The sequence below is a fragment of the Oncorhynchus masou genome, chromosome 5 (genome assembly GCF_036934945.1).
Source record: "Oncorhynchus masou masou isolate Uvic2021 chromosome 5, UVic_Omas_1.1, whole genome shotgun sequence".
NCBI lineage: Eukaryota > Metazoa > Chordata > Actinopteri > Salmoniformes > Salmonidae > Oncorhynchus > Oncorhynchus masou.
In genome coordinates, this window is record NC_088216.1 from 43916348 (window position 1) to 44060526 (window position 144179).

Consider the following 144179-nt stretch of genomic DNA (forward strand, 5'->3'; position numbering starts at 1 on the left):
AGAAACTGATTTAATCAATGTTGTTTCCATGTCATTTCAACCCCAAAAATCTATGAGATGACATTGAATCAACTTGGGAAACTAATTGGACTTGCAAAAAGTAATCAACTTTTTAACCTAAATCCAATGACTTGGTGAATGTTTTTGTTGATTTCACGTTGAATTCACGTTAGCTGACAACTCAACCAAATGTAAATCATAACCAGTGGGCACCGACTGAGAGGTAACTATTACAACAATAAGGCAGATACATGAAGACTAAAAAAAACAAACTATACAACCTGGTAGAATTCTGTTATTACATTCTAGAATATGTGGTGTGTGTGTGTGTGTGTGTGTGTGTGTGTGTGTGTGTGTGTGTGTGTGTGTGTGTGTGTGTGTGTGTGTGTGTGTGTGTGTGTGTGTGTGTGTGTGTGTGTGTGTGTGTGTGTGTGTGTGTGTGTGTGTGTGTGTGTGTGTGTGTGTGTGTGTGTGTGTGCGTGTGTGTGTGTGTGTTGTCATATTCACAGGGAAACACATCCCAGCAGTCACAGTTTTATTAATAGGAACACAGGAGACTATTTTATCCGGCACAGAGAAACCGGAGTCAACATCCCAAAGCATAAACCCTGGGAAGAGGGGCTCAGTGAATATGGTCTGGAATGTGTGCAGGGGTGACTGTAGGGGTTCAGAGTGCCAGTCGCCAGATACACTCCTACTCTGTAGGAGCTGAAGGGGACAAGTATGTCAGTCTTCTTATCATTGTGTCTTGCAGTGTAACAGTTACTATATGTGCTCAGGCACCACGACTTGTCATTGCATCCAAGAAAACTGTCAAAACCCATTCTTCTCCTATTTCCTCTATATGTCAGTCCTGTACCAGTCTTTACACGCTCCACTCTGCTTCCCGGTAACAGCGCCCAGTCAGACCATGTCGACACAGGAGCTGTGATCAGGATACGGCTGCTCCTCTATCACCCGTGTCACCTTTCTGTTCTTTCCAGACAGAAAGAGCTTTCTGTCTGTTGTGTTTCAATCTAGTGTGAGCTCACTGGCATCTTTTTAGTTGATCCTATCACATCAAGAGTCAACCATCCCTGTTCATTTCTCTACTGTCATGTATCACGTCAGGAGGGATTAGAAGATGTCTTATATGAATTGTCAAATCAAATGCATTCGTTCATTCACTTACAAGTCTTGATTTTACAACGACTCTTTTGTGGAAAAAAATCCCAAAAATTATCATGATTCCATATTTCAGTATCGCGCGCACACATTCACGGTCAATGTCACATGAATACAGTTTGACACAAACCCTCAACATATTTCAGTTTCTCAAGTCTTTGGTGAGGATCCAGCAGACCAGTAGAAAGCAGCATCACTTCTTGAGTCTCCTGGGTGATTGTAACTCGGTTCCATCTCTCCCAGGTGGGAAGGGTTTGACCTTCTGCTGAGACCAGGAAGCCTGACAGCCTGCAGAGAGCTTATTATATGGCCCTATACATCTGGTACGGGGGAAAAAGTATAAAAATGTATGTACTGTATGCAAGTCGCTCTGGATAAGATTTAAGATGTTAAATGTCATTCACACGTTTACAACAGAATGAAAAGTGTAATTATAAAGATGCCAACTTTCTCTGTGAGGTTACACCCATTCAACCTAAATGGAATGTAGAAATATGCAATGTTCAGGGTTTGTGTGTAGCATCTCATTTGAGAAAAATTGGTAATTGTAGTGTTCATGTTTTATTTTGATATACTGTATATGAATATTCTGTCTGTTTTTAATATGTACCTACAGAGCTGTATTGAATGTTTTGACCACTGGCAGGACCCTCTATTGGGTTTCAAGTAAGACCCAAGTGCAGACTGTGTTGAAGTAACAATGTTTATTGCAACAACAGGGGCAGAGAAACGACAGGTCAAGGCAGGCAGGGGTCGATAATCCAGAGTAGCGGCAAAGGTACAGGACGGCAGGTGGGCTCAGAGTCAGAACAGGCAAAGCTCAAGACCAGAAGGTCGAGGTAAAAGAGAGACTGGGGAAAAACAGGATCTGACAAACCGCTGGTTGACTTGTGACAAACAAGACAAACTCACACAAACAGACAGAAAACACAGGTATAAATACCGAGGGGATATGTGGGGAAGATGGACGACACCTGGAGGGGGCTGGAGACAAGCACAAAGACGTGTGAAACAGATCAGAGCATGACATCCTCAAAAGCCCCTTCTGTGATTTGGAGAATATTTTCAGGTCAAACACATCCAGCTCCTCTTTTGAAGTCAGCAACACAAAGACCAGAGATGACCACTGAGCAGGTGAGAGGTTGGCCTCTGAGAGACATTCTGCATGTAGCGTTTGACCAAGAGAATGGTCATTCAGCTCATTCAGACAGTGGAACAGATTGAAGCATCTCCCTGAGGCTTCCCTGATGTCCCTGATATTCTCCTTGATGTATTCCACTTCTCCTCATATTGGTCTGTGTGCTGCTTCTTGTCTGTGTCAGAAGGCCTCTGAGTCGAGTGTGATTGGACTCCAGCGAGAAGCCGAGAAGGAAGCTGAGAAACAGGTCCAGGTGCCCACTCTCACTCCGTAAGGCCTTATCCACGGCACACTTATGTCGGCAAATTTCAGAATTCTCATCTCGACTAAAGGTTGATTTGTGGTTCATCCAAAAGGATAACATTGCTGTTGTCGAATGTGAGAAACACATAAAGCAGCCAGAAAATCCTGGATGCGCAGATGAACACGTTCTCCTGGGACAGCATACACGCCTCTCTGTGTGCACCCTCCTGAGAACACGGACGCTTCTCTGACATCAATGCCACACTCTCTCAGGTCCTCATAGAAAATCTGATTCCCTTTCTACAGCTGTTTGAAAGTCAGTTGTCCCAGGGTCTTGACTCTCTTTATTCCAGTGTGGATCTGGCTCATCTTTCCCATGATGCAGTGCCTTGCAAACGTGTTCACCTCCCTTGGAGTTTTTCCTATTTTGTTGCATTACAGCCCGTCATTTCAATTGATTTGTAATTGGATTTCATGTATTGGACATACACAAAATAGTCCAAATTGGTGAAACATAAATTCAATAGATTACAAAACAAAAATGTGGTGTGTGCATATTTACCCTTTGCTCTGAAGCCCCTAAATAAGATCTGGTGCAACCAATTACCTTCAGAAGTCACATAGTTACTGAAATAAAGTCCACCTGTGTGCAATGTCACATGATCTGTCACATGATCTCAGTATAGATACACCAGTTCTGAAAGGCCTCAGAGTCTGCAACACCACCAAACAAGCGGACCAAGGAGCTCTCCAAACAGGTCACGGACAAAGTTGTGGAGAAGTACAGATCACGGTTGGGTTATAAAAAAAATATCAGAAACTTTGAACATCCCACAGAGCACCATTAAACACATTATAAAAAATGTAAAGACTATGGCACCACAACACACCTGCCAAGAGAGGGTCACTCACCAAAACTCATGGATTAGGCAAGGAGGGTGTTAATCAAAGAGGCAATAAAGAGACCAAAGATAACCCTGATGGAGCTGCAAAGCGGAGATTGGAGTATCTGTCCATAGGATCACTTTAAGCTGTACACTCCACAGAGCTGGAGTGGCCAGAAAAAAAGCCATTGGTTAAAGAAAAAAAAAAAAAAAACATGTTTGGTGTTCGGTAAAGTAAAAATATATTAAATATGTAAGGAGGTACTCTGGTCAGATGAGACTAAAATTTATGCACGGCAGCATCATGCTGTGGGGATGTTTTTCATCAGCAGGGACTGGGAAACTGGTCAGAATTGAAGGACTGATGGATGCTAAATACAGGAAAATTCTCGAGGGAAACCTGTTTCAGTCTTCCAGAGATTTGAGACTGGGACGGAGGTTCACCCTCCAGCAGAACAATGACCCTAAGCATACTGCCAAAGCAACACTTGAGTGGTTTAAGGGGAAACATTTAAATGTCTTGGAATGGCCTAGTCAAAGCCCAGACCTCAATCCAATTAAGAATCTGTGGTATGACTTAATGACTGCTGTACACCATTGGAACCCATCCAACTGGAAGGAGCTGGAGCAGATTTGCCTTGAAGAATGGGCAAACATCCCAAATGTCTAGATGTACCAAGCGTATAGAGACATACCCCAAGAGACTTGCAGCAGTAATTGCTGCAAAAGGTGGCTCTACAAAGTAATGCATTTTGGTGGTGGGGGGTGGGGGGTGAATAGTTATGCATGCGCAAGTTGTCTGTTTTCTTTTTTGTTTCGCAAAAAAATATATTTTGCATCTTCAAGGTGGTAGACATGTTGTGTAAATCAAATGATACAAACCTCCCCCCAAAAAATATGTTTAAATTCCAGGTTGTAAGGCAACAAAATAGGAAAAATGCCAAGGGGGTGAATACTTTCGCAAGCCACTGTACCTCATGTTCATTATTGACCTCTCTACTTCCACCCTCAGTGATATAGAGCTCTGTGTAGATCTTGTTGAGAAGTGTTGTGTTTCCTAGTTTAGATATTCCCTCAATTATACTTTCAAACTTCTTCTTCAGATGAGATTTAAGTTTTTGTTGGCACCTCTTGGCAAGTGTATCTAAAAAATATATATTTTTGGTACTTTTACCCCAGTTTTGTGATATACAATTGGTACAGTCTTGTCCCATCGCTGCAACTCCCGTAATGACTCGGGAAAGGTGAAGGTCGAGAGCCATGCATCCTCCAAAACACAACCCTGCCAAGCTGCACTGCTTCTTGACACACTGCTCGCTTAACCCAGAAGCCAGCCACACCAATGTGTCGGAGGAAACACAGGACAACTGCCATCAGCTTGCTAGAGCGCGATGGATCAAGGAAAACGCGGCTGGCCACACCTGGGCCAATTGTGCACCGCCTCATGGGTTTTCCCGTTCACAGCCAGCTGTAACAGAACCTGGGCTCAAACCTGGGGCTGTAGTAGCACCTAATGTGATGCAGTGCCTTAGACAGCTGTGCCACTTCGAGGCCAAAAACAGAGCGTTTAACCAGAACTTTATTTTTGTACTTTTTTTTATTGTATTCAGGATTTCAAGCTGAAAGTCTAAGTTTAACAGATATTTTTAATTCTCTACAGAGTTAAGCCTCCACTATACTAAGGTATTTACTTTATTTGGTATATACTGTGTATTTCATGAATTTAGCATTAAACCTAGAGACTACGTGCAAATTCATGCTTAATTGCACAATCTGATTGCACTAACGGGCTTTTTAAGCTAACACATTTTGTTTGGCTCATATTATATAAACGTATTAAAATATTATTTTAATATTTCTTAGTTCTATATAGTTCGTTAGCGAGCTCATTCTGGTTCATGTTCCTCAGGACGTGCAGTGTGATCTTCAGACTGTCCTCTCTGGCACTGCTCAGCTGATCCTCATTCAATGTTCACCCCTTCCTCATCCTCCCTTTGACTTCCAAAGCATTCTGGGACATCTGGAATCCTTTTTATCCTCTCCAGCTCTTTATTCACAAACTTGATGATATTGTCTTTAAGTGACTGAACACACACAATTAAAAAGATGAGATCAAAAGAATATCAATGTATTTGAACATATGAAACTGTTCATTCATATCAGGGGTTTTCAACCAGGAGTCCGCGGCCGGTACTGCAGGGGGTCCGCGAAAATATATTTAAAAGAAAGTCAAATATTTGTTTTATTTCAACGTTTCTATGAATATCGCTTGCTACAACAGAATAAACACATTTTCAATTACATACCTATAGTAGACGAGCAGAATATATATTTGTAATATATTTCAACTTAATTTCACTCATCTCAATTACACTCACTGGAGTATCTGACATAGGCTTTGAAAAAGCACACTCAAATAGGCTACCAGTCGGTAAGTGCCTCTGGCTGCTGGTAAGCTTTCTTGAATTGGACATACATTTTTGCCAACACATGGCTAAACAGCTGCTCTTGGCAACCATGTTTGGCGTTACCTTTCTACCTAATAGACTATGTTAGAGTTTACACTTCCTCTTCCAACTATAATGTGAGGAGGTCAAAATAATGAAAAACGATCTAACAAATATATTAATCTTAAAATGTTGATTACTTTTTCCTTGGCATTATCATTCACCTAATGAAAATACAAGAAATTTGAAAAAAATGTTTTGAATGATGGGATATTGCCAGTTTGCAAGGAAAGGTTGAAGACCCCTGATTTATATACAGTGCCTTCAGAAAGTATTCACACACCCAAAATACTCTGTGATGTTAAAGTGGAATAAAAATTTTTTTTCACTATTTATAAAAAATAACACTCATATCTTGATTAGATAAGTATTCAGCCCCTGTGAATTCATCTCCCAGTGTCTGGTGGAAAGCAGACAACCAGGTTTTCCTCTAGGATTTTTCCTTTGCTTAGCTCTATTCCGTTTATTTTTTGTCCTAAAAAACTCCAAGGTTCTTAATGATTACAAGCATGCCCATAACATGATGCAACCACTACTATGTTTAAAAATATGGAGAGTGGTACTCAGTAATGTATTGTATTGGATCTGCCCCAAACATAACACTTTGTTTTCAGGACAAAAAGTAAATTGACTTCCCACATTTTATGTAGTATTACAAACAGGACGCATGTTTTGAAATATTTGTATTCTGTACAGGCTTCCTTCTTTTCACTCTGTCAATTAGGTTAGTATTGTAGAGTAACTAAAATGTTGTTGATCCATCCTTATTTTTCTCCTATCACAACCATTGAACTCTGTAACTGTTTAAGTGACCATTGGCCTCATGGTGAAATCCCTGAGCGGTTGTCTTCCTCTCCGGCCACCGAGTTCGGAAGGACACCTATCTTTGTAGTGACTGGGTGCAGTAATAAACCATCCAAAATGTAATTAATAACTTCACCATGTTTAAAGGGATATTCAATGTCTGCTTTTTTTTTTACCCATCCACCAATAGCTGCCCTTCTCTGCGAAGCATCGGAAAACTTTCCTGGTCTTTGTGGTTGAATCTGTGTTTGAAATTCACTGCTCGACTGAAGTACCATCCACCAATAGCTGCCCTTCTCTGCGAAGCATCGGAAAACTTTCCTGGTCTTTGTGGTTGAATCTGTATTTGAAATTCACTGCTCGACTGAAGTACCTTACAGATAATGGTATGTGTGAGGTACAGTTCATCTTTGGATACAATCATTTGTGATCTAATGTCAAAGTCTAATGTCATGTTGGCAGGTAAGGATTTGGTGTACAATAATATCACAATTTATTCATTAACAGAATAATATTTTCTGAACATGTGTGTATGTGTGTCTGCCTGAGGTGCGATTCTAGCGTGTGTGTGTGTGTGTGTGTGTGTTCCGCCAGTCTCCGACAGCCATGAATAAAACATGCAAGAGGTGGTGGTGGTGGTGGAAGCTCCAAAGTCAGTGGTGTGTGTGCTTATGTGCTGCCGGCCCAGGCGACCCATGATGTCAGTCAGTTGGCAGGAACCTGTCACTGAAAACGTCCTTCTTCTTTGAAGGCCTGTCATTTCTAATGTACCAGAGCCAGAACTGTGGCAAAAGTAGTCTCGTTTGGCTTGCGTCGTGTGTGTGTATATATATGTTTGTGTTTTGAGGGGAAACATTTTCAAATTAACATATCCACTGAACCAAACAGGAATTTCAGTCCATTTCCCTACTACACACATCAAGGTCTCCAAACTCTCACTTTAGCAGTAATTGCTCCTGTATTTCAATAATGCCCTCAACCAAGTAAATTCATTTGAAATACTAATAAACCAGACTTATCCCAATTGCACTTGGTGTTCAAGGTCATCAAACGCACCACATCCATGATAGATATTTGACATAATGTGACACATCTGGGATGCTCGCGATTCCTCATCTGGATAGTAGGATGCTGCCCCTTAATGAGAATGGACTGTGGAGTGAAAAATTGTCCAAGCTTTCCAACTTATTGTAACGTCACAGCAGTCATTGAGGAGAGGTATTGTCAGCTATAATAGAAATGTAACATTTAGAGAAAACATGGTTCTGTATACCAGAAGAGACTTGATCAGCACCAAGCAAAGGCTCATTCAGACTTATATTTCTATATGAAAACTTAGGGAACTTTTTACACCTTTATCCAGGTATGATATCTGTCCCTTGCAGCCACGACGGAAATAGAGACGGGCTTTCAATTAAGTGTCTGAGGCATTCTCTCAGGTGACAGGATAGGTGTTTATGCCAGGGTGGTGGGGGCTGATGGGTAGGCGGGCATGGTTGTATTTCTCTGCCCATTTGGCCCTGTAATGAGCCACTCTGACGAGCTTGTCTGACAGCAGCTGGTGAGAAATAAAATACAAACAGGAAACAGCCAGCCAGGGATGAGAAGAAGTGCAAATGAGAGCGAGGGAGGAGAGAAAGTGTGTAATGCATGCTGCTCTTAAGGCAGCAATAAATTCTATTTTAATGGGGCACCGCAGCAGTATCAGGCACTCAGCAGCCTGTTGTGTTTGATGCCAAATTGGGCAGAATAAACAGATTTGCTGTGCAGCTGGCCCAAACTCTATCATTCCCTCCCCCCCATCACTCCTGCTCCCTCTTTCCTCCCCTCCAAACATCCCAGATGTGAATTGCACCATGCACACAGATTCCAGAATACACTTCAGGTCTGACAGAAGTACATTGATTTCAATGGGATGCAGTGCACACTATTTAGACTTTGCATGTCATGATCATTGCAAGTGGCCTAAAAACTTGCCTCAAAAATATTTGCAATCCTCAAAAACAGTTGATATAAAGAAAATAACTGGTTTCTAATCTCATCCTTTAATTTGGGATTGAGACATCGCCCCAAAATATAGCCAGAATCTATACAACCGGCAGCATGAGACATGAAGTAAACTTTACGTTAGCTGTGTATTACCCCGTTTAAATTGTCATGACAACTACAAAATGTTATATTAACATGATCAACTATTGTATGCATTTAAAACTACCTTTTTTCTTATACTGTATAAAACAGTGCATTATGAGGGTGTCAAAAATGGTGCAATTGCACCCCCTTGTGGATCAAATAAAACTTCAGGTTGGAAAATAAATGAAAGGTGCACTGTGACACACACAAAAGGGAAATCATTACATACATGTGATTGTATAGGAATCTTCAACATCTCCTTCCCATCAAGTTTTACAATTGGCATGATAATTGTGTATCAATAACAACACTTTTTGGTTAGAGAGTTTGTATTAGAAGGCAGAGAATCCTATAGGTTCTTTGGAAGCCATATGAAATACAACATAGAAACTTGAATTCAACGGCAAGGTACACATACAGCTACTCTGAGCACAAGGATGCCAGGATGCATATATGACTTACTATTCCTATTCAAATTCGTACAGAGATGGCCAGTAAGAGCCATTCTCGTGTTTTCGTTGCCATCTTTGGTTAGAAAGTTTACATAATCCCCTTTCTATGTGTTACCTTATGAGGTTAGCATGATTATTTTACTGTAAAATACAAATTAAAACGTCAAAGTAAAACAAATAATTGCATTCCAAAATGTAGATCACATTAACAGTTGCAGGACAAGCGCCAAAAGATTGCAACAAAATGTAGACAAAAAAAAAAGTATATTTTTTTCTGGTTAGTGGTTTTTCCCCTAACTCTGTGATTACAATCACAGTATAAAAAGGAGACTCACTATCAATAGATAAAGCCTAATCGTGTATGCATTACACAACAGCATGTACTGAATAGTGAACGGTCAACTGATCAATTCACAGAAAAGTCAAAGGTCCTTGGTTTGAAGCAGCAAAGTCACATGGGTGGATATAGACTTTCATAAGTAGACAGATTTGACCATACACAGTCATCATAACGGCCAGAATTCTTTGGGACCTTTATGAGGTATTTCCAGCATTGTCCACTAATGTTGATGCGGGTAGGAAATGTGCTGTAATTGACACAAGCTGTTTCCAATCAAAATCAATCAATGTCTGGTTGTGCGTGTGTGGCGGGGGAGGCGTAGCTCTGCTAATCTTAAAAATCGTACAAAACGGATTTGGCAGGGAATACTATTTGTAGATCAGTGATTCTGCACCGCACTTTGCTCATGCTGATCCTCTCCAGCACTCTCGGAAGTTAAAGCTTAAAAATGTATCAATTAGGGGCAGTTAAAAAAGGGGAGAATCAATGACACCGGCTACCCCCCCCCCCCCCCAAGTTCATTACAATGTACTTCCATGGTTGGTTTCATTGTCTGTGTTTACACAGGCAGCCCAATTCTGATATTTTTTCCACTGATTGGTCTTTTGACCAATCACGTCAGAGCTTTTTTAAGACCTGATCTGATTGGTCAAAAGACCAATTAGTGAAAACAAGACAAGAATTGGGCTGCCTGTGTAAAAGCAGCCAAAGACCCTCCTTTAACTGACCCTAATTAAAAAATAAATGCAAAAATATCTGAGTCCATTGGAGAGGATTCGATCCAGTTGAGAAAAATGAGGTGTAGAATCAATGATCTACAAATAGTATTCCCTGCCAAATAAAAGGTGTGCAATTAAGATTCACAGCACTATGGCTCCCATGTCTAAGGCGATCCTCCCACCAAAACACACACACACACACAACCCGACATTGATTGGAGACAGCTTGTGTCAACTGAATAACATTTCCTACGTGCAGCAAACCTAGTGGATAATGCTGGAAATAAATGGTTAAAGCACAACACCACAAAAAGTGCCCCAAACTCCTGGCCCTAGTCATCACAACTACAAACATATTCCACAAAAGTGGAAATAAAAATTGTATAGCATTACAAAAAAAAAAATCATTAAAAGAGAGTTTTAGTTTAAAGTTACATAAAGCTATTAGCAGCAGTTAGTTTAAAGCTAAATCAAGTATTGCATGGTTCATAAAAGAGAGTTTAAAGGGTGTGATATAAAAGTATATGAAATACAGTACACTTAAGTAGATTATCTTATCCAGAGTGACATACAGGAGCAATTAGTGTTAAGTGCCTTGCTCAAGGGCACGTCGACAGATGTTTCACCTAGTTGGCACGTGGATTCGAACCAGCAACCTTTCAGTTACTGGCCCTACGCTCTTAACCGCTAGGCTACCTGCCACTTCTATACAGTAGCTAAAGTTAAGAACAGATTTTTCTCCTTGACCACATTACTGCATTATTGGTTCTTAAGAAAAAGAGTATTAAAAAAATGGAGTAAAAGTGTATCGTTTCCCTAAATACTGTGGCTTGACCCCTACTTCAGCTGAGGGGAGGCAAAAAAGCCTCCTTGGCGACTTGAGCTAGCAGATGCCTTGCTCTTGCTTCCAAATCTGTAAAATTAGACAAGAAAAAAAAACATGAACCCCCATCACTCCAATACTAGGAAGAAATACAACAGACAGCTAAATACCCATTTCAGGACAGATAGAAGGACACATTCAGCGAATTAAGCACTGATGTAATCCAAGCGAGTGAGACATTTTTTTTGGGGGGGGGGTTGACAAATGTATCACCCAAGAAACACACACAGAGAAGGAACATTACTCAAAACTAAGACAAACAAACATCGGGGTCATGTTAATTAGGACCCACAATAGAAAATGTTTTAGAATGTTAAACAATCATTAGAATTTTTTTATTGGACCAGGTCCTCCCTGTTTCAGTAAGTTTTCTTATTTGGCTCCTAATGGAACACAACCCATTTGAAATGTGCATTAAGATCTTGGGGGGGGGGCTATGTTTAGAGTGTGCTGCTTACATGGTGGTGTTTGACAGGGTCTTCTTCATTCGCTGGGACAGGGAGCTGGAGGAGGGAGTTTTGGTCATCTGGTGTTCTGGAGTGGTCACTGGCCCCAGCATGCTCACTGGTTGGGGGAGAATTAACACATTCAGGAGAATATTAGCTCAGACTGGGGATTTGTTTTTCGCACATTTACGGCCATAAAATCATTCAAGTTTGAGTTAAAAGGCCATAGCAATGATAAAGGATATGTTTTGTATTTAAACATTCCTTGACACTAGTCTATGGGCCGGGACAGACTGGCTCAGTGGTGTTTACCTTTGTGGTCAGGAGTGTTGTAACAGTTAGCATTGCCCTTGACCATGTTGTCTACGTGGGCCTGCTGCTCTACTGTGTACTGGCTCCAGTACTCATGAGGAAGGTCCAACAAGAGCTCCATCACCTGTTTACATCAATAGGAATCAAATACCCTGTTGTGTGGAGACTAACACTAATTTCTGTATGGTGAGAAGCATTCTTACTAAGTATTGAAAGAGTACTAAAATATAACACAAATTGTATGTTAAAAACTAGACAGTTGATAAACTAGAGTCCACATCCTTTAGAAAAAGAAAAAAAAGAAAGTACATTTAGCTGTCATATGTGTATTGTTCCATACATACCCTTGGTTGTCTGTTGGTATCCTGCAGGATGGTCATGGGGTCTGGTTCTGGGACGGCATGGCCTACCAGGGTGGGCCCGAACACTCTGGCCAAGTTGGTGACGTCCATCTTGGTATCTAGTACACACTGGGCCACCCTAAAAGCACCAGAAGTCAACCATTTGAGAGAGACTCAAGTGAACGGAGCTTCTGCAGTGCCTTGTGAAAATCAGGAAACTTAAACTTGCCTTTGATTATGGAGGGCGGTTACCACAGAATTTAAAATGACGATTACATTTACCAAACATCCACCACCAGAGTTTACAAAAATAGGTAGAGGCAGCACTCTTCCCTGGAAATAGAAAGTGACAGATTTGCAAAGTGACCATGAAGGGGTGGAAGCTCTGCCGTACCTCTGCAGATGGATGGCTAGATAGGCCAGAGTGTCTCTGTTGGGTTGGGGCAGCTCACTGATGGTCTGGTAGATCAGCGCCAGGCTTTTGTCATAGTCCTGAATTTCTGTGGACAAGACAAGAGTGATAGAGGCACTCCATAGAGTACTCACAAGGTAAGGAAACAAAAGCGTAATTTTGTAATTTGGGTGAACTATCCCTTTAATGCATACATGAAAACACTTGAACATAACCAGAATAACGTCTACGTCTTAAAAATCTATTTAACCCCTTAAAGAGACAACCAACTGCCAAGGACGGACCTGCAGCCACCATGAAGGCGCGGTTGAGGCGGAAGGTGAGGAGGGGCTCGGGGAGGTTCCTCAGGAAGTCCTTGAGGAGGCCCGTGACACAGTGGATGTCATCCACCTTGGCCAGGGCCGGCACAGTCCTCCCCCGCAGGAACCTCTCCTTCAGCTCCTTCACTGTGCGCCCCTCGCCTGACACACGGTACAGACCCGTCTGAGAGGGGCGGTGGAGAGAGGGAAAAAAATACATGGGCAGGAATGTTAACTGGCAATAGGGACAGTTAAAAACAGGAATTATCAAGGTAAAAAAAAAATACATTCGCTATCAGAGATAGTATCTGAAAATATGACTGATGTTCTTCCCTTTTATCAAAGTGAATTTTGTAAGTGCTAAAATGGCTGCTCACCTCATTTAAACCCCTGTGTTCGATCTCTTTGACACAGTGGACCACTAGGGCTGGAATCATGGGAGAGGAGGAGGGAGCGTAGTCTGCAAGGGTGCTTGGCTACAACACAAAGAGATACAGTTATGACATGCAAAGTTTGGAGAAGGCATTCGAAACAAAGATGGTACCAATACAAATTCATGAATGGTGTCCAGAATATACCAAACCATACGCAGGTAAACCCTGAATCCGATATGAAGAAAATAGCATAATGATCAGTTATTGCTGTATAAGCGCCAAGTGTTGCAAATATGAAGTCTTGTCAATCTAGGCATGTATAACTAACTCCACAAGGTTCAGTACCTCTCTGGTCCTGACGGGTGTGCTGCCTGTGGAGACAGGGTTGCACGGCAGGGGGCAGCGATCACGGCACTCGGTGTGAGCCACAATCCTGCAGTCCTGGCACCTCAGGCAGAGCTTTCCAAACTTGGTCTTCCTTCCGCAGGGCACGCAGAACTCTGACTTGATAACCTGAGTTAGAAGAGAGGCAGAACAGAGACTAGGCTTGAACGTGTAGATGTTGGACAAATCATTAGATGGTAGATAAGATTACTCAATTTTAGACTTAACTGGGTCAACAACCTCAAGTTAATTATGTGACAAAAATATTTTCCCAATGCTGTTCAAAAATAATATGTAAATCCTAAAAACAAGTTACAGGCAAAAACAATAATGACAATGTGTACCGTTTTGGCGAGGAACTCATGCTTTCGGACCCCGCCTTTGGCTCTGGGTGTTTTGAGTGGGAGTGGAGCCTCACTGCATGGGGTGACGCTGGGTGCCTCGCTAGCTGTCTCTGATTGGTCAATAGTAGTGGTACTGTCCCAGCCCTGAGGATCTGGAAGAACAGATATACAGTTACAGATGTAGCAGGGAACTATTGTCATCTCCTTGAAATCTCGTGGCAGTTGCTGGGATTGACAAAAAGTGGTGTTTATGCATGAAACATTTTCAAACAAGGGAGGTAGCCCATTACCTGAACTTGTCCAATAAATGTTCACTTTCCGTTTCAACAAGCTTCACTACGCTGTGCCCATTTGAACATGCCCCTGGCTGATGAAAATAAGGATGTATCTCGGCTTGCTAGTGTCATCTCACCAGTCCTGCTGCGTATCCAGTAGCCAGGCACTGTCTTGATGGTGGACACGGCCTCCACAGGACCTCCGTTGACGGGCACTGTGATGGTGGTTTTGGTCACTATGGAGTCATTAATCTGCAATAATACATACACATCTTGTGATTGACAGGAAATAATACTCAAAAAGGAGAACGCAAACACAGAAGCAACATCTATTTTTTTTTATGTAAAGATACTGGTCTCGTGACCAAAATTCTATATATTGAATAGCAGTGTGCTGGAGTGCTATCCAAATCAAGTGAGACTAGGGTCAGAAATTAAGTCATTTTGTAGATGTTGCATCAGCTTCACCGGAGTTAGTTTCAGAAGCCTGCATTGAGTAGTACCCTCTCCGATGTTCGGCCACTGGACCGGGGTTTCTTCACCACCTGCTGGGGTGGCTCGGCAAGGTTTCTGGGAGAGCGCTGTGGAAACAAATAGGAACGACTTAGCTAACCAAACTTTCAAATGACTGAGCATTGTAGATAACCTGGCACTTATGACAACATTTCCACTCCAGATCCTTTAGATAACATTTGAAAAAAAAAGACATGTACGTTTCTATTGTCGATCTGTCAGGATCTAAACTAAATAGTAACTTTCCACACACCCTTTTCTGGAGCTTCCTCAGTCGCACCGTCCTCATCACAGAGGAGTCCTAGAGGGAATAGAGAATGGTGACTCCACAGTTCATGTTTAGGAGAATATCTAAAATATTAGGTAAAATATTAGTGTGGCTATATCTACACTTAAAAATATAAAAACGCAACATGCAACAATTTAAGACTTTACTGAGTTACTGATTTCCTTTCAATAACTCAATTGAAATAAATTAATTAGGCCCTAATCTATGGATTTCACTTCTGGGAATACAAATATGCATCTGTTGGTGACAGATGCCTTTAAAAAAAAAAAAAAATTGAAGAGAGAGAACCAATCAGTATCTGGTGTGACCAGCATGTTCCTCATGCAGCATGACATCTCCTTTCCATAAAGATGATCAGGCTATTGATTTTGGCCTGTGGAATGTTTCCCCACTCCGCTTCAATGGCAGGTGAAGAAGCCGGATGTGAAGGTCCTGGGCTGGCGTGGTCTGCGGTTGTGAGGCTGGTTGGAATTATTGCCAAATTCTCTAAAACGACGTTGGAGGCAGCTTATGGTAGAGAAATTAACACAAAATTCTCTGGCAACAGTTCTTGTGGACATTCCTGTAGTCAGCAGGCCAATTGCACAATTACTCAAAACTTGAGACATCTGTGGCATTGTGTTGTGTGACAAAACTGCACATTTTAGAGTGGCCTTTTATTGTCCCCAGCATAAGGTGCAGCTGTGTAATGATCATTCTATTTAATCAGCTTCTTGATATGCCACATGTCAGGTGCATAGATTATCTTGACAAAGGAGAAATGCTCACTAACAAGAATGTAAAACAAATGTGTTTTTTTTGGTAGAAATAAGCTTTTTGTGTGTATGTAATATTTCTGGGATCTTCTATTTCAGCACATGAAACATGGGACCCACACTTTACATGTTACGTTTATATTTTATTTGATCGCTTTTTCTATTTTGGCATATTGTATTCATGTATTTTTGTGATGGCGCACAACTACAATGTCCAAGACAAATGGCCCCTTGGGGAAAATGTAAAGAGGATATACTTACCAGAGAATCATCCGTTTTGTCATAGCTAATGTCAGACAACAAGGAAGCAGATTCATCTATGGTGGTTAACCTGAAAGACATGACGGGAGGCTTGGTTATGATCACTGTTCTGAATGGTAACAATCTGGGCCATATTCACTAAGGGCCCGATTCAGACTTGGGAAATGTACGCCCATCCTACACACTTCTCAGTAGTTGGTATTCCGACTTACCTTATGCAGGTGCATAGCAGGCTTTGTAGGCGTGGTTCCCTTGCGTGCCCTGAATAAATGTCATTCAACTGCTGAAAACCCTCCCACTTGCTTGCCAACAGATTTCCTCATGGAGTTCATTCAATAGGGGTTTCAGTACATTTATCTAAAGCCATTCTTTTAAAATTTGGTGTACTTTTAATTTGAATTAATGAAAGAAAGCCATGTAAATACATGCATATTAATCTCATTTTCAGCACCAATTGGTCCATTTAAAAATACTCTGATCTTGTATGTCATTTAGAGTTAGGAAAGCCTTTATTATTGTTTTTCTTAATGGCTTGGAGAGCCTTTAAGTACTAAATATATTGGTGAATCAGAAATACAGTGGTTTGATTCATCCTGAAGGTTGCCATATACAATTGCTCAAACCATGAAATATTCTAAGGTGAGAAAAGTGTAGAAAAGGGTTGAACATCAGTCCTATAAATCTACCCTCAATCCTCACCAATGATGGAACTGTATGACAACGGTCCAGTTGTCGTGTCCCGTGCACCAGGCTCCAGGTTTATACTGCTACGTATGGCCTATATTGATTCAAAAAGGCTACATTTCCCAAATTACTGCACAACTTGTAATATATTAGCCTATTATGATCCACTATTCCTAGAGATCATCAGGGGACTTACTCTCCATTTACCTGAAGCAAACGGCCGAAAGGGGCTAAGAGTTTCTGAATTTGTTCAAAAACAAATGTGTCTTATTATTTCCCATTGCAAACTTTTTTTTCTCTCTAGAGGAGTGTACAGTACCTGCGGCTGGTGTTAAGGCTGGTGTTGTTCTTGGCGGCCTGTGCGGCCTGGGAATGGGCGTTTAGGAAGGCCAGGGCCGAGCGCTGCTCCTCGCTCAGGTGGAGGCTGCTGCTGGAACCATCCGCCACCAACAGATCCCGGATCAGCTGGATCTGACGCTCCTACACACACAGTAACACAGTGTAACACACAGAGTAGCAAACAGATCAGGAAATTACCTCATCATGTCCTAGCCTTCCAAACAGTGTTCATACTAACTCATAGGCTTATTCAAATCAGGCTGTAATGCACAACGAATTGGTATAGACAACCTGGTGTAAATGCTCCTTACAAGCCAGAATGTTTAATAAAGTTGCATTTGAACTTACTCTTACGGTTGGCCGTGGTGTTTGTCCATCTTATGCTCAAAATTTGCGACAAAATATCTCCAGGAAAGTATTGTTTACCTGACTTTTAAGAGCTCCGGTACTGAAGTTTACAATTCTATCACCTGCCACAAGCACAAAACCATGTTGACTTCAGGTAGTATGTATTATGTATGCTGAAGCCAGCAGGTGTTTACGCATGTGCCAGGTGATAGTAATGTTAGTAATGTTAACTTCAGTACCGACCCTCAAAAAAAAAAAAAAAAAAGTAAAACAATTGGGTACTTTGTTGCAAATTTCAACCACCTGAAGGACCAACAACCGGTAGTCTAAATTCAAATGTAATGGTATTTTATTCAACATTAAAATAAAATTTAAAAAAAAAAGGTTTATTGTGACATACACCAGATAGTGAAATGTGTTGTTTTACAGGGTCAGCCATGGTAGTAGTACAGCTCCCCTAGAGCAAATAGGTTTATGTGCCTTGCTCAAGGACACCAACATATTTTTCACCTTGTCGGCTCAGTTACTCAATCCAGAAATATACCAATTAACTGTGTATTACAGCCTGATTAAATCAGTCTAACTCATAACTAATTAACCATTGTGGTCTTCAAACTTTGCCCTATATTTAACAATGAACATCACAAAATAGCAGCATTTCCCAATAGAAGCCACCACAACTTTATGATGTACAACGTTTCATGTACTGTAATTTTTCTATAACTGTACCAACCAGTTTCTCATAGTCAGACTCCGCCCGCTGGCGCCGTCTGATCTCCACGTCCACCTGGTTGCGCGCGTGCTTCAGCTTGACCTCCAGAGCCCCCCTCTCAGTCTCCGTTTTGGTCAGCACCTCCTTGCATGCCACAAGCTTCTCATCACACTGGAGCCACTTCTGCCTGCAGTCCTCGAAGTTCAGAGCCATCTGGATGAACTCTGGGCAGAAAAGCAAGAGGATGGTTATTGTTTAACAATCTGCCTTTTCTCTACAGACCTGTTGATTCATTTGAAGTCAATCTCCCCCAGTGTTTGGTTTATCAGGTGAGGAGTGTGTGTGGGGGGGGATTAGATTTTCACCAGCCAGTGAGAAAACCTGCAATCTCTGATATGCAATGCCTGGAGAAACACTAATCGCCACCGTCAACCAACAGCATGCTCCACTAGTCACTTACGTGGTTCGATGCCCTCAATGAGAATCTCGGAGTGAGCAAGCAGACTCTGAAACTGGTTGTGCAGGTTCAACACGGTCGATTCCATGTCCTGATAAAGTATGGGTTAAAAAGGGGAAACAATCACGTGACAGAAACCCAGCAGGGGACTTGATAAAAGATGTTCTACTATATTCCTCTCTGACTTTATTTATTTGGTCGTTATAACGTTAGCTAGCAAACATTATAAATAATAGATGGGCTAGCCAGCGTAGGCTATTTTAACAGATTGAAACGGACTCGCTTCCATTTCTTTTGCAAGCAGGCTAGCTAGCAAAAGTAGTTACATTTAGTAAACAACACTGACAAGAAAACAAAAACAAACAGACACTTACGGGCGTCGGTCCTTCCTCGGACAGAGTCTCGCGGCTGATGTTTCCAGCTGATGTCAAAAACAACTTTTATTGCGATTCTTGATAAACAAGCTACGTTGTGTGTCTAGCCACACCTGTATTATCTGGTCCCAAGCATTTCAAAACCAGGCGCCAAGGCAGAAGGCGTTTCTTTTGTATTATTGACGCAGTACTGCCCCCATCTGTGTTGGAGTGTAAATATGCATACAATTGATAGGCCAAAATACATTAGGCCAGCTCGAGCGTTTAGGATGCCCTAAACGTGGTATTGCAAATTTCCTGCAATACCACACATTTTGCCATGACGTATGCCATGTTAATGATATCTGAGTGAGTGTGACTAACAAAATCAATGGGGGTCCCTTGGAGGTCAAGGCCCCTGGGCACGTGCCCTGCATGCTCGGTCGGTATTAGGCCATGATACCTAAACGTTTAGATAACTGTCTAGACTAACTTACCAGTCTAAAAATTGGTAGCTGACATGACTAATTTAGTGACTGTCAGTGACTGACAAAACAAGAGAAAAACTGCTGAAGCATAACCAAATTTCAATCGTGCACCTGTATTCTGCTATTCTGGCTCTGAACAGTAAGTTGGGACCCCTACTGGGTCCCCCTAAGCGACCGCTTATGACACTTATGCCTGGAGCTGGCACTGGTACAAATGCCTTGTAAAAATCCACGTTGAAAGAAAATTGGCAAGTTACGTTCTTCAAGGCCCCCGGGGTGTAAGACCCCGATGAGATAGGGAGAAATGCCTGTGAGTTTTCAAACCTTTAGTCAGACACTGGAGCCTGTCCTCTTTCACTTGGTCTGTCACACATGGGACGTACCCCCGCAGCATCATTAATCAGCCCAGGCTGGCGTATCTGGGCCCTGTAGAAACTCTACTGTGTCATGTAATGAGAAGAACACACACTCGTATATAGAGAAACACACAAATAGTCCACTCACACACACTCACACACAAACATGCAAATGCGCACTCGAATGTGGATGCACATGCAAACACAGTTTAAAACACTCATTACAGACACACTAACTTACACATCGCCTACTACATAGGCCTGCATGCAAATATGGACATCGGACACATTATCTAACAAACACATGCAAACCCTGAATACACTATACAGCATTTACATTTAGGTTATTTAGGTAGATGCTCTTATGCAGAGTGACTTGTAGTCAGTGCGTTCAACGAAGGTAGATAAGCAACCACATGTCACATTCATTGCAATAAAAAAGATGCATGCAAACACACACCTGTACACCACAGGATGCTGTTGAGGGGAGAAACGCTCACAATAATGGCCAGAACGGCGCAAATGGAACTGCATCAAATACCTGGAAACCATGTGTTGAATCTATTTGATACCATTCCACCTATTCTACCACGAGCCCATTCTCCCCAATTAAGGTGCCACCAACCTCCTGTGCTGCACACACATACCACGAGCAACACCTATCAGCACATTCTACTTTGCTATGCAGTTCATTCACTCCTAATTGTCCATTTTGTGTTTACATTTCTCTTCCACTACTGCAGGACCATTAGACTTGATTTGAGATCATTGGACCTGTCAGTCAATAATACTTGATCTATTATTCATGTAAAAGCAATAGGCCGTTCCCTGGCTCTGGAAAATGTTCATCTTGTCAAGCATCATTTAACTGACAGAACTCCCTCTCTCTCTTTTCTCGAAACAGTCGATTGTGTTGGACTGACTGGATAAATTTTTGAGTCTCCTCTCTAGGAAGATTGGCATCAGTCTTATGAAGACTGTGATACGCAAAGAGAAAAAGGAATCACTTCGCCACTTTCCCAGACAACCCAGTGAAGGCATTTTGGGAAATAAAGCCACCTACCATGCCAGTGAAGAGTTTTAACAACAGAATGCATTTAACACATTTCTATTAAAACACACATCTCCTTCCACCCTATGTCGTGGCTACATGACTTAAATCCAGGGGCATACTTTGTACACACACACTACTCAATCCACTTTAGCACTTTAACAAACAACAATCTTGCAATTTTAATGCATACTAGCCACACTTACTATCATGCTGCTAAGCCAGGGCCTCCCTCCCACCTGTCCATAGTTGTTGGAACTGTACGAATTAGCTCATTTTATGAAACAAACAAACATTATGTCTGTCAATTATGTCCCCTCCAAAAGGACCACAATGGAAATAAGCCTTTAAGCATTATTGTGTTATCCTTGATGATTTTCTTAAATTGCACGTGGAGGCGTCACCGGCTGATGCGCCCTTATGTTTGTATTTGAAAAATAGTCTAATAAATTCAATCAATCAATCAAAGAGAGCACAGGAGAAAAGCCAACTCTACTATCAGGACCACTATCAAGGAGTCAGCAATACAAAACTATCAGGGTAACATCATTGTAACAAAAACAAGACGAACACGCAGATTGTTTATCGCAGAAAAATGTGTTGTGTACATGGGGTGGAACGCGTTTTGATAGTAATGTGCATGCATTATGAGCAAATATGGTTGGTCACAGCGGACTCCTTTTGGCTCGTTCCTTAAAACTGGATACTTGCTTTCTTTATTTAGTGGGTCTCTAGAAAAGTCCTAAAGTTGTAGATGGGTCCTGAAAACTAAGTTTGGGATCCAGTGTTGTGGAGAAGTTCTGGGTCATTAGCATTACTGAATCCCCACAGGCTGGCAGCGTTGTGCTGAGTACATGGTTAGGGCTTTCCTGTGGCACCAACACAACAGCAGTAATGGATCTGCAACTAGACTCGAGGGGATCACTTAGTCGACACACGTCCACTTAAGAGGAAGCAATGCATGGATCCGACCCCTCCCCCCACCCCCACACAATGAACATCCTGTGTGTGTGTGGGTTGGTGAGGGCTCAGGGTCTGCTGCAATGCCAGCACAGCAAAACAAACTTTGGCCTTACATTTTCACATTACCCTCCAAAGCACTGCGACACTCAATCTCCATATTGTGAACCATCAGCCCTAACCCCATGTGACCTGAGTACATTCAACTACAACATAGACATTCTTCCTAAGTGAAATGTGACAGAACCAGTAAGACTGCATATCCCTTGACAATCACATCATAGGAATTTTGGCTGTGATTGTATGTAGTGTATGTGTCAATGTGATGTGTGTGTGCGTGTGCGCATTCATGCACGTGTGTGTTTGTGTGCGTGTGCATGCACATGCATATGTGTGTGTGTGTGTGTGCGTGTGTGTGTCTGCGTACATATAGTACACTAACATGGTAGAGTGGTATAACATAAATTAGATTACACAGAGAATCCTCAATTCACAAAGTGGTTCCTGGCAAAGGCTTCCTTTTCCATATCCCTTTGGCACCAAAACATCAACATCAACAAACAGAGGAGGTTTCTCATCAAAAGGCTGCATTGACACATAGCCAGTAAAATATAGAGGAAATCACTGAGCGAAAACCATTATGACAAATAAATATTTTATTCAACATAACTTAATGAGAAATAATGGCAGACAGTAGGCCTACCTAAATGCTGTGCTTTTTACTGTTATGCATTTTTTTTAAATTTGTGCTTGAAAGAAATTAGCCCAGTAAGGTATGTGGGAAACAGGATAAGGCCATAACATATTGTAATAACATGGCGCCAGATTCACAAAGAATTTGCATTCGTTTAGCTTGGTCTTTCCTTAAATACTCTCTCCTGAGTACACTGGTGCAAGAGCATGGTAAATGTAGGGCACATTACTCCCATAAATGTAGGGCACAAAGTATCACATCAACACCACATTCAGAATCCCACCATCCCGTCGTCGCCAATCAACAAATCAAATTAGTATTTTTTTGGAGGTCTCCTGTCTGGCATGCATACAGAACCTCAGGAGCTCATGGTGGCGATAGGGATGACGATGACGAGGATGATGGTGATGGAAGTGAAGATGAGCGCCCCCAGCTTGCAGGCTTTGGCTCTGCGCTGGTTGGCCTCTTTGCGCCTCAGCAGTGTGCTGTAACCTGGTGTGTAGATGTCCTCCATCCAAAACTCCAGGTTATTAGGGTTTAGAGACTCCTGGGCCTACGAGACAAAACATAAGGTCACCACTCTATCATGCCAGTCAAGTAGATAACCGTTCCAGTTGTTCCATTAAAAGTATTATTCCCTGGGGCCTCCTGAGTGGCACAATGGTCTAAGGCACCGCATCGCATGCAAGGCTAAAGGTGTTACTACAGACCCGAGTTCATTCCCGGGCTGTGCCACGACCGGCCGTGACCGAGAGTCCCATAAGACAGTGCACAATTAGCCCAGCGTCGTCCGGGTTATGGGAGGGTTTGGCCGGTGGGGCTTTTCTTGGCTCATCGTGCTCTAGCGACTCCTTGTGGCGGGCCAGGTGCCTGCGGGCTGACCCCGGTCGCCAGTTGAAAAGTGTTTCCTCCGACACATTGGTGCGGCTGGCTTCCGGGTTAAGCTGGCGGGTGTTAAGGGGTACGGTTAGGCGTGTCACGTTTTCAAGGACGCATGACTTAACTTTCGCCTTCTGAGCCAGTTGGGGAGTTGCAGCGAGATCGAAAATTGGGGAACATTTTTATATAATTGGAAGTTCCTTTTGGATCCCAGTTCAGATATACATTTGACATTTTAGACATTTATCCAGATAGACTTACAGTAGTGAGTGATACATGTTCATACCGGTCCCCTGTGGGAATCAGGAATCAAACCCACAACCTTGACATTGCAAGTGCCATGCTCTACCAACTGAGCCACACGTGATTCTATATTTTCTGAAGGTTCACTGACTAATCCTGGTTTGTATAATTTTGGGAGAAAGCTGAACTTTATTTAATGCATTGTAATGCAGTTATAGTGCATCAAAGGAAATGTCATATGTATAATGTATTAGTATAATCTCATAATGATCTTGACTAAATAACTAATTTGTTCAGTCTGTTGAACATTTACAGCATGTAAGATTATAATAAGACATACGTGCTCATGTGCTTATGAAAAGCAATCAAACATTTCCTCTTGGGAAGCCGGGAGCTCGTACTGGCGGTCTGACGGGTCCCGTGAGGTGATTTAATGTGGCCCACAATTGTCGTTAAGTACTGCGCTACCAAAAGATCAACAAGGTTAAAATATACAGTACCTGTAGGTCCAGAGGGGACATTCTGGCCTCTCTCTCCTCCACGGTCCAGACCGGGGCTCCTCTCCCCTCAGCCAATTGGAGGTCAGAGGTCAAACCAGAGGTCAACCCAGAGGACAACCCTGGATTGGTCAAATCGCCACCCTTCTGATGGAAGAGAGAAGAGTTGGACACCTGCTCCACCAAGTGGGAGTGTTTTTGAGGAGGGAGTTTGTGACTCTGGGCAGAGCTGTTTGATTGGTCCGTCTGCATGGAGGGTGGGACAAAGATGTGAAAGAGGAAATGTGGATGGATGGGAGGAAGAGAGAAAAATAAATCAAACATAATGACAGGAACAAATATGGAATACATATGTGAACAAACTGGATACACACAAGCAAACCTGCTCTTGCATTTGTGTGAAGAAGTGGGGAATTACTGATTACTGAAAGGCAGTCTTGCATTGACAGTAAAAGAGCTATGGGAATAATTGACTAAGTAAACAACTGACCACCTAAACCACATAGTCTGACCAACAGGCCAGCTAATATCTGACTCAATTTCTGCTTTAGGTTTTAGTCTCTGTATTAGTCTAGTTCTTCCAAATGTCTGCCTAAAACCCCCAAATCCACAGAGTTTTTAATTCCTTATCCTCACACAACTAGCCACTAGACTTGCTAGATCCAAACAGCAACATACAACTATATGGAGCAGGTAACAGGTCAGACCCAGACCCTAAGACTGCTTTACAAGACACACACAGCTAAACTCCTGATTTAGCAACAAAATGAGCACACACACACACTAAAACACACACACACATACTCACACTCGCACACACTATCACACTCACTCCAAACCAAATCCAAATCTCCAAAATCGAATGCATGCATGCGGGCACACACACACACACTGTTGCACTGATTAAGTTGGTACAGTACCTGTCCTGTTTTCCCGGGCTGGTCCTTGTCATCTTTACTTTTCGAGAAAGACACCGTCCAATCCCGTGCAGACAAGATGGAGATGATGCTTGGCCGCTTGGAGTCCACGCCACTCTTGCAAGAGGCCTGCCGAGAGAGCACCCCCTTCTTCCCCACTTTGGTTTCGCTCACACCTCTGTTCTCCTCCATCTTCCCCCACCGGTTCCAGTCCAGGCTACCAAACGAATACACAGATACAGACAGGGGCTGGGGCTCAGAGGAACCACCAGACCCAGGGCTGAGCGGATGGCTTAGCGCACCCAGTGAAGACTCACCGCCGCTGGGGGGTCCCAGCCACCTACCTCCCCGCCTACCTCCCACGGCCTGCTCCTGCATCTTCTCGTCCAGCCGCTGGAGGAAGGAGAGCACCTGGGAGATCTCGGCCTTGACCTCGGACAGGGACTCCAGGCTCTGTTCGATCTGGCCCATTCTCAGGAGGAGTTTACACACGCTTGCCTTGAGCCCGCCATCGTCACTGCCGTCCAGCGAATGGAAGAGCCTCTGGAGCTGGCCCAGGCGGCCGCGCCGCGCCTCCGGGGTGTCCTGGGCTGCCGAAGGCCCCCCGTCGGGTGGGCAGATGTACCCTGTGGAGCCGCACATGCTCATGTCATCCAAGAAGCGGAAGATGGTGCTGATGTCGTCCTCGCCTAGCATGTCGGGGTTGTCCATCGAGGTCATGAAGGACAGGTGGTGGTCGGCGTGCACCAGGCTCCGCAGGTGCCGCGTGCCCGGCATGGTGTCTGTCTGGGTGCCCGTACTGCAGGCCATCCACCCTTCTCCTTCAGGTCTGGGACTGACGGTCCCCTCCCGTCCCTTTGAAAGGGGCAACCACTCACCAGGGTTTGTGGTGGGGCTGAGAGCAAGTCTCCTCTGAAGGGAGCCCTCGGAGCCATCCAAGCCCACCAACCTGTCATCCAGACTGAGGCTCTTGTCCGTCCATCCTGGCCTACGGGTCCTGGGGGGTTGGGGGTGGAGGGGGGACCATTCAGGAATAGTACCCCCTGGGCCAAAGTATGTGGAGTCCTGGAGGTCATCCAGGCTTTCATGCTTGGCCTGGCGCTCCGGCGAAGGCCGACCGACCGTGGGTGAAGGATACGGGTTGGAGAGCATCTCGAAGCTGCGATTGGTGAAAATTTCCTGCCTCCCTCTTCCTCCTACTCCTACTCTCGGAGTCACGGTACTAATGGTCACCTCAGGAACGAGGTGCGACTGGTTGTGGAAGTCCATCTTGAAAATACCTCTCTTCTTCGTGCAGGAATGTCGCTCCGATCCCGGCTGTGATCCCGGCTCTGATCCGGGATCCCTGGGTGCTGAGTCTCCACTCAGGGAATCCTTTGAGGACTCGCTGTCTGTCTCCAGGGGGAGGTAGATGCTCTGCATGGCCTGGCCTGGGATGCTTCCACTGCCAGCAAACAGCGGGGTGTTGTGGCGCCAGTCAAAAGACACAGCCCTGGCACGGCCTGGAGGAGATGACGAGACCAGAGAGAGGGGATCAGGAGGGAGACTGGCACGCTTGCGGAACGAGTAATTTGATTTGGGCCAGAGCAAGCTCTGGTCGATAGGGCCTGAGTGGGTCTGAGAGTCCGACAGTGTGCGCACCCTATCGCGGTTGGAGAATCTCACCTCGTCAGCGATGGGCAAAAAAATTTGCAAAGAGGGCCCCGGGGATTGGTCGATATTGGGGCCGAGCTGAGCTTTCATTGGCTGGGCCGCCTGAGCCTCTTCAGGAACCCCACCCGTCATTTGAATGAGGTTGAATATTGTGACGATGTCAGCTGCCACGCCAATCGGGGATGTCCCCAGTCCCTTAGGGTTGACCCTGTCTCTGAAGAGGGTGGCGGGGAAACAGGGATCGCGGCAGGCTGCGGAGAACAGCAGGCTCCTAAGCTCTGTGAGGTGCTGCAGGTCGAAGCGGGTGCTGACCATTCTACACAGGTCCTGAAAGGAAAGCCAGGGGCGCATAGCAGCCAGCTCCTCCAGAATCCCCAGCAGGACCAGGGGGTACTCCTGCTGCAGACTGGCCATGACCCAATATCACCTTCAAATTAACAACAAAATCAACAGGGGATGTGGTTGAAAATAAATCATAAGAAAATGTATGTATTACCACAAATGTATTACCACTTGCATAACACTGAGTAAAAAATTACACAATAACAAAGCTTTCACCCCTCCTCTGTTTTGGTAAACAGCTGATGGATAGGCCTGGAGAAATGTAACCACTCTCAAATTCATAGACAGAGCTATGGATGCAAGGACTGACCATCCATGATATAAAAATAATAGTTTTAACCATGCATTAATTATGGCTATACAGTGTTTATTAACATTTACATTGTTAACAAACACTGGAGTAAAACAAGTTTATATTTTGGGTTCTGATGGGGTGCAACAGATGAACTAAGCTCATGAGGCATTTATACACTATTTATACAAAAGTATGTGGACACCCCTTCAAATTAGTGGATTTGACTGTTTCAGCCACACCCGTTACTGACAGGTGTATAAAATATTAGGAGTAGAATGGCCTTACTGAAGAGCTCAGAGACTTTCAATGTGGCACCGTCATAGGATGCCTCCTTTCCAACAAGTCAATTCTCAAAATTTCTGCCCTGCTGGAGCTGCTCCGGTCAACTGTAAGTGCTGTTATTGTGAATTGGAAATGTCTAGGAGCAACAACGACTCAGCCTTGAAGTGGTAGGCCACACAAGCTCACAGAATGGGACTGCCAAGTGCTGAAGTGTGTATAAATCAAATGTCCTCGGTTGCAACACTCACTACCGAGTTCCAAACTGCCTCTGGAAGCAGCTTCAGCACAAGAACTGTTCGTAGGGAGCTTTATGAAATGGGTTTCCATAGACAAACAGACGTACACAAGCCTAAGATCACCGTGCGTAATGCCAAGTGTCGGCCGGAGTGTTATAAAGCTCACCGTAATTGAACTCTGGAGCAGTGGAAACGCGTTCTCTGGATTGATGAATCACACTTCAACAACTGGCAGTTCGATGGACGAAGCTGGGTTTGGCGGATGTCAGGAGAACGCTACTTGCCCGAATGCATCGTGCCAGCTGTAAAGTTTGGTGGTGGAGGAATAATGGTCTGGGGCTGTTTTTCATGGTTCGGGTTAGGCCCCTTAGTTCCAGTGAAGGAAAATCTAAATGCTACAGCATACAATGATATTCGAGATGACTCTGTGCTTCTAACTTGGTCGCAACAGTTTGGGGAAGACCCTTTACTGTTTCAGCATGACAATTTCCCCGTGCACAAAGTGAGGTTCTTACAGAAAAGGTTTGTTGAGATCGGTGTGGAAGAACTTGACTGGCCTGCATAGAGCCCTGACCTCAATCCCATCGAACACCTTTGGGATGAATTGGAATGCCTACTGCGAGCCAGGCTTAATCGCCCAACAGTGCCCAACCTTACTAATGCTCGTGGCTAAATGGAAGCAAGTGCCCGCAGCAATGTTCCAACATCTAGTGGAAAGGCTTCCCAGAAGAATGGAGGCTGTTAGCAGAGAAGGGGAACAAGCTCCATGTTAATGCCTGTGATTTTGGAATGAGATGTTCGACGAGCAGGTGTCCTCATACTTTAGTTCATGCAGTGCAAGTTATATTCTTCAAGAATTAATGGGTGTATATCATTAATTTATATGTCCAACAATGCATGTTGAAACTAAGGATTCTAGCTTTAGCATATTTTGAGGCGTGCATTGTAAGAGGCTACACATCAGTGAGAGTACTATACCAATTTAAAAGGTAGACTCAGCAAAATTACCTTGCTCGGAGCAGCACCACAGATATTGAGATGAACGAGATGCAAGACTTCGCTCTCACACAGTATCTCCGCATTTGTGCATGTGTGCACATTACGCTGTTCACGGAATGGTAGCCAGGGCACCAAAACAGCAGGGAAGTTGAACCTTGCGCTTCAACGCTCTTAGTTGTTGCGGAAATTGACCCACTACGCTGTTTACTTTCTGCATCTACTGTACGTCATATCTCTGAGTCTACCTTCAGGTGTGGGAGACGAGGAGGAGGATCATGGAGGTTTCTATTACCAGCCACTAAACCAGGTTCCTGATGGACTAAATTCTGCACATGGGGACCAGCCCGAGGATATGCCCCCAGTCGCAGAGACTCTGCAAGAAGTCCAGGAGAGAATATAGTCGAAGGGCTTGAATCTTCCCCAGCCCCCTCCACTATACAGTGATCCATCCCCATGGATGAAGACCACGTGGAGCTGTTGAATTCCAGAGCCGACTAGGTGAAAAAATCTATCAATATCCCTTGAGCAAGGCACTTAACCCTAATTTCTCCTGTAAGTCGCTCTGGATAAGAGTATCTGCTAAATGACAAAGATGTCAAATGTAATGTGGTAGTAGTACCGCAACAATTCAACGGGGACATATTGGATTGGTAGCAAGCAACTTTTAATGGTTGAGTAAAAGTCATGTCCTTGGTCTGTTTTCCCTGTAGTCACTGCAAGTTTGGAAGCCTTTGTTAAGGTCTCTAAAAGTGGGCGTGGTTCATACATACAGTATTTCGTATACACTGAGTGTACAAAACATTAAGAACACCTTCCTAACACCTTCCGCCTTTTGCCCTCAGAACAGCCTCAATTCGCCGGGGCATGGACTCTACAAGGTGTCGAAAGCATTCCACAGAGATGGTGGCCCATGTTGACTCCAAGGTTTCCCACAGTTGTATCAAGTTGGCTGGTGGACCATTCTTGATACACATGAGAACTGTTGAACGTGGAAAACCCAGCAGCGTTTCAGTTCTTGCCACAAACCGGTGTGCATGGCACCTACTACCATACCCCATTCAAAGGCACTTAAATATTTTGTCTTGCCCATTCACCCTCTGAATGGCACACATACACAATCCATGTCTCAGTTGTCTCAAGCTTGAAAAATCCTTCTTTAACCTGTCTCCTCCACTTCATCTACACTCATTGAAGTGGATTTAACAAGTGACATCGATAAGGGATCATAGCTTTCACCTGGTTTCACCTGGTCAGTCTATGTCATGGAAAAAGCAGATGTTCCTAATGTTATGTATACTCAGTGTATATACTGTATATTAAACAGTGATATGAAAGTACAGTGGGGCAAAAAACGATTTAGTCAGCCACCAATTGTGCAAGTTCTCCCACTTAAAAAGATGAGAGAGGCCTGTAATTTTTATCATAGGTACACTTCAACTATGACAGACAAAATGAGAAAAAGAATCCAGAAAATCACATTGTACAGAAAATCACACCAGGCTGGGAAGACTGAATCTGCAATAGGTAAGCAGCTTGGTTTGAAGAAATCAACTGTGGGAGCAATTATTAGGAAATGGAAGACATTCAAGACCACTGATAATCTCCCTCGATCTGGGGCTCCACGCAAGAAATGATCACAGTGAGCAAAAATCCCAGAACCACACGGGGGGACCAAAGCTGGGACCAAAGTAACAAAGCCTACCATCAGTAACACACTACACCGCCAGGGACTCAAATCCTGCAGTGTCAGACGTGTCCCCCTGCTTAAGCCAGTACATGTCCAGGCCCGTCTGAAGTTTGCTAGAGAGCATTTGGATGATCCAGAAGAAGATTGGGAGAATGCCATATGGTCAGATGAAACCAAAATACAACTTTTTGGTAAAAACTCAACTCGTCGTGTTTGGAGGACAAAGAATTCTGAGTTGCATCCAAAGAACACCATACCTACTGTGGAGCATGGGGGTGAAAACATCATGCTTTGGGGCTGTTATTCTGCAAAGGGACCAGGACGACTGATCCGTGTAAAGGAAAGAATGAATGGGGCCATGTATCGTGAGATTGAGTGAAAACCTCCTTCCATCAGCAAGGGCATTGAAGATGAAACGTGGCTGGGTCTTTCAGCATGACAATGATCCCAAACACACCGCACGGGCAACGAAGGAGTGACTTCGTAAGTGGCCTAGCCAGTCTCCAGATCTCAACCCCATAGAGAATCTTTGGAGGGAGTTGAAAGTCCGTGTTGCCCAGCAACAGCCCCAAAACATCACTGCTCTCGAGGAGATCTGCATGGAGGAATGGGCCTTAATACCAGCAACAATGTGTGAAAACCTTGTGAAGACTTACAGAAAACATTTGACCTCTGTCATTGCCAACAAAGGCTATATAACAAAGTATTGAGATAAACTTTTGTTATTGACCAAATACTTATTTTCACCATAATTTGCAAATAAATTAATTAAAAATCCTACAATGTGATTTTCTGGATGTTTTCTCTCTCATTTTGCCTGTCATAGTTGAAGTGTACCTATGATGAAAATTACAGGCCTCTCTCATCTTTTTAAGTGGGAGAACTTGCACAATTGGTGGCTGACTAAATACTTTTTTTGCCCCACTGTATTCATATCCCTTGACTTATAATTTGTTGTTACAGCCTGAATTCAAAATGGATTAAATACATTTTTTTTCACCCATCTACACACAATACCCCATAATGACAAAGTGAAAAAACATGTTTTTTAGAAATCTTTGCAAATGTATTGAAAATAAAACACAAACATATTAGATTTACATAAGAATTCACACCCTGAGTCAATACTTTTTAAAAGCACCTTTGATAGCAATTGCAGCTGTGAGTGTTTCTGGGTAATAGGCTGACCATACCGCATGCTGCAAAATAATTGTAGAAATCTATGTTATTCAATTATTGCACCCACACTGCTCGCGCGCGCTTACAGGCGTCTGCGATGCCAAGGGCTAAAATAGAACTCCTTATATTTCTGATGCAGATCGCGCTGCAAGTCCTGCCTCTCCCATCTCCTCATCGGTTTATAGAAGCAGGCACCCACGTGCCATCTCCTCATTGGTTATACCCACGTGGGTGATTGAAAGATGAACTGTTTTGCGGGTTGTCTGGTAATACTATGAAAGTGTAGATGTGATCACCATATAAATTAAAAGATGAAAAAGCCTGGAAGGAGGAGAGATGACTAGAAACGATTCGAGTGGCCGTTTTGTGTGTGGATTAATTGTCGGTGTAGAGGACCTTGCGCATTTCAGGTAAAATAACTCAATGTCCCAGGACAAATTAGCTAGCAAGTGCACGCTAACTAGCTAAATTGCCATACATGTTTAATGCTTTTCGACCTGTCCCAAATTAATGTAATTGGTTCAGAGTTTGTTTTGATATTTTAACCTGCTTGTCGTGATCGCGTTTGGTGTAGTGGGACAAAATACATTTATGCACGATAGCGCACGATGGCTCACGCGCCCAGCCAGTTTGGGTTCAGCGTAAAAGAGCTTTCCACACCTGGATTGTGCAACATTTGCCTATTATTCTTTTCAAAACTCTTCAAGCTCAAATTGGTTGTTTATCATTGCTAGACAACACTTTTTGTGTCTTGCCATAGATTTTCAAGTATATTTAAATCAAAACTGTAACTCAGCCACTCAGGAATATTCACTGTTTTCTTGTTTACCCATAAGTGTCTAAGCCCTGTCTAAACCTGGGAAGGGGGGTTCTACTAAACTATATGGAATTGTTTGAAGAAGGTCATACCAAGGATCATTTAGCTATTTGATTTAGAGTTTTGAAGTATAAAAATATCTATAAAAATAAATTTTTGGCCTTCCTGCTATTAGTCCATACAAATACATTGAATAACAGATTCAATACATGGAACAACAGATAGTTCCTTTTTTCTGGGTGGACTTCTGAAGTGTCTGTCCTATATCTGAGAGATATAAGAAAGATCAGGAAAGATCAACATTGTCATTTATTTATTTTTACATGTATATTTAACCTCTTATTTTTATACAGTACTTCCATTCATTTTTTAAAATGGTTTGGGATTATAATGATGAAAGAACTACGTGAGTCATGGTCGCACATTCAGATTCGTGGTTGCAAGGACGATTCGCAAATGTGTCATTTAATTTCGCAAGCTTCTATCATGATGTGTGAAAGATTTAACAATGGTTGCAAACTTGTAACTTGAAATTTGAATATATATTATATTCAGAATGATTGAAAGTCAATTTAGTACTATGAATACTCTGCTGTGAATCAAAAATACACTTGCAGATTTTCAATTTGAGTGTGTTTGTTAGTTCTGTCACTGTTGTCACGTTGTAGAAAGTTTTGTAAATTTGTAGGAAGAAATTTACAAGTAAAATCTTGAATTTCGCTCTGGAGAAATGACCGTTCACTCCTGACCAATCAATTCCCCCTGCCGAAACCTCAGCTGCCTAACCATTGGCTGGATCCTTCCATCAATCAAATATCAGGAAGTAGCTACACACATGAGCAAGAGAGGATGAGGTCAAGAAAAATAAAATGGTCTACTTGATGGTAATCGTCTCTTTTATCTGTCTACATCGATTTAAAAAACAACAACATTTTTTTGGTGAAAAGGCATGACAATAGTTTGCTTATCATTTGAAATATAATGGTACATTTCAGACGAACTCCAGACCAGCAATTGCATTAGCTATGTGGCCCCTGACATTCATCCTAGCGTTACCATCAACTTGCAAGTTTTATCAGGCAGTTTTAGATACGAGGGGAAAACAAATATTTGCTAGTTAACCATCTGATTGGTAGTTTATACAAATAACGTTAGCAAGCTAAATTAAAACTTCTGGGGGAAAGGTACTAGCTAACGCCCACCATCATCACTGCAGTGCAGCTATTGTTAGCTTGGTTTCTAGAAAATAAAAACTTAACTCTATGTTTTTAAGACTTTTGAACACTTTTTGTCAAACTGACTCATTCCACTGCTTGTTTATTAATTAATTGGTGACTGAAAAAGTTGGCAAGAAAAATTCCTCCCAATTTCACTGCAAATAGACTACTGGGCTGTTTTGGTAGGGTATCATTTGGCTGATGTGCACATTTTAGGTGAGTCTTTAATTACCCAAGTTACTGACTATGACTAGGCGTAATGTTTTTCTTGTTGCATTTCAGGTGCAGAGGGATTAAGATCACTAGAAAGCAGCATGTTGCTAGACCACTGCAGGACCCTAGAAGTATTAGTCAATGCTTATGAATTTGATATTGTTTGTGAATTTCCCATTTAGATCCATGATAGTAATGAAATGGATGGATTGTTCAGCAACATGTGCAGTAAATGCTAACACTGCTTTGGTGATGAAAGGTACATAATGAATTTTGTCATCTCCCTATCAGGCCACTGCATGCTGTGATAAGGGGTTGGATGGTAGAACACATCTGCTTCAAGCTGCCTGACTGAATACGGGGGGCTTCAGTGATACCTTTGATTACAGCAAGAGCCTCCATCTCTGTCTCATAGCCATTTAACATGTACTGTATGTAACAACTCAAATTCACAAGAACTGACTTTATATCCACTTGTCCCTGGCTGTGTAGTCTGGCAGCCCAATTCTGATCATTTTTCCTCTAATTGGTCTTTTGACCAATCACATCAGATAGGTTAAAATACAAATTAGTGGGGGGGAAAAGATCAGAATTGGGCTACCAGTCTACACGTAGCCTATTTGTCTTGTTCTTCAGTCTTGTGTAGTGTACCGTTTTTTTTTTAATATTGCATAAGCAACCTGTCATGCCTTTTCACCAGAAAATGTATGTAGACAGATAAGATACGATTACATTGATGGTTTTGGTTTTCTTTACCTCCTCCTCACTTGCTTATGTGGGTAGTTACTTCCTGATGATTGATGGAACAATCCAGCCAATGGTTAGGCAGCTGTGGTTTTGGCAGAGGGAATTGATTGGTCAGGAGTAAAAGGTCATTTCTCCAGAGCGCAAATCAAAATTTTACATGCAAATTTCTTCCTACAAATTTACAAAACTTTCTACAGTGTGACAGAACTCCAAGCGTGCGCAGATTCAAAATCTGCATGTGCATTTTTGATTCATAGCAGAATATTTATAGTTGTAAATGGACTTAATATATTATGTTTGCAAATCTTATTGAATGTATTCAAATGTCAAGTTACAAGTTTGCAACCATTGTTAAATCATGATACAAGTTTGTGAAATTAAAACAATTTCCAATGCATATTTTGAGTTTTGTGATATGTACCATATTCTGAATCCAGATGTCTTTCAGACATACAGTACTAGTCAAATGTTGGGACACATTCTCTCAACCAGCTTCATGAGGTTATCACCTGGAATGCATTTCAATGAACAGGTGTGCCTTGTTAAAAGTACATTTGTGGAATTTCTTTAATGTGTTTGAGCCAATCAGTTGTGTTTGGTAAGGAGATTTGACCTATTTGGTAAAAGACCAAGTCCATATTATGGCAGAACAGCTCAAATAAGCAAAGAGAAACGACGTCGGTTAGTTTGGCAGCTGGGGTGAAAGAGGAGCGATTATGATAGAGGAAACCAAGTCTAGATTTAATCTTAGCCTGCAGGTTTGATATGTGCTCAGAGAAGGACAGTGTACCATCTAGCCATACTCCTAAGCATGTGTATGAGGTGACTACCTCCAACTCTAAACCCTCAGAGGTAGCAATCACACCGGGGGGCATTCTTACCCTACCACGTGACCTTTGTTTTGGAGATCTTCAGAATAAGTTTAAGGTAAGAGAAAGCTTGTTGGACATTAAGAAAGCTTTGTTGTAGACCATTTAACACATCTGGGGAGATGTCAGCTGAGTATAAGACTATCATCTGCATATAAATGGATGAGAGAGCTTCCTACTGCTTGAGCTATGTTGTTGATGCAAATTGAGAAGAGTGTGGGGCCGAGGACTGAGCCTTGGGGTACTCCCTTGGTGACAAGCAGTGGCTGAGACAGCAGATGTTCTGAATGTATACACTGCACTCTTTGAGGTAGTTAGCAAATGAGGCCAAAGACCCCTCAGAGACACCAATTCTCCTTAGCCGGCCCACAAGAATGGAATGGTCTACCATATCAAAAGCTTTGGCCAAGTCAATATAATAAATAAATAGCAGCACAACATTGCTTTGAATCAAGGGAAATGGTGACACAATTTAAGACCTTTACGGTTGCAGTGACACATCCATAACCTAAGTGGAAACCAGATTGCATACCCGAGAGAATACTATAGACATCAAGAAAGCCAGTCAGTTGATTATTGACAAGTTTTTCCAACACTTGATAAACAGGGCAAAATAGAAATTGGCCTTTAACAGTTACAATCAGCTTAATCTCCCACCTTTAAATAAAGGACACACCATGGCTTCCTTCCAAGCAATGGGAACCTCCCCAGAGACGTGAGACAGGCTCAGAAATGATAGGGGCTGCATCCTTAAAGACAGGGTCTAAACCATCTGACCCAGCTGTTTTTTTTGGGTCAAGTTTAAGGAGCTCCTTCAGCATCTCGGACTCAGTGACTGCCTCCAGGGAGAAACTTTTTGGTGGGTCAGGGGAAAAAGAGGGAGGAGCATCGGGATGGTCGCAATGGAAGGGGTGGGAGATGAGGAAATGTTGGATGGGCAAGGAGGCATGGCAGAGTCAAATAGGAATCCTGACTTAATGAAGTGGCGATTAAAGAGCTCAGCCATGTGCTCCTTGTCAGTAACAACCACATCATCAACATTAAGGGATATGGGCAGCTGTGAGGAGGAGGGTTTATTCTCCAGATATTTAACTGTTTTCCAGAACTTCTTGGGGTTAGACCCACAGAGAGAGAACTGCTCCTATAAGTAACTAACTTTTGCCTTCCGGATAGAATGAGTGTACTTATTTCATATTTGCCTGAACGAGAGCCAGTCAGCCTAAAGATGTGTGTGCCGAGTGAGTGGAATTCTTGAACTGGAGTAACTCTGCCAGATCACGGGCGAACCAGGGACTGAACCTGTTTTTAATTATTATTTTCTTTATGGGTGAGTATTTGTTAACTATACCACTAAAAAATATTTTTTAAATAAGGTCCAAGTGTCTTCGACAGAGGGGATAAAGCTGATTCTATACCAATATGCAGAGGCCAGGTCATGAAGGAAGCTACAGTATATTGATTCCAGATATGCTTGTCCTGGCTGAGGGCCAAATCCAGATCTTGGTATGCTTTTTGATATGCTGAAAAGACTCTGAAAATTGTTTAACGCATGCTTATTGACTCATTAGATATCCTGTGATAGGCCTATATGGACATTTTATTTTCTCTTTATGATGACAAATACTGACAGTAGGCCTACACAGTATATTTTCTCCTCACATACAATGCATATGCTCTTGACTGAAGTCCATATCAGGATCTTGATATACATTTTGATATGCTAAATAAAGGAACATTTCTGATGCTTATTTGAGTTTTGAAGACATGCTCAATAATTTGACAAATATTAAATCCATATAATTATTTCAGACACAAGCTATATATTTTAAATATTCCCTCTGGATAAAGCTAAAAGCACTGTAACTGGTAGCCTAGCTAGAATCACATGTTTTCTGCTGATCAGTTCCAAATGTCACTTTTTTAATATGGGCGCCACAATTAGTGTGTAAACGGTATGTGTGTTCAAACTGACATCTGGAGAAACAAAAAAGTGAGAAGCTGTTGAGAAAATCCTTCTAAGAAGTTAACGTTAAAGTGAGTAGCTAATTTGAGATGTTTTATTTATCTTAGTAAGTAGAATCAGGAACATTAGCTAATTTGGCTAGCAGCCAGTAGGACAAGCTAGCTAGCTAGGCTTGATAGGGGGGTAGAAGCTAACTTGTAGCCTAGCTAGCTAACAAGTAATGAAATTGCCTTCCCTTCAGTGATTTTCTTTTTGGACCCCCAATCAAGCCTCAAGAAGACAGCTAATGTTTTAAAACGTTTAGGCGTATTTTGTATTGGACCAGGTCTCGCTTGAAAAAAACATCTCAATGTGAAAAACCTGTATAAATAAAGGTTAAATAAAAAGTACAAAATTACTGATTAATAAAAGGTAGCTAGTTAACTAACATTGCTAGCTATGTAACTAGCAACTTGGCTAGCTAGCTATCTTGGTCCAGTTTGTTTCCTCATCATGAACGAAGCAGGCAGAGTAGCTACCTTGGGGTATGGTTATGTGAAATGACAATATTTTCTTGCAATATCCACACAATTTTGATTCATGATTTATGCATTGACAGTTTGGAGTGGATCACAGACCAACATTACTACCACATTGGGTCTGGACTAGAGGTTGACCAATTAATTGGAATGGCCGATTAATTTGGGCCGATTTCAAGTTTTCATAACAATCGGTAATCGTCATTTTTGGACATCGATTATGGCCGATTACATTGCACTCCACGAAGAGACTGTGTGACAGGCTGACTACCTGTTATGCGAGTGCAGCAAGGACCCAAGGTAAGGTGCTAGCTAGCATTAAACTTATCTTATAAAAAACAATCAATCTTAACATAATCACTGGTTAACTACACATGGTTGATGATATTACTAGTTTTTCTAGCTTGTCCTGCGTTGCATATAATCGATGTGTACCTAACCATAAACATCAATGCCTTTCTTAAAATCAATACACAAGTATATATTTTTAAACCTGCATATTTAGTTAATATTGCCTGCAAACATTAATTTATTTTAACTAGGGAAATTGTGTCACTTCTCTTGCGTTCTGTGCAAGCAGAGTCGGGGTATATGCAGCAGTTTGGACTGCCTGGCTCATTGCGAACTGTGTGAAGACAATTTCTTCCTAACAAAGTCCGTAATTATTTTTCCAGAATTGTTCATAATTAGGACATTACATTGAAGGTTGTGCAATGTAACAGGAATATTTAGACTTAGGGATGCCACCCGTTAGCTAAAATACTGAACGTTTCCGTATTTCACTGAAATAATAATAATTCGGATTTGACCATATTAATAACCTAAGGCTCATATTTATGTGTGTTATTATATTATAATTAAGTCTATGATTTGATAGAACAGTCTGACTGAGCAGTGGTAGGCAGCAGCAGGCTCGTAATTATTAATTCAAAAAGCACTTTCCTGCATTTGCCAGCAGCTCTTCGCTGTGCTTCAAGCATTGCGCTGTTTATGACTTCAAGCCTATCAACTCCTGAGATTAGGCTGGCAATACTAAAGTACCTATTAGAACATCCAATGGTCAAAGGTATATGAAATACAAATGGTATAGAGAGAAATAGTCCTATAATAACTACAACCTAAAACTTCTTACCTGGGAATATTGAAGACTCATATTAAAAGGAACCACCAGCTTTCATATGTTCTGAGCAAGGAATTTAAATATTAGCTTTTACATGGCACATATTGCACTTTTACTTTCTTCTCCAACACTTTGTTTTTGCATTATTTAAACCAAATTGAACAGGTTTCATTATTTATTTGAGACTAAATTGATTTTATTGATGTATTATATTAAGTTAAAATAAGTGTTCATTCAGTATTGTTGTAATTGTCATTATCACAAATATATATATATATATATATATAAATTGTCCGATTAATCGGTATCTGCTTTTTTTGGTCCTCCAATAATCGGTATTGGCGTTGAAAAATCATACTCGGTCGACCTCTAGTCTGGACTGCGGGGGACTGCCACTGATGACCCAATCTGCACCCAATGCATCCATCGTCGATTACAAACGGGGCAGGCAGGGGTATTGAGGGTGTGCAACTTTTATTTTCTGATAAATAAATAAAATACATTTTTTAGCAAAGATTGGCCTATTATTTTTTTATTATTTATTAACATTATGATAAAAAAAAGTGTTTTGTTTATTATTATTTTTTCTTCTCCGAAACACGACCCCGCCAAGCCACACTGCTTCTTGACACACTACCCGCCTAACCCGGAAGACAGCCGTAGCAATGTTTCGGAGGAAACACCGTACAACTGACAACCGAAGTCAGTGTGCAGGCGCCAGCTGCCACAAGGAGTTGCTAGAGTGCGATGGGACAAGGACATCCCAGCCGGTCAAACCCTCCCCTAACCTGGATGACACTGGGCCAATTGTGCACCGCCTCATGGGTCTCCCGGTCGCAGCCGGCTGCGCCACAGCCCGAGATAGAACCCAGATATGTAGTGACGCCTCCAGCACTGCGCTGCAGTGCCTTAGACCGCTGTGCCTCTCGGGAGGCCCATGATGCATTTTCTTACAGAAATAGCGGCGATGTGCTTAGGAAATAGAAACTTGGATTAAATATGACAATGTTTGCCTTTCCGTGCCTTATATAGCCTACTACTGAATATTGTGCAAATGTATAGATAATTTGGCTGACAACGTTACGAAAACTATGCACATGCTTCAATGGGGCAGAAGTCTGTGAGTTGTTGTGTTTCTGGATGTCCAGAAAGCTAGTAAGAATGACAAGAAACTGCCATGTGGGGAATTATAAGTGACTAATTTCAGTTAGTCAAATAAAATAAAAGCCCTTAACCAACAATGCAGTTTTAAGAAAAACAAGTGTTAAGTTTAAAAAAAAAAAAAAAAAGATAAATAAAAGTAACAAATAATTGAAGAGCAGCAGTAAAATAACAATAGCGAGGCTGTATACAGGGTGTACGGTAGAGTCTGTGTGCGGGGCACTGGTTAGTTGAGGTAATATGCACAGTACATGTCTTATTTTTTTGGTGTTTTGACTGATTTCATGTCAATACTAATATGGCAAAAAAAATGCTAGCTAGCTAACCAACAACCATAACTATGTATTTGAGAGACAAGTCATCATTGTGCAAGTGTATTTATGTTTTCAATAAACATTGTAGAAGAAATATAGTTTACATTTTGTCAACAATCTAAGCCCATTCCATCTGTAGTTGCTAAACAATCAACCCATCTATGCTCAGATATGTCACCTTGATTTTAGGCACATGAACAAGTAAAATAATTTGGTTGCTGGACCTTTCATGAGTTGAATTTAGCCCATTTTCAATCAGACATACGAGGATAAATATTACATATCACGTAACGATGTATATTGAAATTATTAATTTGTTTAGAAATACAGATACATAAATGTCAGGTAATGACTACAGATATGATACATTTCTGAAAATATTTGGAGTCGTTCATGCCTAAGTATAAAGACTTATCTATGTCAGCATGTTGACACATACATATTTGTAGAATATTCTAACGCCGCAAAGTATAAGCGGGTGCACGCGCATCAGGTGTGTGTCTTGAATGTATCTCACCCTAGATATATCTCCTGGACTCATATGGTAGCAGGGAGATTTCTGAGGTTCGGATTGGATGCATGTAGAAACGGTCCCATTATGGAGAATGTCCGAGCTCCGTATAGGAATTTAAGGACATGCGTATCTGGAGCATGTCTACTCCTTATATCTAATAAAGATATTCGGAAATATATAATGATACAGTGCCTTCGATAAGTTTTCAGACCCCTTGACTTTGTCCACATTTTGTTACGTTACAGCCTTATTCTAAAATTGATTAAATAATTACAAAGCTCAGCAATCTACTCATAATACCCCATAATGACAAAGCGAAAACTGTTTTTTAGAAATGTTTGCAAATGTATTAAAAATGTAAAAACAGATACCTTATTTACATAAGTATTCAGACCCTTCGTTAAGAGACTCAACATTTTGCTTAGGTGTTTCCATTGATCATCCTTGACATGTTTCTAAAACTTGATTGGAGTCCACCTGTGGTAAACTCAATTGATTGGACATGATTTTGAAAGGCACACACCTGTCTATATAAGGTCACACAGTTGACAGTGCAGTGTCAGAGCAAAAACCAAGCCATGAGGTTGAAGGAATTGTCCATTGAGCTCTGAGACAGGATTAGGTCAAGGCACAGATCTGGGGAAGGGTACCAATGCTGCAGACATTTTTTGAAGGTCCCCATGAACACAGTGGCCTCCATTATTCTTAAATGGAAGAAGTTTGGAACCACCAAGACGCGTCCTAGAGCTGGCCGCCAGGCCAAACTGAGCAATCGGGGGAGAAGGGCCTTGGTCAGAGAGGTGACCAAAAACACAATGGTCACTCTGACAGAGCTATAGATTTTATTTTATTTATTTTTATATCACCTTTATTTAACCAGGTAGGCAAGTTGAGAACAAGTTCGCATTTACAATTGCGACCTGGCCAAGATAAAGCAAAGCAGTTCGACACATACAACGACACAGAGTTACACATGGAGTAAAAGAAACATACAGTCAATAATATAGTATAAACAAGTCTATATACGATGTGAGCAAATGAGGTGAGATAAGGGAGGTAAAGGCAAAAAAGTAAATACAAAAAGTAAATACAATATAGCAAGTAAAACACTGGAATGGTAGATTGGCAGTAGAAGAATGTGCAAAGTAGAAATAAAAAATAATGGGGTGCAAAGGAGCAAAATAAATACAGTAGGGAAAGAGGTAGTTGTTTGGGTTAAATTATAGGTGGACTATGTACAGGTACAGTAATCTGTGAGCTGCTCTGACAGTTGGTGCTTAAAGCTAGTGAGGGAGATAAGTGTTTCCAGTTTCAGAGATTTTTGTAGTTCGTTCCAGTCATTGGCAGCAGAGAACTGGAAGGAGAGGCGGCCAAAGAAAGAATTGGTTTTGGGGATGACCAGAGAGATATACCTGCTGGAGTGTGTGCTACAGGTGGGTGATGCTATGGTGACCAGCGAGCTGAGATAAGGGGGGACTTTACCTAGCAGGGTCTTGTAGATGACATGGAGCCAGTGGGTTTGGCAATGAGTATGAAGTGAGGGCCAGCCAACGAGAGCGTACAAGTCGCAATGTTGGGTAGTATATGGGGCTTTGGTGACAAAATGAATTGCACTGTGATAGACTGCATCCAATTTGTTGAGTAGGGTATTGGAGGCTATTTTGTAAATGACATCGCCAAAGTCGAGGATTGGTAGGATGGTAAGTTTTACAAGGGTATGTTTGGCAGCATGAGTGAAGGATGCTTTGTTGCGAAATAGGAAGCCAATTCTAGATTTAACTTTGGATTGGAGATGTTTGATGTGGGTCTGGAAGGAGAGTTTACAGTCTAACCAGACACCTAGGTATTTGTAGTTGTCCACGTATTCTAAGTCAGAGCCGTCCAGAGTAGTGATGTTGGACAGGCGGGCAGGTGCAGGCAGCGATCGGTTGAAGAGCATGCATTTAGTATGCATTTAGGCCACGGAAGGAGAGTTGTATGGCATTGAAGCTTGCCTGGAGGGTTGTTAACACAGTGTCCAAAGAAGGGCCAAAGGTATACAGAATGGTGTCGTCTGCGTAGAGGTGGATCAGAGACTCACCTGCAGCAAGAGCGACATCATTGATGTATACAGAAAAGAGAGTCGGTCCAAGAATTCAAGATAATCCATCTACATAGGTGTACAGAGGCCCATTACCATCACTCCTGAGTTCCAATGACACGTTATGTTAGCTAAAGAAAAAGGCATCTCTGTCCAGTGTCTGTTTTCTTTTGCCCATCTTAATCTTTTCTTTTTAATTAGTCAGTCTGAGATATGGCTTTTTCTTCAACTCTGCCTAGAAGGCCAGCATCCTGGATTCGCCTTTGGTGTTTTGCGAATACTATTTAATGAAGCTGCCAGTTGAGGACTTGTGAAGCGTCTGTTTCTCAAACTAGACACACTAATGTACTTGTCCTCTTGCTCAGTTGTGCACCGGGGCCTCCCACTCCTCCTTCCATTCTCGTTAGAGGCAGTTTGCGCTGTTCTGTGAAGGGAGTAGTACACAGCGTTGTACGAGATCTTCAGTTTCTAAGCAATTTCTCACATGGAATAGCCTTCAATTCTCAGAACAAGAATAGACTGACGAGTTTCAGAATATAGGGCTTTTCTTCTGGCCATTTGGAGCCTGTAATCGGACCCACAAATGCTGATGCTCCAGATACTAAACTAGTCTAAAGAAGGCCAGTTTTACTGCTTCTTTAAATCAGGACAACAATTTTCAGCTGTGCTAACATAACGCAAAAGGGTTTTCTAATGATCAATTAGCCTTTTAAAATTATAAACTTGGATTAGCTAACACAACGCGCCTTCAGAACACAGGAATGATGGCTGCTGATAATGAGCCTCTGTATTCCATAAAGAATCTGCCGTTTCCAGCTACAATAGTCATTTACAACGTTAACTATGTGTACACTATATTTCTGATCAATTTGATGTTATTTTAATGGACAGAAAAATTGCTTTTCTTTCAAAAACAAGGACATTTCTAAGTGACCCCAAACTTTTGAAACGTAGTGTATATATTTTATATGCTGTAATATGAAAGCACATTACCTAGCAGCCAACCTTATTGCACCAACCAGAAGCAATTACAGTCAAGTAAACCCACCTCCTCTCAATGATTTTAATTAATTAATCCAGTCATTCATTACCATTACTGTAAAAAAATTACAGTAAGAATATTGGCACCATAAAACTGATTACGGTAACATGTTGTACTGTACATTTACAGCATTATACTGGCAGCAGAGTTGCCAGTAAATTACTGTAATTATATAATACAGCTGTGTTGCTGTAATGATTACAGTAGGCTCATTTACCGTATTGTAATTCTGTTTTTCTTACTGTAAAACATTTTACAGCATCCCCTGCTGTAAAATGAAAATACAGTATTTAGCTGGCAACTCTGCTGCCAGTATAATGCTGTACATTTACAAGGAAATGTTACCCCTATCATACACAGATAGATTCCACTAATTCACCATGCCTGTTTCTTTTTTACCTGCTTTTTGGTGTGTCTTACAGTGGTAAAAAAAACATAGCAAATTAAAAGCCACCTAAAGACCAACACTCTTAGAAAAAAAGGTTCCAAAAGGATTATTCTGCTGTCCCCATAGGATAACCCTTTTTGGTTCCAGGTAGAACAATTTTGGATTCAAAGTAGTACCTTCTGCAGAAATGCTTCCACAAGAAACCACAAAATGTTATACCTGGATCCAAAAAGGGTTATTCAAACTGTTCTCTTATGGGGACAACTGAATAACTCTTTTATGTTCTAGATAGCACTTTTTTGCTAAGAATATTGTCATTATTCCTGCATTTTCACAGACCCTGTGAAAAATACAGGTATTGGGTCTGTGTGAATGGTTCTCTGCTTTTTTGCAAGTAAATTCATTAACACTTCCATTGTTAAATATCTCACTAATTTGAAATGCAAACAGCTACCATGATTTAACAAAACTGCCCACTCCCTCCCCTATCAATTTGCAAGTTAACAACTGATGTGTATAAAAGGGGTAAACCTGCATGACAATGGTAAATAAGGGGCTGTTTGAACGGGGGTCATATAAACATTGCCTTATAGTTATTACAGGTAATATATCACATCTTCTGTCTGTAATGGGTAAGACAGCGGTGCGTTACTAAACAGGCACATTAATTAAACCATTTAAAACCATGAATTGAACCAGATTTAGGCCAAATGAAAAGCCGAACTCAAGTAGCGGGTGTTTTTAAATAGCCTACATCTTAAATAAATTAGATATGACATATGGTATCCTTTACTCTATTTATAGCTGATAATTTTGTCGTTTTACTAAGCCATCTCAGAAGCACGAAAACTTAAGAGAATTAGAGGACAGAATACAATGAATCACATTCGTTCCATTCAGTGTCAAATCTCTGCCATAAATCATTGTCACTCGTGCTTGTTGCAAGGTCACTGTAGCCTACCACATAGCCTATTAAAAATATGTATATTTGATCAACAGTCAGGTTTTAAATAACGGCCACACAAAGTAGGTGACTTACTTGTTATCTCTGGACAGAGAATCGTTGGATTTCCACAGCCACACCTGCACCCGTTAGAATAACAGCATTGACTTAGAGAAGCGCAAAACGACCTCAGGTATACCTAATTATCTGCAGATGAATAAAATGACAATATTCCTTAGTAAAAAAAGAACCAATCCACCTGCACAGTTGATTCTCATCTGCTCGGATGGACTCTGTTAAAATGGGTAGCTACCAACAAGGCAGAGAGGAGAAAATTTAAACCAGGTCATCCTCTCACTGGTCCCTCCAGTCCCCAAGGGGACCTCAAAAAAGCAACCATTCAACTAAGCATTCTCTGTCCATATGGAATAGCTGCATGACACCTGAAATGTCAATATAAACTAGAGGCTATGTGTTAGCTATGAATCATAAGCTAGTCTATAATAAAGACATACCAGTTGGTACAATAAATATCTTATTGTGTTATCACATACATACAATGTGTGTGATGGAGTGGTTTTTCATTGTCAGATAACAAAAATATAAAAAATGGATGCTTTCATAATTGAGGCTCCTCAACAACATCTAGCTTGACAGTAGATCATAAGGCCTGAAGGACCTGCTAGCGTACACACACACACACACACACTCCTGCCGATCAGTCCTCGTGGACCTGTCGCCATTACCGAACATTAGCATCCATAAATGTCCATACTTAAAACCCCATTAGACTGGGGAAAGAGGAAAGCTATCATCACTGAGTAGTTGCACTTTGACCAGAATCAAACCCAACATCTTGGATGGTTTCGCCCAGGGGCGGACTGAACATCTGGCATTTCAGGTAAATGCAGGCCCATTTTTAGTCCGGTGGGCAGTCTAACTGGGTTTCTTTATGTGCACAAAATGATAATTATCTGGCTAATAATGGTGGAAGGCCCAGCCCTGGGCATAAGCAACATAGGTGGTCACCTAGGGCATCCGGCCGTGAGAGGCTCCTCGAAAAAGTAGAATACACACAATTTCTAAATTAGGTTGTGCATCAGCAGTTTTCCTCTTGCTATGTCAGTCACTGACCATCAGTCAATTAGCCCAAGCAACCTTTTCTGGATTGGTAATCTAGTCTACCCAGATATCTGTTGTAATTACCGCAAGGGCACAAAGGGGCCCTGACCTCCAGGGGGCCCTTATTTATTTTTTGTTAGTCACTCTCACTCAGATATCATTGTAACATTGCATAAATCATGGCAACATGTGTAGAATTGCAGGAAATTAGCTGTAAAACTGCTTTTATTTAATTTTTTTAGCTCTGCCACGTGGCAATTTCATGTAATTAAATGGGGACCTTCGGAGAAAATGGTCCAGTGTGGTGTCTCAAGGGAAAAAATGGGCTGATTTCTGGTCCCAGTCCACCCCTGGTTTCACCTGGCAGCCATCATATGAAGAGGATGGAATCTTCCAATCCATAAAATGAATGAATGGTATAGGAAACTGTTTTTAGGTAGTATTTTTATTTTATAGTACATAAATTACTGTGTATGTATTTACCTAGAAATAACAGCTCATTTCTGGCAATTGTTTCCACAAGCTGTGACGAGTGTAAGTCGGGTTGTCGTTTCTTGCCCAGCTGCGATTTCCGCTAAATGGGCCAGCTGCAAAGTTTTACATAAACCAGGTCAGGAGTCACCAACTGCTTTATTAAAGTAGATGTCTGTCCTCGTGAGTTACACATTGTGAGCCGACACGGCAATTCATCCACCAGAGGCAGCTGAGTGCCTTAACAGTTTGCAAAGATCGCCTTGCAAGGATGGGCGTCGGTGGTGGATGGCGGGCAACCGACAGCGTCATTGCATCAGTACTGCGGAATAAATTCTGCAGTCAAACTTTGTTCATTATGCAGTTCAACATTTTAGTGGTTATGTGTGCAACAAAAGTTCAACACTCACCTTTTGTCACTATTTCTGGAAAGTCTACACATACAATTTGACGCAAACGTTGGATAAATCCAATGTATACACCACATAGAAACCACTACAACTGTATGGTGTCAAATCCGACTAAATAAAAATCGAACGGGCGCGAGAAATCGGGAAGGAAACATCATTGCTCAATCAAACACTTTTATCGAGAGAGAAATGTGGTCGAGCGAGCAGAGGACATGTTCCGCGAGCGCAGGCCAACGTGCTGTGCGCAAATTCAACTTGAGGGCTTGCAAGTGTGACTTTGAGCGAGCCCAACGGCATTTTCCACACGCATGTATACCGCTTCCACACACGGTTGTGTTTTCATCCCACTCACACCAATTTTCCAGTTTGTTCTCTAAGACACATTTTGCTCTCGCAACCGCTTACTATAATTTTATAACAGGGGAACATTCTAGCGAATGAACATTCCTGGTGCAGGCTACTGAAACGCAATTGGTCAGGTTTTTGGACCAATCACGGATCGGATGCTCGCATCGGATTTTGACCATACAGATGAATAGAGGACGGTGAGAGATGAACGATGACTGACAATAATATAGAGGTAAGTTTGATCGTTTTTCAGTAGAGAAACTAGCTAATCAACTAACTAGCTAATCTACTGTGATTTGAATATTGAAATGTAAGTAGCTAGTTGTTTGGTCTTATGTTATTAAAGCAGGCTATTGATGAGGCAAGCTAGCAGGGAACCATGTAGTTTAACCCAAAGAAAGGGGGTTTCGTTTTCTTTACCGTCTCCGATTTAACTAGGAGCATTGTATCTAAGTCGAGGAGGAGTTTAGTAGAGGAGCATGACTGGGTGGCAGAAGAGGGGAGATGTGTAGGGTGAGAATAGACAGGGATGACCCTCAATTAGGGAAAAGGTTAGTGATAGAGGAGGGGGAGCCAAGAGAAGTCAGTCTCTGAACCAAATAATAGTCTATATTGTAAACCGCTAACCACATACTTTGAGATACAATCTGATTTGAAATAAAGATGTATTACTTTTTACTCTCAGTTTTTGTGCAGTTACAATAAATGAGAATGACCTTAAACCATTTATTTCTCTCCATCCCTCTTTCCATGCAGGTCTACTGTCACTAGTGTGTGGTGGTGAAGTTGTTCTCTGCTCAGCTGACAGACAAGAGATACAGAGACAGGAGTCCATTCTGTTCCAAGTAGGTCACCTTGGCTCTCCTCTATGCACAGCACTCCAGGGACTTCCTGCAGGTAAAGATGTTATCCACCAATCCCGCCCGTAACTGAATCATTAGTGGTACTACTGCGAGTTCCTCTCATTTCTTTGACTCTGTATGAAGACATTGTGCATAGGACATTTGTCACGTAGATTGGATGATGACCAGATGCTGGCTAATGGTTAGAAAGATGGTTCCATACTGAATGTATGTGATAGTCATTGCTAAACAATATTAGGGGTGTAGTTAAGGGAAGAAGTGGAAACCTATAGAAGGATAGCTCTCCACAAGGTGGGTTGGGCATGAAATAACAGCAGGCTGTTCAATACTGAGCCTTTCTGACTGACAAGTGATGTAGATTAGTACCGGGCAATTCCACAGTAACAGAGTGATGCTGAGTCTCAGATTTTTCACTTTAAAATGTATGTCAAACAAACCAATGATTGCAAATTGTTTAAAGTAGTCCTTGTGCACACGGTTGTATGATTTGTTTCACTTTGAAACCATAGTTTATTTTACATACATTTTTAAAGTGAAAAATCTTGAGTGTCGGCGTCACTCTGTACCGTGGAATTGCCCTACAGCTTGGCTCAGTCTCACATAATGTGTTATCACTTATTTGGCTAAATGATTATCCATAGTTGCCGCTACAGCCACAGCAGTCTTGAAATGGACTGTTACCTTGAATGCAACATTAAGATGTTAAAACATTTCAATTCCAACTCTGTCTGTGATATTTCCTGACGTCAATGCATGTGTGACCAGGTGGAGTCAGGCTTCTACTTCATCGCCCTGGACCACGCCATGAACGAGCCAGAAGTCGCTAAGTTTGGACCAGTGAGTCACCAACTCATCTTATGCCTTACACAACTCTGCACATATGTATCTTTCCACTTTCCTCAAACTCCAGTGCCCTACTTTTGTTTACCTTTTTACCAATGTCTGGATTGTACAAGGATTTTAAGTTGGGACTTCAACCATACTAAATCTAATTCCATCTCCTGTATTGTTCTGCCCTCTATAGAGGAATGGAATAAATGGAACGGAGTGAAACACGTGATTTTCATACGTTTGATGTGTTTGATACTGTTCCATTGATTCCATTCCAGCCATTACAATGAGCCTGTCCTCCTATAGCTCCTCCCACCAGCCTCCACTGCTCTTTTAATTATGGTGATGCCCCAACTGTAAGAACCTGTAGATCTCTACTGATTTTGAGGGAGGTGACATTGCCACAAACAGTGCCTGGGACACCTTCCAGCACTACCGCTGTCTGGAAAACAGCCAGAGGGTGGTCTGCTGCAACAGTGTGTCAGCTCGGCTGCACCTGGGAACTAAAGGTATGGCACCACACACCCAACAGTCATGTATGCTCAAACATACTTGTATGATCATTTATGTGTTTCTTAAAGTGACAATCAGCAGTTGAAACAATAACAGAGCATTCTCCCTGCCCCTGTTTCGGTAAAAAGCTGAGGGATGGGGCTTGGGAAATGTAACCACTCTCAAATTCATAGACCGAGCTATGGATGCAAGGATTGACCATCGCACCTCCTTCTTAAACCTCATTGGAGGAGACGACCCAAAGGTTCCTCGCCTCAGACCTCCAATGGGTTTTGAGAAGGACTCGAGTAGAGAAGAAGTGAGGAGTTGAGCAGAGATGAATTGGGACAGAGATCATGTCATTGTTTTAGGTGGAATCTTATGTTTAATGATACATTTATTCTGTTTGCACCTCTATCTTGGTTCTACTTGTGCTCTTTCCACCGATGGCTCTGGCTTACTTATAACATCTGATATGATAAGACTCCCTCTGCGATTTGACTCGGGTATTACTGACTGTATTCAATACAACTTCCAATGTCAAATTTTTTATAATTTGAGATTCTGTAACTGATAGATAATAGTAGCTCTCAATCAGACAATTACTATAAAACAAATCTATTTTCCTCAGTGCAATGTTTGGTGAATTTTTTAAAACCTTTATATAACTAAGCAAGTCAGTTAAGAACAAATTCTTATTTACAATGACGGGCCTACACCGGCCAAACCTGGACGATGCTGGGCCAATTGTGCGCCGCCCTATGGGACTCCCAATCATGGTCGGTTGTAATACAGCCTGTATTCGAACCAGAGTGTCTGTAGTGGCGCCTCTGGCACTGAGATCCAGTGGCTTAGACCGCTGCGTCACTCTGGAGTCGTCATGAATGCATGGTGTTGTTTTGTTCTCAGTGCTCCTTTGAATGCTGTGTGTACTGATTCAGTTCTAAATGTCCATCCTCACCACCTCCATCACTTCAACAGATTGTCTGGGTCTGCTGAGAGGGTCATTGGCTGCCACCTGCCCTCCATTGAGGTCCTGCATGACTCCAGGGCAAGGAAGCATGCATGAAAGATCATCACCGACCACTTCCACCCTTTCTTCCACAGACTCCCATCTGGCAAACTGTTCAAGTCAATCACAACCAAAACTTCCCACTGCCTGAATCGTTTCTTCCCCTGTGCCATGGCCCTCACCAACCGGCCGCCTGGTCCACAATGATCCTCTCATCCATGGACTCTGCGCTATTCATCCAGACTATGCACCGTGCACTATCATCTTACATTCTTAATTTACAATGTAGCTTAATGGTGCTGCCACAATAAACAGACCAAAAAAATATATATGCAGAATTTCCATATCCATACTGAATGTGTATCTATGGAAATTCTGCATATATATATATATATTTTTTGTCTGTTTATTGTGGCAGCACCATTTCACTGAGTCAAATTTCTGCACATGCAAATGTTTGGCGAATAAAGATGATTCTGATTCTAAAGCTGGTTTCTCATATGTCAGTTTAGCTTCTTTTTTGTGATAATGCCAGAGATGCCAGTGTTTGGAGGATATATTGGCACTGGTGTTGTTATGCCAGAGACAAAGTCTTCCTTTGCCATACTGGCTGGCAATGTTATTTTTCCTTGCTTGCTAACTAGCCAACTACAGCTAATTTACAATCACGTCAAACAGTGCACCCAGAATAATAGCAGCATTTGCATTTGTTTAAGGTGTTTTTAGTGACATTTATTTGCATAAATCCATAACAATGAGCTAATGAGGCGCGATTTCGCCTGGAATAGAAAATGTGCTCTCTCGTCAGGACACTTGTTCGGAGGAGCTAACCAACAACATATCTAACACAATCACTTCAAACTGAAGCTGGAAAGACCGCAAACTAGCTACAATTAATTTCATTAACTTTTTTTCAATTGACATTTCTTTGTATATATCCATAAATATTATGCCAGCTGATTCATGATTTCGACTGGCTGAGTAACGCTGCCTGCCTGTTCTGTCTCGTCCCGACACTTTCATTACTTTAGGACAGCTGGAGATCGAATTTGAATATTGAAACAATGCTGCAAATGTTGGAGAGACACAAAAAAGGTTTGTACAAATCTCTGCTGTTAAAAACTAAAATGTTAGTCGAAAAGAAACATGAGATGCTTTTTATAGTGGAGATCAAGTGTATAAATTGCCTGGCTGAGCTGATGAGATGGTGGATAGCGCAGTCAAATGGAACAGACTAAATAGGAATTTTAACGTCATAGATTTAGCCGGTGGTAACTTGTGGAATAGACACAAACAAATGTGGTATTAACTAATCATCATTCAGGATTAGAACCACTCGTTGTATAATATATTGTTATAAACTGGGTGGTTTGAACCCTGAATGCTGATTGGTTGACAGCTGTGGTATATCAGACCATATAGCATGGTTATGAAAAAAACATTTATTTTTAATGTTCTAATTACATTGGTAACCAGTTTATTATAGCAATAAGACACCTCTGGGGTTTGTGGTATATTGCCAGTATGCCACGACTAAGGGCTGTATCCATTGGCCATATACCACACCCTCTTGAGCCTTATTGCTTAATTTGGGACTGGTTATGTACTGGATGAACTGTAGCAGGTTTTCCACTTTGTCTTCATATAATTCAAAATCCTCATGTGCTGTGGGTGTGTGTGTCCCTAAATATTGTCTCCTTGATATTAGTGGACTCGTTTTATGGTGTTTGCTAGAGCTGATTGTCTGCTGGCTAACAGGTAATTAGCTAGCTAACTAGCAGGTGGATTACATTCGACTCACAGCGTAGTATACATATTGAAATGTATTTCCAAATGAATTTGGTTATCAAGCAGCTCGGTTCCCAAGTCGTTCGGCACTTACTGCTCAAGTTGGCTAGCTAGCTAAACAGAAGTCTCTTTTTCATTTTTTTGTTTAATTTTATATATTATTTTAAAATGTATTTTTATTACCAATGTAGAAAAGTCTGTATACATACAGTAAGTACATAAATAGACAATGATACATATGCTAGGGGGTACAACAAATGAAAGATTATACAAAGACCTTAAAATAAACAACACATTTTGATTGTTTTAACAGCTTTCTTATTTGAAGAATGTAGAATGCTCTTAATGTACTGCTCGAATTCCTTATAGAAAACACGGAAGAGTGTTTTTTTTAATTAGTGAATTTACATTTATGAACATTTATGACCCCTCCTGTCTCAGCCTCCAGTATTTATGCTGCAGTAGTTTATGTGTCGGTGGCTGGGGTCAGTTTGTTATATCTGGAGTACTTCTCCTGTCCAATTCGGTGTCCTGTGTGAATCTAAGTGTGCGTTCTCTAATTCTCTCCTTCTCTCTCTCGGAGGACCTGAGCCCTAGGACCATGCCCCAGGACTACCTGACATGATGACTCCTTGCTGTCCCCAGTCCACCTGGCCGTGCTGCTGCTCCAGTTTCAACTGTTCTGCCTTATTATTATTCGACCATGCTGGTCATTTATGAACATTTGAACATCTTGGCCATGTTCTGTTATAATCTCTACCCGGCACAGCCAGAAGAGGACTGGCCACCCCACATAGCCTGGTTCATCTCTAGGTTTCTTCCTAGGTTTTGGCCTTTCTAGGGAGTTTTTCCTAACCACCGTGCTTCTACACCTGCATTGCTTGCTGTTTGGGGTTTTAGGCTGGGTTTCTGTACAGCACTTTGAGATATCAGCTGATCTACGAAGGGCTATATAAATACATTTGATTTGATTTTGATTTGATTTGAATATGACATTTTGCCAATAGCACAATTAGATTTGAGGTAAAATTGTTTTTCTTTATTATGGTTAAGAAAACCAAGCAGCACATTACAAAAGTCATCAAGAATATTAACAATTATAAAACTGAATCTCCATAATTGTTTTACATGTAGACAATGCCAAAATAAATGTGAAACTGTTTCTGGATGCTCAACACAAAAAGTACAATTAATGTTCATGTCTTTTTTGAGTTTCTTCAGGTAATGATTCGCAGGGTAATATTAATGGATCAGTCCTCTTTGACCCTGTTAACAAGCAAGTATGTGTGGTAATATATTAGTGACCAATGTATTCCAGTAACTTGTGACATAAGGAATGGATACAATATCCCTTTGAAATAAAGCACGAATAGATCTGTTGTTTTGAGGGAGCGAGGAGAAACATATTTCCCTATTGGAGAGTCAACTGGATTAAGCGAGGGTAGGTCAAGAAGGTGAGGTCTGGCTACACCTCTAAATAACATGAGAGTTCCATATGGAATATCATCAAAGACTATGGCGAACTCTCTGTGTTACAAGGATATTGTAACGAGATAAAAATTCCTCATAATTGAGTAACAATCTTTCTGTATTAAAAAGTTGACTCACCAGCTGGATATGATTATTGAACCAGTTCATAAAAAATAAAGACTTGTTTGTATACAAAATGTCATTATTGTTCCAAATGAAATACCTATGCGGGGAAAAATTATGTTTAAATATTTACGACCACGCTATGAATACTTGTCTATGAAGCTAAACAGAAGTCTCTGCAGTGCATTGATAACAGAAGGCTCGTAATAGACAATCAAAAGATTGGACTGGCCAATGGTGGGAATTTGTGACTTTGTCCATCACTCCAGTGAGAGTGACCAATCTAAGGTTTCTAAACACGCACCCGCCTTTACACCCACCCCCATCAGCCTGAAATTCAAAGGTGCCAAGACTTGAGAGATAGCAATTTGAGAAATTGAGAGCAAAATCTTTACAATGACAAATGTCTATTGCTGGTTGAATTTTTTTACACAGACTCAAATAGACTCAAATAATGTGGGGTTCAGCAAGGGTTCTTCTAAGATCCTCAAAGTTCTTTGAAGAACCCCAGGGTTCTTGGCACTGAAAATTGCCCCCTAAAGGTTCTTCCGAGAACCCCATAGGAGGTGGGGTTAATTGAGGAGCCTCTTCAGTTGTTGGGGGTTCTTACATGAACCTAACTGCCCAACTGAAACATTTTAATTTGAAAGGACAGCAGGTGCAGGCACTTAACTGAAACATTTTAAAGATCTCCTCAATTTAAGGAAAGGTTTGTCCCTTGTATGATCTAAAATGTTTTGTGATGATGCCATCTACCTTTTCATATTTGTTCAAATCTTTCTAAAACAGAAAATTGACACAATTCAATTGATATCAATCAGCAAAGAGGTAAGAATACGAATATGTTGAAGGCTAGCTGTATTTGGTGCAGATGACTGAACTGTTTTGTCTATGTCTGCAGGTATACAGACGAGGAGTCATACAAAGATATGACAATTGGAATCGGTATGTTATGCAGATCACATGAAAATCACATAGGCATCTACATTATGGACAAGGTATGTGTATTTTTTTCACATTTACCACAACCAAGGTATGAATACTGTTGTGTGCATGTTTTGTTAATCATCTGTTTAATTACTATTTTGGGGTTTCATAGACTTCACCTTCCCTACACCTCTGATGAATAAAACAGGAAACCTGTTTGATCACCATGCACTGCAAAATCCTTCTGGCTATGGATACGGAGAACATTAACATGCCAGAGGATATACTCATTGGACTTGGGACTCTGCTGGTAGTTCACCTCATATTTCATTTAAAAAAAAATCTATTTTACTGCTAAAATCATAATTAATCCCAAAAGGTTCTTCAAAGAACTTATAGGGGTGCCCCTATTGTTTCAATTTGAAGAACCCCTAAAGGATACTCCAGGAAACGTTTATTTGTAGAGTGTAGGCCTACTGTTAAAGACATTTTTAATTTTGATCTGTGACAATTTTTTACATTTTATTTAACCTTTATTTAACCAAGAAAAGCCCATTGAGACCCAGAGCCTGCTTTTCAAGGGAGACCTGGCCAAGAAGGCAGCAACAATCAATGCAATACATAATTAAAACATACAACAATACAATACAACAACATGATCCAGCCTAGAAAAAAAGCATTTTACACTCCTCTGTAACAGAGTCTCCCATCAATATTTTAAATTCATTCAGTGGCACTAACATATCTAGATGAAACATGGATTGTAGATTATTCCATGCGTTTGGTGCACAAGAAGAGAAGGCAGTCTTGCCTAATACTGTGAATGTCCTGGGGACTTTAAGTAGCAACCACCTAGCAGACCGGGTATGTTGGTGAAGGAGACCAGACTACAGAGGTAAAGAGGGAGTTTACCCAAAAGGGCTTTGTAGATGAACACATACAAATGTATCTTTCTGCGCATATAAAGTGAGGTCAAACCTACCATTTAGTACAATGTGCAATGGTGGGTGTGTGACCTGGCATTTGTAATAAAGCACAAGGATGCATGATAAACAGAGTCCAGTCTCTGTAAGACAGAGGTGGTTGCATGCATATGGAACGAGTCACCATAATCAATTACAGAGAGAAATGTGGCCTGAGCAAGCTTCTTTCTAGCCATAAGCTGGAAGCAAGCCTTATTACGAAAATAAAAACCCAATTTTAATTTAATCTTTGTCACAAGATTATCCACATGAACTTTAAAGGACAACTTGTCATCCAACCAAATACCTAGATATTTGTAGGATGACACTTTTTCAATGGATAAGCCACCAGATGTGACAATGCTAATGTTCTCTGGCAGAGTTTTAGCTCTGGTAAAGGTCATGCATTTAGTTTTTTGTACATTCAAGACCAGTTTGAGACCATAAAGGGAGGCCTACAGTGACTGAAATCAGTCTGGAGCTCTTCAATAGTCTGAACCAGAGAAGGAGCACATTAATATATAACTGTATCATCTGCATATAGATGTAACTTTGCTGGTTGCATCCCATTTCCCACATCATTAATAGGAATTGAGAACAACACAGGAGCTACAATGGAACCCGGGGGCACATCTCTATTCATCAAAAGAAAGCTAGATGTTCTACTCTGTCAAAGTCACACTTGCAAGCTTTCACATTTACTCGAACAATGATGTTTCAATGGCGTGCGCAATCAACTTTTGGATCTGTTTTGACACCGTACAATTAACTGCCTCTGCAACGCAATGCTGCAAGACAAACGCAGCATTTCATTGGAAATGAATGGACTTCTGGTATACAGCACACTCATTCATCATCACAAATTGTAAGCAAGCTAGTTACAGTGCCTCATAGATTGTCTGTCATGCAGAGAGTGTGCAGCTCTCAAACAGCTGGTTGTTGGTGGAGAGAAGACCGACAGTGGTAGGGGTAGGAAAGCAGTCTGAACGATGTTCCAAGTTATGATATGTACCAGTATGTGCACTTAGCAGTATTCATACCTTGGTTTTTGTGGTAAATGTGAATATTTTTTTTTTAAACTTTTGATGTTTTTTAATACAAATACCTTGTCCATAATGTAGAGGCCTCTGGGTTTTCCATTCTGTAGGAAAGGGAGGAGTAATATGGCTGCTATGACTGCAGGGGACGAAAATCTGATATCAACATTGGAGGGGACAATTACATGAAAGAGCAATTCCTGAGGGGGACACCAAAAGTAATGCTGTAACACATAGCCTACGTTGTAATATGTTAATGTACAGTGGGGCAAAAAAGTATTTCAGTTCAAACAGGTGCCATTAATACAGGTAACGAGTGGAGGACAGAGGAGCCTCTTAAAGAAGAAGTTACAGGTCTGTGAGAGCCAGAAATCTTGCTTGTTCGTAGGTGACAAAATACTTATTTTCCACCATAATTTGCAAATAAATTCATAAAAAATCCTACAATATGATTTTCTGGATTTTTTTCAAATTTTGTCTGTCATAGTTGAAGTGTACCTATGATGAAAATTACAGGCCTCTCTCATCGTTTTAAGTGGGAGATCTTGCACAATTGGTGGCTGACTAAATACTTTTTTGCCCCACTATATAGTCATGTGACATATATAGTCATTAAATATGTGGCACTGATTTGAGTCTATTACAACATCTTTACAAGAACAAAACATTCAGAATAAGTACAGTTCTAAAAGAAAAATAACTACTTCAATGAAAAACCCAAACAAATCAACCAAAACATCCTTCAGAAATACTTAGTTATTGTTCAGTCAGTGTCTCAACTCTTCAAAAAACAGCTATGGACAAGTATGTCACACAAAGTATGCAATTTTAAATAAAATAAATAATTAGTAAGTGTACTGTCATGTACTAAAAACTACTAAACAAAATTACAAATATCATACTATACACCAGGGGTTCTCAAACAGGGTATGTGGACCCCTAGGGGTCCCTGGTGTAATGGCAAGGGGTCCATGAAATAAAAAAAGTGTAATGAACGTATTCAGCAGCACAAGGATTCCACTAACTTTACATATAATATAGAGGGTGTGGAGGTCCCTGAGGACCACTCAAAACCTTGCCTGCCTTTCCTCAAAATATGCAGGGGTTCCAGTACTAAAAAAGGTTGAGAACCACTGCTATACACACTACTGAACAAAAGAACCGAACATGTTTGAGGGTTTCAATGGATCCAACAAATTGCTGGCAGATATTTTCCCTCAAGACTGTCCAGCCTGTCATTATGTACATTACAGACAATTCTGATCAGCACCTTAACATGGTCAACCAACCCCCGCACCTCCACTGGTAGCCTCCTGAGGACCTCTACTGCCTCTCAACTGCTGCTACACAGGTATTTGTTGCGAAAGAGAGGCAACTGCACTGAAAGAGAATCTATGTTCAGCTCAGGGTACTGATCTAGAGACTCATCCAACTCCGCCGTGAGAAGCACTCTTTCCAACTTTTGCAGAATGTTTAGACTATCCTGGTAAAAACAGTCACCAAACTGAACCTCCACACAATCCAACACTTTAAAAAAATCTGTCCTATAGTGCCAGCAAATCGTATTGAGTGTCTCAATGGATTCAATCAATGTTGTTGCTTTCCCATACAGTGCAAGGTAGCTTTCGTCATTTCTGCTGTTTACCCCACGCGCTGGATAACTGGACACTGATTGGATTTAACTGGTGTGCTGTTACAGTTACACAGTGGCGGTGGGTTTGCCAGTTTTGATGTGCTGTGAATTTTACAATGGCTTTTCTCCAGTTCCTAAATCCTGCACTAATGAAGGCAGCATCCACTCTTTGGCCAAAATATGGCTGGCTTGAAAACCCTTGGCTACAGTGAAAACAACTCCTTTTATTGATGGATTATAATGTAGCCAGGGGAAATCGCGAAACAATCTCTCTTGAAATGTCAACACTCTGTTGGCAAGAGTTTGCGGTTCTATAAATTGTGGGTGTGGCTGATATGGTTTTGTGCCATCACTGAGGTAACTGGACAATGCTGTGCCACTGTCCCCTATACTGGCGCAGCTGGCAACAAGGTTGACACCTGGTCCTGCCGTAGCTGTGCCACTGTCCCCTATACTGGCGCAGCTGGCAACAAGTTTGACACCTGGTCCTGCCGTGGCTGTGCCACTGTCCCCTATACTGGCGCAGCTGGCAACAAGGTTGACACCTGGTCCTGCCGTGGCTGTGACACTGTCCCCTATACTGGTGCAGCTGGCAACAAGGTTGACACCTGGTCCTGCCGTGGCTGTGACACTGTCCCCTATACTGGTGCTGCTGGCAACAAGGTTGACACCTGGTCCTGCCGTGGCTGTGCCACTGTCCCCTATACTGGTGCAGCTGGCAACAAGGTGGACACCTGGTCCTGCCGTGGCTGTGCCACTGTCCCCTATACTGGTGAAGCTGGCAACAAGGTTGACACCTGGTCCTGCCGTGGCTGTGCCACTGTCCCCTATACTGGTGCTGCTGGCAACAAGGTTGACACCTGGTCCTGCCGTGGCTGTGAAACTGTCCTCTGAAGTCTCTCTCCTTGGCTCTTTCCCTTTCACCACCCTCACAGTCAGTCTCCTAGAAAAGAAATACGGTGTTTGCCGTACTCCTAACTACCAGTACCTAAAACTACACAATTAATCACAACAGCAATACCATTGCCGTAAACAAATCTTAGTTCAGTCACCAGTTTAAGTTGAGAGTGGGGGTGTCCATGGCATTTTCCAATTATGTCCCTATTTTACAAGTCAAAAAAATTGAGAACCTTTCATAATGTTGCCAAACAAAGACTCAACAAACTTACCTGAGACTCCCTGTCTCTGCCAGTCTGTCCCTGCCCATCTGTCCCCAGCTCTGCTGTCTGTGTGCCCTCTGTTGCCTGATCTGCCTAATGACATCATTGTGAAACAACCCATTAGCATTTCACTTCTTCCTAATGAAAATTCTATCAACTAAGTCTTAGGCTACTAGGGTTCTTGCTTTGCGTTTTGGAGTCCTGAAAAATACTCTGATGTCCGTCTTTTTACCCTTTTCTGACATTTTTCTACCTGGCATACTGGCTAGCTGCACAAACACACACACACACACACACACACACACACACACACACACACACAGTGTGTAGGTTATTTACAGCAGGAGATGGGCTTCTATCATCTTATCTTCTATCATTCTAAATGGGCTTCGATCTAAAAGGTAGCTAGCAAATGTGAAACGGATTTCAGTGACAAGAATTGACAGCTGTATGAGTTCACCATTTACACAACATATACTGCAACCTTTTGTAATTTTAATATAGTTTGTTTCAAATTGGCTGGCTTCCAACAATAGCTGAATTTGCAAAGCTAGCGAGCACCAATTCTGTTTCTGTGGTGTTTGCTATTATCTGTGCTATCGTCAGTTTACTCCAAGATCTGCACACGTGCTTCAATGTTCCGTAGCGACAATTTAGCTTTTGCAACGAGACCATTATAGATAATTAAGATAACCGGTTTTTGGTCCGTTTATCGTTTTAAAACATGATACAAAACGGCTTAATAACTCAACATCTCAAACAGCAAGACTGACTATCTACCACATGGACAGACTTCATTAATGTGCTTGTGTCGGGAGCATGCTATCTATTTAGTCAGGCAATAGCCATATTATTCTGACATATTTTAGAATGTAAAAACAATGCCAATGCATAATGCCATTGGGTAGCCCCCCCCCCCAAAAAAGCAATATTCTTAAAAAAGAAATCCATCAGTTTTTGTATAAAGGCTATTACAACAATTAAATATAAAATGTGTCTTTGAAAGTTACAATGAAGTGCTTGAAAAAGTCCTTGAATTTGACTTGCCAATGTCTGTATTAACCCTGCATAGTCTACTTGCTCAGCCTGCAAATGAAGGATAAAATTCTATGAGAAACTCGCTTATTGGCAGTGGCAGGAGACAGCCGTCCGATTGACAGTTAAGATGTACATATATAGCAATAGTAAATAAGAGTCAAAGACGGGTTAGCGATCTGACTCCTGGTATTGCCCTGATTTGGTTGTTGCTCTGCTATTATCAAAGACAGGGTAGATACAGTATCTGACTTTATGGATTGGTTTCCCCTCCAGTGGAGAACCGTCATTCGGGGCAGGTGGGGCAGAGCCTGTTTTGAGCTCCACCTGTTTATCGGTTTTGCATGTTATTTTGTCATTAATACGTGTCACATCAGTTTCCAAACAATGTAAAAAATATATATAAATAATAATTGAGTTAATAAATACATTAGAAGTGCCCATCCAAGAAGGCTCAAGGTCATTGGCCACAGATAAAATCAAATAGAATTTTATTTGTCACATATGCCGAATACAACCTTGCCGTAAAATGCTTACTTACAAGCCCTTAACCATCAAAGCAGTTCAAGAACTAGAGTTAAGAAAATATTTGCTAAATACACTAAAGTAAAAAATAAAATGTAACACAATAAGATTACATAACCATAACGGGGCTATATACAGGGGATACCGGTACCGAGTCTGTGTGCAGGGTATGGTGGCAAAATTGAAAGATAATGTTATAATGCTTTTATTGCATCAAATGGTTGTTTTATTCAACAGAATAGAGTGTTCTGTTAACTATTGTGTGTGTTCTACTGAGGATGGGCCTCTGGGAGATAACTCTGACTTGTGTGATAAGTTTGTCTCTCCTCATTTGATAGTAAATAAATTAACCACCACAAGGGGTACAGGTTAGTCGAGGTAATTTGTACATGTAGGTACTGTAGGCCGGGTGACCATTTGGATCTAGACTTGGAGCTCTGGCACCGCTTGCCGTGCGGTAGCAGAGAGAACAGTCTATGGCTTGGGTGACTGGAGTCTTTGACAATTTTTTGGGCCTTCCTCTGACACCACATAGTATATAAACTCAGCAAAAAAAGAAACGTCCCTTTATCAGGACCCTGTCTTTCAAAGATAGTTCGTAAAAATTCAAATAACTTCACAGATCTTCATTGTAAAGGGTTTAAACACTGTTTCCCATGCTTGTTCAATGAACCATAAACAATGAATTAACATTTTCCTGTGGAACGTTCGATAAGACACTAACAGCTTACAGACAGTAGGCAATTAAGGTCACAGTCATGAAAACTTAGGACACTAACGAGGCCTTTCTACTGACTCTGAAAAACACCAAAGAAAGGTGCCCAGGGTCCCTGCTCATCTGTGTGAACGTGCCTTAGACATGCTGCAATCAACTGGCAAATCCTTTTCAATCCTTGTCATATGAAGATAAATTATAGATAAAACGAATCGATGATCATTGGCCATCTGACATGGACTTTACACAACAAGTTGGAAATCGCAATTCCACAATGTTGGGTTTGGAAAGAATCGGTGGCTAACTGCAAGCGTTGCAAAGCAATCACTAGCCTGCTTTCAGTGGACATAAAGAGGATTAAAAAGGGTTATATTACATGTGAAAACAGCCAAAACTGCCCAGTGCACACTCCCTGTCATGAAAATAAAAGTGTTGGATTGGTGAGCAGAGTTTCATGCTCCCGCCTCTCTCGCCTCTTCCACAATGTTGGATTCAATGTTGGACTCTCCTCCTCCCCTGTAAAAATGTGACATTGATGATGCAATTCATGTTCACAAACACTCTTATTTGAAAACTATGGTAGGATATTCATAATCATAAAATAAACAAGAAAACTGTGTGATAGCTTCTATTTTCAGTAGCAAATATAATGGGCTGTACACCAAGTATGCGTCTGAACTTAAACGTTAGCTTTCTTACATGGCAAATATTGCACTTGTACTTTCTTCTCCAACACTTTGTTTTTGCATTTTTTAAACCAAATTGAACATGTTTCATTATTTATTTGAGGCTAAATTGATTTTATCGATGTATTATATTAAGTTGAAATAAGTGTTCATTCAGTATTGTTGTAATTGTCATTATTACAAATAAATAAAAAGAATCGGCCAATTAATTGGTAGCGGCTTTTTTTTTTGGTTCTCCAATAATCGGTATCAGTATCGGCGTTGAAAAATAATATTTGGTCGACCTCTGGTCACTAGTACTATTACAACTAATACTGCTAGTGTGCCATTTCAGATACAGCCCTTGAAAATCCTTACCTATGATGTCATCCTCAGTGTTGAGCTCTTTGTCGGGTAATGGGATCCGAGCTAAGGCAGATAGTTTAGCTATGAAGGCCTCTTCTGCCTCCTGATGGAGCAAACACAGAAATACAATATACAAAATTAATACAAATGTATTTTTTATTTCATAAAATATTTATTAAAACAATCTTTAATATATAAATCATGAACAACAGGCATTATCCATGAATTTACTTATATTAGCTGAACAAACTATGTAGTGATATTTACACATAAGACTGAAGAAATGTTTGCCAACTCTCCCACGGATTCATGGAAGTTAAAACTAAACTATTCTCTGCTTTCACATCAACATGATAATTTTATTTTACTAGGCAAGCCAGCTAAGAACAAATTCTTATTTTCAACAACAGCGGGTTAACTGCCTGTTCAGGGGCAGAAAAACAGATTTGTATCTTGTCAGCTCAGGGATTTGAACTTGCAACCTTCCAGTTACTAGTCCAACACTCTAACCACTAGGCTACCCTGCTACTCTACCCGATGAACCGTTGTGAATTAGCATTTACAAGGTGGCTGTTACCTGTAACTGTCCTTTGATTCGCTCCATGGTTTGTTCCTGGGCTAACTTCCTTCTCCTCAGAGTTTCACATGCGACCTCCTGCTCCAAGTCATACTGTTCCAACATCCTCTTCTTCTGCAGTTCAACCCTATTAGCATGGTGGGTAGTGTACAATGAAAAAGAGTGAGCTCTTCTCTGTATAATTCCGTTACAATATTAGACATGGGTTCATATAGTATTTGTTTTCTTTCATACTTCAGCTGCACTTGATTGAGCCTGCCTGGCTCAAAAGAACCAATGAAATAGTCACAAAAGTGCAAAACCCATCCATCTGACACTCCAGGCAGGCTCAATCAAACGCTCAATTTGAACCCAGGTTTGTACATACATAAATTGCTTTAGACAACTTTATGCCGTGTTCATTAGTTGCCATGCCAAATCATAGGAGAGAACGACAGGGAATCAAATGTATAGTATAAATAACAGTCAATTGGTTAGTAGAGAAAGTAAACAGTACCTCTGATGAAACTCGGTGGACATGGGCTTCCTCCCCCAGTTGGCCAGCTCCTTTAGCATGTCCTTGTTCATCTGAGAGCTGCTCTCTCGTCGTTCACACTCCTCTGGGGAGGGGACAGACACAACACCACAGTGATAGTTGTATTACTAACTTTGGCCCCTAATTCAATCAATTGAAGATTATGTGAAGGTTTGAGATAGCGTACAGCTCCCTGCAAAAAAACAATACACCAATCAATTGCAACATTGCACATAAACAGCCCACGATTCTGCCAGTAGAACCGAAAGACTTTCTAGTGTAGTTTTTCAGTGAACAGATTGTAAGGTACCTCACACATTCATTGTATCTGTAGTTTTACTATAGAATTAGCACTAACGGACCAAAATCACCACCTGTTCATCTCACCTCTGGCCTTGTTAGGGTGTTGCTGCTGAAGGCCCTTGGTGATGTCCTGGATCTGAGAGTAGTAGCTGGTGACCAGAGCACTGAGGGAATCCCGGGTCACGTACACACTCTCTGACGCTACCTCCGTCAACTGGCTCTACCCATACCCAAATAAATAACAATTAGAATAGATAGAACATAGATAAAAAAGGAGGGGGGGGGCTATTTAAAAATAATACATAGGCCTAGGTCAGTGGATGCTGGTGAGGGGAGGATGGCTCATAATAGTGGCTGGAATAGAGTCAATGGAATGGTATCAAACGTGGTTTTCATGTGGTTGACACCATTCCATTGACTCCGTTCCAGACTTTACTATGAGCCGTCCTCCCCTCAGCCGCCTCCACTGGCATAGATCCACTATAATTTATACTTGGTTTTTGTCATAATCTAAAATTATCACATTAGCCCTAGTTTGCCCATGTCTGTCTTAAGGGGAAAGGCCTAGAGGTTGTTTATGAATGAGGCCAGTCGCTCCATTACCTTCCTGCCGTGGTCAGGCTGGGGCCTAGTGGGAGGGGCCTGGTCCATCTGCTGCCAGAGGCTCTGGCTGAGGGCGTGGCCCACCAGCTGCTGGGCGTTGGCCTGAAGGAGCTCCGCTCCCGTCTCCAGCTCTGACAGGAACTCCTGCTGGAAGCTGTGGCCAATCAGCAGTGTCTCCGGGCCCAGGTGCCTCTCGGCAACACTGGCACTGGATTCCTGTGAGCAGTCCAAGACACAGAGGGAGGTGATTGACAGACCACAGTGACAAGGTGACATATTGATAGTGTAAAAAAGAGCTGTAGATGGAGCAAGAAGGACAGGTAGGGGTCTCTATATACTGTATTCCTTTTAAAGTAGTTTCTCTTCATTTCTAGGGGGAATCACAAGTGTGCACTTTTTTGGTTCTAGCTCTGCATAAACACTTGATTCAACTAATCAAGGGTTTGGTGATTAGTTGATCAGTTGAATCAGGCATGTTTCTACTAGGCCGTAACAAATGTCAAAACCAGCCTCATTTTCTCACTTTGTAGATTGTATAATAACATGTAATGTAATGTTAGTGAATGTGTGACTGAACCTGCTGCTGGGCTTTGGGGAGCGTTGGTCTGACTGTGGTCTGGGTGTGGTCCTCTAGAGCCAGCAGGGCCCTGAAGTCACTCTGAGACAGCACCTTGAGCTTGGACAACCTCATCTCCTTCAAGACCCTCAGACAGAAGTGTCTGGCCACAAAGTGCCTCTGCACCGCCACCAGTAGGAGGTGCTGTTTCTTCTCAATCAACATCCCCACATGGCTGGGATAGAGTAGGGATTGGTCGTTGGTTGAGTCAAATGTGTTAGTTCTGGGCTGGAACAAAAGCCTGCACATCCTATTTTTACAGTATCAGGCATGATAAGCACTGTGCCACTTTAAACCATGCGTTTGCTTGGCAGATGTGCTAGAGTGTATAAAATGTTTACGATTGAAAATCAAATAGATTTCAGATCATATATGAAATACTGTATTTTTTAAATGTATTTCCATCTGCCAGAGGTCCCCCTGCTTCACCTGTTAAGCATGTAGCTCTGTCTGACCACCATGCCTCTAAGGATCTTCAGCTGCTGTTCACCTAGGTGTCTGAGGCAGGCCAGCACCAGGGCCGCTTCCTCACACCATACCTAGAGCAGGACAAACATACAGAAATACAGTATTAAAATGGGCGTAGTCATTAGCAAAACATTTCAAAACGGAAAGCAAAAACAATCGGTTGTAACTAGACCAGATCTAGTAGTACTACCTCCACATTTCATAAAGTTTTCTTCCATTTAGTGCCCAACGAATATGACCCAGGAGTGTAACCTGGCGCTTATCCAGAAGAGTGCAACGTTACAGAAGGTCCAGATAAAGATGCATTGAGTAGAACAGATATGATGTATAGGGAATAGGGAATAGGGAATCGAGTCAGCTCTATTCATTACATTTTTGGGTCCGGCAGCATGTATACAGTATAGAGGTCGACCGATTAATCAGAATGGCCGATAAACTAGGGATAATCAAGTTTTCATAACATTTGTAAATCTGTATTTTTGGATACCGATTTGGCCGATTTTTTTATTTATTATTATTTATTTTTTTACACCTTTATTTAATCTTTATTTAACTAGACAAGTCAGTTAAGAACAAATTCTTATTTTCAATGATGGCCTAGAAACGGTGGGTTAACTTCCTTGTTCAGGGGCAGAACGACATATTTTTACCTTGTCAGCTCGGGGATTCAATCTTTCAACCTTACAGTTAACTAGTCCAACGCTCTAACCACCTGCCTCTCATTGCACCCCACGAGGAGCCTGCCTGTTACGCGAATGCAGTAAGCCAAAGTAAGTTGCTAGCTAACATTAAATTTATCTTATAAAAAACAATCAATCAATCATAATCACTAGTTACACTAACTACACATGGTTGATGATATTCCTAGTTTATCTAGCGTGTCCTTGCTCCAATGTGTACCTAACCATAAACATCAATGCCTTTCTTAAAATCATACACAGAAGTATATATTTTTAAACCTGCATATTTAGCTAAAAGAAATCCAGGTTAGCAGGCAATATTAACCAGGTGAAATTGTGTCACTTGTCTTGGGTTCATTGCACACAGAGTTAGGGTATATGCAAAAGTTTGGGCCGCCTAATTTTCCAGAATTTTACGTAATTATGACATAACATTGAAGGTTGTGCAATGTAACAGGAATATTTATTTATACGGAACGGTTCCGTATTTCACTGAAAGAATAAATATCTTGTTTTCGATGTGTTCCTGGTTATTTCTGTGTGTTGTTAATAATTAAGCCTGAGCAGGTAGGGGTGAGGAGAGGTTTTGCCAGCGGAAGCTATACTGTTACACTGGCAATACTAAAGTGCTTGGAGTAGTTATTCTATAAGAACATCCAATAGTCAAAGGTATATGAAATACAAATGGTATAGAGAGAAATAGTCCTATTATTCCGATAATAACTACAACCTAAAGCTTCTTACCTGGGAATATTGAAGACTCATGTTAAAAGGAACCACCAGCTTTCATATGTTCTCATGTTCTGAGCAAGGAACTTAAACGTTGGCTTTCTTATATGGCACATATTGCACTTTTACTTTCTTCTCCAACACTTTGTTTTTGAATTATTTAAACCAAATTGAACATGTTTCATTATTTATTTGAGGCTAAATTGATTTTATTGATGTATTATATTAAGTTAAAATAAGTGTTCATTCAGTATTGTTGTAATTGTCATTATTAGAAATAAAAAAATAAAAATCGTCTGATTAATTGATATCGGCTTTTTTTGGTCCTCCAATAATCGGTATCAGTATCGATGTTGAAAAATCATAATCGGTCAACCTCTAATACAGTACCTGTCCATCTCGCTCCAATTGAGCCTGTACACCCTCCAGTTGCCGTTTGGTATTGGACTCTGCCTGCTGCAGCAGTGCAACCAGGTCACCATCTAGATCCAGCCATAGCCTCTGGCCTTGGTTTGTGGACAACTGGGGCTGAGCAGGGAGAGCAGATAGGAAGATGTCTTTGGCCAGCTCTCCCAGCTTCTTGGACCAGGTGGCATGATGCCTCTGGAGATACAAAAGCATGGGTTATTTTCTATTAGAAAATAAGTTGAATTAGCACTGCACAGATTTTGGTGAAATGCCATAATTACGACCTACCCTCCAAAGATCACACACTGCCTCTGCCACTCTCCCATCCTGCTGCAGCTCCAAGTCACTGCTCTGCTTCCTCTGCTTCAGAAGCAGCTCCTGATACACCTGGAGAAGAGAATTGAACTGCTAAACCGGAGCATAAAGTTATAAGGAGCAATTAACAATGTAATGTAATGGGACTGGAAAACCATAATACACAGAGTTTGTACTTATCCAAATTCGATTTTATAGTGAAGTGAGTGAATAGAGAAGTAGTTTAGCAGTACCGCTACTACTACTATTGTTATGGCACTGGACACACGACAGGGAATGAATGAGCCTACTAAAAGAGAGATACTGACCTTCACAAATTCCTGTAGGTCGCTGTGCGTCTGTGCAGAATCCAGTACACGGCTTCTCTCCTTTGCGTGAGTTCTCAGGAGTTTATTTTTCTTGGAGTCGATCTTCTTGCACTTTTCATACACAATCTCCTTGGTCTTTATCCTGCATTCTGTATAAAAAAATGTAATTACATGTAGTTTTGATTTATTGACATCATTATATGTAAATTACAATGTTACTACACTAAGTTGTTGATTTGGCACAGAATTTGACCAGTTTTCTTTTAACACAATTCACTTAATTCTTCTGTGTGTCATGCCGCATTCCGCATTTGTCATTTAGAGTTGAGTATTAAACTACATTACTACAAAATGTACTTATATCAAAATTAGAGGTCGGCCGATTAATCGGAATGGCCGATTAATTAGGGCTGATTTCAAGTTTTCATAACAATCGGAAATCTGTATTTTTGGACACCGATTTTGCCGATTTTTTTTTTACACCTTTATTTAACTAGGCAAGTCAGTTAAGAACACATTCTTATTTTAATGACGGCCTAGGAAAAGTGGGTTAACTGCCTCTGTCACGCCTTGGTCTTAGTATTTTGTGTTTTAGTTTATTAGTTGGTCAGGCCAGGGTGTGACATGGGTTTATGTTGTTGTATTTCGTATTGGGGTTTTGTAGTTATTGGGATTGCGGCCGAGTAGGGGTGTTGCATAGGCGTGGCTGCCTGAGGCGGTTCTCAATCAGAGTCAGGTGATTCTCATTGTCTCTGATTGGGAACCGTATTTAGGTAGCCTGGGTTTCACTTTGTATTTCGTGGGTGATTGTTCCTGTCTCTGTGTAGTGTTCACCAGATAGGCTGTAATAAGTTTTCACGTTCCGTTTGTTGTTTTGTATTTATTTAAGTTATTTCATGTATCGCTATCTTCTACATTAAAGACATGAGTAACCACCACACTGCATTTCGGTCCGACTCTCTTTCAACAAATGAAGAACGCCGTTACAGCCTCGTTCAGGGGCAGAACGACAGATTTTCACCTTGTCATCTCGGGGGATCCAATCTTGCAACCTTACAGTTAACTAGTCTAACGCAATAACGACCGTTGCACTCCACAAGGAGACTGACTGCCTGTTACACAAATGCAGTAAGCCAAGGTAAGTAGCTAGCTAGCATTAAACTTATCTTATAAAAAAACAATCAATCAATCATAATCACTAGTTAACTACACGTGGTAGATGATATTACTAGATATTATCTAGCGTGTCCTGCTTTGCGTATAATCTGACTGAGGCTGGTGTAACCGATGTGAAATGGCTGACTAGTTAGCGCGCGCTAGTAGCGTTTCAAACGTCACTCGCTCTGAGCCTTGGGGTGGTTGTTTCCCCTGCTCTGCATGGGTAACGCTGCTTCGAGGGTGACTGTTGTCGTTGTGTTCCTGGTTCGAGCCCAGGGAGGAGCAAGGAGAGGGACGGAAGCTATACTGTTACACTGGAAATACTAAAGTGCCTATAAGAACATCCAATAGTCAAAGGTTAATGAAATACAAATGGTATAGAGGGAAATAGTCCTATAATTCCTATAATAACTACAACCTAAAACTTCTTAGCTGGGAATATTGAAGACTCATGTTAAAAGGAACCACCAGCTTTCATATGTTCTCATGTTCTGAGCAAGGAATTTAAAAGTTAGCTTTCTTACATTGCACATATTGCACTTTTACTTTCTTCTCCAACACTTTGTTTTTGCATTATTTAAACCAAATTGAACATGTTTCATTATTTATTTGAGGCTAAATTGATTTTATTGATGTATTATATTAAGTTAAAATAAGTGTTCATTCAGTATTGTTGTAATTGTCATTATTACAAAAAAAACAAAAAAAATCGGCCGATTAATCGGTATCAGCTTTTTTGGTCCTCCGATAGTCGGTATCGGCGTTGAAAAATCATAATTGGTCGAACTCTAATCAAAATGGTATAACTATAAAATTATATTTTATTGTCACCACAGTGTGGTTCGCATTGGTTATAACAGTGCACTCAAAGAATAATCAATATTAATTTGCTTGATTTACTCTTTTTGGTAATGGAGAAAGGGCACTGAATATTTTAAGAAGCCAGTTAATTTAAGATGAGGAACTAGGCCACATAATACTGAAATATTACCACCATATTCCTCAGGGGGGAAGTTCAGCAGGGTACTAGATAATTACACAACTTCCCAGTGGGCACAACTGGTTACAAAGACGTCATTATGACGGGGAATAATTCATGAATTTACGAAAGACCTAGCACCAATGGCCTGTGTCAGTAAACATTGGGTAAAAAATTCAATGTAATTGTTGCCAGTACAGTGTTTAACCCACTAGATAACATGAAAACTGTATAACCAGCTCTGCTAGTAAAATGGTCACAGTGAGGTGTTCTCTCATTTGTGTCTGAAAGTAGCTAGAAAGTAGCTAGAAAGCAACATTAGCCAGTTAGCTTGACTGTTGTGGTAAGGTCAAAACGCATTGATCAACCCTACTCTTCGCCCCAAAAGAGAAACGCTCTGAATTATCTTCATTTAAGTATGTCCCAGAGCGCACTCTGAGACACCGGGGGCAATTTAAGAACGCACTCCTAATGTCTATGATTTGACCTGATACTGAATTCAGGGAGGTCACTTTTGAACACAAACCAGATTCTTTGTTTCAGCGGTTGGCTATTTGCACGCGGCAGCAATAATGTGTGTCAGGCCAATGGCGTGGTCTCTGACACAAAATGTTAGAGGCTCTAGTATTTGCCGCAGGGACAACATTTTGCTATTTTAAAGCAAACTTTCTGCAATTCTACACATTATGCCATGGGGCTGAGAGAAAATGTGCTGAGGGTAGGTAGCAACCCATCTGCCACGCTGATCCTCAACACTGGAGCCCCTCAGGGGTGTGTGCTCAGTCCCCTCCTGTACTCCCTGTTCACCCACGACTGCATGACCAGGCACGACTCCAACACCATCATTAAGTTTGCAGACGACACAACAGTGGTAGGCCTGATCACCGACAAAGACGAGACAGCCTAGACTAAGGAGAGGATTGTGGACTACAGGAAAAGGAGGACTGAGCATGCCCCATTTTTATCGACAGGGCTGCAGTGGAGCAGGTTGAGAGCTTCAAGTTCCTTGGTGTTCACATCACCAACAAACTGGAATGGTCCAACACACCAAGACAGTCAAAGCCTATTCCCCCTCAGGAAACTAAAAAGATTTGGCATGGGTCCTCAGATCCTCAAAAGGTTCTACAGCTGCAACATCGAGAGCATCCTGAGTGGTTGCATCACTGCCTGCTCAGCCTCCGACCGCAAGGCACTACAGAGTGTAATGCGTACGGCCCAGTACATCAGCAGCTGCCTGCCATCCAGGACCTCTACACCAGGTAGTGTCAGAGGAAGGCCCTAAAAATTGTCAAAGACCCCAGCCACCCCAGTCATAGACGGTTCTCTCTACTACCGCATGGCAAGCGGTACCGGAGTGCCAAGTCTAGGACAAAAAGGCTTCTCAACAATTTTTACCTCCAAGCCACTCCTGAACAGGTAATCAAATGGCTACCCGGAATATTGGCATTGTGTGCCCCCCCAACCCCTATTTTATGCTGCTGCTACTCTCTGTTTATCATATATGCGTAGTCACTTTAACTATACATTCATGTACATACTTGCTCAATTGGTCCGACCAACCAGTGCCCCCGCACATTGGCTAACCGGGCTATCGGCATTGTGTCCCGCCACCCGCCACCCACCACCCGCCAACCCCTCTTTTACGCTGCTGCTAATCTCTGTTTATTCTATATGCATAGTCACTTTAACCATATCTACATGTACGTACATACTACCTCAATCAGCCCGACTAACCGGTGCCTGTATATAGCCTTGCTACTGTTATAGCCTCGCTACTGTTTTTTCACTGTCTTTTTTACTGTTGTTTTTATTTCTTTACTTACCTATTGTTCACCTAATACCTTTTTTGCACTGTTGGTTAGAGCCTGTAAGTAAGCATTTCACTGTTAGCTCTACACCTGTTGTATTTGGTGCACGTGACAAATAAACTTTGATTTTATTTGATTTTTACAATGGCTTATGTCGTGTTCTTATGCTATTTGGGTGACTCAAACATTATAACAAAATCAATGGGGGCCCCATTCCATGACATATTTGGAATTTTAGATTCTCTCTGACGGTCTAGTTTTTATTTTGGTGGTTGTTAGTTCTCAAAGATGATCTTATTTAAAAATATATAACTCCGTTATCTTTCCTACATTCTTTATATCTGGTTTTAGTCATTTAACCTGTTTGGGATAGGGGGCAGCACTTTCACGTTTGGATGAAAAGCGTGCCCAGAGTAAACTGCCTGCTACTCAGTCATAGATGCTAGTATATATTATATAGTATATATTATTGGTAGATTTGGATAGAAAATACTCTGAAGTTTCTAAAACTGTTTGAATGATGTCTGTGAGTATAACAGAACTCATATGGCAGGCGAAAACCTGAGAAAAATCCAACCAGGAAGTGGGAAATCTGAGGTGGGTCAAATTGCACTTCCTAAGGCTTCCTTTAGATGTCAACAGTCTTTAGAAACTTGTTTGATGCTTCTACTGTAAAGGAGGGGCTCATAAGGGCTCTTTGAGTCAGTGGTCTGGCAGAGTGCCACAAGCTCGTGACGCTCGTTCATGTGAGAGGTAGCTCGCGTTCCATTGCTTTTGTAAAGACAAAGGAATTCTCCGGTTGGAACATTATTGAATATTTATGTTAAAAACATAAAGATTGATTCTATACATCGTTTGACATGTTTCTACGGACTGTAACAGAAATGTTTGACTTTTCGTCTGGACCTAGTGCTCGCGCCTCATGAAGATGGATTACTGGGCTGAACGCGCTAACAACAAGGAGGAATTTGGAAATAAATTATTAACTTTATCTAACAAATCAAACATTTATTGTGGAACTGGGATTCCTGGGAGTGCATTCTGATGAAGATCATCAAAAGTAAATGAATATTTATAATGCTATTTCTGACTAATGTTGACACCACAACATGGCGGATATTTCTTTGGCTGGTTTGGTCTCTGAATGCCGTACTCAGATTATTGCATGGTGTGCTTTTTCCGTAAAGTTTTTTTGAAATCTGACACAGCGGTTGCATTAAGGAGAAGTTTATCTTTAATTCTGTGAATAACACTTGTATCTTTTTATCAATGTTTATTATGAGTATTTCTGGGAATTGATGTGGCTCTCTGCAAAATCACCAGATGTTTGGGAAGCAAAACATTACTGAACATAACGCGCCAATGTAAACTGAGATTTTTTGATATAAATATGCACTTTATCGAACAAAACATACATGTATTGTGTAACATGATGTCCTACGAGTGTCATCTGATGAAGATCATCAAAGGTTAGTGATTACTTTTATCTTTATTTCTGCTTTTTGTGACTCCTCTCTTTGGCTGGAAAAATGGCTGTGTGTTTTTGCAACTTGGCTCTGACTTGGCTGTAAAGCCTTTTTGAAATCGGACACGATGGGTAGATTAACAAGAAGTTTATCTTTCATTTGGTGTATTGCACTTGTTAAGGTGTGAAAGTTACATATTTCTAAGGCGCTGCCCTTTCAGAGGAATGTTGTCGAGGGGTGCTGCTAGCGAAACCCATAGCCGTAAGAATTAAGTATATACTGAAAAAGTTTCACCATCCCAAAAAGTAATTTACTTTTTTTTATTGAGTGGCGGCAAAGATTTATGAATATAGGGGAACACTACTTATAGATGATCTAAGAATGTAGGTGGTGTGTGTGTGTGTGCGTATGTGCATGTGTGTGTGTGTGCATGCGTCTGTGTATATCCATGCTCCTGCATGCATGCATGTGCGTCTACAACATGACTCACCTTCGCTGCAGTGCTGCAGCCCCTCGGTCAGGGCAGTCTGCAGCTCGTCCAGGGTCTTCTCCATGGTGGCGAATGTCAGGTGGCCGTCACTGGTCAGCTGCTCCAGGCCTTGGGCCACCAGGTCCTGTCTGAGGGACACCTCCTGCTGGAGCAGGGCCGGCTTGGCCTGCAGCACACCCCTCAGCTCCTCCCACCACAGCAGCTTCTCCTGGGTCCTCTGGGAGAGAGCCAGGGGAAAGAGAGAGATGGATGCAGGCCCTCATCAATAAATAGACCCTATCGGCCATGAAGATTAGATAGGTGTAAGAAGTATGACAATAATTCCTTCCTATATTTTTTTTATGTGTTACATTTTTGTCTTTTCTATGTTATAAGTCAAAAAAATGATAGGAAGGAATTATTGTCATACTTCTTACACCTATCTAATCTTCATGTGTAATGCATCCATGTAGAACAGCGGCCATGCATGGAACCTCATTAAAAGTACCAAGGTTTGGGTGCAAATGGAGTTCTGAAAAATACTTACATGTATGTAAAAAATAACTTCTTTGTCCTGTATCCTTAAATGTTTCTTGTTCTTATATCTCACCTTCATGTCTGCCGCCTGAGTCTCAGTTAGCTGGTTTTCGACCAATAGGAGACATTGGATAAGGGTGTGGATGACATCCTGGGCCTCATCTCTGGGGAGAACACTGGAACTGCCCAGGAGGCTTTGGCAGAAGGCCTCCACCTGCTTGCTAAAGCCCTTGGTCTGTGGAGATAGACATACTTCAAGTTTGTCCACAAACGTCCAAGTTTTTAAAGAAAACGTTTCCCCATAAACGTATAAGATTTTTTTCCATCAAACTGGCAATTGCATTGTCGGTGAAATCATGTTACTTTGCTAGAGCAGACAATATGGTTCAATGTTGGCGGTTTAATTTGTATAATGTGAATTACACACTATGTGGTTCAAAGGTTTGGTCGTGCTTTTTGATCTAGTCGACTTGGTTACCATTTGAAGCGCGTACAATTTGAAGCGTGTACCATTTGAAGCGCGTACCATTCGAAGCGCGTACCATTTGAAGCGCGTACCATTTGAAGCGCGTACCATTTGAAGCGCGTGCTCCAGTAGATCTTTCTGAGTTCTTTCAATCTCCTCCAGGGTACAAGGATCTGAACTTAGATCTTTGTTTCTCTCACAGGAAAACAGGCTGGCTGACAGTTCTTTCTTTAATAAACCCAGTTCCTACAAAGAGATGAGAAAATCAATAAAGATCAGAATCCTTACTTGAGAATGTAAAAGCAGGTTTGTGGGAAATCATGTTACGCATGCACATCTCATGCTAGGATTTGGATGAAGATTGTACCTTTTCTTGCAGGAGAAGAACACTGGTGAAAAAAGCTGAATCCTTTTTATCCTTGGGAAAACGACCGCTGAGTATAATTCTGAGAATTTGGAGAAAGAGCTACAACAAGGAAATGGGAGAGGTAAGGGAGATATCTTCTTGAGATTTGGACCCACCAATATGTTACACAACATTTAAGCAAACTAGTACGGTTGTCATATTATCAATGGAAATGTTCTTAAAAACAAACATACAGTATATAAAGTCTTGATAATGCAATATGAGGAGATAATAGGCAATATAAGTGCATTCATAATGCATTAATTGGCTCATGGAATGTGCTACCCAATTGTTTGCTACTGTGTGGTGAAATAAAGAGGTCACCCACCACACATTTCTCTTCCAGGACCTGTGAACAGTGTATCTGCACGTCCTGCAGAGCCAGACAATACAGGCTGATCCTGCCCTCAAAACTACAGTGGTAACAGAATTACATTAGAAACACAGCTTGCATCTACAGTACAGAACAGTAAAGGGAGACTCAGCAATATGACATCCTCATACACAGACAAATAATAGTAGTGTTCCATGGTGAAGCAAGCACTTTAATGAACTGAAATATCTGTTCCTCATCATCTCACCCTGTTTGAGAGAGCGTGTGGGGGTAGAGGGCCACCCTGGTGAAGCTCTCGTTCTGCAGACTCTTGGGGACCAGTGAGGAGGAGATGAACTGGCTGCTGTCGTCGTTGTCCTGGTCCTGGCTCAGTGAATCCCCGCTACAGCCCGACGAGGACTCTCCATTGGGGAGGACAGGCAGCTTGGAGTGCTCGTGCAGTGAGGGGTTGGAGGCTCCATCCGCTAAGGGCTGACGTTGGGATGTGACGTTAAAGGGCCAGTTCACCTCAAAGTCAAAGTTTGCCAGATGTTTCAGCAGAATATGTAGTGGACATCTTTTTTACCACACTCCTGGATGCTCCTCATCTCCGTTTCATCAACAAAACAAACACAATAACAAAGTATTTTGTGCCAGTGGCACTGTTACGCCTAATGCAGATTAGATCTTTAAAGGGGTAGTTCAGCCATAGACTGCTTTTAAAGGGTACAGAACAAATATCTAAATATGTTTTTGTGCTGAACTATCAGAATAAAGGCAAAGTTACATTGCAATTAGTGTTCCAATTTGGATAGATTTGGTTACATGTGGTATGAAGGCTGTAATATAAACAGATGATCTTACTCTGTATTTCTGGTTGATGGGGTACACCACCTTTGCCCGTGATGCAAAAGCAGCCACATCACTGTTCACGGGTGGCTGCTTCTTTTCCTGGTAAAGGAATAAACAAAGTGAATTGTTAGGGAAAATGTTAATGAAGTCAGGTGAATGTTAATGAAAGCCAAATCAGCTTTTCTTTACACATACTGTACACTTAGAAAAAAGTTGCTATCAAGAACCTAAAAGAGTTCTTTGGCTGTCCCCCATAGGATAACCCTTTTTGGTTCCAGGTAGAACCGTTTTCCCAGAGGGTTCTAAATGGAACCCAAAATAGTTCGAACTGGAACCAAAAGGGGTTATACTTGGGAACAGCTGAAGAGTGTACCTACCTTGCAATATATCTATCACACTAAGGCACTTTTATGGTGCTCAAATATTCTATATCTATAACTAAAATACAATATATTTACTTTTTCATTGGTAGTGGCACTTTGGACACCCTTCTTGCTGTTGCTGACACAGTCACTGTGGTTGTTCTCCCTATCCTGGTCGTCTCCCTCAAACAGTCTTCTGGCATCATAGCCCTGGTGGAAAGGAATGGAAGACAGTATCATTTTGAATTGGGTTTATTCAAAAGGACTATACACCTCAGTTATTAAACAGTTATACATCGTGTTAATGGTATCCTGACGCTTGCCATATAGTGAGCTGATGACTGCAGAGTTATTGATTATTGCTGTTATTATTGCCAATGAGGTCATGCAGGTGGCTAAGCTATTTGCCTATCCAAACAACGAGTTATAACACTAACTAATACAAACCTATAATAAACACCTTTATAAACTTACTTGTCGAGTTAGAAGCATAGGCTTCAGGCAAAAGACATACAGAACGACTGCAGCTATGATTCCTGAAAAAAACCCACATACAGTGGCCACTGTCAATAATCCTGTAAATATGTGCAGAGATTCTGCAAAGTGAACCAAGACATCATTTGAGCAATCGGGATGCCTAATCGTATCGTGGTCGTTCATTTTGGATAATTCCCGGGTGCAGAGGAAGAAAATAGACGAAAAATGCGCATTTCTTCTACGCCTGAAAGAAAGAATCAGGACAACAACTCAAACTGGTCATGGACAAAGACCGTAAACCATTAACCTACCGAAAACAACCGTAAAAGTTACTTTAAAAAAAACGTGTGATGGAAAAGTAATAACTTGAGGTATGACACCGTAACTAACAAAACACTTATTTTTGTTGCGGTCAGATTCGATGTTTCACAGACGGACTATTCAACCAATAATTGAACAGATTTGATGTAACGCAAGGCATTTCGGGGTGGAGCTTGTCCTTTTCTTCATAGTTTTGGGAAAGTCTTGGAGGAAGTTTGGATGACCCGTTTCCATGACCTATATTTTCACAGTCGACAAAAATCTGTTTCGCCCGTTATTCCTGTTTGTTTCTTTTGCACGACATGTTTTTAAGACATATTGTAACACAATTTCGTGTTATCAAAGAACAATGACAATGTTTCCTTTGTCTAATACAGTAACAAGAGGATGCAAAATGTAACGGATTTCGGGAAAGTAGTGAAAGTTTTAGAACAAACGAATGCTTCAGGTACATTTCCTCGTGGAAGTAGTCACTGTATGCACTATTTTCTTCTGTTTTCAACAAGAGTATAGGCCTGTATTTTGGAGACGTCTACAGCACCGCCCTTTTCATTCGTATGGGTTCAATAATGTAAGCCATCATGAGAATCCATGCCATTCCGCTATCATGGGGGACAGCAACCATGTACATCCCGCGTTCTGTTACATCTCTGTACTATCATGGGGAACTCGACAGAACTCATTTGGAAATGGTCGACCTAGTGTGAGTCCAATTCCCTTATTTCTGTGCCTGTCCTATTTTAAGGGCTGTATATCTGTCTGTCTGCTATGCAGTTTTTGGAACAGGTTTTGTTTTTCACTGTTTCCCATTCAACAGGACTCTCTTATACCATTTCAACATGACCCTGGTGGAAAATCAGCAGAGCTGAGCTCGAAGAAGATGGATGGTTTGTTATTTTATGTGTTCTGCAACATTTATTATCATCCGTAGGGTAACGATAAGGGTATAATGTCAAAAGAGACTTAGCCTTCTCGACTGAAAGTAGCCTATGACAGTAATTCCACCAGTTAACTGTTAAATCTTCTCAAACCCACTGTGTCATTTGGTATTTTTTTGTATTTTATTAGCTGTTGCAAAAGCAGCAGCTACTCTTCCTGGGGTCCACACAAAACATAAAACATGATATAATATAGAACATTAATAGACAAGAACAGCTCCAGGACATAACTACATATGGAACTATGTGTACTGTTACTGTACACTATTGTATGTTTACTAATGTTACTTCACAGGACAACCAGGGCCATGTGGGCCCATGGCTTTCTGTGCTGAAGAGGGTCCTCTTCGTTCTGTGGCCCCAGCCGGCCCCGGGGGCCAGTCCCTCTACACCTCCTTAAGCCACCTGGCCAACATCATGCAGTATAAGGCCCGGAGCCGCAGGAGCAGTCTCACCAGATACATCACTGGTCACACTCTGCCTCAGGTAAGTACACAAACCGAGACAGGGGTTGTGGTCAAAAGCCATAATGGAACATAAAGGGACAAGTTTCCATCCATGCTTTTGTGAAACTGAAAAACTTGTTGTGTTTACTTTGTACTTTCTTTCAGATTCAAAGTGCTGCACAGCCATCAGCATTTGGACTCAAATTTCAGAAATGTGCCCAGGTAAGTAATGTAGACTCTGTAGAGGATGGTCTTGCTTTGCTCGTTACTGTTCGGCTAGGCTCGGTATGTAGAAGTGTATGTACAATGTGCCCTCATATACCATGTGTTCTCTACGATCCTTTGGGACACAGGTGGAGGCAGGTACCGAGTTCCCCCATCTGACGTTCTTCCTGCTCATCAACAATACTGGGCCTCCAGGGGACAGCAACCTTTCCCAGCTGGCCATCAGGGACTCCGTCTCTGGGATAGCAGCCCTGCAGAGTGGGGGGATGGTGGTGGAGAAAGGCTTCCAGACCTTCACCATCGACTCACTGCCAGGTACACAAGAGTCATGAGAAATCGGTTTCATCAGTCTGTCTGTCAGTCTGTCAACCAGTCAGATCACCAGGGTTGTGTTCAGTATGCACAAAATGAGAAAATAGCCTACATTTGAAACGGGGAGATACTACCTGAACTTGTGTAATAAGAAGCACTGATTTTCAGTTTGTTTTGCTACAGTGTACCTCACTGAACATGACTCAGGCTCCATGCTACAGAAGGCTGTGCCACCTGAACTTATCCAATTGGAGTTATGAACATTGTTAAAATAATTGTATTAGCTTTTTACTCCATATTTCCAACCGTAGTTAATATCGTTGTTGTTTTGGTTGTGTTTCTGCAGCAGGATCTCAGTACGTTGTGACGTACACTGCCCTCATCAAGGGTCACAAGAGTGAAATTCTGGACCTGCCTGCCTTCCTTACCTTCTCCAATGCTTCACTGGTACTGCAATCACCTCATGACATAATATAGAACATTATTAGACACTTTGTCCCTTTTTCTCTTGCTCTGATTATATTGCCAAAGCAGCAACACTTTACATTGCTGTACATAGGTGCTATTCCAGGGTAATTTATACTTTTATTCTCGCTCTACAGAATGACGTCAATATGTTTGGTCCAATGGTGGCTAATTTGACTCTGAGGCTTAACTCCACGAACAAGGTAACCTTGAAGCCTTTGTTTCTTACTTCTTAGTTTATCAATGTGATGTCGGTTGATAGTCGTGCTCAACGTAATGCTGCGTTTACAATGCTAAACCTTACATACAACCTTACTTATGTACATTTCATCATAGTAATCAGATTACAGCATTGTCTGTGCCCCTGATAGTAATTTCTTTCTCTTTATCAAATATTGATGAATATGACCTACCCTTACTATACACTTTCAGATTTACCCCAATCACTATGTCCATTTCGCTGGGTTTATTGGTGGATTCTTTCTGTCCTTGTTGCTGCTGTCCCTGGGATTTCTGGCCATGAACCTAATATGTGCCCGAGCCAGGAAAAACTCCCTAGAGCGAAGGGTAAGACGTTGTTACTGTAACCTCACCACTATTAGCTTACCTGAGTCCCAGATCTGATTGTGATGTCCTGCCAACTCCATTGCTGTGTGACAATGACAGCAATGAAGTTGGCAAGACAGCACAAACAGATCTGTATACTTGTTAGCCACCCAGCCGTGGCAAAAAGAAAAACAATGACACCAATACAAAGTCAACAAATTGACTCTCCGTTGTATTTTATTTTGAACTATTGTTTGAAAGATATTTCTCCCATTTGTTCGTTGACTATGATTGTTTTATTTTATTTGAAAGCAATCCACAGTAAAGGGATGGTTACTGTTTCTCTTTGTATGTCTGTCATTCCTAAAGAAAAAGCGAGGCGCTTCAGACCCTGAGTATGCGGTATGCAACATGAGTGAGACGGCCAAAGAAGAGGCAGCATTCGAGGACAAGATGGTGGACATCATGGTGCTGGAAGACCCTCAGAACATGTATCAAGCTCTGGAGAAGTGAGTATGGAAATGCCAAAGGATATAATGCTTTATTACTTGTCGTTATGGTTTATGATGTCTTATGCTCTAGGAGTAGGAACTGTGTTTCAAAGATGTTACCGAGTTACAGTTCATATAATGAAACCAGTCAATTGAACTAAATCAATCAAATTTCAATCAAATGTATTTATAAAGCCCTTCTTACATCAGCTGATGTCACAAAGTGCTGGACAGAAACCCAGCCTAAACCCCCAAACAGCAAGAAATGCAGGTGTAGAAGCATGGTGGCTAGGAAAAACTCCCTAGAAAGACCAGAACCTAGGAAGAAACCTAGAGAGGAACCAGGCTATGAGGGGTGGCCAGTCCTCTTTTGGCTGTGCCGGGTGGAGATTATAACAGAACATGGCCAAGATGTTCAAATGTTCACAGGTGACCATGTCAGCGTGCACTGCGCCCGTCCCACCACAGGAGTCGCTAGAGCGAGATGGGACAAGGACATCCCTGACAGCCAAATCCTCCCCTAACCCGGAAGACACTTGACCAATTGTGCACTGCCCCATGGGTCTCCCGGTTGCGACAGAGCCTGGACTCAAACCCAGAATCTATAGTGGCACAGCTAGCAATGCAGTGTCTTAGACCACTGTGCCACTCGGGAGGCACCGTAGTGTATGTCTGCCCATACCATAACTCCACATCAGCAAACCGCTTGCCCACGCAACGCCATACATGCTCTCTGCCATCTGCACTGTACAGTTGAAACCAGGATTCATCCATGAAGAGCACACTTCTCCAGTGTGTCAGTGGCCATCGAAGGAGAGTGTTTGCCAACTGACGTTGATTACAACGGCGAACTGCAGTCAGGTCAAGACCCTGGTGAGGACGACGAGCACACAGATGAGATTCCCTGAGACGGTTTCTTATAGTTGTCATCAGCTGTATGGATGGCTGGTCTCAGACAATCCCGCAGGTGAAGAAACCAAATGTGAAAGTCTTGGGCTGGCGTGGTTACATGTGTTCTGCTGTTGTGAGGCCGGATTGATGTGCTGCTAAATTCTCTAAAACAAATTTATGGTAGAGAAATTAACAATAAATTCTCTGGTAACATCTGGTGGACATTCCTGCAGTCAGCATTACAATTGCACACTACCTCAAAACTTGAGACATTTGTGGCATTGTGTTGTGTGACAAAACTGCAGATTTTAGAGTACCCTATTATTGTCCCCCAGCACAAGGTGCACCTGTGTAATGATCATGCTGTTTAATCAGCTTCTTGATATGCAATACCTGTCAGGTGGATGCTCACTAACAGGAATGTAAACAAATTTGGGCACAAAATTTGAGAGAAATAAGCTTTATGTGCATATGGAAACATTCTGCACTCTTTTATTTCAGCTCATGAAACATGGAACCAACAGAGACAAGTAATAGAGTCATTTTGGTTTGCATTATCAAAAGGATGTTGCATTTATATTATCATTCAGTGTATTTCTATTCTTGCTAGACTGAAAGTATCTGTTATTTGGTCATTATGAGAAGTCGTAATTTGTTTTTCCGTTTTAAAGCTAATTTCCTGCAAATCTACACATTTTGCCATGGGATGAAGAGAAAATGTAACAGTTTTAAAGCTAATTTCCTGCAATTCAAAACATTTAGTCATGGGGCAAAAAAAAGTTTTAAAGCAAATTTCCTGCAATTCTACACATTTTAATGGCTTATGCCTTGTTCTTGTGCTATCTGAGTGACTCAAACACTATAAGACAATCAATGGGGGCCCCATGCCATAACATTTTGGGACATTTTTACTCTCCCTGACTGTCTATTTTTTATTCTGGTGGTTGTTAGTTCTCAAACATGATCTTATTTAAAAAATATATAACCCTGTTATCTTTTCTACATACTTTATATCTGGTTGTAGTCATTTAAGTTTATACTGAAAATGACTTACCACCCCCGAAAGTATTATTTTTTAGTAGTGCTCACGTTTTAGTAATGGTGGCCCGCCGCTGCTAAATGAATATTGGGTTAACAGTGACATTATACCTATCTGCATTGAACTTGTACTGCAGTGGGCTAAATCTGGGTTTAACAGAGTTTCTTTGTACAAATCAACTTTGAAACAAAAGTATACACCTAACATATTGTTATAGTCTTATAAAAAAGAAGACACCTGTACCATGTCAGATATAGAGTGGAAATGTACTCAATTTTGAGTTTGCATTCCAATATTACGCTTTATATACATCACATAGTACTGAATTTTAACAAAACAGTTTGACATAGAAACACCGAATTTTCAACAACAACAAAAAATATATGTTTGTTAATTCTGAAAATATAAAGATTTTTTTTAAATAATGTTCCACCCATGAGGCCACTAGAGGGCTATTTGGTCATTTGTCTGCCGGAAACTATGTGTTGATGAACGATAAAGTATAAAGTCAGACAAAGCTTTGTAGTAACTAAAAAAGTGTTAAACAAATCAAAATATAATTTATATTTGAGATTCTTCAAAGTAGCCACCCTTTGCCTTAATGTCAACTTTGCACACTCTTAGCATTCTCTCAACCAGCTTCATGAGGTAGTCACCTGGAATGCATTTAAATTAACAGGTGTGCCTTGTTAAAAGTTCATTTGTGGAATTTCTTTCATTAATGCGTATGAGCCAATCAGTTGTGTTGTGACAAGATAGGGGTGGTATACAGAAGATAGACCTATTTGGTAAAATACCAAGTCCATATTATGGCAAGAACAGCTCAAATAAGCAAAGAGAAATGACAGTCCATCATTACTTTAAGACATGAAGGTCAGTCAATTACGGAAAATGTCAAGAACTTTGAAAGTTTCTTTAAGTACGGTTGCAAAACATCAAGCGCTATGATGAAACTGGTTCTCATGAGGACTGCCACAGGAAGGGAAGACCCAGAGTTACCTCTGCTGCAGAGGATAAGTTACCAGCCTCAGAAATTGCAGCCCAAATAAATACCTCACAGAGTTCAAGTAAAAGGGACATCTCAACGTCAACTGTTCAGAGAAGACTGCGTGAATCAAGCCTTCATGTTCGAATTTCTGCAAAGAAACCACTACTAAAGGACATCAGTAAGAAGAAGAGACTTGCTTGGGCCAAGAAACACGAGCAATGGACATTAGACCGGTAGAAAACTGTCCTTTGGTCTGTTGACTCCAAATTTGATATTTTTGGTTCCAACCGCTATGTCTTCGTGAGACGCCGGGTAGGTGAACGGATGATCATCAGGACAATGACCTAAAACACACCTCCAGGCTGTGTAAGTTATATTTGACCAAGTAGGAGAGTGATGGAGGGCTGCATCAGATGACGTGGACCCCACAATCACCCAACCTCAACCCAATTGAGATGGTTTGGGATGAGTTGGACCGCAGACTGAAGGAAAAGCAGCCAACAAGTGCTTCGCATAATGTGGGAACTCCTTCAAGACTGTTGGAAAAGCATTCTTCATGAACCTGGTTGAGAAATTGCCAAAATTGTGCAAAGCTGTCATCAAGTCAAAGGGTGGCTGCTTTGAAGATTCTAAAATCTAAAATATATTTTGATTTGTTTAACACTTTTTTTGTCTTCACTACTTTTCTATTATGTAGAAAATTGTTTAAAAAATATATATATATAAAAAAATAAACCTTGAATGAGTAGGTGTGTCCAAACTTATGACTGGTACTGTATATCTGACATCCTCACAGCCTGGAGATGTCCAGCCTGCTGCGAGCCACTTCCAGCCTGGAGAGCAGTCGGGTCCAGATGTACAAAGATGTGATCGCAGCTCTGCTGGCCGCGCTGCGCTCCCAGAACCACATGTCCCAGCAGGCCGAGCAGCGGCTACTGAGCGTGCTCCACGGCCAGTTGATGGGCATGGAGGGCAAGCTGAAGGAGGAGCACTTGGCACGCATGGCAACCCTGGCGGCCCAGTGCAACCTGGAGACCCGGGAGCAGATGGAGGCGGAGCATCGCAGAGAGGCCCAGGAGAAGGCCCGGGCAGAGGTGCTGTTTCAGCACTCTGACGAACAGGTACTGTAGTGGCTATTATCAAGCAAAAACCATTGGCGGAGGTAGAGAGCAATGTGACTTGTGCATAAATAATTAGTTAAACATGCCAGAAATGGCTCCTATGGGCACAGATGGAGAAGCAACTCCACCCCTGTGCTTAAATACCTGATTTAGCCTATTATGGTCAAGACTATGGTTCGGTGATTATTTGAAGCAGGTATATTAGTGGTGGGCTGTAGCAAAAGCCTGCACACCCAGTAGCTCTCCATGGCACTGGATAGACTAAATCAAGTGCATTTCAAGTATTTCACACTTATATTTAACACAGGTCTGGTTGATTCTGGTTGATTCTCCAGGAGCTCCACCAATGCAGTGTCCTCCTGGAGAAGCTCCACAAGCTGAACCAGAGTCACCTCCAGCGCACCCTGCTGGTGAGACACGAGGAGGCCTCAGCCAAGGTCCAAAGGCAGATAGTGGAGTGGAGAAGAGTGGAGCTGCACAAGATCTTCTCAGAGGAGCTGGAGGAAGCCACCAGGATGTGCGAGCTGGAGAAGACCCAGGCCAGGAGTCTCCTGCATGACTACTTTGCCTATCAGGTGAGCTAGTGAAGATGGTCCCATTCAGTAGGAACAGATGGGAGGAAACACTTTGAAACAGCCAATGTAAATGTTCAGGTAGGAGCTACTTCAGCAATAGTTTTCAGCAATGTTTCGCTGTATGTATCACTGAAAGTTGTTTTGGACTAAATGGGAAAGTCAAGGGGAAATACTGTGCTCTTAACTAATCTCTTCACATATCTTGTCTCATCTATCTCATCTAATTTCTTCTCATCTCTTACCATCTCTTCTCATCTTATCTAATTGACATTCACATTTTAGTCATTTAGCAGATGCTCTTATCCAGAGTGACTTACAGTTAGTGCATTCATGTTGAGATAGCTAGGTGAGACAACCACATATCATGTCTCATCGCATGTCTTCTCAGTTCATCTTATCTCATCTCATTTTATTTGATCTCATCACATCTCATCTCTCTAGAATCAGCTGGAGGAGGTGCTGGATGTGGTCCTGGCTAACCAACGTTGCATGCTGGGAGAGCGCCACGCCCAGAGGAGGTTCCTGGTGCACAGCCTCCACAGCCTGAAGGGCCTGATCTCCGAGACCTTCTCCAGGACCTCCAGCCAGATAGAGAACTGCTTCAGCCAGCATAGGAGGTTTGTGCTATGACTCTCTACATGTGTTATACTGTATGTCAGGTTTTATAGCACCTGTTGTCTTCTACCTACTTTACATTTTACATTACATTTAAGTCATTTGGCAGATGCTCTTATCCAGAGCGACTTACAAATTGGTGGATTCACCTTATGACATCCACTTGTCCTTAAGCCATTGTAGACTACTAAGGGTTCGGGAAACTTGTATAACGTAGATGTAGCCTACATTCCTAAAAATGCAACCTTGCCGGTATTCCAACAGGGGGAGCGATGTGTCTGAAGAGCAGGTGGAGCTGCTGCTAGACAAGGCTCAGAAGGAGCTGGTGCTGGTGAGGCAGGGCCTGGATGAGGCTCTGAACCAGGAGAGGAGGGCCATGCACTGTGGCCTGGTCAAGAAGAGGAGGGACCTCATCTCTGACATGGTGAGATGATTGACAGTGCGTTGTTTAAGTCAAACTTCACAGTGTTGCTCTCAGGCAATACATTTGCATATCTTAATTAGATAAATAATAAATTAGCACTTATTTGAGAAATACTCCCAAATAAGATAATATTTTTCAAGAAAATATCTCAATCAATTCACAACTCCTGTGCATTTTCTCATGTACTAATAACATAAAGCTGTGAATTATTCTGGGTAACGGAGAAACCACAAATATCACAAATACATACTGTGTCTTGACTTTTTCCACATTTTGTTACGTTACAGTCTTATTCTGAAATGGAGAGAAAAAAAGTCCTCAGCAATCTACACACCATAACCCATAATGACAAAGCGAAAAAAGGTTTTTAGAAATACTGAAATATCTTATTAACATAACTACATTTTTAGAAAAACTGAAATATTTACATAAGTATTCAGACCCTTTGCTATAAGATACGAAATTGAGCTCAGGTGCATCCTGTTTCCATTGATTATCCGTGAGATGTTTCTACAACTTGATTTGAGTCCACCTGTGGTAAATACAATTGATTGGACATGATTTGGAAAGGCACACACCTGTCTATATAAGGTCCCACAGTTGACAGTGCATGTCAGATCAAAAACCAAGCCCTGTGGTCAAAGGAATTGTCCATAGAGCTCCGAGATAGGATTGTGTCGAGGCACATATCTGGGGAAGAGTACCAGAAAATGTCTGCAGCATTGAAGATACCCAAGAACACAGTGGCCTCCATTATTCTTAAATCGAAGAAGTTTGGAACCACCAAGACTCTTCTTAGAGCTGGCCGCTTGGCCAGACTGAGCAATCGGGGGAGAATGGCCTTGGTCAGAGAGGTGAACAGGAACCCCATGGTGGAGATGGGAGAACCTTCCAGAAGGACAACCGTCTCTGCATCACCCCACCAATCAAACCAGACGGAAGCCACTCCTCAGTAAAAGGCACATGACAGCCCACGTGGAGTTTGCCAAAAGGCACCTAAAGGACTCAGACCATGAGAAACAAGATTTTACTTTTTGGCCTGAATGCCAAGTGTCTGGAGGTGCTTCTACAAGTAAAGGATCTGAATACTTAAAGGATACTGAATACTTATGTAAATACAATATTTCTGTTTTTATTTTTAATAAATGAGCTAAAATTCTAAAAAACCTGTCTTTGCTTTTCCATTATTGGGTATTGTGTGTACATTGATGAAGGAAAAAACAATTGAATCAATTTTAGAATAAGGCTGTAACCTACCAAAATGTGGAAAGAGTCGGAATACTTTCTGAAGTCACTGTATGTATATGATTGCCATAGACCGAAGGACATCCCATGACCGTTAATTCCCTGAAGTATTTACATTGTATATAACTTACAAGTAATACATAGTGTAACCATCATCCATGTACATTTTGTTGTTGATTAGCCATTCTTTCTTTTATATAATCATATTTTTATTTCATGAAATCTATCGACCGAAGATAACACAATACAACAGCAGTAGTGTTGTTCCTGTATACATGATTATATGTACTATTATTAATACTTCTGAAATTAACTGTATTCATTATCCTCTTTGCATTGTACTGTATTTACTCAAATACTGTACCACTATACTGCTTTGGCAATATCTACAAATTGTATATCATACCAATAAAGCAATCTGAATTTGAATTGAAATAGGTAACAGCTAGGTTTTGTTCTGTTCAGCAGGGCACAACGTAGTGGAATATTCAGATGAATATATATTGAACCATCATCAGCTCTGTTCTTGCCATTTCTATCTGCAACGTTTTACATTTGCAGACTGAACATGCTCAAGGAGTGCCTGTAGGGGCCAGGGCTCGATTTTAAGCTTTTCAACCTTGTCTTTTTCTCTTCATCCAGCTGCAGGGCCACAAGCAGAGGCAGAAGGAGCTGTCAGCCCTGTCCCGAGGGGGCCTGGAGGAGGACAGGATGGAGGTGGAGCCGGCCCAGCACCTCCGCTGCTGGCAGAGCCTGCTGACCGCCCAGTGCCTGGAGCTTGGGGAGCTCATCAACAACCTGGATGAGGAGGCCGCTGCAGACATCCGTAAGGTAACCCAAAATGACACAACACCCGCCTCTCTCCTTATATACAACGGTTAGATTAGTTAACTGGTAGCTATAACTTGCACAACACATGTTGCCATTTTCAAATCACTAGCTAGTTAGCAGTGTGCTAGTAGCATCCATTGTGCAAGTGACAGCACTCGCTCTCTAAGACATAAAGTAGTTGTTTCCCTTGCTCTGCCAGGGCCATGGCTTTTGTGGAGCAATAGGTAATGCTGCTTTGTGAGTGCAAAGTGTTGGTCTTCAGAAGGTCCCCAGTTCGAGACCATTGACGGACAAGACTTACTTTGTTACAAGTACACAACTTGAAAAAGCGATTGTTAGACAGCAAATGAACACCATACATGATTATACATACATAGTTACATGGATTGTTAACTAACCAAGCAAGTAGTTTCACTTTCTCTGACTTTCTATTGACTGGAGATTCACCTTTGACCTCCCCCAGGTCACCATGCGTGTGATCCACAGCGCTATGGCGGAGGTGAAGGCCATCCAGCCTGCTGTCGCCCAGGCTCTGCTGGCCCTGGGGAGCCCCCGTGACCCCCTCCAGCAGCCAGAATCGGGGTCCCCCATAGGGGCCAGCAGCAGCGCCCTGTCCCAGGCCCAGGAGAGGCTCCATCTGGAGGGCAAGGCGGCAGTGAGGACCCTCCAGGCCTCCAGGGACTCGCTGCACCAGGGCATGGAGAGGGAGCTGCAGGAGCAGCAGGAGCTGAGGTCCAGGGGACAGGTCTTCTTCAGGTGAGCAGATGTTTATTTTCCAATCACTTTTTCAGGTCAGTCCGTTGCGCTACAGAGAAGATGGTCACGTTGGTACACATTTCAGAATACTTTTGAAAGGGGGCAAAAAATAAACCTCTGGGGTATCTTAATGCAAATATTAGCACTTTGTGCTAATTATGTGTGTGTGGCCATCTGTGTGTGTGTTTGCGTGTATTTTCTATCCTTCCAAGGTCTCTGTGCTCGTCACAGCTCACCTTATCAGACGAGGAGCTCCTACACATGAAGCTGGAGTTCCAGAACTGTCTGTCCAGGATGGACCACTGCCTGATGCTGCCCCACGCCCTCTCCCGCTCCAAACTGCAGGCCGCTCTGTCCACCTGGAGGAAGGAGATGGAGGAGCAGGTTGAACATCCACAGCAAGAGGTAGGTGGAGTATCTGATACATACAGTTTGTAGTGCCAAAATGATAACACTGCCCTCTGCTGGTTCCTTAGTTGTAACATACTGTAACGTACAGTTGACAAAGATTACTTGGACATGCTGCATTATATACACTGCTCAAAAAAATAAAGGGAACACTAAAATAACACATCCTAGATCTGAATTAATGAAATATTCTTATTAATTACTTTTTTCTTTACATAGTTGAATGTGCTGACAACAAAATCACACAAAAATGATCAATGGAAATCAAATGTATCAATCCATGCAGGTCTGGATTTGGAGTCACACTCAAAATTAAAGTGGAAAACCACACTTCAGGTTGATCCAACTTTGATGTAATGTCCTTAAAACAAGTCAAAATGAGGCTCAGTAGTGTGTGTGGCCTCCACGTGCCTGTATGACCTCCCTACAACGCCTGGGCATGCTCTTGATGAGGTGGCGGATGGTCTCCTGAGGGATCTCCTCCCAGACCTGGACTAAGGCATCCGCCAACTCCTGGACAGTCTGTGGTGCAACGTGGCGTTGATGGATGGAGCGAGACATGATGTCACAGATGTGCTCAATTGGATTCAGGTCTGGGGAACGGACGGGCCGGTCCATAGCATCGATGCCTTCCTCTTGCAGGAACTGCTGACACACTCCAGCCACATGAGGTCTAGCATTAGGAGGAACCCAGGGCCAACCGCACCAGCATATGGTCTCACAAATCAAATTTTATTTGTCACATACACATGGTTAGCAGATGTTAATGCGAGTGTAGCGAAATGCTTGTGCTTCTAGTTCTGACAATGCAGTAATAACCAACAAGTAATCTAACTAACAATTCCAAAACTACTGTCTTATACACACAAGTGTAAGGGGATAAAGAATATGTACATAAAGATATATGAATGAGTGATGGTACAGAGCGGCATAGGCAAGATACAGTAGATGGTATCGAGTAAGGTATATACATATGAGATGAGTATGTAAACAAAGTGGCATAGTTAAAGTGGCTAGTGATACATGTATTACATAAAGATGCAGTATATATACGTATACATATGAGATGAATAATGTAGGGTATGTAAACATTATATTAGGTAGCATTCTTTAAAGTGGCAAGTGATATATTTTACATCAATTCCCATTATTAAAGTGGCTGGAGTTGTGTCAGTGTGTTGGCAGCAGCCACTCAATGTTAGTGGTGGCTGTTTAACAGTCTGATGGCCTTGAGATAGAAGCTGTTTTTCAGTCTCTCGGTCCCAGCTTTGATGCACCTGTACTGACCTCGCCTTCTGGATGATAGCGGGGTGAACAGGCAGTGGCTCGGGTGGTTGTTGTCCTTGATGATCTTTATGGCCTTCCTGTAACATCGGCTGGTGTAGGTGTCCTGGAGGGCAGGTAGTTTGCCCCCGGTGATGCGTTGTGCAGACCTCACTACCCTCTGGAGAGCCTTACGGTTGTGGGCGGAGCAGTTGCCGTACCAGGCGGTGATACAGCCCGCCAGGATGCTCTCGATTGTGCATCTGTAGAAGTTGTGTGCTTTTGGTGACAAGCCGAATTTCTTCAGCCTCCTGAGGTTGAAGAGGCGCTGCTGCGCCTTCTTCACGATGCTGTCTGTGTGGGTGGACCAATTCAGTTTGTCTGTGATGTGTATGCCGAGAAACTTAAAACTTACTACCCCCTCCACTACTGTTCCATCGATGTGGATAGGGGGGTGTTCCCTCTGCTGTTTCCTGAAGTCCACAATCATCTCCTTAGTTTTGTTGACGTTGAGTGTGAGGTTATTTTCCTGACACCACACTCCAAGGGCCCTCACCTCCTCCCTGTAGGCCGTCTCGTCGTTGTTGGGGGTCTGAGGATCTCATCTCGGTACATAATGGCAGTCAGGCTACCTCTGGCGAGCACGTGGAAGGCTGTGCGGCCCCCCAAAGAAATGCCACCCCACACCATGACTGACCCACCGCCAAACCGGTCATGCTGGAGGATGTTGCAGGCAGCAGAACGTTCTCCACGGCGTCTCCAGTCTGTCACGTGCTCAGTGCGAACCTGCTTTCATCTGTGAAGAGCACAGGGCACCAGTGGCTTGCCAATCTTGGTGTTCTCTGGAAAATGCCAAACGTCCTGCACGGTGTTGGGCTGTAAGCACAACCCCCACCTAGTGGACGTCGGGCCCTCATACCACCCTCATGGAGTCTGTTTCTGACCGTTTGAGCAGACACATGCACATTTGTGGCCTGCTGGAGGTCAATTTGCAGGGCTCTGGCAGTGCTCCTCTTGCTCCTCCTTGCACAAAGGTGGAGGTAGCGGTCCTGCTGTTGGGATGTTGCCCTCCTACGGCCTCCTCCACGTCTCCTGATGTACTGGCCTGTCTCCTGGTAGCGCCTCCATGCTCTGGACACGACGCTGACAGACACAGCAAACTTCTTGCCACAGCTCGCATTGATGTGCCATCCTGGAAGAGTTGCACTACCTGAGCCACTTGTGTGGGTTGTAGACTCCGTCTCATGCTACCACTAGAGTGAAAGCACCGCCAGCATTCAAAAGTGACCAAAACTTCAGCCAGGAAGCATAGGAACTGAGAAGTGGTCTGTGGTCACCACCTGCAGAACCATTCCTTTATTGGGGGTGTCTTGCTAATTGCCTATAATTTCCACCTGTTGTCTATTCCATTTGCACAACAGCATGTGAAATGTATTGTCAATCAGTGTTGCTTCCTAAGTGGACAGTTTGATTTCACAGAAGTGTGATTGACTTTGAGTTACATTGTGTTGTTTAAGTGTTCCCTTTATTTTTTTGAGCAGTGTATATACACTACCGTTCAAAAGTTTGGGGTCACTTAGAAATGTCCTTGTTTTTGAAAGAAAAACACTTTTTTTTTTGTCCATTAAAATAACATCAAACTACGGATATGGCAGTGAAGTCACTGGTGATGGCCGTCCTATTTCAAACTCATCCCCTCTCTTCCAACTGACGCCAGAACTTCTACAGACATGTAAACTGGAGCATTGGCACATTGTGGGAACGTATGAAAGAATTGACAAAAACACCTAGGCTATATCCACAGTGGTCAATGGTAAAACAAATAGCAACTAATGCTAAACAGACTAGATGAAATGACAGTAGCCTATGCTGTGGAGATGTTTCCCTCACCATCTCACTTACCATCTTGTGTGTTTTCCAGAAGAAGACGAAGACTAAAGGGAAATCCACTGAGGGCAGACAGCGAGCAGACCCCTTAGAACTGCTGCTCTTCCAGAAGAAGATGGAGGACAGGATACAGCTGTTTGAGAAAGAAAAAGAAATGGAGCGCACTGTGAGGGAGAAGGTTCGGTGGAATTCAGTTCACTGAAACTTTATTTGTCCCGAGGGGCAGTTATAAAATGGAGGAGAAGGCTTTTATATTGCGCATATCCTCTTTTGTCGCATTCACTCACTTTTTGCTCCTTTGACACTTTCTCACACTTCCAGCTGGACGAGATGGGAATATAGCAGAGGTGGGTAAAGGGGATATTCCCGGACGGACTCCGAAACCTTTAGAGTTTCTCAGACCTTGATTAATCCTACTCCTGGACTAAAATCTGTAAATGATCTCGTTGAACGTCCTTTTTAGTCCAGGAATAGTCATCATCAAATTCAGAAAAACTGTCCCTTAGCGTTTGCTGCCAGTGTTATGAAACCTGTTAGTCAGCCTACTGATTAACCTGCTCTTGCTATGACTAGGGTTCCTAGGGCTGCCTAACTGGTCCTATTATAACCTATTATAAAATGTGCCCATTTAACACAAAATAAGAGTAAGCCACAGGGTGTTCGATGTATGTCTCACCAGTGTCCGGGGAGAGCTTAGTTGAGTAACTGTGACCTAATCACTTAACCTAACTCATTTCCTACAACTTTAGCTAAACCCCTTCGTTCCCTGACGTCTCCAACATATTTCTCTCTCTCTAGGTTCTGGAGGAGATGCGTAGCGTGAGGGAATCTGAGCTCCGGAACCAGGCAGACGGCCTGGCCGTGCAGATGGCCGCCCTCCACTACCAGAAGGCTGAGAGGAGGACCAGGGTCCTGGAGACCTCCAGAGCTCTGCTCACCATCCAGAGCCTGCTCACAGAAGAACTGCGAGCCAGCAGGAGCCTGGGGGCAGCCCCCATAGCCCAGAGCATCCAGAACCACTGTCTGGTAGGATAGGACATTGTGGCATGTTGGATGCTTTAGCATGTACTGTAGCCTGATTCATACTTTAGCTGTGAAATATTACATCGTTGGCTCAATTTGATCAAATCCGCCTGAGCAATTTGGTTACACACACACAGATACAGGATAAGATATATCCTCAGTGGATAAAGGTTTTGTGAAGAGCGTGATCCCTTGGCGTGTGACTACAGGGTTTGGAGGAAGCGGAGCTCCAGCTCCAGAGAGAGCATGCAGAGTTGGAGGGTCTGGAGTCTGGACCCTCCAAACACAGACCACCCAAAGACCCACACTCCTCTGATGAGGGAGAGGAGGAAGAGGAAGGGCAAAGGAGGCTGTTTCATATAGAGCGTGACAGCCGCATGGCCACCATCCTTCACAAGGCCCTGTACACGTGTGATCAGGTCATTGTTCTGCAGACAGAGAGGTGGGCTTTTTGGAGCTATTATTCTGCCTAAAACAAATGTACAATGTACAGAAATATTCTTACACAAATGCACCATGAAGCGTAACACAGAACAGCTCTAAGTGCGAACAGAATAATTATGAATATTTTATCCTTTTTTTCCCCCAGGCTGCAAGAGGCCAACGCAAGGAATCAAGCCATGGAGGATCTCAAGGAGCAGCTGGAGCTGAAGAGACTCTACACAAACTGTGACCAGGTGATCTAGCCATCATATCATTGTAATTCTCCAGTTGCTTTTTAGCCTGGACGTAGGCTTAATCTGGGTCTGAGTCACTATTTTGTTGACAGCCCAAGCCCAAGGAGACAGTTTTTTTTTTCCTCCGTCCCTCTTTTTCGTCCATCCCTCCCCAGGATCTGGAGTTTGCGGCGAGGTTGGTGAGGCAGAGCCAAGTCTCCACCGAGGTTCTCCTAGAGGCTCTCCGCCTCCTCCTCCCAACCCTCCCCGAGTCGGAGCTGCTCTCCCTCATTGATGCCCTCTGCCCCAAGCTATCGGTCTTTCCAGCGTCCGCAGAGCAGGAAAGCACAGCGTAAGAACTACTGAAGCTCCTTCGTCTAGCAATAGTTTTATTGGTAGTGGATTGGAGTGTTTTCTTCAGAATTGTTTAAAGGCATACCGCGAGATTCTGGCATTTAAGCCAGCATTGCTAATGTACCTGTAGACTTCCAGTCATTGTGCTAAAGCTAGTTAGTATTGGTTCGCGAAACTTCTGCTAACTTCCTTCATACTGCATGCAGAAACATAAAAATTGTATCTACGAGTTCATTTGACTCTGGGTAAGTAGAACATGGCTAGAATCTCACAGTAGACATTTAAAGGTAGTCTGCAATATGACATCATCAACATAGCAGGGCGACTTCCTGCTTTACAACAGCAACAGACTTCAAATCTGCAGCAACAGAGCTTAAAGGTAGAGTTGTCAGCATGACATCACCATACACACTGTGGCATGTTCCTGCTTACAGATATTAACAACAACAAAGTTCAAATCTTCCATTGCCAATATTGGCTGTTCCCAAGGGAGGGCAAAGTTTGGGAACAGCAAAAAGTAGCAGTCTTGGGCCTCCCGGGTGGCGCAGTGGTCTAAGGCACTGCATCGCAGTGCTAGCTGCCCATGGGGCGGCGCACAATTTGAACAGCGTCGTCCGGGTTAAGTTTGGCCGGCAGGGATATCCTTGTCTCATCGTGCACTAGTGACTCCTGTGGCGGTCATGGTGCAGTGCACGTTGACCAGGTTGCTAGGTATAGAGCGTTTCGTCCGACATTGGTGCGGCTGGCTTCCGGGTTGGATGTGCGTTGTGTCAAGAAGCAGTGCGGCTTGGTTGGGTTGTGTTTCGGAGGATGCATGGCTCTCGACCTTCGCCTCTCCTGAGTCCGTACAGGAGTTGCAGCGATGAGACAAGACAGTAACTACTACGCATTGGATACCACAAAATTTGGGAGAAAAGGGGGGGGGGGGGTCTTTTTTTTAAGTAGCAGTCTTGGCAGAAAAGAAGTCTGAGACTTAAACTCTCTGCCTGGCCATTGAAAACTCAGGGTAAACTTTAGTCAAGTTGGTAATCTGACAGCTTGCACATCTGTGGTGTCTAACGCCAGTTTTAACCCTCCACTTACATCCAGTAAGTAAATGAAGTTATACATCTGCTCACTGCTTAGCAGGCTCCAAAATACCAATACCACTAGAGAATAGAACTCTCGGAGCAATTTGTGCCGTGTACCAGATGTTTAGGTGGGTGTCTATGAGTGACTCACACCAGCACAATGTGTTACTTGTCAGTAAACGCTGGATTCAGTTTGTTTCCTATCTTAAAAGCTTATAAGACATATTCATCATGTGTCAATTTAAGAATTTAATTTGTCTCCTATTAACTTAAATGTGAAAATGTCCCTTCTTGCCATTGTAACAACTGACGACGCGCACACCCAGTTCCCGCAAGTGGTCCCCCCGGAGGTTGGGCCCCCCAGATATGAACACGTCATAAGCCATTCTTTATTTTTTATTACAGGAAATTTGCTTTCAAACTACAGGGTGGGCTCCGCGAAACTGCGCTATGGCACTAATTGTAAGCACGTGTCTCACACAAATATACTACCACAAAAAGTAGAACTAAAAGCAATTTCAAGTAGATTCCAAAGTAGAACAAAAAGGAACTACAAGAAAATGGTTCGACATTTCAGCATTCATGTAGGGAATTAATAGCAAGCTAAGATTTATCTGATCATACAGGGACGCTGGCATTTCAGTTCACATGAGAACTTTTGACAGAACCTGCGAAAAGATCAAGTCAAAATAAAGTCTTCCCACTAACAGTGAAATGCTTACTTCCGAGTCCTTTTTCGAGTTAAAGATACAAATGTAATAGTGTCACGAGGAATGAATACACAGTAAATAACGAATAACCATGACGAGTATATAATATTAAATCAAATTTTATTGGTAGCATACACATATTGCGGATGTTATTGTAGATGCAGCAAAATGCTTAGGGTTCTAGCTCCAACAGTCTTGTAATTTTTATTTATTTTTTATTTAACTAGGCAAGTCAGTTAAGAACAAATTCTTATTTTCAATGATGGCCTAGGAACAGTGGGTTAACTGCCTGTTCAGGGGCAGAATGACAGATTTGTACCTTGTCAGCTCTGGGACTTGAACTTGCAACCTTTCGGTTACTAGTCCAACGCTCTAACCACTAGGCTACCCTGCCGCCCCTAATACCTAGCAATACAAAACAATACACACAACCCCACCCCCCCAAATAACATGGCTATATACAGGGAGTACCAGTGTCGAGTTGATGTGCAGAGGCATGAGTTAATTAAGGTAGCCATTTACATATAGGTAGGGTTAAAGTGACTAGGCAACAGGATAGATGGACAGTAGCAGCAGTGGGTAGCCATTTGATTAGCTATTTAGCTGTCTTGTTTACCAGTCTTATGGCTTGGGGGGTAGAATCTGTTCACAGTTCTGCTGGTTCCAGAGAGAACAGTCTATGGCTTGGGAGGCTGGAGTCTTTGACAATTCTTTGGGACCTTCCTCGGAATTACTTGGTGTGTAAAATGTTAGTTGTAACCGCATTCTTTACAGCACTGTCGAAGTAGTGAGACTAATCAATGTGATCTCTCTGAGGAGGAAAGAATAGTCATTCAAATCAAATCCCATTTTATTTGTCACATGCGCCGAATACAACTTGTGTGGACTTTACTGTGAAATGCTTGCTTACAAACCATTCACAACGATGCAGAGTAAAAAAATATATATTTAAAAAACTAAACAGTAACTAACTCAAGAGGAGTAAAATAAAATACACAAGAATGGGGCTCTATACAGGGAGTACCAGTACCAGATCAATGTGCAGAAGTACGAGTTATTTGAGGTAGATATGTACATGAAGGCAGGGTAAAGTGACTAGGCGTCCGGTTAGATAATAATGAATACAAATATTAGCAGCAGCAAATGATGAGTGTAAAAGTGAGTGTGTGTGAGTGTATGTTTGTTTGTGTTGTGTGTGCATATTTAGTGTTTGAATGTGTGAGGGATTTGTGTGGGAGTGACAGTGTAGTGTGTGTATATTAAGTCTAGTGAGTGTGTGTAGGGTCAGTGCAAAATAGTCAGTGCAGATAGTTTGGGTACCATTAATTTATTATTTAGCAGTCTGGCTATTGTGGCTTGGGTGTAGAAGCTGTCTCGGAGCCTGTTGGTCCAGGAGCCGATGCTCCGGTATCGTTTGCTGAATGGTAGGAGAGTGAACAGTCTATGGCTTGGGTGGCAGGAGTCTTGCTCTGACGCCGCCTGGTATAGAGGTCCTGGATGGCAGGGAGCTCGGCTCCAGTGATGTACTGGGCTGTCCTCACCACCCTTTGTATCGCTTTGCGGTCAAGGGCGGTGCAATTGCTATACCAAGCGGTGATGCAGCCAGTCAAGATGCTCTCAATGGTGCAGCTGTAGAACTTTTTTAGGATCTGAGGGCCCATATCAATTCTTTTCAGCCTCCTGAGAGGGAAGAGGTACTGTCGTGCCCTCTTCACTACTGTGCAGGTGTGTGTTGACCATGTTAAGTCCTTAGTGATGTGGATCATACCTTCCCATCTGCCCGTGATACATTGGCTGGGAGCTTGGAACACTTACTGTCAATGTCCTGTCTGGGCTGGCCAACACTCTGTTTGGACTCTGTTGCTTGTGTGAATAATGCTCTTTGTATGAGGACACCTGGGACTTGGCCTGTCTAGCCAGGAAAAGAGGGAAGTTACTGAGAAAGTTAACTTAAAAGAACAAAATGCATCATTTTGTGGAGTCTCCATCTGCTTAATTCGCTTGTCCCCCCCGCGTGAATAATTTTCTTTATAGCCAGAGAGTTATTTTTCTTTTCCATTCTGGCTGTTTTTTTTCTCAGGTGGCCAGAAGGAGCAGGAAAATCTCTGCTGGTCAGACTGAGGCAGGAAATGGTGGGGAGGAATGTCTCAGCCCACAGCACGGACAAGGACAGAAACCAGTGAGTGCAAGACAAAGAGCCTCAACTTTTTTCTGGAGCTTTTATTTTAGATGTGGATACACTTTCAGGTCCTAATTCAGTCAGTTCTCATCAACTCAGAATGTTGACAATGTAATGTTGACAACAAGGACAGGTGGGTCTGTGCAAATTTTAAAAGGTTACTACCTTGATAACGATAAAGCATAAACAGTGATTGTGAGTCAACCTGCAGTGCTGTTTTTTCTTTATCGGTTTTTGAATTGGAGCCCAAGGTTACTTTTATGAAGTACTAGGAAATATCTTGGGAGAGACAATATTTGGCACATAGCAACATAGAGTGGTAGATGCATTTTGATCCCACTTTTAAAAAATACTATATATACTGTAGATGCTTCAGAAATCATAATCAAATGTCATACTCTTAATTTTCCAGGTTCCAGGAGAAGAGACAGAGCCTGCTGGAGAGGCTGTTTCTCAATCCCAGACCCGAGGCTCGCAGGGACGTCATGCAAGTGTTGGTCCAGGAAAAGGGGAGGGAGGGAGTTGTTGCCATTCCCAAACCAGTCGCGACTGGAACGAGCCAAACCATATCCTCAGAACAGCTCCAAGACTCTGTTCAGATTTCAGTGGGAGGAGGAGGAGAGGTGGACAGTGAAACTGTGTTTGTCTCCACTACTGCAGCAGTACCCTCCACCTCTGGCTCGGCCAACAATGCAGTAGTACTGGACATCCCCACTACGGGGGAGAGGGTGTTTGTGTTCCGCGTTCTGCCGGAGCCCCAGAACACGACAGGGTCCACCAACAGGAAGAGGAAGAAGAGGAACTTTCTTAATCTGAAGAAGGGATCAGTGGCCCCCACAGACCAACCCTGAGCTTGCTGGTGGTCTTAAGAGGGTCTACTGTAGACACAGACATGCCATTAGATTCCTACTGGTCCTATACTGAACCACTAGCCTGGTCCCAGGTCTGTTTGACTGAAGGAGTTGGCAAAACAGCACAAACAGATCTGAGACCAGGCTACGGGAACGTGTGCCCTGTTAGACTCTGTTATGTGCTTTAAAATGTCCCACCTTTATGGTACTCAATGATGGTATTATGGTAACAATGAGCAAAATTCTATGTATTAACATTTAATTTAGTTGAAGTAGTCTCAAGGTACTGTAAAATAGCCATATAGTTGCAGGCTTTGTCTGTAGACAGCTAGTTTTTCTGATAATGAATGATTTGCCCGTCTTGGCATATACATAAACCACATCACCATTATCAATATTTTAACCAATTTTATAAATACAATTATGATAAATAAGTACAAATGTTATTAAAAAAATTGTATCGTAGAGTGTTCCTATCCATTGTATGTTAAAACACCTGCAACGGTCATTTTTTTGGCAAGCTTCAAAATAACAATCCCACAAGTTCAACCAATGTGTTACAACTGTTTTTTTTTTTCAAATTCATAAACGATCAATAAATTAATAATTATCAGTTTAGCTATATAAACTCAGTTTATTAACTAGGCCTACCTATAGCTCTGTAAATCGTTTCATTAACAGCCATACAAATGTTACCGACATGCAGTGATGTAAAGTACTTAAGTAAAAAATACTTTAAAGTACTACTGAAGTAGTTTTTGGGGGTATCTGTACTTTACTATTTAAATTTCAGACAACTTTCACTTTTACTTCACAACATTCCTAAAGACAATTATGTACTTTTACTCCATACATTTTCCCTGACATCCAAAAGTACTTGTTACATTTTGAATGCATAGCAGGACAGAAAATAGTCAAATTCACACACTTATCAAGAGAACATCCCTGGTCATCCTACTGTCTCTGATTTGGCGAACTCACTAAACACAAATGCTTTGTTTGTAAATGATGTCTGAATGTTGGAGTATGACCCTGGCTCAACTTATATGAAAAAAAACAAGAACATTGTGCCATCTGGTTTGCTTAATATAATGAATGTTTTATTATTCATATTTTTACTTATCATACTTAAGTATATTTTAGCAACTACATGTATTTTTATACTAAAGTATATTTAAAACCAAAAACTTTTATACTTTTACTCAAGTAGTATTTTACTGGGTGACTTTCACTTTTACTTGAGTCATTTTCTAATAATGTATATTTACTTTTACTTAAGTATGACAATTGGGTACTTTTTCCACCACTGCCAACATGTGCTTAAATTAATTTTGATAGTGACATGTGGATTGTTACAGCATGGGATGATACACTTTGTTGTCATCCTGAAGGATGTTGATAGCTGGAAAAAATGCACGTTTCCAAAATGCACAAGAGCGCGTAATAAGTTTAATTTCCAGTTATGTTGCGCTTAGTGAATCTTCGACGTCACCATCTCTTTTTTGTCACTCCCAACTACGAACTGCAAAGTTGCTCGACAAAGAACGCACTCGTTTTGTAAAGCCCAAGCGTAGTTGCCTCTACAGAAGAATACTTTTTAACCGACGCAACAACGGGTAGAAAGATGAGACTCGCACCTTTCTTGTGTTTCTTCAGTTTTATTTGGTTGGCAGATTGTGCACCACCGACATGCTATTCCCGAGTGCTTGGCTTGAGCAAGGAAATAATGGACCTTTTGGAAAAACTACACAATTATCATCTCACGGTGAGCTATTTCAATTTCGTTTTTTGATAATAAAAAAAACAGTTATTTTCTTATGTATCCAAATGTTTTCTCATTTAAACGTTTTATTCCGTAGAAAACCTGCGTGGAGATTCTGCCCAAGATGTTTCTGGATGTGCACGTAAGTTTAACACCATGTAATTTATCTAAACAAAATATTGATTCTCAGACGTCATCCCAGTCAGTATTGAAGAAAAGTTCGACAGAGGGAACCAGAATCTGATTTGACGTCTCATTGGGTTATATCGCATTAACTGTAATGTGTTGGTGACGCAATATGCATGTTTGATGTAGATGAGAAGATGCATGCATTCCGTAATGTGAATGGATGCCGATATCAAAGTTGAAAAATATAACCTGCCAATCAATTTAAATTAATCTAAAACAGTTGTACACCAGTATCTGAAACTGTTTCTGTGTAACTTTTGAATCAATATATTATAATATTCATTGAGCTATAGGTTATACAATGTCTTTATTATTTCCCTGTAGAATTCGTGCATCGTGACCAAGCTCCGTGACTTCCTCTATGTTGTGGAGAACCTTCCTACACAGTACTGCAGAGAGCGTCCCAGGATCACGTTGTTGAAGCGCAAAGTCAACAACCTGTACACAATTATCAACCGAATCTGTTATCGGGTATGTGTGTGCTTAGCTATGCAGAAGAATGAACCATGCTGTCTCTCATAGCCAGAATAGTATTAAAATAAATAAAATATCTGTCATAGCCTATTCTGTATGTGGTACAGGAAATGACTAGTCTGTTTCCAGATCTGTTCTGCCATGCCAACCCTTATAATGACAATAACATGAGTTGAAGAGATGGCATTTCTGGAACCAAGCTAGGGAATTACAGCCCAAAGTTCAATTCAATATAAAAGATAATATGATTACTTCTGCTCATTTAGTTTGTCTGCTGACGTTTCGCCAGTTTTGCTCATCCTTTCACCCACTTTCTGCAGCTGAAGATGTTGTGTATGCCGAGGTCTGACTGTTTGACCTCCCCACAGGACCTAGTGTATTTCACAGATGACTGTGAGGCCATTGAGACTGGACAGAGTACCCCTCACTACGGAGAGGACAGGCTCCAGCTGCTGGTGGAAGAGAAGAGATGAGCCCATCCAGAGACAAACACAATCACGCTCACATGTGCAAACAGTGCACGTCTCACACACACACACACACACACACAGGAATGGATGTGTGAGGGTATGTAAACCCTGTTTCACTCAAAATCACACACACACACACACACATACATAACATCACACACAACACACAACTCTAGTGGAAAAACATGCCAACGCGGTTTATTTTCTAACCAATGTAGTGGTGGCCTACAGAGTTGATGTTAATGGTGAAGTCTCATGTTAGTTGGCATGTGTCTGGTTACATTCCACCAAGTGATGGAGAACTTTCCACAGGAAATTTGCTGAATACCAGCCATTCCAATGAAAACCTTAAAATAATAAACCAATAAGAAATGTTTGTGAGCCTCGCTTACCACTGCTTACTTACCATACTGTTTGAAAGGGAATGCCTAATTTATCCAAATATGTTGTATGTTTCCATAACCCTTCGTATTACTAAGCTGTCTTGAGGCTTACACATACCTAGTTCCCAGCCTGTACACCCCTGAGAAAATAATGATTACCTCATGCTGATTGTTTGATTGTATGAATAGGCCTACTCTTTAACCTTTAGTTATGTATCTTGTTTTGATGAAGGGCTAAACTTAATCATTATCGCGTTTTCTATGTAATTGGTACAATATACGTTTGTGTAGTGTATTACTTATATGTATGTAATAAAACAACTATATCTCTTTTTGGTGCCTGTGAGTTTTCAAATGTGGTGTGTGAGCAGCAAGCACAAATGCAATTGATTTTCTTTTAGTATTGCAAGACAGTCGAGTGAGTTTTGATATTGAATTTGCATTGTGAGTGAAAACAGGAAATGCCGTGCAAGGATGTTGGCTGGGGGTGGCAGTGGGCGTAACATGCAGGACTGGTAATCTGTGATTGGCAGTGGCAGTTCCAATCCAGGTGTGTTTTTGTTTTTACAACATGCAACAATTTCGATGGTTTTACTGAGTTACAGTTAATATGAGGGAATCAGTCAGTTTAATACATTCATTAGGCCCTAATCTATGGATTTCACATGACTGGGAATACAGATGTGCATCTGTTGGTCACAGAGACCTTAAAAAAAAGGCCTCAGGATTTTGTCACGGTATCTTTGTGCATTCAAATTGCCATCGATAAAATGTAATTGTGTTTGTTGTCGGTAGCTTATGCCTGCCCATACCATAACCCCACTGCCACAATGTGGTACTCTGTTCACAACGTTGACATCAGCAAACCACTCGCCCACACGACGCCATAAACATGATCTGCGGTTGCGAGGCCGGTTGGACGAACTGCCAAATTAAAAATGACGTTGGAGGCGGCTTATGGTAGAGAAATGAACATTCAATTCTCTGGCAACAGCTCTGGTGGACATTCCTACAGTCAGCATGCCAATTGTACACTTCCTCAAAACTTGATACATCTGTGGCATTGTGTTCTGTGACAAAACTGCACATTTTAGGGTGGCCTTTTATTGTCTCTAGCACAAGGTGCACCTGTGTAATGATCATGCTGTTTAATCAGCTTCTTGATATGCCACACCTTTCAGGTGGCTGTATTATCTTGGCAAATAAGAAATGCTCACTAACAGCGATGTGAGCAAAATAACTCTTTGTGCATATGTAATTTGTAAGTCGCTCTGGATAAGAGCGTCTGCTAAATGACTTAAATGTAAATGTAAATGTAAAATTTCTGAGATCTTTTATTTCAGCTCATGAAACATGGGACCAACACTTTACATGTTGTGTTTGTATTTTTGTTCAGAGTAGTTTACTTAACTGAAGTAGCTTTGAAAAAGTAGATCACTACATCCAAATGATTTTGTGAAAATTGTTCATAAAGTATGTACATCTGAAATGTCATAGACTACAACTTTCAAGACACATCACTTTCAGGTCAAATGTCAACAGAATATGTAAATTAGCCTATTAAACACAAAAACTGTTTCAAGTGAGAATTAGGCAGGTCTGATGCCAAAGAATAAAGGAAATTATTGCCCAGTACAGTAGTTAGCTGCACGGCAAAGAAAAGTTATTAACTATTGAAAACACTATCTAGATTCGATTTTAGTTCAACTACCACCAAGCTACTGCAAAATGTAGTTAAATACGGAAAGCACTAGCTAGATTAAACTGTAGTTCAACTACCACCAAACTACTGCAAAATGTAGTTAACAATTTTTTTATTTAACCTTTATTTAACCAGGTAGGCTATTTGAGAATAAGTTCTCATTTACAACTGCGACCTGGCAAAGATAAAGCAAAGCAGTGCAACACAAACAACAACACAGAGTTACACATGGAGTAAACAAGCGTACTGTCAATAACACAATAGAAAAAAAGAAAGTCTATATACAGTGTGTGCAAATGGCGCGAGGAGGTAAGGCAATAAATAGGCCAATAGTAGCAAGTCATTACAATTTAGCAAATTAACACTGGAGTGATTGATGTGCAGATGATGATGTGCAAGTAGAAATACTGGTGTGCAAAAGAGCAGAAAAGTAAATAAAAAACAATATGGGGATGAGGTAGGTAGATTGAATGGGCTATTTACAGATGGGCTATATACAGCTGCAGTGATCGGTTAGCTGATCAGATAGCTGATGTTTAAAGTTAGTGAGGGAAATATAAGGTTTCAGCGATTTTTGCAATTCATTCCAGTTATTGGCAGCAGACTAATGGAAGGAAAGGTGGCCAAAGGAGGAGTTGGCTTTGGGGATGACCAGGAAATTATTGCCCAGTACAGTAGTTAGCTACACAGCAAAGAAATGTAGTTAACTATTGAAAACACTATCTAGATTCGTGCTGTGGGTGGGTGCTGCTATGGTGACCAGTGAGCTGAGATAAGGCAGAGCTTTACCTAGCACAGACTTATAGATGACCTGGAGCCAGTGGGTCTGGCAACGAATATGTAGCGAGGGCCAGCAGACTAGAGCATACAGGTCGCAGTGGTGGGTGGTATATGGGGCTTTGGTGACAAAACAGATGGCACTGTGATAGACTACATCCAGTTTGCTGAGTAGAGTGTTGGAGGCTATTTTGTAAATGACATCGCCAAAGTCGAGTTGCGGGCAGCGAACAGTTGAAAAACATGCATTTGGTTTTACTAGCGTTTAAGAGCAGTTGGAGGCCACGGAAGGAGTGATGTATAGCATTGAAGCTCGTTTGGAGGTTTGTTAGCACAGTGTCGTGTCTTTACTATCATTAACCGAAGACTTGTAGTTTTTATCAAAGATTCTCTGTAAGTATTACGCGATTAGACTGATTAATCATGTGACCGTAATTATTAGGAAGTCGGGGCACCAAGGAAAAATATTCAGATTACGAAGTTATCATTTCCTAAAATAACTTTTCAGATATTTTATCTGATCAATTAGTCTTTGAATTAATGAATTATTTACTTTACCTCTCGTTCGTCTCATTCCAAACGTCGTAAATTGTTGGTTATCTGCATGAACCCAAACTTCACTATGAGTCATCCATACATCAATTGTTTTAAATCATTTATTTATTACTAACTAAGTAGTTCACAGAAATGCATAAACAAACAAGGTAAATGTGGTTACATGAAATGATAGGAGAATGTGCCCTAGTGGGCTAAATCGGCATGGCGGCTTGTTAGACAAAAGGGGAAGTGGGGGTCGACTAAGAAGTCACTACAGAGTGATAATTATAACAATTGAAATACTAATCCTTTGCACAATGAACGCTCACTCATTCGGGAACAATTGCAATCAATATATATATTTATGCTCAGTGTGTCGTCTTGATCGCTGGTGAAAAGTTCATTTCTTTTGTAGAATTGTCCGTCTCTCTCCATCTCTCTCTAGGTTGTGGTTAGAGGGGATTGTTCAGAGTGACATTCGTTATAGAATGGATGTTTCGGCGGTTGTCGTTCTTCGCGTTCAATGATACCGAATTGCTAGCTGCAGACTAGTAATTAATATCAAAGGCTTGTTCTTATTCTGTTGGTATCGATAGTCTAAGAGTTTTACCACGTGGTATGGTTAAAAGATTCAGCAATGGTCTACAACCTTTTTCCTCCTAATGGAGAAAAACATGGTCTGCAACCTTTAGCCATCTCATAATTGAGGTAAGCTCGGTCTGCTGATCAAAAACCCGAGTGGGGATTTTATTCAGAAGGGTCAAAGAGGGCTGTCCCAGGATGTCTGACCCTAACTGGGCTCAGGGGCGATCCTCTGATTTAGTTCAAATCAAAAGGGAATTGTATTTTTCATCATTAAACAGTCCAAAATCATGTTACACAATTATACAAACAGTATCATACTCACTCATTCATCTTATACAACAATTAGATGTAAACCTCATATCTAAGGCTATTATATAAACAGTGTTATGGTAATGTGGCCACACCGTCTCCCATGAGCTTCCCCAAGTTGTGACAAACGGACCAGTTCGTAGCTGGATTCTTCACCGATCTTTTATACTTTCTCCGGAACATGAAATTTGTTTGTACCTCAAGTTCTGTGAGGTGGAAGGATTTCCTTTGTCCTCTTTGAATATTTACTCTCTCTCTACTATGTGGCCATGTGGCAGGGTCTTCTCAGGAATTTACGACCTCTGACCAAAGCAGCCTAGTTGAAGGAGGCAAGGGGGAGGCAGGGAGAGGGGGATGGGGTTGCTATACCCAAAGAGGCCAACGTCATGACAACAGTGTCCAAAGAAGGGCCAGATGTATACAGAATGGTGTCGTCTGAGTAGAGGCGGATCAGGGAATCACCCGCAGCAAGAGCGACATCGTTGATATATACAGAGAAAAGAGTCGGCCCGAGAATTGAACCCTGTGGTACACCCATAGAGACTGCTAGAGGTCCAGACAACAGGCCCTCCGATTTGACACAGTGAACTCTGTCTGAGAAGTAGTTAGTGAACCAGGCGAGGCAGTCATTTGAGAAACCAAGGTTGTTGAGTCTGCCGATAAGAATACGTTGATTGACTGAGTCGAAAGACTTGGCCAAGTCGATGAAGACGGCTGCACAGTACAATCTTTTATCGATGACTACTGGAAACACTACCTAGATTAGACTTTAGTTCAACTACCACCAAGTTACTGAAAAATGTAGTTAACTACTGGAAACACTACCTAGATTTTAGTTCACCTACCACCAAGCTACTGCAAAATATAGTTAAATTACTATTTGTAGTTTACTGCTCCCCAACACTGGAAATCTAGATCTTATGCAAACCATCAGGGGCGTCACTTACCCCAATGTGAGGGGGCGAAAAGTATGTCATAATTTCTGGGGGTGGTCTGGAGGGTCTCTGCCCCCGTCCTTGAATTGGAGAACTTCGCATTTTTCCAAAGCCTGCAAATGCTTTTAGCCGAAATCTAGAGCAATAATAATTATGCTTAATCCTATGTAAAATAAAACAAAAATAGACAATTTTTTTCTGCATATCTAAACATACCTCTTGAGCTATCTGTATCTTTCTGACTGGTGGTTATTGTTTTTAAAGAAACTAAGTATGCTTCTCCGCATCTCTGCTAAAATCTAGATAAATGATTGAAAGGAAAATTAGTCTCATTCAGTACATTTAGTTATTGCTTGCTTTTCTAAACTCTACCAATCTTGCCAGCAGGCATGCCAGCTAAGATAGTTAAACAAGCTAGCTACTCTAACGTGATTAATAGCCTGAAATGGCTTCTTGGTATCTAATGGCTGGTAGTATGTTTTGTATTTAATTTTTTTAAACAGGACAAATCTGAGGGGGCACGTGCCCCTGTGCCTAATATGGGCATGATATCTCTGCAAACTGTAACCTCTTGCTCATTCTCTTTCTTGCTAGTCCCTTGAAATCTAGGTGATTTTGTAAACTGATATTGCTTGTCAGCTGTTGTAAAGCAGAATCCACTGTATCTTCTTTACCAGTTGCATATTACATTTGTTCCAAAGGGAAACTGGGCAAATGTATGATACTTTTTTGACATATTTGATACTTAAGAGTACATCAATCTTGTGCATGAATAAGTATTGAGGAGGACTCAAGCAGTACTATTGAAAGTGAAGATGAGGAACAATAGATACAATTATAATTCACAAATAGATACATTCATACTTCAAACACAGACACCCAGTTTTACAACCCGTAAAAGCTTTCTCCACCATTCAACATATTTTTATTATGCTGCCCTACCCTCTGCTGGGAAGCTGAAGTATTACAGTATTTGACTATACAATGTTGTTAGTAGAGTTGTCTAATTACAGTGTCACCTGTACTACACCGAGAAGTAAACTGGCCATCTGGCATTTCGGACAAATTCCAGATGAGCTGGTCCATTTTTAGTCCCGTGGGCCTGTCTAACTTGTTTGTTTTTTTGCACAAAATTACCATTATCTGGCTAATAAAACGTGCTTCAAGGAAAGAAATGGACCGTGTGTGGGGACTTCGAGGAAGAAAATTGGTCGGTTAACGTTGGGTCTTGGGATAGAGCTATTGGACTAGGTTGTGGCAAGATAGATGTCTTCTTCTTCTTCTATTTCTCAAAGGACCCTAGTTGGGGTGGGATAGGTAGAAAAAATATATTTTTAAAACTGATCTGTGCCGGTGTGCTTTATTCTGAACGTCATATGTTGTGTATGCTGTGTCTTTGCTGCACAGTTGTACTTCTTTGAGGATAACCATTTTGTAACCATGCAGAGAAGGTACAGTATGTGTGTTGAGTTTGGTTTTTGTAAAGTTATGCCTCTACTGTAATGCCGTTTTGATTTCAGTTGTTTTCAGATTGTTTATGTTTGGAGAGGCTTAAATCGGTCTGCAACAAGGATCTACAGTTGAAGTCGGAAGTTTACATACACTTAGGTTGGAGTCATTACAACTCCTTTTTTCAACCACTCCACAAATTTCTTTAACCTCTTTGGCATACTGGTTTTTGGTCGGAATTTCAGATGACTGACGTGCCCAAAGTAAACTGCCTGTTACTCAGGCACAGAAGCTAAGATATGCATATACTTGGTAGCATTGGATAGAAAACCCTCTGAAATTTCTAACACTGTTAATATAATGTCCGTGAGTATAACAGAACTAATATGGCAGGCAAAAACCAGAGGAAAATCCATTCAGGAAGTGGGATTGTTTTGATGTGAGTGGTTTTTCAATGCATATTGAGTGGTTTTTGAATGCCTATTGTCTATGTAATTGGTTAGGGCCCAGATTGCAGTTCCTATGGCTTCCACTAGATGTCAACAGTCTTTAGACATGGTTTCAGGCTTGTTTTCTGAAAAATTACGAAGAAAAATACCTTTTGGTCAGGGGTCTATGGAATCAAGCAGTACTGGTTTTCGTGCCCTTCGTTCTTTTTCCTTTCTATTGAATACGCTATTGTCCGGTTGAAATATTATCGATTATTTAGATTATTGACACCCTGAGATTAGTTATGAACATCATTTGATATGTTTCGACGAACTTTACTATTAGGATGTATTCGTCTGCATGTTTTGACCGCCTTTGAGCCAGTGGATTACTGAACAAAACGCTTCAGCAAAACAGAGTTTTTGGGATATAAAGAAGGACTTTATCAAACAAAAGGGCCATTTGTTATGTAGCTGGGACCTTTGTGATTGCAACCAGATGAAGATCTTCAAAGGTAAGTGATTTATTATTTACATAGACTAAGTTGACTATGCCTTAGCTTTTCTAAAGCTTAGAAAATTCCATAAAATTATGTCATGGCTTTAGAAGCTTCTGATAGACTAATTGACATCATTTGATTCCGTTGGAGGTGTACCTGTGGATGTATTTCAAGGCCTACCTTCAAACTCAGTCGCTCTTTGCTTGACATCATGGGAGTATCAAAAGAAATCAGCCAAGACATCAGAAAGAAAATTGTAGACCTCCACAAGTCTGGTTCAACCTTGGGAGCAATTTCCAAATGACTGAATGTACCACATTCATCTGTACAAACAATAGTACGCAAGTATAAACACCATGGGACCACGCAGTCGTCATACCGCTCAGAAAGGAGACGCGTTCTGTCTCCTAGAGATGAATGTACTTTGGTGCGAAAAGTGCAAATCAATCCCAGAACCACAGCAAAGGACCTTGTGAAGATGCTGGAGGAAACAGGTACAAAAGTATCTATATCCACAGTAAAACAAGTCCTATATCGAAATAACCTGAAAGGCCGCTCAGCAAGGAAGAAGCCACTGCTCCTAAACCGCCATAAAAAAGCCAGACTACGTTTTGCAACTGCACATGGGGACAAAGATCGTACATTTTGGTCTGATGAAACAAAAATAGAACTGTTTGGCCATAATGACCATCATTATGTTTGTAGGAAAAAGGGGGAGGCTTGCAAGCCGAAGAACACCATCCCAACAGTGAAGCTCCGGGGTGGCATCAACATGTTGTGAGGGTGCTTTGCTGCAGGAGGGACTGGTGCACTTCATAAAATAGATGGCAGCAGAAGGAAGGAAAATGTGTATATATTGAAGCTACATCTCAAGACATCAGTCAGGGAGTTTGGTAGCAAATGGGTCTTCCAAATGGACAGTGACCCCAAGTATGCTTCCAAAGTTGTGGGAAAATGGCTTAAGGACAACAAAGTCAAGGTATTGGAGTGGCCATCACAAAGCGCTGACCTCAATCCCATAGAACATTTGTGGGCAGAACTGAAAACGTGTGTGTGAGCAAGGAAGCCCACAAACCTGACTCAGTTACATCGGCTCTGTCAGGAGGAATGGGCCAAAATTCCCCCAACGTATTGTGGGAAGCTTGTGGAAGGCTACCCAAAACATTTGACCCTAGTTAAACAATTTGAAGGCAATGCTACCAAATACTAATTGAGTGTATGTAAACTTCTGACCCACTGGGAATGTGATGAAATAAATAAAAGCTGAAATAAACCATTCTCTCTACTATTATTCTGACATGTCACATTCTTAAAATAAAGTGGTGATCCTAACTGACCTAAGACAGAGAATTCTTACTGGGATTGAATGTCAGCAATTGTGAAAAGCTGAATTGTATTTGTAAATGTATTTGGGTAAGGTGTATGTAAACTTCCGACTTCAACTGTATATGATTGGTTGATTGTTGTTCCCCTCTTTGCCCTTGTAGATATGTGATTGATTAATAGATACATGGTGAAAACTCATTTAAGGTAGACATCCCAGTGGAGCTGAGGCATGGTTGGAGCTACAGTGCATTCGGAAAGTATTCAGACCCCTTCCCTTTTTCTACATTTTTTTACGTTACAGCCTTATTCTGAAATGGATTTAAAAAATAATAATCTCATCAATCTACACACAATAAATCAAATCAAATATTATTTGTCACATACACATGGTTAGCAGATGTTAATGCGAGTGTAGCGAAATGCTTGTGCTTCTAGTTCCGACAATGCAGTAATAACCAACAAGTAATCTAACTAACAATTCCAAAACTACAATACCCATAATGTCAAAGCAAAAACATGTGTAGAATTTTTAGCAAATTTATTAACATTTAAAACAGAAATACCTTATTTGCATAAGTATTCCTGAAAGTTTGCTGGATCGAATCCCAGAGTTGACATGGTGAAAACCACAGTTGGATTGTGTCGAGGCACAGATCTGAGGAAGTGTACCAAAATATTTATGCAGCATTGAAGGTCCCCAAGAACACAGTGACCTCCATCATTCTTAAATGGCAGAAGTTTGGAACCACCAAGACTCTTCCTAGAGCTGGACGTGTAGCCAAACTGAGCAATCGGGGTAAAAGGGCCTTGGTCAGGGAGGTGACCAAGAACTCGATGGTCACTCTGACAGAGCTCCAGAGTTCCTCTGTGTAGATGTGAGAACCTTCCAGAATGCCAAGTGTCACGTCTGGAGGAAACATGGCACCACCCCTAAGGGGGAAGCATGGTTATGGCAGCATCATGCTGTGGGGATGTTTTTCAGCGGCAGGGACTGGGAGACTAGTCAGGATCGAGGGAAAGATGAACAGAGCAAAGTACAGAGAGATCCTTGATGAAAACCTGCTCCAGAGTGCTTAGGACCTGACTGAGGCGAAGGTTCACCTTCTCACAGGACAGTGACCCTAAGCACTCAGCCAAGACAACACAGGAGTGGCTTCGGGACAAGTCACTGAATGTCCTTGACTGGCCCAGCCAGAGCTCGGATAGAACATCTCTGGAGAGACCTGAAAATAGCTGTGCAGCGATGCTCCCCATCCAACCTGACAGAGCTTGAGAGGATCTGTAGAAAATAATGGGATAAACTCCCCAAATACAGATTTGCCAAGCTTATAGCGTTGTACCCAAGAAGCCTCGAGGCTGTAATCGCTGCCAAAGGTGCTTCAACCAAGTACTGAGTAAAGGGTCTGAATACTTATGTATATGCTATATTTCCATTTTATTTTTAATAAATGTGCAAAATTTCGACCCCAAAAATGTTGCTTTGTCATTATGGAGTAATGCTTGTAGATCGATGAGGGAGAAAAAACATTGAATCCATTTTAGAATAAGGCTGTAACACAACTAAATGTGGAAAAAGTCTTGGGGTCTGTATACTTTCCGAAAGCACTGTGTTAGCACAGTTCGTACACCTCCCCTACGCAGAATATTGTAGTCCAATTAGGTCAACTGTCCAGATTGCTTTAAATGAAGGAACCCTATACCAGAGACAATGTAGTAGAAGTATCTAGTGTGATACAGTAGCATACACTATATATACAAAAGTAGGTGGACACCACCTCAAATTAGTGGATTTGGCTATTTCAGCCACACCCATTGCTATATGTGTATAAAATTGTGCAAGCAGCCATGCAATCTCCATAGACAAACATTGGCAGTAGAATGGTCTTACTGAAGAGCTCAGTGACTTTCAACGTGGCACCATCATAGGATGCCACCTTTTCAACAAGTCAGTTTGGTTTTCATGGCCGAGCAGCTGCACACAAGCCTAAAATCGCCATGCGCAATGCTTGCCACCATTGGAGCAGTGGAAACGCGTTCTCCGGAGTGATGAATCATGCTTCTCCATCTGGCAGTGCAACAGATGAATCTGGGTTTGGCGGATGCCAGGAACACGCTACCTGCTCGAATGCATAGTGCCAACTGTAAAGTTTAGTGGAGGAAGAATAATGGGATGGGGCTGTTTTTCATGGTTCAGGCTAGGCACCTTAGTGTATGGAAATCTCAATGCTACAGCATACAATGACATTTTAGACGATTCTGTGCTTCCAACTTTGAGGCAACAGTCTGTGGCAACTTTCTCGTTTCAGCATGACAATGCCCCCTTGCACAAAGCAAGGTACATACAGAAATGATTTCTCGAGGTCAGTGTGGAAGAACTTGACTGGCCTGCACAGAGCCCGACCTCTACCCCATCGAACACCTTTGAGATGAATTGGAACGCCGACTGCGAATGTAAACAACATACAGGCCAGAAATGTTAGGTTTCTAATATTTTCTCCTTTATTTTCCACACGATAGAACACACAAACGTTGAGCGTCTGTTCCATTGTAATAGAATGAAATGAAGTTTCATTAGCAAAACATGCAACCTTATTAAAAATATAATTTATCTTTAACCATCCACATGTGGCTTGTTTGGAGGTCCAATGTCCTCACATTAATATAGCATAATTGCAATGCTGATTGATAATCATTACAGGGTAACATACTTGCCTTATCCAACTTCTATTTTGTGTCATTTAGCCAAAGCGCAAACCAACACTCACACCTATTAGGGGGGCAGATCAATCTGCAATTCTATGTTCTGTGACATTGCACAAAAAAATGCAAAGCGCCCCATTGTACAACTCAGTAATTTAGCCAAAGGGTGGCAGAAATCATTCTCTGGTTTGCTGATTTAAATTGGTCTGTAAAAGAAAGATCAGAAACGTGTTTGTTTACATTTAAGGCTTGCCGAAGTAGTGTCTTTTAATGCTTTCATTTATGAGGGTTTCAGGCAGTTTTCCATCACATTTACAATGTTATTGTGTCTTAAAAACAAATACTGCCTCATTAGTTCACATAAGAAAATATTTCCCTTAAAATGTTCTAAATGACTGGCCAGAAATCGTAATTATACCCCTCTGACAAATTTGGCCACAAACAGAGATTTGTGTTTCGTTGTACTCCACCCTCTTCGAGTTGAGCAGTACTCCAAATTACATTCAATGTCCAATAAAGGCTTTGTTCCTCTTATCATTAGTATAATGTAATTTGCACACTTTTCTTATGTTAACTTACTTAATTGTATTCAATGTGATTATCAGGATATGACGTTATAATGCAACAGTTTGTCTCTGATGTCAATCATTAGAGAGTTCACTTATTTTTAAAGTTCAAAGTACACATGGGCACAACGGGAAGCAGCGAATGAAGTGTGTTGTAAATAACAGGATTGACACCTGCAGACATGGCATAAACAGCCTGAGAGAACATATTTCTAAAAAATGTTCAAATTCCAGACAAAGACCATTCTCTGAGGACAGTATTCAATCAATCCAGCCATGGTGGATTTCCGGTCAGTACTTTCAGAAGTGCATTTGATCTACACAGAAGAATATCCAGGATGGCGAGAGCTGACTCTTGAGAAATAGTCCGTTGGGTTATGTGTACAGGATCAGAGTTAGTCAGGGTTGGTCGGGGTTGGTCGGGGTTGGTCAGGGTTGGTCGGGGTTGGTCGGGGTTGGTCGGGGTTGGTCTGGGTTGGTCGGGGTTGGTCGGGGTTGGTCCGGGTTGGTCGGGGTTGGTCGGGGTTGGTCGGGGTTGGTTGGGGTTGGTCAGGGTTGGTCGGGGTTGGTCAGGGTTGGTCAGGGTTGGTCGGGTTGGTCGGGGTTGGTCGGGGTTGGTCGGGGTTGGTCGGGGTTGCTCTGGCTGATGAAGAACTTGGATATCCTTTGAAGACTCTAGAAAGTAGACCTGGACAGAAAACTGTTCACTGGGTGAGATAAACTAAAAACCAGCAGGACTCAGGGCCTGAGCTGTTCAGCCATGTTCTAAAACATATTTCTCATATTTTCTGAGAATTTAGAGAACATTAGGTTTAGAATATTACAGTTTCAATAAGACACGTTGTACTGCCTTATAAATGCATTATAGCTATTTATACATTCATATAGTTTAAGGAGCCCTGAACTATTATGAATATTTACAACATGTTTTACAGTGTATATTACCACCAGTGTATAATGCTTATGGCACTCAGGGAACATTCTGTTAGTACTTCTCATACAGATGCTTTAGAATTACTTGAAGGACATTTACGTGTTTTGTAGAGCATAATAATTTGGTTTATTTGACTTTCATAATTTGGTTTAGTACAAGATCATAGAACAACTGTTCTCATTTCCCTGTCAGCATTTTCCCTTTCCCATTCATACCCAGTCATGACACAGAAGACACTCCTGACCCCTGGTGGATGCCAGAAGTTATCACACAAGGAAACAGAAAGGTGTACTCCACTCCTAATCCAGCGTTTCTCAAACGTGGTCCTGGGGGCTAACCCTGGGTGCACGATTTGGGTTTTTGCCTAGCACTACACAGCTGATTCAAATGACCAACTCATCATCAAGCTTTGATTATTTGAATCAGCTGTGTAGTGCTAGGGCAAAAACCCAAAACATGCACCCAGGGTTGGTCCCAGGACCGGGTTTGGGAAACCCTGCCTAATCAAGTAATCTAATGCTAGTTATGCTGCTTCAGAAAACACCATCAATCGCGAGTTAACCTCTTCTGACCTAAGTGTTATTTTTTTCCATTTGGTCTGGAGATACTTTTGTCTGATTCAGACAGAATGTTTGGAAATGGATCACTAGAGGTGATCTTGACGTGAAGGTCCATTCCAATACATTTTGGTAGCTAGGGGGAAATCTTGCTATGTGGTCTAACTGTATAACACAGTTGTTAAATAAAGCCCACTTATTTAGAGTTTGTAATGTGTTTTAAATGGAGTAAATTTCATGTTCACATTCCATTACATGATGGCAATAGTATTTTGACAGACGTTCAGGAAGTGTCTTAAAGGTGCATTCAGTCTCAACTAAATCCTGCATTCTGCGCAACGGACATCATATCTCCATCTGTGTTATGTTTTGTGTTCCATGGAGGGACATTTCATGTCCTTGCATATAGTAATGAATACTCCGGGAGAAAAAGTTGTAGATTCACGCGCAGAGCACGGCAGATGTTTATTAAGCCTTCACAGAAGGCGGGAATCGTGGTCGCAGGCAATGGTCAAACACAGGTAGGCAGTCAAAAACAAACAATGCCTCACAACCATACAAACAGAAAGAACTGAACAAAATAGGGAGCTGGTGAGACCAGGTGAGAAACGAACACAGGTGAAATCAATGAACAAAAATTAAAGACAGGGCTACGTTCCAGAACACAAAGAATCAGGGCTACGTTCAAGAACACAACGAAAAGGCACACAAGGTTGACTAAGAAAAGAAAAACAGAAACTTACACATATATCATTACTGCTACTGCTGTAACTGTTGATATTATCCCTGCTTGTTACCAAATTTGTTATCAGTTGATTTATTGTTCTCAATAATGAAAATTAAATGCAATGGATTGTAGTAGTAGGAAATACCAGTAGCCTATTAACATAGTAATTATAGGCTACAAGTAGGCCTACATTTTACTACAGTTACAAGGCAATTTCAAATATTTTCAAATAAACTCAACAGGAGGTGTAAACACAATTTAGAAAAGTTTAGACTACTTGAAAAGCCTATGCATAAAAAATGGCATAATATTATAATTTGATGCTGCTATATTGTTTATTACGATTGCCGTTAGTATTAACCCTACTACTAGCTACTTTTACACCTAAATGTACCTTCTTTCATCAATCCCTCCACTAGCTTAAACCTGCACATTGTAATAATGGTACTGGCACTGCACTGCCCTGTATATAAGACCTGTATATACAGTATACAGTGCCTTCAGAAAGTATTGACACCCCATTTTGTTGATACAGCCTCAATTTTAAATGTATTACATTGAGATTTGCTGTCACTGGCCTACACACAATACCCCATAATGTCAAAGTGTAATTATGGTTTTTGAAATTTTAACAAATTAAATTCAAATGAAAATCTGAAATGTCTTGAGTCAATAAGTATTTGACTCCTTTGTTATGGCAAGCCTAAATAAATAAAAAAGTTTAACAAAATGTTTAACAAGTTACATAATAAGTTGCATGATAGAGTTTAACATGATTTTTGAACGACTACATCATCTCTGTATGCCACACATACAATTATATCTAAGGTCCCTCAGTTCGAGCAATGAATTTCAAACACAGGTTTAACCTCAAAGACCAGGGAGTAAGGTTTTCCAATGCCTCACAAAGAAGAGCACCTATTGGTAGATTTAGTTTAAAAAAAATGTTTTTACAAAAAAGCAGACAATGAGTATCCCTTTGAGCATGGTGAAATAATTTATTCGAATTTGGATGGTGTATCAATACACCCAGTCACTACAAAGATACGGACATCCTTCCTAACTCAGTTGCCACAGGGGAAGGAAACCGCTCAAGAATTTCATCATGAGGCCAATGGTGACTTTAAAACAGTTACAGAGTTTAATGGCTGTGATGAAACTGAGAATGGGTCAACAACATTGTAGTTACTCCTCAATACTAACCTAATTAACAGAGTGAAAAGAAGGAAGCCTGTACAGAATAGAAATATTCCAAAACATACATTGTGTTTGCAACAAGACACTAAACAGTTTTTCCTGAAAACAAAGTTTTGTGTTTGGGGCATATCCAATAAAACACATTACTGAGTACTACTCCGCATATTTTCAAGCATAGTGGTGGCTACATCATGTTATGGGTATGCTTGTAATCCTTAAGGACTGGGAGGTTTTTCAGGATAAAAAAATAAACAGACTGGAGCTAAGCACAGACAAAATCCTAAAGGAAAACCTGGTTCAGTCTGCTTTCCATCAGACACTGGGAGATGAATTCACCTTTCAGCAGGACAATAACCTAAATCACAAGGCCAAATCTACGCTGGAGTTGCTTGCCAAGAAAATAGTGAATGTTCATGAGTGACCAAGTTACAGTTTAGACTTAAATCTACTTGAAAATGTATGTCAAGACCTGAAAATGGTTGCCTAGCAATGATCAGCAACCAATTTGAAAGAGCTTGAAGAATTATGAAAATAATACTGAGCAAATGTTGCACAATCCAGGTGTGGAAAGCTCTTAGAGACTTACCCAGAAAGAGTCACAGCTGATATCGCTGCCAAAGTTGAGTCTACAAAGTATTGACTTAGGGTTAGAAATACTTATGTTAATTAGATATTTCTGTACTTCATTTTCAATCAATTTACTAAGATTTCTGAAAACATGTTTTCACTTTGTCATTATAGGGTCTTGTATGTAGATGGGCGATAGAGAAGAAAATAGTTAATACATGTTAAATTATTAAATGCAGGCTCTAAAACACAACAAAATGCGAAAAAAGCCAGAGTATAAATACTTTCTGAAGGCACTGTAACTGCATTATCGTGTTCATTTTTTTTTAAATTCTCTAATTTCACGTGTTTTTCGTATCTATATTACTACCTTTATTGTGCATTGTTGGGAAAGAGCTCAGACGTTAAGCATTTCACTGTACTGGTTTACACCTGCTGTATCTTGCATGTGACCTTGACACGTGTATAGGTTATTAACCTCTACAATACGTGGACGTGGATTATGCGTAACTACATAAAATACTGATTCAATCAAACTGTACAAATTCTGGTTCAGTGACTTATATGGTATTGTAGGCTACAAGCATAAGAAAAATACAATCATGGCATTTTAATGCAATTTGTAAAATGTTGTGTGACTCAGTTATAATTTAATTCAAACGAGCGTCAGTTTGTTCCATTAACGGCAATTTCCTATAGCCTATATACTGTATATCTAATAACTAACTATACATTACAAAAATAACGACAGTAAAACGGATGATAATATGAATAGGCCTTGTTATAATAACTGTATTATTCTAGCCTACAATAAGGGCCATTGTAATGTGTGGTGGACACATAGGTCTTTATGTGAGAGCGTAATTTATGTGAGCAATTTTGCTTGCGTTATAGGTTTGAATTAGGTCAATTCTAGTTTTGGTGGCTATTCGTGATGATTTATTGATACAATGCGCATATCGCAGTAATCCATTTGGATGGATGTCATAGCCCATGGTCATGCAACAGTATTTTTGTATTGTGCTAGACAACTTGAATGCTCAACTTTGAGCCAAATAGGTAAACTGTTTGTAAATTGAACAATCATTTTCTCAATATATTTTTTTCCAGACACAGACATTTTTACATTAAAGCTACATTTCAGTCATCTTGCAGACGCTCTTGTCCAGAGAGACTCACAGGAGCAATTAGGGCTAAGTGCTATGCTCACGGGCACATCGACAGATGTTTCATCTATCGGCTCAGGGATTTGAACAAGCTACCTTTCGGTTACTGGTACAACGCTCTCAACCGCTATAGAGATAGGCTAACTGCCGCCTGACACGCGTTACACATTGCCTGTATGAGGATAATAGGACTGCTTGCGCTGCCACTCAAATAAAGTATCGTCAGCCGCTTGAATGAGCCTGAGGGTATAATATTCCTAGCTCATATTTTGATAAATGATCGGAAATATCTCATTATAGGCCAAATGCTTATAATCAAATGGTTAAACTTTTTTTAATGAGGGTGTTAATTTACCTATTGCCTATATGCATTTGCCTATATGCGTTATTGAAATGACCTGGACAGCAATGTCCATAGTCTATCAAACAGCGTCAATTCTGAAACACATTAGACAGCAAAAAAACGTGGCATCTTGAGAGAAAATGTTTAAATATAATATTCTGATTACACACCACGGTGTAGTGATCCGCTTAATATTTGAAAAGGAAGTAAGCATAATCAACAATAGCCAACTTTATTAAGAAAATAGTCTAAATATGATCCGTTTTAAATAAATTCAGGTCAACAGAGGAAGCTGCCTGTTTCTGCCTCGATACTATTGTATAACTGTGTTGTATAACTTCATGTGCAATGTAGGCCTACTTATTTATGTATGAGTTTATTTTATCACAATCGCAGACAGGCACTAAAATAATTGCCATCCTTGTCCCTTGACAGTGGGGTCTGATGCCTATGAGGGGCAAGAAACGAAATGGTGTTTCTCTCCTCGCTGTATAGGCCTACCCGTTGTGCTCCTTTGGAAGACAAACAAGTGAGTTTGGTTTGCTTTTTGGCTTCAGGCAAGATAGAGGGGGAAACGAAAGAAAGACAATCTTCTTGAAAGAACCGACAGCTCCCCTTTGGCTCTTTTGTGTGAAGTTTTTTTTCTCCCATTCAGATAGAGCGTTCATCCGTGTGATTTCTCAACTTATTGTCATTACTTATTTATTAATTGATGCCTACTGGGTGAAATTGAGCGTCGAGGGACTCGCCACAACGCACGTTAAAAGCCTGCACATCGCAGAAAAACTATCTTTTGACTGCCTATGGTAGCGCAGTGCTGTGCAGGCATATAACCTGTTATCTTCCAGCGAACCTAGATGCAATTCAACTTCACCATAACATAAAAGCTGTAGCCTATAAATCTATTGTTGTTTATCCGGCGAAATCATATTTTTTTCGCCCACTGAGGCGTGGCCTTGTTTACATTGGGCGCGTTTAAGCAATTCACTTTTGTCAAGTTGGTGACCTTTTCAAAGTGTGTTGCATTAAGAGGATACAAATTATCCGACTTGCACCTAGTCGACTGCATGAACTTTACAAAAATCACGGGATCAAATGTCATGAAGTTTTGACTGCAGTTGACTGCAAATGTCTGCAGTTGCTATTTGCCAACTTCAGCCTGCAGCCATTGCCTGGATTGTGGGAAACTATAACCAATTATTATAATGTTTTTGTTTGACCAATGCAAATGTGACCCAAAAGATGACTGAACTAGGAATCAACTTTGCCTTGATTCGTGTACTCAGTGGGTATACAAATGAATGTGATATTTGAGGCTCTCTCTCACTAATTAATTGTGCAATCTACACACATGATTTCAGTTTGTGAGGATGTGATATGGTGGTTGTAGACATGTTTATTTCAGCATTATAAAGACACACTTGCATAAACAATAGCAACACTGCCATGTTGATCTAAGCCTTGCTGTTGGAAAACCACATTGGTGTCCGACTTCAGGCTGTTGCAGATGCACCACCACGACTTCACTCATTCGGTTTGCTTTAGCCTAACCACTCAAACATGCCCAATACATTCGCGTGAATGGTGGAAAGGAAAGGAAATGCGAGGGAAGAAAACTGTTGCACGTTGCCAGTCCCTCATTGACATTTTAGGAATGATAAAAGTTCTGCCTTGCCTGCAGCTATAGCCTCACTGGAGCCAGCGTTCGTCTGCGGAAGATTGCCTCTGCTCATTATAGCAATTATTTTACTCTAATTTAACCCCTGCCTGGATGGCATGACCGGTTAAAAAGCAGCCTTAATTTGGGAGCGGGTAGTAATTTGCCCATATTATTTTCCTATTTTGCTACAAGTCTTCATCATTGCAACAATTGACATGGACTTTGTTAGGTTTCAAAAATATTTTCTCTCTGTGCCCAATTGAAGAATGTCAAGTAACCTGCATTTATGTGTCGAGTGACACACGTCTGCTAACACCGTAGAAGTGGCTTCTCCACAATGTAGGTGTCACCTGTCCAATTATAGTCGGTAATGACATTCCACCGAATCGTTTAGGCCGACAGGCAATTGAGCCCTATAGACTCAATCTCTAATTTGCGGGAGTGTTTTGAAGTCTGCACAACTGATGGTTGTAGATGTTGGTCCTCACTGAGCTCTCCTGGCGCCAACAAAATCTGGGTGAGTTATTTGAAAGCAATGGGCAACAGCTGTAGAAATATATTCCGCGTTTTGCTCAGCGAAATGACATTAGACAGGTCTAATTCATAGCTGTTACACTTACACTGACTGCAATGTTCAAGAAACGGCTGCTCTTTCACAATTAGTCCTACAAAAATGTGGGTGAAATATATTTTAAACTGGCTACCTTTATGGTCACACAGACAACAAAAAACGTGGGTGAAAGATATTTTAAACTGGCTTCCCTTATGGTCACACAGACAGAGCATGCATGCAATTTGTGTATTCTGTCGACGCCACTGTGTGCGTTTATTTCCAAGGTTTCTGCCTTTTAAAAGTACAAAAGGCTTATTTTTAATTAGGCTACTTTTCCACAGTGATAGTCCAAACGGAAATATCAGGCTAAAGTCCTGCTTAAATTGTTTTTATGTATTTTAAACAATAGCTTCGAATGAAGTAATGAAGTCGCACAATTTTTGAAGAAACATATAGGGCTACGTTTTGTTGATTGAATTAATATATAGAAAAATGAAATACATTTCAGAGTAGATTGGTCTGAAATATAGACTACTATTCCCACATTTTCCCAGCACATTAGTCATTTTCCCATTAGAACTATTATTCAAGTAGCCAACCATTATTCAAGTAGTCTCCACTCATTGAACATTGAACTCGATATTTTCTGACGCTGACATCACATCATTATGGATACTGAAGTTGGCCTAAAATCAACAAAGTGTAACAAAACATAATGTCAACAGCAAATTCAAATTTTAAAAGCAGTGAAGTCATCCCTGCATTCAGCTAATATGTAATTAATAGGCACTACTTAATAACTGCTGGCACGTTTGAATTTAAATTACGTCTATATACATAGAGACGCCACCAATGGAAATGTGGTTCAAAATCATGGAAAATTCATGAAATTCCATCTGTCAAAATGTGTATGAACACTTAACGGTCAGAGGTCTCTGTAGCATAATGTAATTTGGGGATTACTGTGAACATAGTCTAATGGACCGATTTGAAAAAAGACAGCTCCTGCACCTCTCATCCCAAGCCAAGCACTGAATCTAGTCATGTGTACTGCCAATCAACATGAGCAACTGCTTAATGAAAAAGAATAAACCATTTATTGTTAATTTATGTCACAAATATATTCAATATAAATGAGGGTATTTTTCAAATATACAGTAGTTTACAGTACACAAATCCCTTCCGAAGGGAATCATTCAAACAACAGACAGTGTTGTTATAATATAAAAAAAATGCTGTGGTTCTCCGAATTTAACAAAGAGCATTAATTGACATTGGATTAAGTAACCCACTATTTTACGCATTGACATGAATGCAAGTGAAAAATATACCATCTTAGTTATCCTAGGTCTGCAGTGACAGCAGTTCACAGAAGTGATGAGAGCCCAACCTACCTTTTGGGTCTTATGTGTGTTGGTGCAAAACCCAATGAGTAAAACTTTCGCATGGTTTAAGTTTGTAGTGGACTCGGGTAGAGCTTAGCTAAGCTTTAGTGACCCAATAGTCAACCATGGCATCAAACTAATGGCAAAGTAGATGACTATACTTGACATACCGAGGAAGACTGCACTTTTACAAGGCAGTCCGTACTTATGACTATCCAGTCGTGATATCAACACCAGGTAGTCTTTTGGCGATGTGGGTCTATGTTGAAACACTTCATAGTCAACATGGCACAGAATATGTCCTTCCTTCACGTCAGGCGAGGTGATACATGCTGTATCCGACATGAGCAGCGTACAGTCCCATGGGAGACATCGGCAGGGAGTGCCTCTGGAAGTGGTGCGACCCTCCATACGACGAGGGGACATGCGCACCGAGCGGAAAGGAAATTCCGAACGCCGGAGGCAGCATTGGCTTGGCTGCCATTTTTAGTTTTTCCAGTTCTGCCTCCTGGAGCCTCTTGGCTTTGGCTCGTCTGTTCTGAAACCATATTTTCACCTGGGTCTCTGTCAGGTTGAGCGAGCTGGAGAACTCTGCGCGCTCGGCGATGGAGAGGTACTGCTTCTGGCGAAACTTCCTCTCCAGAGCCAGGAGCTGGGACGTGGTGAACGGGGTCCGGGGCTTTCTATTGGTCTTGTGCTTTCTCAGTGGACAGGCGGGGGGACTTAGTCTTCCTGCAATAACCACGATAGAAAACATCGTCAAAAATCATACTTTCAGAGCGACATACATGGATGAGTTAAAGTTGTTTTGATGTGTAGAATTCATAATAATCCCATAAACTTTAAAATAGTTTATATCCAAAACACTTCATGGAACTGCAGTATAATTTCAATATAGGCTAGGCCTATGAATTCGTAAAAACAGAGACGTTAGAAAATACTATGTGATAAAATACCCAACTAGGTGCTTAAACTGCAAATATATATGGCAAACTAAAATTCCCACAATCAGTAAGTTGCTTTAAATCATACAAAACTTCTCACCCAATATACTCACACATTCTGGGAGGATAAATAGACATTTTAAAAAAACTTACGTGGAGTAGGTGAAAAGCGAGGGCTCTGTATCCAAGAATTTCGGTCTTGACTTTCTGGACTCTCGGGTTTAACCATTGCGTCCTCTTGCATGTTCATTATGTCGCCTACCGAGAACGGCGACCCGATGGTCAAGGAGGGGACCGAGTTATCCAGGCTCGAAAGCGAGCCCATCCGTGAGCCTAGCGCCTGGGACGTCCCCGCAATGGATGACCTTTCTGGAGATGTCAAGTCTCTGTTCGGTTTCCTATCAGCCATCAGAGCCTCGACGCTGAAGGGAAGAATCGCAACTTTGGGCTTGATCGCTGTCTCCTCGGCCATCACGATCAAATTGGTCTGCATCTCGCCTTTTCCAACGAGAACCGAACGCGAATGAATGTCTTCAGTTTTCAAGCCAATGGATAAAGCTGACATGGTAATAGTTGGGGCCATACAGGTTTGGCCTTCACTTGGAGGTAAACACTCGAAGTATCGAAAAGTAGAGTGACAGAAATTTCTCATGTGCTCCTATGCTGATGGCATCCTCATGTTTATCTGAACACACTGGTGAGCAGTGCTATAAGGCAGGCGTGGGGACACCACCATCCAATCAGAAGTGAGGTGGGTGGGACATAGAGATTCCAGTTGAGCAGGAATCTCAGCCACAACTGATGTGATGAGAAGCTTGGCTATTTGACTGGCAGGGGAAGTAAACAATGTTAGGCTACATTTTACAACTTGAAATTAACAAACATTGTGCAAATACTTCATTGGGCATGGTAGACATTCAATTAGCAACAGGAATTAAAACATGTTGTTACTTTCAATCGAATAATTTATATAGAAAATATTAATATTATTATTAACAATCTTATTTGATGTTATTGTTATTATTATTGTGGTGGTGGTGGCACTCTTGCAGTAGTATATCAGTGACTGTGTAATTGCTGCTTGGGCTGTCACAAAAATTGGTTTATCAGAGGACGTGATAAGTGTCATGTTAAATTGAAATTATTATCAAAGCATTATATACGCTACTATAGGTATTTATACTATTATACTACTTTATCATATGTCTTACGACTTTATTTTGCTATTACGTTCAACAGTCAAGGTAGAAACTCTCGAATGTTGCCTAACGTTTACTGCCTTCGTTTATGTGATCGGCCTCTTGCAGAGCTATTTTTATTGATGGCTGCAGGGCTCTAATCATATTGAAACACACAGGCCTTCGCAATCATTTAGGGGTAATTATCGGGCTTGGGGGAGGGATCACTGGGATATTTCCCTTTGACTACATCCATTAAAGTCTCAAATTATTTGGAGTCATGGAGGCAACCGTGGAGCCTATGTTCGATTTAACCTACGACTGTCATTGATTTAGTCCACCTGTCTACTTTGGGAATACTTGAACATCTATATTCTAATGGGATATGCATTAGCTGTATCAGCTTTTTTTTATATAGCGAGATAGGGCCAACGTTTCCTCAGTTACTTTTATGTTTGATCTACATTATTTATCTCAAATTGATTTATTAACGACCGTGACACATAGTCATTCAATTATAACTAAGCCTATAACTCTATATAGTAAGCTATATTTTCTTTGAATTTTCTCTTCACTAAAATGAAGCGGTTAATGCAATCTCAAATGTGTACGAAAATCACGAAAAAATTGTTACTATTCTTATTTCATGCGGTCTGTTTAGCTCTCTGGAAAGCGTCTGCGTCGCTAATTGCTAAGTATAAACAATCTGTCAAGATGTGTCAGTCCCTCTAATAGTCAGACAAGTTATGTTGTTTTTAGGCGCCAGCAGCGGCATGATCAAAGCGCTCGACTTTAGGGAGACTATTGAAAATCTTTAACCCGCATCAAGAGCGCAACCCGCCTCTTCCTTGCCCGCCCTAGCCTTGGGACACTATTCAGCATGAAAAATTAGCTTTCTCAGCCGATCGCACGCCATTTCCAACTATTTAAATGGGATACTAGGTGGTGTAATAGTAGGCTACTCAGAAGAAAAGGTAAATGCTTCCTACTAGTTATTTTCAGAGAGTCCTCGGAAGTAACGTAGGCTATAAGCATCCCTACTGCGTTTAGTAGGGGAACGTGGTGATTTAGCTCTGAAGCTGTCTCAACTCTTGAGCGTAAATTCTTGTTGTTGTGTAATTACACCATTCAAAGTGACATGATTTAGGAGTGCTGTTTGAGGTGGCCTATCCATTATTTCCACTGTTGTTAGGTGTATTATACAGGCATACCCTACCTGTAATATCCATCATTAACTGTAAATTCCACTTTTGTTTTGGGATACATTGGCTAATCATTGGTTATACCTGAAACAATTTCACACAAATTGGTAATTTGGCGTTTCCTTCATTCTACATCCGGTTCTCAGGGGGAAATACATTTGCAACTATGCATATTTGGGAAACACTTAAAGCCCATAACCTAGATTGAGTGACACTGCATGCACCGCGCTCTCTCTTTCTTTGAAGTCACTGGGACCTCTTGTGTTGCAGGTCTGTTTAAAGTTGAGTCCTGCGACGAGTCTTCTGCTCCGGCTCACTTCCCCATTCTCGAAAACGTACTCTTAAAATGGTCCTCGCTCGTAAACACAAATAGTCACAGATGATAGCCTATACAGTACCACGTCTAGTCAAGCGACTGCATATTTCACCCGGTTTGGCTGTAGAGAGGACACAGAAAATGAGAAAGGAAGGACTTTATGTAGTATGTGAAATTTCCCCTCGAAGAGCGCCAGAGCCCTGGGTAAAGACAGTCTTTGTTTACTTCAGTTTATTTGCGTTGTGAACAGAGGGATAGTGCTGGAGGAAAATTAGAATCCCAGACACTGCCCTTTCAAAAATAATTATGTGCCATGGAAAAGACGATTACCATCAAATTTTATTTAAATCCCGAGGCAACAAATGAGGGCTGAGCTGAGATACAAAACAACTGTAAGCCTCATCGGAGCTTTGTTTAACTTTATAAACTACCTTTGATTCGGAGTCAAGAGGCAGGGAGGCGAGACAAAGGGCCATTGTGGTCGCCTCTGAAAGTTGTCTTAACCCTTTTCATGCAAAGTCTGTCAGTTTTGACTTAAAAGACATAAAAGGCACTGCTGATGTCAAAAGGCATTTCAGGCAAAATATTTGTACTTGGTGAAAGTAAATGACTTTCGTCTGGCCACATTGCTTATATGACGAGCTGACTGATCTTATTCTCATGTTTTAAAACCAACACATCACGTTGCATGTGATGTGAATATTATAGCTTAGTTTCAGTTTAGCTGACCCTTTTGTGGACGTTGAAGTATATGACAGTGGCAGGATATCCAAATACTATGAGGTTCTTTTTCTATGCATTTTGATAAAACAGTAAATGAGCGCACGTATATTTGACGCCTTATGGACCAATCATTAAACCACAAATGGGTTGTTTCGAACTCTGGTGAACTTTTGTCATGACACATTCCCTGAACCTGTCTCTTTAAGAAATCGTAGCGCTTATCCCAGAATGGAATGTCCAATTTTGAGTGGCCTAAATTAATTTGATCTCGACATTATGATGCACTTCAGAAAGATTAAAGGGACAGCCGACAGTCTCCTCCAAGATCTCCATAATTATAGATAATGTATCATATTTCAAAGCAATTAGCTCAATCAGGCGTAACGAGGCACTTTGCTGCCAGTAAGTAACAATGCCTTATGGTCATTTAAGCTTCAACATGACATGCAGTCTCCAAAGCTTGCAGGCTCGCCTGAAATCTATTGGCGCAGTTGGCAGGTGTATGTTCAAAGTCGCCTTTCTTACTGACACAACAAACCAATGAAGTCATGAAGATAGATTTGAAGTTGAGGACAGGAAGAGGGAATTTTCAAATTTTGCGACGGACACATGGTATCCTACATAGACATCTACGGCCTATCAAACCAATAGTGCAGTATGTCCTCAATCAGGATATTTAGGACTTTACATCGATGAATGGGTAATTTACGCTCGACCGTGTGTGCGTGTGTGTCGACATTTCCACCACTCTATAATGATAATATAATCACGGTAAGTTTTACTGATATTGCCTTTCTCAAATCCAAGCACACTAGGCCTTCTTGAAAATAAGCATAAATAAAGCATATTTAATTTAAAAAGCACTGACAAGTAGCCTATGTGTAGGCTATATGCTGCATGGGTGTATTTAGTGTAGTGCGTTAGAATGCTCTTGAGTATAGGCTATTTATATACGCTATTCGTAAAAATACAAATGAAATTTCCAGCAAAACATTGTGAGAATATAGGTCCCTAAGTTATTCATCACTTTTGTGACAATGGAATTTAATATTGATTTTCACATTTCAAAATGTTGCTTCGGATTTCACCCAGGCACGCAGCCTATCATTTGTTATACGGGTTCTTGCTTTAAAAACATCTGCTAACAATTCTTCAAAACTGAACGATGAATACATCCCAAAAGGAAACCAGCGCGTAATAATGAATACTGTGATGAAAAAACTACAGGTGAAAGGAGCTTTATCATCTCATGCATAGAACATGTGGCTATACTCCGCATATTAAAGTCTCAAAGTTGAACAAATTCGCCAAGTACAAACCGAGATTGTGAACGCATTCACCATTCATCTCCTCACCTTTCACGGGTGACAGGGATGAGAGTGTCCCTACGGTGACTGCAAAAGTCTCTCGTGGTAAAGAAAGGGGTTTTCAGTTCGCTTGTCGCCTGCGCAGCAGGGGACAATATTGTTCGCAGGCCAGTGTCATTCAAGGAAATATTTGCGTGACATCGTCTCCTCGAATGCTCGGAAACTCTCATAATTTGCAAGGGAGTCTGACATCCGTCAAGCGAATCCAGGCGAAGTACTGCAAGACTGTTTTGGTAGCCTGTCTTGCAATGGACATGCCATGCTGAGAAAATGGTAGGCCTAATAGTCATTTATTACCCTTACTGAAAATACAAGTTATACTGTTAAAAAACGCGACTTTGTGTTAACGAGAATGTTCTACACCTTAAGCAACATTTACGTCCATCTAAGAATAGTTAATGAAAGTTAGCAAAAAAATAGCGGTATATATAGCGATATATATAGCCCAACCGAGACACCTTCCTGTATGTTCCTGTTATGCCAATAAAACATGTTTGTGTCGGATTAATGAACGGGCAGAGGATACTTTTCGTTATTTGGGAATTGAAGCATTATGTTATAGCAAAATGCTCTCAGAAAATAAGTAGCCTAATGAATTACTATGAATAACTATGATTTATTATTGCTATTTTCTATGTTATCATGATGTAATTAGTACTATATTCATTACACTTGGTTGATAATAAAAGGAAATGGAAAGATACTTTTTTCAAAGCATATACATAATTTTATTGATAAGGGTAGTCAACAATGATGATCACTTCAAATGGCACTCTGTCTGGCCCTCATATTTAACTTGTCTGAGCCGGCATTAATTCAAATGTCCGTATATGACATGTTAATATAACCTAATATATCTTCACATGCAATCTCTCCCTCTCTCTCTCTCTCTCTCTCTCGCTCTCTCTCTCTCTCTCTCTCTCTCTCTCTCTCACACACACACACACACACTCACCTTACAGTTGACCATATATGTTCCTACAAGCACATGACCTCTGGATGACATGAAAAGACAAATAATTTCATGATGTGAACTGCCGAATCTGACGCCCTTGCCCTTATTGTCTGGCTCCCTATCTTCTGTAAGTGTTAGATAAAATTGCGTAGCTCTTTGGATTTACAACCTTCCATCATTCAATCAACGACATCTCTATAACTCAATTACCCGAGGTATTGGTGTGAAATTGAATGATCGCCCGTTATTTCTCTCATTCCATTAAACAGAAAGCCAACTAATAAAATCATTTGCAAACCATTGGCCCGGTTAATATGATATAGGTCATGCAAATAGTTGATTTAACTAACGAGAATAATGGAATTCGTTTTTTATCGTTCCCCAACATTCTTCAAACGCTCAGTGCGCTTGTTGATTAGGAACTAGCTAAATGTATTCTTAATTAAATGTGTTTGGCCTAATAAGCGCACCACAAGCAATAGCTGTAGTAACAAATCATTTCGAGACGCTGGATAAAAACGAGTCGAAGATGCTGACGATTATGTAAATGAGGTCATCAGAGTGCTGTCACCCATTAATTCCCTATGATCCAAAAACAAATTGCTCGATTGACAAAACGTCACCTCCTAAACTTTCAATGTTGGGTTCAACATAGTCCAGTTAGTACTAATTAATAATAAATTAACAATACAGACAGACAGACAGACAGACAGACAGACAGACAGACAGACAGACAGACAGACAGATAGATAGATAGATAGATATATGTCAGTAGGCCGATGCATTTAGGCCTATACACATTTAGAAGGGTATTTGCTATGCCATGATTAGCCTATGCCATATTTTGAAAAACCATCACCTTATACAATTATTCGTGTTCTGTAATGGGTTACACACAGAACGTTGAAGGTAACGTCACAGATTTAGACAATGTAGTCATGAATTAAACTCACCTGCTTTTTCAATTAAAAAAAAACCGTTGCATTTAACATAGTCATATCAAGACTTTCATGAAATGCACTTTCCTATCACGGAAACATGATTAAATCCCGATTAAAAGTTGAAAAAGTTTTCATGTTACAAATCAAGTCCTTCTATTTGAATCCTATATAGATCCCATATTTTTCCTGTCATTGTTTGTCACAGGATAGAAATGAACCATTTACATGAGGATATGACCAGCAAAAGTGCCATTTTTATTGACATTTTTTATTGACACTTAGACCCTGTTCAAAAGATCCCCATCTGACACAATATTGGAATTACCATACACTGAAAACAGATTCAGAAACTATGAAGGTAAACTTCCCTATTTACAAATCATCTGTATGCACATTATGTGATACTGTATGTATGTGATACTGTATGTACATATTAGACCTAGGCTTACTATAATTATATTGTAATACCAAAATGCCATATAGTATTTCATTGAACAATCTCAGCAATGCTGCATGGTTTTGAAATTCCTTCATGAAGTCTAGAATTACAGGCTTTTCACAAACACATCATAAAGTATGATATGATATTAATGTCTTTCTGAAAATTGTAGCTTCTGCTACCTCCCTTGTAACCCAAAAACTAAAATAATTCCCCCAAATCAAGGGTTCAAATGCATATCTGAACAACAACGATGATAATCTAGACAACTTTAAATGAATTGCTGAATCATCATTGAATCGTTAATGCTCAAGTGAAAAACAACTTTGATCTAATTGGTAGGAAGGAAGTTATAAAGGTGCCAATTTGATATAAAGAAAAGCTCTGGGGGTGTTGTTGTGCCACATTGTGATATCTGCGTTCTAATCTTGTCTTTACATTCTAGTGCCACACTATAAGCCAGCCTCCAAGCCCCCATTTTGGTTTATTCCCTCCTTAGATCTGAGCAAAATAAGCAAGACTGGAGAAACCAAAACAACAAGGTATCCGTAAAGGAAGGGCGGGGGGTGTTGTCGGCTATGGATGGCAACACTCACTCACCCTCCTCTCCTGTCCCCCAGATCACAATGTAGCATACTTGACTCCAACATAATCTCACAAGATTCAATAGTCTGCAGCCCAAGTTTATCTAGAGGGGGTTGTTCTACCCAACCCTAGCCCCATTGTCAACCCCTCTCCCTCCCAGTGACCCTGTGCTGACTCCAGCCCCCTAATCCTTTAAATGTGGGGCAAAGCTTGAAATGACTAGGAGCCATGCTTTGCCACAGGTGACGTCCTCTGCCTCCCTTTGTTTCCCTGTGTGGCCAGTGGGATCATGGGTAAAGTAGCTGGAGATCCTCTCCATGTCTAATGGGGGGAAAATGGAGCAGGAATTAAAGCCCAAAAATGGATTGAGGAGGAATTCTGACAAATTGGGGTTCTAAGAAATTCTTCTTCTTCTTACAAATGGTCAAATGGTGAGTGTAGGAAATGTGAGTATTTGTAGAAAAGTTTGGCCAATCATGCAAAGTCATTGTAGGGCGTAAAGAAGAGCAGTAGACAATTTTGCCAAGACATATGATGACATTTCCTGTCCAACCCATACACACACTATGCGCATAGAGCACACATGGCTATCCACACACACACACACACACACACACACACACACACACACACACACACACACACACACACACACACACACACACACACACACACACACACACACACACACACACACACACACACACACACACACACACACACATTACATGCATACAGAGAGAGAGAGAGAGTTAGTTCTCAACGAGGTCATTGGGGCCAGCGGCACCACAGTCGGAACCCCATCCCTGCAGTAGATATATTTAATTTAATTAAAGCCTGTCAGCGCTATTGATTTTGGCACTTTCAATTATGGCCCGGCATTTATGGGCCGTGGATCTACTGATCTGTGATGAAGGCCCTATCAGTGCGGGACCACATGGACGGGAAGGCACTTTGTCTCCCTTATGGGCAGACCCTGTCTGCCACAGATGCTGACGTATTGCCCCAGCCCCGGCCCAGCTCCCCTTCTGCTCCCCATAATTAATTTGTCATTAGACAGCTCTTTATTGTTTAATTTGTGCCGTTCGTAATCAAATTGGGCAGATTAAGTACTACAGAATTTAGAGGGGGGTGAAAAATGACCACTTTTAATTGCCTTGGGGTTTTATGACACTCTATGGCCATTACCCACTCCGTATTTTCCCCTCACTTTTTGAACGATGAACTGGAGGGGGATATTCTTTGTGAAAATCAAGGCGGTATCACGGAAGCTCGTTAAAGGGTTTCTCAGCGATATATTTCCCCTTGCAGTCCTAATTGCAAAAGTCAGCCTTACAAATTAATGTGTTTATTTATGGATGTGGCCTTTTGCTTGTGTTGTGTTGTGTATATTCCCACTGTGCCGGATGGTCGGCAATGGTAATGGCTCAGTGTAGCTATTACCAGGAGGCAGGCCTTTAAATGGCAGTAATATGAACTCAGGTTATTCATTGAGATTATTATTTAGATATATGTATGTACAGTAGCAGACAAAAGTTTGGACACACCTACTCATTCAAGGGGTTTTCTTTATTTGTACTATTTTCTACATTGTAGAATAATAGTGAAGACATCAAAACGATTAAATAACGCATATGGAATAATGTAGTAACCAAAAAAGTGTTAAACAAATCAAAATATATTTTAGATTTTAGATTCATCAAAGTAGCCACCCTTTGCCTTGATGACAGCTTTGCACACTCTTGGCATTCTCTCAACCAGTTTCATCTGGAATGCTTTTCCAACAGTCTTGAAGGAGTTCCCACATATGCTGAGCACTTGTTGTCTGCTTTTCCTTCACTCTGCGGTCCAACTCATTCCAAACCATCTTAATTGTGTTGAGCCTGGTTGACCTTGGAGGCCACGTCATCTGATGCAGCACTCAATCCCTCTACTTCTTGGTCAAATAGCCCTCACCCTGCCTGGAGGTGTGTTGGGTCATTGTCCTGTTGAAAAACAAATGATAGTCCCACTAAGCGCAAACCCTTCACCTACTCTGCGTCTCACAAAGGAACCAAAAATCTCCCATTGGGACTCAACAGACCAAAGGACAGATTTCCACTGGTCTAATGTCCATTGCTCGTGTTTTTTTGCCCAAGCAAGTCTCTTCTTCTTACTGATGTCCTTTAGTAGTGTTTTTTGTCTCCAGCAATTCAACCATGAAGGCTTGATTCACACAGTCTCCTCCGAACAGTTGATGTTGAGATGTGTCTGTTGCTTATTTGGGCTGCAATTTCTGAGGCTGGTAACTCTAACGAACATATCCTCTGCAGAAGATGTAACTCTGGGTCTTCCTTTCCTGTGGCGGTCCTCATGAGAGCCAGTTTCATCATTGCAGTTGATGGTTTTTGCGACTGCACTTGAAGAAACTTCCAAAGTTCTTGAAATTTTCCGGATTGACTGACCTTCATGTCTTAAAGTAATGATGGATTTTAATTTCTCTTTGCTTATTTGAGCTGTTCTTGCCATAATATGGACTTGGTCTTTTACCAAATGTTCTGTATACCAACCATACCTTGTCACAACACAAATGATTGGCTCAAACACATGAAAAAAGAAAGAAATTCCACAAATTCACATTTAACAAGACACACCTGTTAATTGAAATGCATACCAGGTGACGAACTCATTGAGATAATGCCAAGAGTGTGCAAAGCTGTCATCAAAGGTTGGCTACTTTGAAGAATCTCAAATCTCAAATATATTTTGATTTGTTTAACACTTTTTTGGTTACTACATGATTTCATATGTGTTATTTCATAGTTGTGATGTCTTAACTATTATTCTACAATGTAGAAAATAGTAAAAATAATGAAAAACCCATGAATGCGTGTCCAAACTTTTGATTGGTACTGTATGTGTGTGTGTGTCTGCATGCGTGCATGAGCCCAATTCTATTATTTTTCCAATAATTGGTCTTTTGACCAATCAGATCAGCTATTTTTCCAATAATTGGACAAAAGATCAGAAATGGGCTACCTGTGTAAACACAGACCGACACTCTTTTCTAAGGCTATGTTCACACTGCAGGCTTTAATGCTCAAATCCACTTAGTTTTATTAAATCTATTTTGGAATAGTGACTTTCCAAACAGCAAGTTACAAGTGACCAAATTGTATTTGCTGACATGGCTACAGTGGTATAGGCTGATGGTTGGTGGTGCTTGTGGTTCCTATCACTCAGAAGTTATGTATCAAGCTACGGTGACAGCAATGCCTGCAATGGACGTTTCCCAGTTGCTTTGAATGTTCAAAATCCAACATGTTCTCACTTTCTCACTTCAGAATGAGACGTCCATCCATGTTTCTCAAATGTCACATTTCGAAGTTGTTCCAAACATCAAATTCTCTGGTTAAATTTAGGGATTAACTTAGAATTCTTAAGGTTAGGCATTAACTCAGAATTCTTAATGTTAGGCATTACCTCTGAATAGTTAAGGTAAGGGTTAAGTTTTGAAATAGGCTTAAAACAAAAATATACAAAAAAATATATACATTATTGCTGGATTTGAACATGCAACCTTTAGAACCAGATGTCTAAGCTCATCTGCCACCCCCATCCACAATGTTTTAGCAAAACCAAATCCTACTGGAAGGTAATAGTTGCCCTTAGTGGCTGGTTTCAGTGTCATCTCCCGATGTCCTCAGGCATGGATGGATGTCAAATAATGACTTATATCACGGGTGACCTGCCTGAAAAATCATAGTGTAAGAAGACTTTTAAGGCCTCAAAGGATAGGATGATCCAACTTCCAAAACAAGTCCTTTTTGGCTAGCCACAGCAGTCAATGGGGTGGCAGGGTAGCCTAGCGGTTAGAGTGTTGGACTAGTAATCGAAAGGTTGCAAGTTCCTATCCCCGAGCTGACAAGGTACAAATCTGGCGTTATGCCCCTGAATAGGCAGTTAACCCACTGTTCCTAGGCCATCATTGAAAATAAGAATTTGTTCTTAACTGACTTGCCTAGTTAAATAAAGGTTAAAAAAACTAGGTAACTGTTGAGCTTTCGAGCACATTCACTCATTTGTTTGTAAACAATTAACAAGCTAGTAAGCTACCACATGTTTCTTGTCAAACTGTCATCAGAGTAGCTAGCAAGCAACAATACACTGTATGCCAAATAACAGTCTAAAAACCACTTGAGGGCAAATACATCAGATTTGACCATTCACTATGGCCAGGAATCAGATTTGTATATGTATTTCAAACCACCTACGAAGAATCTGATTCCATGTGGCTTTTGGCTGTGCAGGAAACAGAACAGATTCGAAATGGATATGCAAAAAAATTTGATTTGAGTCACTGAAAACTGCCGGTGTGAACAAGGCTGTGTCTATGTGTAAGGCCTGGATTCAATCCGTTGCGCTGAAGTTTCGCGGTATAGGGCGTTTGAAATTTAAACGCAATATTTCTTCATTCATGGAGACTGCATTTACGGTAAACGCTGCATATGTCAGCTCAATTGGAAATTACCTTTACATTTCAATCGCGATGTAATGTGGATCTTCAGCGCTACAGATTGAAGTCTAAGTCAAATGAAATGAAACTTTGGGGGGAAATGACTCAGACATGTGAATATGGAAAAGCTCAGCCAAAATGAGCCTCAGACATTGCCAATGTTTCACTATCCTTGGCAGATTATGTATTTTCCTCTATTACACAATCTCCAAATAAGTGCACGTACTGCATCGTTTATAGATCACAAATGAACAGAAATACAACTTACAGTAAGGTAGATACTGTAATGTATACTGTCCATAACATTGAAATGTTAGCACATTTTTATTGGTGTTATGACTGATTTCAGCTTTGAAGCAGGTCGACAACAACAACATATAGGACTACTTATTTTGGTTTCCTACAGGTTTGGTCAAGTTCACATGAAGTTCAATCAATTCAATTAATTGAATTGTACTAATGCCAAATCATTTCAGATTTCATATATTAGAACTGTGATTCATTCCCGTAATTGACTGGAATGGATGTATAATTGACTCAGGTTTAAGGGGAACTGCTACAGCCTTACAGTCACATTCAGTACAGTTGACCAGGTTTACAGCACATATTTAATTGGTGGCTTTTAACACTTATTAAAGGGATACTTTGCTTCGCTTGGCTCGGGAACCTTGTAAACCAGCCTTTTCAAAGCAAAGTTTGAGTGAAAACAGATACAAATATTTCTAGCCACCCCTTATGAGGGGTTAAACTTCGCTGAGGTGAATTACGAAGTACAACAAAACTGGTTTCAAAAGTGTAGGAGCTTGATACAGTAATTGTTTGGTCAGGCATTGGTGGTTTTGTGAATTATAAATGTTAGTGAGCCAGAATTAAGAGTCTTCTATGGAAAAAATTAATATATTCACAGCCGATGATAAAAGAGATTATGGAAAGAGTTGATAGGTCAACAATTTACTGCGCTACTGCTTTTGGGCAATGAAACTAAATGGAAAAGTGTTTTTGAAAAAACAAACACTAAAAAAAGTGCTTTTGTTGTAAGTCTACTTGCTATTTTACTATTGGTTGCTTTATATATGCAACATTCTTCAAACATTGGCAGCTGCTTTGTAATTTAATTGGAGGTAAAGATATTGTGCATATTTGGTGTGTGCAAAGATAAATTGTGAGGGTCGGGGGTGGGGCAGAATTGCATCATGTTTCGATGACATCATCATTTAATGAGAGCATTGATGTCAAAAGGAAGATAATCGGTGCTGTTGCCATGCCACGATACACCTTAGCAATTACCACGTCCTTCAACGATTATGCTTCATTATCTTGGTGAGCAGCCAGCAACCCAAACAATGGAGTCAAGCAGAAACCTATGAGCAAATTGCTTACAGACACAAATAGATCTTTGGAGCCGAGGAGGGGCCATAGACTTTGTTGTCATAAACTGCAGTGTAATTTGGAGGTTGAGTTACGCAAATATGAGCCGTTAATTTCTCATGACTGGCAGATGGACATAGTAAGATGTGCAGCTATACCACCAAAACAATGTGAACCATACAACTTTAGAAAGGGGATTTATCAACTCAACCGCTAGCTGTAGTAGAACATATTAAATGGGAGTGTATGTTCTTCACTATCTTTCCACAACAGTAATCCTACTTAAGTTGATTACCGACAACAGGCCGCACGGAATCAGATTTGCTTACAGAGTTTAGGGATTCAAGTGAAAAAAATAACATTCTTAATTGGAGCAAGAAAAACACATTTGAATGTATATGCATTGCAATCAGTTTGATCAGAAGGGTAAAGTAGTATTTGACTTATCCCGGAAGCCCTATGACAAGCTCTGATTGAGATCCAGGCTCTATAAACCATCACAGGCTTGTCAATGAGCCGAGCAATACTGTTCAATCCTCCTGAACCCGTGCTATCCCATTTTGTCATCCCTGTGCACCACAGCAACCTTATAAGGCTGCAGGATTCCACCGGTGCCCAGGAATAGATGGGACATCTTGCATGCTTTGTATGCCGTATCTCTTCATCAGCCCTTCATTCAATAGCTCTGATTATTATCATTGGCTGAAGATGAGGGTCCAATATCCCAAAAGACGTACCTTTTATGCACGCTGGATCAAGTTTTTACACTTCTATGAGGAAAGGGCAACTGTTTTGTAAATGGTTCAGTATCCATTGTATGAGTTGTTAACGTACAAGGGGAACTATAGGAGTTTGGAGTAGGGTTGCCGATTTGGACCAAGCTCATTCAAGGAGATTATAAAAGTCACTCAAACACTTTCCACATCTGTCATTCAGTTTGAGTTTGAGTTTATTTTACATTTTTACAGGGACAGTGCACATTAATCAACGTTTCAGTAAAAGTGCCAGTTTTAGCCTGCCGGCTAATTTTCAACCGCAGTCCCTGGTCAGGTTATTAAAAACAATTACAATACAGACAATCATTGAGCAGTGAGCACACGCAGAGCAACATAGGACAAGCAAGACATAGCATGCAGACAGAGCAACATAGCACAAAAAGCAACAAGACAAAATCCATAAAAAAGAAAGTGCTTTCACACCTCACAAGCTACAGACAACAGACAACATGGAAAGTTCAGTAATGCACTGCAAAATGTCAATGGTCAAAGGCCCGTTTAAGAAAAAGAAAAAATCTGAGTAGAGGGTGCTGATATAGGACCAGTTTTGCCTTTTTAAATCATAATGAATAAGAGGGGGCACCTGACCTTAGATCAACACTCTGAGACACGTAGTGAATGGGCCCACGCCTGGCAGCCCTGGTTTCAAGGGGCTTTTAAAAGAGAAGATACTATTTGAATACACTGGTAGTTGTGTGCTTCTGTCATGGTGGCCTATTGTGTTTAATTGTTTATTTGTACTGTTGTAATATCAAGGTCGCACTGAAGCTGTGTTGCCCCAAATTTAAATTAGGAATATATAACCTTTGACCTATTTAGATATTATTAAACGTGCCTTGTGTCAAACCCTTTCCTCAGGTTTTCGCCAGAATAAAAATGATCAGCAGCGACCACTGGCAATGACCCAGAACATTTCCATGGGCCTCTCTCCCTGAGTCATATGACAAAAGTATTCTCCCTCAAAGACCAGTCTCAATCTTTCTTACACCACTGTAAGCCCCTTACACACACACACACACACACACACACACACACACACACACACACACACACACACACACACACACACACACACACACACACACACACACACACACACACACACACACACACACACACACACACACACACACACCAGCTTACACATACACCGACCGGCTTACACGGGGGACCCATTATGAAATGGGGTGCATAGCTAATTATAGCAGCGCCGGTTCGCAATGGAAGGCGCTCTTCTCGCTGTGTGTTGGAGCCACGGAGGCTGCACAAACATCTCCTCAGAGACCCCGCTCTTGTTTAATGAAACATCGTCTGGGGCCTCGCAGGGGCCGGGCAGAACGGGACGCACATAGACAACTAGAACCCAGTCTGACAGACAGTGTCAGAGAGGCCATGCCAATTATATTCTCAGCAACAATCTCAACCACCCCCCAACCCCAGACAAAGAATAACATGGGAAAGATATGCTTACTAATACTCCCCAAGCCAAACATGAAAAGTGTATGGATTTATTTGCTTAGTCATCAAGTAGGTGTTTCAGATTGAAGTGGTGGTGGTGGTGGGAGGGCACACTGCTCTCAGCTGTTTATTTTCGCTCTGATTGAATCACGTGAGGGAGGCCCGATGTCGACTTCAATGCCGCTGCTCGTTCGGATGAGTTATTGTGGGTCTAGCTGGCTACTTTTTATGGCACAGACAATTTGTAGATAGGACCAGGATGAGTGCACTGGTGTGAATGTATTCAGGAACACATACTCTGTGTAAAAGTGTAAATCTTGATCTACTTGAGTGTCTTGAAAGCTGAAACGTAGACAAGTGTGTGCTTCCAGATGTCGTGGAATGCAGAACGGCCTGGACTTCATTGGGAAACCATGATTTAAGTCTTACCTTTGCCTTTTGAATACTTGCATCCTACCTTCTTTTCAATGGTGGCATTAGAATATGTAAAAAATAAAAAATAAACTCATTGCTAGTACAGGGATTACATGTACAGTGGGGTCCAAAATGATTGGATGTGCGAAAAAGACTGTATAAAATAAATAATACAAATACTGAACAATATAGTATGCAAATATATGAGTGACTTTTTGAGGTGAGATTAACTGTTTGGCCAAGATACATGTTGGTAATGCAGACTGTGTGACTGTATATACTGTATATATATATATATATACTCTGAACATTTGTATTAGTATAAAATAATATATATATATATATATATATATATATATATATATATATATATATATATATATATATATATTATTTTATACTAATACAAATGTTCAGAGTTTGTTTAACAAATAATTGAACGAATCTAAAAAAGATAGGGGTCAAAATGATTGGATCCCCTATTTTACAGTTTTTTTCAATTGCTAACAAGCATTGGTCAGTTCTGAAGCCACTTCTTCAAAACTCTTCACACAGTCTGCATTACCAACATGTATCTTGGCCAAACAGTTAATCTCACCTCAAAAAGTCACTCAAACCACCAAAACAGTTCATATATGTCTCAAAATAAGCTCGTTCGACCAACAATTAGAAAATGGCGCTGACAGAGATGGTCACCTCGCTTCAGGTCCTTAGGAAACTATGCAGTTAATTGTTTTTTATGTATTATTTCTTACATTGTTCGCGCATAAAATCTCAAGTGTTATTACATACAGCCGGGAAGAACTATTGGATATAAAAGCGATGTCAATTTACCATCATTACAACCAGGAATACGTCTTTCTCGAAGCGGATCCTTTGTTCGGACCTCCACCCTGGACATGTGATCTTATCGAAGAGGCCGATCCAATACAACTCGGTTGCCTCAGGGGAGGCAGAGGGAGCGGCCTACTGGTCAGACTCAGAAGGCGAGCACACCATCCACCGGTTCCGAGCATATTACTCGCCAATGTCCAATCTCTTGATAATAAGGTGTACGAAATTAGGGCACGAGTTGCCTTCCCGAGAGACATCAGAGATTGTAACATTCCTTGTTTCACGGAAACATGGCTCACTTGGGATATGTTGTCAGAGTCGGTACAGCCACCTGGTTTCTTCACGCATCACGCCGACAGAAACAAACATACATCTCTCTGGTAAGATGAATGGCGGGGGTGTATGCCTTATGATTAACAATTCGTGGTGTAATCACAACAACATACAGGAACTCAAGTCCTTTTGTTCACCTGACCTAGAATTCCTTACAATCAAATGCCAACCGCATTATCTTAACAAAGCTAACAAGATCAATACTTCCTAAATTCTATCAGCATATCGAATGCGTGACAGGAGCTGCTAGTATTCTGGACCATTGCTACTCAAACTTCCACAATGCATACAAATCCTTCCCCCGAGTCTCACCATGACTCCATTTGGTTGCTCCCAGCCTATAGACAGAAAGCAAAACAGGAAACGCCCGTGCTCAGGTCAATACAACGCTGGTCTGACCAATCAGATTCCATGCTTCGATCACATGGACTGGGATATGTTC

General features: G+C 41.4%; 6 protein-coding genes and 1 long non-coding RNA gene across 13 annotated transcripts; 3 read left to right on the top strand and 4 right to left on the bottom strand.

Moving 5' to 3' along the window:
* Positions 1-8609: 8609 nt before the first annotated feature.
* On the bottom strand, positions 8610-19324 carry LOC135539626 (rac GTPase-activating protein 1-like). Its single transcript, XM_064965617.1, has 17 exons — positions 19187-19324; positions 18816-18903; positions 18377-18579; positions 17276-17436; positions 16273-16342; positions 15221-15268; positions 14958-15035; positions 14592-14706; positions 14180-14331; positions 13797-13964; positions 13455-13553; positions 13063-13261; positions 12761-12866; positions 12370-12505; positions 12026-12149; positions 11726-11831; positions 8610-11297 (listed from the first exon to the last, which is right to left on the bottom strand). The coding sequence occupies exons 2-17, from the start codon at positions 18898-18900 to the stop codon at positions 11222-11224; spliced, it is 1926 nt and encodes a 641-aa protein (XP_064821689.1). The 5' UTR covers positions 18901-18903; positions 19187-19324; the 3' UTR covers positions 8610-11221.
* A 3344-nt stretch (positions 19325-22668) lies between these two features.
* On the bottom strand, positions 22669-27317 carry LOC135526807 (major intrinsically disordered Notch2-binding receptor 1-like). Its single transcript, XM_064955478.1, has 3 exons — positions 25254-27317; positions 24337-24579; positions 22669-23267 (listed from the first exon to the last, which is right to left on the bottom strand). Exons 1-3 carry the CDS (start codon positions 27315-27317, stop codon positions 23073-23075), a joined length of 2502 nt encoding a protein of 833 aa, XP_064811550.1. The 3' UTR covers positions 22669-23072.
* Positions 27318-48362: 21045 nt separating this feature from the next.
* LOC135526812 (uncharacterized) lies at positions 48363-51718 on the top strand. Of its 2 annotated transcripts, none has more exons than XR_010453358.1 (5): positions 48363-48412; positions 48937-49077; positions 49809-49880; positions 50153-50383; positions 51348-51718. It is a non-coding gene; the product is annotated as an uncharacterized LOC135526812 (long non-coding RNA). The 2 variants fall into 2 exon arrangements; XR_010453357.1 differs by having other exon boundaries at positions 50181-50383.
* Positions 51719-61987: 10269 nt separating this feature from the next.
* Positions 61988-79107, bottom strand: LOC135539628 (evC complex member EVC). Of its 2 annotated transcripts, XM_064965624.1 has the most exons (21): positions 78910-79107; positions 78596-78657; positions 78218-78331; positions 77772-77858; positions 77176-77399; positions 76923-77007; positions 76556-76654; positions 76297-76434; positions 75796-75957; positions 75207-75423; positions 69306-69454; positions 68971-69069; positions 68665-68877; positions 66827-66936; positions 66359-66572; positions 65782-65997; positions 65263-65398; positions 64858-64960; positions 64362-64488; positions 63797-63887; positions 61988-63269 (listed from the first exon to the last, which is right to left on the bottom strand). In XM_064965624.1, exons 2-21 carry the CDS (start codon positions 78611-78613, stop codon positions 63169-63171), a joined length of 2703 nt encoding a protein of 900 aa, XP_064821696.1. In that variant the 5' UTR covers positions 78614-78657; positions 78910-79107; the 3' UTR covers positions 61988-63168. The 2 variants fall into 2 exon arrangements, with proteins under 2 accessions (XP_064821696.1, XP_064821694.1); XM_064965622.1 differs by having other exon boundaries at positions 78596-79107.
* LOC135539627 (limbin-like) lies at positions 79027-102391 on the top strand. Of its 4 annotated transcripts, none has more exons than XM_064965620.1 (23): positions 79027-79622; positions 79737-79806; positions 80153-80343; positions 80469-80525; positions 80657-80843; positions 81187-81287; positions 81443-81508; positions 81738-81872; positions 82221-82360; positions 86057-86381; positions 86717-86956; positions 87398-87573; positions 87836-87995; positions 89883-90071; positions 90535-90827; positions 91040-91232; positions 94420-94551; positions 95184-95411; positions 95618-95850; positions 95998-96085; positions 96241-96416; positions 100279-100377; positions 100790-102391. In XM_064965620.1, the coding sequence occupies exons 1-23, from the start codon at positions 79359-79361 to the stop codon at positions 101226-101228; spliced, it is 4182 nt and encodes a 1393-aa protein (XP_064821692.1). In that variant the 5' UTR covers positions 79027-79358; the 3' UTR covers positions 101229-102391. The 4 variants fall into 4 exon arrangements, with proteins under 4 accessions (XP_064821692.1, XP_064821690.1, XP_064821691.1 ...); XM_064965618.1 differs by having other exon boundaries at positions 94420-94563; positions 100790-102390; XM_064965619.1 differs by having other exon boundaries at positions 94423-94563; positions 100790-102390.
* A 205-nt stretch (positions 102392-102596) lies between these two features.
* LOC135539629 (cytokine-like protein 1) lies at positions 102597-104838 on the top strand. Of its 2 annotated transcripts, none has more exons than XM_064965625.1 (4): positions 102597-102993; positions 103088-103132; positions 103504-103650; positions 103974-104838. In XM_064965625.1, the coding sequence occupies exons 1-4, from the start codon at positions 102853-102855 to the stop codon at positions 104124-104126; spliced, it is 486 nt and encodes a 161-aa protein (XP_064821697.1). In that variant the 5' UTR covers positions 102597-102852; the 3' UTR covers positions 104127-104838. The 2 variants fall into 2 exon arrangements, with proteins under 2 accessions (XP_064821697.1, XP_064821698.1); XM_064965626.1 differs by having other exon boundaries at positions 102637-102993; positions 104022-104838.
* A 20260-nt stretch (positions 104839-125098) lies between these two features.
* On the bottom strand, positions 125099-127022 carry LOC135539630 (homeobox protein XHOX-7.1-like). Its single transcript, XM_064965627.1, has 2 exons — positions 126507-127022; positions 125099-126141 (listed from the first exon to the last, which is right to left on the bottom strand). Exons 1-2 carry the CDS (start codon positions 127003-127005, stop codon positions 125723-125725), a joined length of 918 nt encoding a protein of 305 aa, XP_064821699.1. The 5' UTR covers positions 127006-127022; the 3' UTR covers positions 125099-125722.
* Between the last annotated feature and the right edge of the window lie 17157 nt (positions 127023-144179).

What these genes read in the sequence shown, in the direction of transcription:
- LOC135539627 (XM_064965618.1), top strand. Translation starts at nt 79,359, where the DNA reads ATGCTTCAGGTACATTTCCTCGTGGAAGTAGTCACTGTATGCACTATT. An exon ending in AGCGCACTGTGAGGGAGAAG is followed by an intron (nt 94,564 to 95,183) that starts GTTCGGTGGAAT and finishes CTCTCTCTCTAG; the next exon opens with GTTCTGGAGGAGATGCGTAG. An exon ending in TCTACACAAACTGTGACCAG is followed by an intron (nt 96,086 to 96,240) that starts GTGATCTAGCCA and finishes ATCCCTCCCCAG; the next exon opens with GATCTGGAGTTTGCGGCGAG.
- LOC135539629 (XM_064965625.1), top strand. Translation starts at nt 102,853, where the DNA reads ATGAGACTCGCACCTTTCTTGTGTTTCTTCAGTTTTATTTGGTTGGCA. An exon ending in TACACAATTATCATCTCACG is followed by an intron (nt 102,994 to 103,087) that starts GTGAGCTATTTC and finishes TTTATTCCGTAG; the next exon opens with AAAACCTGCGTGGAGATTCT. An exon ending in TCAACCGAATCTGTTATCGG is followed by an intron (nt 103,651 to 103,973) that starts GTATGTGTGTGC and finishes CACTTTCTGCAG; the next exon opens with CTGAAGATGTTGTGTATGCC.
- LOC135539626 (XM_064965617.1), bottom strand. Translation starts at nt 18,900, where the DNA reads ATGGAATCGACCGTGTTGAACCTGCACAACCAGTTTCAGAGTCTGCTT. An exon ending in ATGAGTTCCTCGCCAAAACG is followed by an intron (nt 13,965 to 14,179) that starts GTACACATTGTC and finishes CTTCTAACTCAG; the next exon opens with GTTATCAAGTCAGAGTTCTG. An exon ending in ATACCAACAGACAACCAAGG is followed by an intron (nt 12,150 to 12,369) that starts GTATGTATGGAA and finishes TGATGTAAACAG; the next exon opens with GTGATGGAGCTCTTGTTGGA.
- LOC135539628 (XM_064965622.1), bottom strand. Translation starts at nt 78,781, where the DNA reads ATGAACGACCACGATACGATTAGGCATCCCGATTGCTCAAATGATGTC. An exon ending in TCCCCAAAGCCCAGCAGCAG is followed by an intron (nt 65,998 to 66,358) that starts GTTCAGTCACAC and finishes GACTGCTCACAG; the next exon opens with GAATCCAGTGCCAGTGTTGC. An exon ending in CACTGAGGATGACATCATAG is followed by an intron (nt 63,270 to 63,796) that starts GTAAGGATTTTC and finishes ACATTTTTACAG; the next exon opens with GGGAGGAGGAGAGTCCAACA.
- LOC135539630 (XM_064965627.1), bottom strand. Translation starts at nt 127,005, where the DNA reads ATGAGAAATTTCTGTCACTCTACTTTTCGATACTTCGAGTGTTTACCT. An exon ending in TCGCTTTTCACCTACTCCAC is followed by an intron (nt 126,142 to 126,506) that starts GTAAGTTTTTTT and finishes TGGTTATTGCAG; the next exon opens with GAAGACTAAGTCCCCCCGCC.
- LOC135526807 (XM_064955478.1), bottom strand. Translation starts at nt 27,317, where the DNA reads ATGGCCAGTCTGCAGCAGGAGTACCCCCTGGTCCTGCTGGGGATTCTG. An exon ending in AGCCCGGGAAAACAGGACAG is followed by an intron (nt 24,580 to 25,253) that starts GTACTGTACCAA and finishes CCCTCCATGCAG; the next exon opens with ACGGACCAATCAAACAGCTC. An exon ending in TGTCCCCTCTGGACCTACAG is followed by an intron (nt 23,268 to 24,336) that starts GTACTGTATATT and finishes TTTGTCTCGTAG; the next exon opens with GCCCAGGAGTCTCTAAACCC.